Below are 124191 nucleotides of genomic sequence, written 5' to 3' on the forward strand. Positions count from 1 at the left end.
ACAGAGCTGGGCTTTACGGAAGAGTGGCCAGAAAAAAGCCATTGCTTAAAGAAAGAAATAAGCAAACACGTTTGGTGTTCACCAAAAGCCATGTGGGAGACTCCTCAAACATATGGAAAAAGGTACTCTGGTCAGATGAGACTAAAATTGAGCTTTTTGGCCATCAAGGAAAACGCTATGTCTGGCGCAAACCCAACACCTCTCATCACCCCAAGAACACCATCCCCACAGTGGTGGTGGCAGCATCATGCTGGGGGATGTTTTTCATCGGCAGGGACTGGGAAACTGGTCAGAATTGAAGGAATGATGGATGCTGCTAAATACAGGGAAGTTCTTGAGGGAAACCTTTCAGTCTTCCCGGAGATTTGAGACTGGGACGGAGGTTCACCTTCCAGCAGGACAATTTTACATTTACATCATTTAGCAGACAATGACCCTAAGCATACTGCTAAAGCAACACTCGAGTGGTTTCAGGGGAAACATTTAAATGTCTTGGAATGGTCTTGTCAAAGCCCAGACCTCAATCCAATTAAGAATCTGTGGTATGACTTAAAGATTGCTGTACACCAGCGGAACCCATCCAACTTGAAGGAGCTGGAGCAGTTTTGCCTTGAAGAATGCGCAAAAATCCCAGTGGCTAGATGTGCCAAGCTTATAGAGACATACCCCAAGAGACTTGCAGCTGTAATTGCTGCAAAAGGTGGCTTTACAAAGTATTGACTTTGGGGGGGGTGAATAGTTCTGCACGCTCAAGTTTTCTGTTTTTTTTTCTTATTTCTTGTTTGTTTCACAAGAACAAATATTTGCATCGTCAAAGTGGTAGGCATGTTGTGTAAATGAAATGATACAAACCCCCAAAAAATCAATTTGAATTCCAGGTTGTAAGGCAACAAAATAGGAAAAATGCCAAGGGGGGTGAATACTTTCGCAAGCCTTGCTACTGTTATTTTTACTGTTATTTTTACTGTTATTTTACTGCTTTTATTTTTTTACTTATCTATTGTTTGAGAGGCAAACGGAGCACGTTCCTGTGCCTTGCAAACCGCCGGTATGCAAAAGAAAGAGGGCTAGTCTAGAATGCAGAAGTTATAAATATTGCCTAGACGAATGGAACCACACCCACAAAACTCCATGGAAGTGCAAGGTGTGCGAGGTTGCGCAGTGTGTTATTCCTGACAGGAACTGTTTTGAGAAGTGGCACACTAAACTTCCAGTAACTACCATCAAATATGAGATGCTGGAAGTCTTAACGATGCCCTAGTAACGTTGTAGTTGCTTACCTCAAATTTTGGGCAGATCGAATTGTATAGTTAAAATACGCATATGTATTATATACAGTGCCTTCAGAAAGTAGGCTATTCATAACCCTTGACTTATTCCACATTTTGTTGTTACAGCCTGAATTCCAAATTCATTAAATTGATTTAGATGGGTAAAAATAAAAAAGCAGATATTTAATATCCCTTTGAGCATGGTGAAGTTATTAATTACACTTTGGATGGTGCATCAATACACCCAGTCACTACAAAGATACAGGCGTTCTTCCAAACTCAGTTGCCGGAGAGGAAGGAAACCGCTCAGGGATTTCACTATGAGGCCTATGGTGACATTAAAACAGTTAGAGTTTAATGGCTGTGATAGGAGAACACTGAGGATGGATCAACAACATTGTAGTTACTCCACAATACTAACCTAAATGACAGAATGAAAAGAAGGAATCCTGTACAGAATAAAAAATATTCCAAAACATGCATCCTGTTTGCAATAAGGCACTAAAGTGAAACTGCAAAATATGTGGCAAAGAAATGAACTTTATGTCCTGAGTACAAAGCTTTATGTTTGGACTAAATCCAACACAACACATCACTGAGTACTACTCTTCATATTTTCAAGCATGGTGGTGGCTGCATCATGTTATTGGTGTTCTTGCCATCGGCAAGGACCAGGGAGTTTTTTATGATAATAAGAAACAGAATAGAGCTAAGCACAGGCAAAAATCCTAGAAGAAAACCGGGTTGTCTGCTTTCCAACAGACGCTGGGAGACAAATTCACCTTTCAGCAGGACAATAACCTAATACACATGGCCAGATATACCCTGGAGTTGCTTACCAAGATGACATTGAATGTTCCTGAGTGGCCTAGTTACAGTTTTGATTTAAAAGGGCTTGAAAATATGTGGCAAGACTTGAAAATGGCTGTTTAGCAATGATCAACAACCAACTTGAAAGAACTTGAATTTAATGTGCAAATATTTTACAATCCAGGTGTGCAAAGCTCTTAGACTTACCCAGAAAGACTCACAGCTGTAATCGCTGCCAAAGGTGATTCTGTATTGACTCAGGGGGTTGAATACTTATCTTTTTTTTTTATATTTTTTTTTAAATATTTTTTTTAGAAAAGATATATTAGTGTTTAAATTATTATTTATTTTTTTTACAAATGTTCATGTTCTTCCACTTTGACATTAAAGAGTATTTTGTTTAGATCATTGACAGAAAGCTTACAATTAAATCTATTTTAATCCCACTTTGTAACAACAAAATGGGGAAAAAGTAAAGAGGTGTGAATACTTTCTCAAGGCACTGTAGGTGCCGTTTGCAAGGCATTGGAAAACCTATCTGGTCTCTGTGGTTGAATCTGTGTTTAAAATTCACTGCACGACTAAGGGACCTTACAGAATATTGTATGTGTGGGGTACAGAGATGAGGTAGTCATTCAAAAATCATGCAACTTATACTGAACAAAAATATAAATGCAACTTGCAGCAATTTCAAAGATTTTACAGAGTTACAGTTCATAGAAGGAAATCAGTCAATTGAAATAAATTCATTAGTCCCAAATTTATGGATTTCACATGACTGGGCAGGGACGCAGCCATGGGTGGGCCTGGGAGGGCATAGGCCTACCCACTTGGGAGCCAGACCCGTTGGACGTACTGCCAAATTCTCTAAGACGACGTTGGAGGCGGCTTATTGTAGGGAAATTAACATTCAATTCTCTGGCAACAGCTCTGGTGGACATTCCTGCTGTCAGCATGCCAATTGCATGCTCCCTCAAAACTTGAGACATCTGTGGCATTGACATTGTGTTGTGTGACAAAACTGCACATTTTAGAGTGGCCTTTTATTGTTCCCAGCACAAGGTGCACCTGTGTAATGATCATGCTGTTTAATCAGCTTTTTGATATGCCACACCTGTCAAATGGATGGATTATCTTGGCAAATGAGAAATGCTCACTAATAGGGATGTAAATACATTTGTGCACAACATTTGAGAGAAATAAGCTTTTTGTGCGTATGGAACATTTATTTTATTTCAGCTCATGAAACATTGGACCAATGCGTTTATATTTTTGTTCAGTATATTTTGTGACTTGTTAAGCAAATGTCTACTCCTGAACTGCCATTACAAAAGGGATTAATACTTTTTGACTCAGGACATTTCAGGTTTTCATTTTTTATTAATTTGTCCCCCCAAAGAAAATCAATTTTGACATTATGGGGTATTGTGTGTAGGCCAGTGACACAAAATCTAAATGTAATCCATTTTAAATTCAGGCTGTAACACAACAAAATGTGGACAACTCAAGGGGTGTGAATACTTTCTGAAGGCACTGTACATAGTGGTGTAAAGTACTTAAGTAAAAATACTTTAAAGTACTACTTAAGTCGTTTTGGGGGGTATCTGTGCTTAAGCTTACTATTTATATTTTTGACTACTTTCACTGCACTACATTCCTAAAGAAAATGATGTACTATAAACTCCATACATTTTCCCTGACACCCTAAAGTACTCGTTGTATTTTGAATTCTTAGCAGGACAGGAAAATGGTCCAATTACATTTTACATTTACATTTTAGTCATTTAGCAGTCACTCTTTGACTTACAGTTAGTGAGTGCATACATTTTTCATTTTTTTTTCTTCATACAATTCACTCACTTATCAAGAGAACATCCCTGGTCATCCCTACTGCCTCTGATCTGGTGGACTCACTGAACACACAATGATGTCTGAGCATTGGAGTGTGCCCCTGGCTAACCATAATCTATATTTTTTAATGGTCTCGTCTGGTTTGCGAATTTCAAATAATTTATACTTTTACTTTTGATACTTAAGTGTATTTTAGCAAGTACATTTACTTTTGATACTTAAGTATATTTAAAGTCAAATATTTTTTTACTTTTACTCAAGTAGTATTTTACTGGGTGACTGTCACTTTTATTTGAGTCATTTTCTATTAAGGTATCTTTACTTTTACTGAAGTAAGACAATTGGGTACTTTTTCCACCACTGACTGTACATAATATGAATCAATGTCCTACCTCTGTAAACTACACATAGCCGCGGGAATTAAAATATCTGAATACATTTTTTTATATTAATTAAAGAAAAACAATCTCACAAAAATAGTGCATTGGGCCTTTACTAGTCCTGTATTAGCGGACCAATATAGCGATCTGTAGCGCGGGAAAAACATAAATAATCTGCGTGATGTTATTGATTCTGAGATGTAAGGCAACACTTTACAGATCTATAAGGACGAACGTTGAATTGGTGTAAAAAAAAAAATGTTTTCATTTGTTCGCCTCGAGGTTGGGTGCAATATATTGGGAAGTTGAAATCATTTGAACCTTGCACTACTTGGCTTGCTCCCAGAGCTCCTGTTCTGTTACACTTGAATGTGTTATTTGTATAAATAACACATGAAAGTGTAAGGTGTGTGCTCTAGCCTATAAAATCTACTTGTATTTTACCTGCATGCTATTTTTTTCTGTTTTGATTCATTAATCAATTTGCTGCTACTTCCATAACTGCATATCACCAGATTAATTAAATGAAAGATGTACAGCATTGATTGCTTGGCAGTTCCATCATATGGGTGTGTGAACTGCTGCTATTGTTAAACCAATATAAATGAATTGGAAATGGTGACTACTCCTGGAAATACATTGATATTATTTCTAACTATTCCAAACTGAATATCCCTCATGCTTAGACTGCCACCTAGGGGCCATGGGATGCTCTGTAAATGATGGTCGATGAAAGCACAGAAGCCATAATGAGCTCAGGGGTGATTAGCTTTTGCCCTAGTCTTCGTAACTTTGAAACCTTTCTCTGACAATGCAATGTATGAAAAATGACAAAAACTAACTTGTTCCTCCTTCCCAGCATTCTCCATTAGTCATTAAACGTCAAATTTACCATAATGAAAACAATTAAACGTATTTAATGTCGTTGCTTGCCAATTGCTAAGATATTAATCAAATTCTCTACTCATTCAAATCAATGTATATTTTTGGACCAATGTCTGACATGCTGAAACGCAACGCCCAGAGAGTTCATTGTCTAGAGAGGGCTGCTGTCACGGTGGGCCAATCCCCTCATTCTTGGACCATCGTCAACATGGCAGACGTGGATATCATCGTGAACAAGTTTTTGACACTTTGGAGGATACCGTTTGTCCGTCTTAAATTGCCGTGGATTTTCTTGGGTATTTCAATAGTGGGATCCTTTGTCAAGACGACACAGCTCGTTCCGGAGACATATTTTAGCAACAGCAGAAATGTTCTCAATATGTAAGTAGAATGACCTACCGGTTAGCAAACTATCCACAATGACAACTTGATTTAGCTAGTAGAAAGCTCGCTAGCTAGCTAGGTAACGTTAGCTTGCGAAGTGGCAAACCCTTGCGAGCACAGCCACGACTAGTAGGGCCAAAGTGTTATTCAGTTAACCAGGCAAGTAAGCTAGCTAACAAATCCCCAGTTCTTCTTTCGTATTTATTTACAATACAAGGAGAAGCAACATAGGGATTAACTAGCTACAACCACTTACCAAATTCCTCTTAGGCTAGACATTTGTTACCAGTGGCGATTTTACCATGTCAGTCTTGGTGGGAAAAACAAAAGTGGGATGCATGCCAACAAAGCCATTAAACAATACATTCATTGCACTATAAAGGTGACAAACTGTGCCCACAAACTGTTAGGGCCTACATAAAGCTGTCCCAACAGCTTACCACTGCTACACCTGGCTATCAGCAGAGCCTTGTCTGGCAGCGAAACAGTTAATTCAGCCTCATTTACTGCCTTTTAAAAAAACATCGCTGATATGGCTGACTTGTTTCAACAAATGTGGTTTCTACTGACAATTGAGATGTACAAAATATGGCATAAGGAGACGACAAGCAGATAAGAGGCAATCTGTAATTTCGATTAATACATTGAGTGAGCTAGGACGGATGTAGTCAACAACTATTTTTTCAGCACTTTTGAAATGTACAGCGACAGAATTCAGAACATGGGCCGTTCTTACAGTGTTCTCCCTGTACACCAAGTCAGAACCGTAGGATAAATAAAGGGGGCATATAAGCAGACAATGAAAGCTCTTACAATATTCAATGTTTACATTTCTCTAAAACAGGTTATCGGCTACATATGCACCACCAAGTCAGAACAGTAGGCAAAATTAAGAGGGGAAAATAGACCAAATTATTAGGGTGAAGCACATGGGCTCCTAACAGCTTACTACACAACATACACTTAGTATTACTTTCTTAGCTACAGTCTACATATCTCCCTGGCATATTACATAATTTATGCAGCAGCATACAATACATTTTTGGACACACCTTGTTGTGCTTCGTGGGCAAATGTTGTCATCAAAGTCTGGCATTCTCTGGATTTATGGTGCTTTCAAGACAACTGGGAACTCTGGAAAAAAACAAGGTCGAATCATGATGACGTCAGTAATCTTCAGGTTGTAGTTCTAGAAAGAGGTCAGAGTTCCCGATTTACAATTCCGAGTTGGATGACCGTTCAAAACTTATTTTCCCAGTCAGAGCTAGTTTTTCCCTAGTTGTCTTAAACTCACTGAAGTCAGATTTCGCAGTTCCGAGTTAACAGTTGTTTTGAGCGCGGCACAAATCATGCTTCATTGACAGCATGGCCAATGTTGAATGTTTATCATTTTAAGTTTGGAAAAGAGACCGTTAATCCCATACTTTGGACCACACAGCGACTTCACTGAAAAGAAGGCTAGTGATTGCTTTGCAATGCTTGCAGTTAGCCACTGATTCCTTCCAAACCACTCATTGTTGAATTTGCGATTTCCAACTTGTTGTGTAATGTTTATGTCCAATGGCCGATGAGCACCGATACGTTTTATCCATAATTTCTCTTCATTATTTCTCTTCATTGCCAGTAGATTGTCGACTTGATTCATGATGACTGCTAGCTAAGATTTTGAAAGTATGATGTTGACATGATCAGTCCAATCAAAGCTACTGTAGATATAATGTGATTTGACGTCATTTTATCTGTGGCCAATGACCTTGAGCCGCCTTGGATGGGCACTTCTAATGTAACTCTATGGCAGCACCCAAGGGGCTTGAATTTTCAAGCTCTACCCTTAGACTTGGCGGTGAAGTAGTGTCCCCATGAGTGACAGAACACTGAGCCAATCATGGCGCAACTAGAGAACATTACCAACACCTACGCTCCGTATTTTCCGCTGGCTGCCCCACCACCACAGAAAGCACTGCGCTAGGCTAAAACACCTGCATTTTGGAGCTGCCTTATTCAATAAAGCAAAAAAAGAGACCATGTTTGTATGCGGCTTTATTAACTCAATGATATGTTTTTTTTTTACATTGTTTGCTAACTGATATGTGACACGTATTAATGCCAAAATAACATGCAAAACAGGCAAGACAAAAAAGAAAGATTTTTATTTTATTGTTTATTTTTGCTAAAAATGTATGGTTTGCTCTGCCCCACCTGCCCTGAATGAAGGGTCGCCACTGTTTGTTACCCCATTCATAGACACTATCTACTTTAGCGCCTATTGACGATAGTATCTATTGACATAGGGAATTTTGTTAAGAGCCCCGATGCCTGCGCTGAACGTTAACACGCATCGCTTGCGGTACTGTTTTGGAAACATATATAAGGAACGTATCTTTCATATCAGCGAGAATTTTATTTAAAAAAACAAAAGGTTAATTACTGCACACCTTTTATAGGGTTAGTGTTCCCACACGGCCATAGCTATATCTGTTACAGCGCTTGTTTACGGAAGACATAGGCCGCCACCTGTGCTAATTAGCTATCTAGCGTTCTGCAAACACCTGTGTGTAAGCTAACTGGGGAGGAAGTGTAGTTTGTCAACTAGAGGCCACAGTGTATGGATCTGTGCAAAACTGCTACAGTAAGTGGCTTTTTTATAAGAACGATTCTTTCTGGGTTACATTAAAGATAAGGGGCATATCAGTACAGGTTTAGAAAGCAATTATTATTGACGTTTCTGAACATTACAACACCACGTCGTAATTAGAGTTTACACGGAGCCAAATGTGGGCGACTATAATGGCTGAAAACCCTACATACGGAGAAGGGTTTTCGAGAGCTAGACACTTGCCAGTTTGCCTGTGTAGTCTGATTATCAACTGTCTGTGCTACATCTTGCATGACCACAATTTCTTACATGACCACTTCCTATATCTATTTCAGGTATTTTGTCAAAGTGTCCTGGGGCTGGACCTTACTGCTGTTGACCCCGTTCATCTTCCTCATATCCTACAACAAGAGCTTGACCTTTGCCCTCCGGCGAATGAGCTCATTGGTGGTGGCCACAGCCATTTGGTACACCTTCACTGAGACCTTCTTCTACATTGAAGATGCCACAGGTACATGCCACATGGATAAAGTCCCTCATAAAGAATTCACCACAAAGTGGAGATGCAGGAAGGCTGGGGGTCAATGGGATGGCTATGACATCTCAGGACACTCGTTCATTCTCTCGTACTCTGCACTCATCATTGCTCAAGAAATGGAACCTATGCTTGACAAAAAGATCAATCGGAACATTGTCCTTGATCTGTTATATGTGTCTCTTAATGGAATAGTAATCATCTGGATATGGATGTTTATGTGTACCTCTGTGTATTTTCATGATTTCTTGCAGAAGGTTCTCGGGACTGTTTTTGGAATTCTGGCATGGTTTGTCACATATCGGGTATGGTATCCAATGCCCTTATCGCCTGGTCTTCCACATCAGTCAGAAAAGCAGAGCTGACTTGCTTAAAATCAGCACTACTTGGTACTAGGCTAAACATCCTACTCTCACACTGCAGTGTGGCTCTGCAACGTCTGCCACCTTCAAAACATTAAAGTTAAAAACATGGACATTCTTCTGAGGGTCCGTGTTGACTGTTGTTGCTATTTAAAGTTGTCTTTCCTTTAGAAAGGTCATTTTGGACAGGGGCTTGGGGTTAGTTTGCATGCAGTCCCTACTCCCTATGTGGCTGTAGGCAGCTGGTGTTCTTAAAATGACTCTGAAGTAATCCGAGATCATTGCAGTGCATGGCGTTGATGTCTTGGTCCAGGCCTATCAGCTAGCTAGTCTTCTCTAGGGTTGTGGTCCATACCATTTACTTCCTGAATTGAAAATGGAAAGATTTAAAGAAAAAGGAATTCAATTCACCCCAACTCTGATGGTCACGGTGTAATTTTTTGTTTTACATTTTTGGCTTCAAATGTTTTATCTGTGTGGAAATATTTATTGTAGAGAAATGTATAAAGTAGCCTAATTAATTTATCAATGGCAAATGTAGTGAACACTACATTTACAATGAGATACTGTAAGGCTTACCTTTAAGGTATTTTGAAGGTAAGGTATTGTGCTTTGCCGACAATTTTTATTGTAACACACAACCCTCCAAATAAAAATGAGATCAGTTCTGGAGCTAGTTGTACAGATTGCCAGATGTCTCAAATGTCCAGCAGCTCTCAATCAACATTGTGCTTTATTCATAAGGCCTACATAAGGTCAGCCAAAATTGTAGCCTAACTATTTCGTTTTGTTAGACAAATCATTAAGGACAACATACAATTCTTTCCAGAACCAAAGGATTCTAATATCAATGTTACTACTAGCTGTAGGTGCATCTGTTTATTCTCAGCACTACCTAGGGACATGGAAAATTGAGCATGATGTACATTTATTGTCAAATTCATTGTATTTTTAGTAGATTGCGTGACTGTGCACTCTAATAAATTTCTTAACAATGAGGATATTGTCTTTTGTTTGGATGTGAGAAAAACCATAGAGTATAAAATAATAGAGAAAATACATTACATTCAATTATAAGTGTTGAAATAACAGTTTTTAATCTCCAAGTTCTATTTTTCAATTTCATAATTTATTTTTAATTGATGGCAACTGAATAAATTAAGGCTTATGAACAAACAAAGTGCACTGTAAAGAAATGCATATTTATAAATATAAAAAATAAGAAAATACTATTGTGAAATATGTCCATAAATAACAGCTAGAAGTACTCAACTTGATGAAATCATTGTCTCGAGAGTTCTGTGAGCCATATGGAATACAGACTTAATTTGCAAGGATTACGTTTTCAGTTGTAAGAAGCAGATAATTCTTCGTAACAATGGTGCTTGTTATAATGAAATATATACAAGCCTTGACAATGATAGACTGGTTATGGAATTGTGATTTCTCAATTGGTCTCTGACATTTCACCCAGACAGTGTTACAGTTTATGTATCAGTGAAAGTCCCAGGAGGAGACACAATTGTACAAGAAGAAAAAACAAAATGAAGTGGATTGTAGACACTTGAGTTGAACTACTGTATGGCTATTAATGAAAGACTATGTATTAGTTGAGTACTAGGCAAACTGTCAAATGTGTTACCTTGCTTACTTCCAACTTTAAAATCAGCTTAAACTTAAGGTATTCAAACCTGTGCCATGTTGTGTTATTGTTCTTATACAGGTGACTACTGGAGTCAAATGTTCTTTCCATTACATAGATCTCCAAAGCTCAACATATTGTGAATCAGACTCAAAACATTTTGTTTTTACAGTTCTTCTGCACTGAGTATTGTTTTGTCACCAACAAACAAAAAAGGTTATGATGAACTGTAACTTCTCAACTTCCAGTTCAGACAAACTTGTAGGGCCGGTTTCCCAGACAACGATTAAGCCTAAACCTAGTCCTGAACTAAAAAGTTATTTCAATGGAGATTCTCCATTAAGCAAGCTTTTTAGTCCAGGACTAGGCTTAATCAGTGTTCAGGAAACCGGCCCCAAGTGTGTCTTGACAAGGAGAAGTAATAAAAGTTAAACCATTATGTAGTGTGAATCAAAAATCGCACCCTATTCCCTACATAGTGCACTACTTTTGACCAGAGCCTTATTGGCCCTTGTCAAAATTAGTGCACTACATAGGGAATAAGGTGCCATTTCGGACATAGATGTCCCACACAGCTGACACACTGTTAATGAAACATTGATCATTGTCTTTGGTTAAGAATCCTCTTCCAACGCCCCGTCTCAGCAGTAATCAGCCATGCAGTCTGTTAACAACCATCTGCACAGTTACTATGAATATCAAGTCTTTCCTCTTCCTCAAAACACCTTGAAGAAAAAGACAATTTCTCAATTGTCTCCCATGCCTTGACAAGGAGTGGATAGATGTTTAAGCAATTGAAATAGAGCTGAAGATCCAAGATTCCTCTGCTCTTCTAATTTAATGCTCTCCTGTTTCCTCGTTTCCCTCGTGACATTTTGAAAAGGAGGGAGGGAGAGGACGGGAGGACATGAGGAAAGACTATTGAGAAAGAGATTCTGTTTCTGTGGAAAAACAGAACTGGAGCTTCCTGTATTGTATCTTGTCCTGTGTTTTTTTTTACCCAGACCTCATTTAAATATAAATAAATCCTTGTAATCATACAATGCAAACCCTGCTAACGTTCCACATTCGTCTGTGTACATGCTAACACTCCTGAATAGAGAGGAACATTGTACAGTTCAGTCAGACTCCAGAGGGGGGTTCTATAAGAGGTTTAGGTTGTAGAAGTTTAGGTTAAATGCCTAGTCATACCAGTCATAGAACAAAATAAACAAAAAGGTTAGTTAGCTGAACTAAAACTCCTGGAATCAAACCAACCATGTCAGCTATTCATGTGAGTATTTAACTGAACAATGTAGAATTTCATAATCACTCTATAGGGGCACTGTTAAAGGCCACTTACTGATTCCTCGCTCAATATTGCGGAGGGCTCAATTGACCCTTTTAGTATTTCTCCATCATACCTCTGACTTTCAAGGATCAGTTTATGATCAGCTCAAGACAATGGTGCTGTGGTGTGAGAAATTACAATCACATTTTATTCATGAATGAATGGATGGAGCACATATGTTTTCATGGTGCTCTAAAGGTATTGTCTGTATATGGCTGGTTCAGCCGGTCCCAATTCACTCCCGAACCCTTCCCTTTGGCCCAACGTTTGCATATCTGAAGGGTCTGGCTAGGTATAAGCAGTGTAGTCGTGGAACTTACAGATCTGCATACAAGAGTTATGGCCAAGGGAAAAGGGATAGGGATCTAATTGGGACCGACTGGACGTCTTGCTATCCTAACGTCTCATCTGGCAGTTTTTGGCAGCACAGGAAGTATCAGAAGTACAGTATCAGTGTTCATCACGTAAATTGCCTTGGTTTTAATAAAAGAAACCCCAGGCCAACAGAGGAGTGAAGGGCAATAGGTGAATGCCAAAACTATGATGGAAAAACCTATTAAAGGGATATTTCTGGATTTTGGCAATGAGGCCCTTTATCTACTTCCCCAGATTCAGATGAACTCGTGGATATCATTTTTATGTCGCTGCGTGCAGTTTGAATGAAATTGATAACTAGTGTGAGTGCAATTGCTTACTAGCGTTAGCGCAATGACTGGAAGTCTAATGGTATCTGTTAGCTTCCAGTCATTGCGCTAACGCTAGTTAGCATTGGCTCGCGAAACTACCTCGAACTTCCTTCACACTGGACACATTGACATAAAAATGGTATCCACGAGTTCATCTGACTCTTGGAAGTAGATAAATCCAGAAATATCCCTTTAATAAAACTCTAGTACATGCAAGGTGTGGATGAGCCCCGCTTTGTGTATGGTGATGCAATGTCAAAACATTCTGTCTGGCTCTCTCATGTGTAGGGAATATGACCATAATGATAATTCTGAACACACAAATATATTTGTTCCCTTAATTAATATAACTGAACCTACAGCATGCCTCCAAAATGAGCTAATGAGAAAGTAACAAGTGGATCGTGAGACCTGAAGAAGGGAGACATAAATTAAATAGTTGAAGGCATTGAATACCAGAAAAATGAGCTGTTAAGAATTCCTTTGTGTATGGAACGTTCATATATTCTTTGTTCACCCAGGTAAGTAATAGTGTTCTCTATATAGATTCATATTTTCCTGCTGTCGTAAAACATGACAGAAAAGATGAAACATCACACAAATACACAGACATTTAACACAAGGAGGGGGGGGGCGTTCACTACACATATTTCTTTTTTAAAAACCAATAGGCAAAGTATCCCATCCCTCCCAGAGAGCCCATGAGGAAAGAGGCCCCGAAAAAAGATGGCGGCTTCTTTTTTACCATTCGGAATGCGTTGGGTAGAACTGCTGACAGGAGGGTTGTGTGGATGTCACCCAGAACCTTGCGGAAAGCGTAGCGTTTTTGCACCCGCTCGAAAAAGGACTGGAGGTTGGGTCGGCTGCCGTCCTCCCAGTATTTCTTTGAGAGTCCCAAGAATTTAAGCCTGTGCAACAAGGCTCCCAGGCAGACATCAGCTAGTGTAAATTCAGGTCCACATAGCCACAACTCACACTTTTGACCTGCCAAAGGGAAAAGAAAACATGATACTGTAGCAGAGTGGTACGAAGTAGCCTTGTCCCAGATATGTGTGTTGTCTTGTCAACTCTTATATGACCATAGTAGTTGCAGTTGGCAAGATAGCACAGATCTGGGACCAGGCTAGGAAGATAAAACAGAATATGTTTGTAATGTAATGTCTGAACTGAAGGACATAAACATAAATAACATGGCAACAGTAAACATGTCGTCCCACACAAATGCCCCCCCTTCCCCCCTCCCGTGTGACTAACAGATTTCAGTGAATTACTATATCTCGCGCCATGGGCCAATCAGTGTTATTTTGTAAATGCCGGATCTCTATGGCAAGACACCATTCACCCAAGTTTAGTCAAAATCAAGCCAGTGCTGTCTGAGATATTGCTTGTGACAATCATATGGATGGAGGCAGGTCCACAGTCCCCTCCCCGATTTCATAGAGGGGGACAATAATCTCCACTTACCTTTATACTCGATTTTCCTCTTTTCCAGCTCGGCCTCCACCTGATCTAGTACCATGGCCAACTCGCCAAGGATCTTCTTCAGGTAGTTGACATTGTCGTGGTCCAATATTTTTGCCTGTGAGCACAAGAGTAATCCCATATCACACACAGTACACTCGCTTCAGCACTCAGCGGTCCCATTCTGTGAGCTTGTGTGGCCTACCACTTCGCGGCTGAGCCGTTGTTGCTCCTAGACGTTTCCACTTCGCAATAACAGCACTTACCGTTGACCGGGGCAGCTGGAGCAGGGCAGATATCTGACAAACTGACTTGTTGGAAAGGTGGCATCCTGTGACGGTGCTACGTTAAAAGTCACTGAGCTCTTCAGTATGTATACACCTGTCAGCAACGGGTGTGGCTGAAATAGCCGAATCCACTAATTTGAAGGGGTGTCCACATATTTTGTATATACACTACCAGTCAAAAGTTTGGACACACGTACTCATTCAAGGGTTTTTCTTTATTTTTACTTTTTTTTTTTTTACATTGTAGAATAATAGTGAAGTCGTCAAAACTATGAAATAACACATATGGAATCATGTAGTAACCAAAGTGTTAAACAAACCAAAATATATTTGATATTTGAGATTCTTCAAGGTAGCCACCCTTTGCCTTGATGACAGCTTTGCACACTCTCGGCATTCTCTCAACAAGCTTCACGAGGTAGTCACCTGGAATGCATTTCAATTAACAGGTGTACCTTCTTAAAAGTACATTTGTGGAATTTCTTTCCTTCTTAATGCATTTGAGCCAATCAGTTGTCTTGCCACAAGGTAGGGGGGGGGGGTATACAGAAGATAGCCCTATTTGGTAAAAGACCAAGTCCATATTATGGCAAGAACAGCTCAAATAAGCAAAGAGAAACAACAGTCCATCATTACTTTTAGACATCAAGGTCAGTCAATAGGGAACATTTCAAGAACTTTGAAAGTTTCTTCAAGTGCAGTCGCAAAAACCATCAAGCGCTATGATGAAACTGGCTCTCATGAGGACCGCCACAGGAAAGGAAGACCCAGAGTTACCTCTGCTGCAGAGGAAACGTTCATTAGAGTTACCAGCCTCAGAAATTGCAGCCCAAATAAATGCTTCACAGAGTTCAAGTCACAGACACATCTCAACATCAACTGTTCAGAGGGGACTGTGTGAATCAGGCCTTCATGGTCGATTTTGCTGCAAAGAAACCACTACTAAAGGACACCAATAAGAAGAAGAGACCTGTTGGTCCAAGAAACACGAGCAATGGACATTAGACCGGTGGAAATGTGTCCTTTAGTCTGGAGTCCAAATTTGAGATTTTTGGTTCCAACCGCCGTGTCTTTGTGAGACGCAGTGTGGGTGAACGGATGATCTCCGCATGTGTAGTTCCCACCGTAAAGCATGGAGGAGGAGGTGTTATGGTGTGGGGGTGCTTTGCTGGTAACACTGTCTGCGATTTATTTAGAATTCAAGGCACACTTAACCAGCATGGCTACCACAGCATTCTGCAGCGATACGCCATCCCATCTGATTTGGGCTTAGTGGGACTGTCATTTGTTTTTCAACAGGACAATGACCCATCACACCTCTAGGCTGTGTAAGGGCTATTTTACCAAGAAGGATAGTGATGGAGTGCTGCATCAGATGACCTGGCCTCCACAATCCCCCGACCTCAACCCAATTGAGATGGTTTGGAATGAGTCTGGTGGCAGAGTGAAGGAAAATCAGCCAACAAGTGCTCAGCATATGTGGGAACTCCTTCAAGACTGTTGGAAAAGCATTCCAGGTGAAGCTGGTTGAGCGAATGCCAAGAGTGTGCAAAGCTGTCATCAAGGCAAAGGGTGGCAATTTGAAAAATATAAAATATAATTTTATTTGTTTAACACTTTTTTGGTTACTACATGATTCCATATGTGTTATTTCATAGTTTTGATGTCTTCGCTATTATTCTACAATGTAGAAAATAGTAAAAATAAAGAAAAACCCTTGAATGAGTAGGTGTGTCCAAACTTTTGACTGGTACTGTATAATGTATGTGAAACCCATCTCCATCTCTATGCCTATATTCTCACACCGTAGATAGCCTCTCACAGGCCAATACCTCTTCGAAGATCACATGAAACATACATGGACAACATCTGCTGAGACACTGGTCTCAACAGAAGACCTACCAGTTGTCATGAGCTATGGCATGTCATTGTCTGGCACAAGCAAGTAACTAAGCATCACTATGTCCCCTTGAAATACAATAACAGAGGAAAATAAACCTATTTGTAACATTGTAACTAACAACAGTGGTAAATAAATATATTTTCATAAAGGTACTGACTGTACATCCTAAAGATAGGCCGAGCCAAGCCGTTAAAAGGAAACCATTTGTTTTAGCCAGCAAGTTAGCCCTGGCAGTAGCAGCTATTCATGTTGATACATTATGGGTCAATAAAGAACTAGCACAGACCCTGACACAATCACTTGGGGTAATTGTGCAATATCTATCCTACATCACACTGAAACATTGTCAATAACAACCATGTTGGAGTTGCTCTGCTTAGTAAAAACGTACTCAACAACTCGTTGTCAATGTGACCAGTTAATTTGAGTAGGAACATTTAATGAAATCGTAATATGCTTGTAACACACAGATACACACACACAAATGGTATTTAGAGCAACCGGAAAGGTAAATTGTTTGTATTGTAATAATAATTTGTATTGTTTCTCTCTTTTAAGGCTTCTCCTGTGGTGTGGTGGTGCCGTGTTGCCAGTCTTACCATGAGTTTTTTCTGCTTGGAGAGATATGGCTCTGTCAGAGTGGGCTCCTCATGGTCCAGCTTCATCAGCTCAGACGCAGCGTTGGTCAAGTGTCCTGAGGACAGAGAGACGGAGACATCACTGACTCCTGGATGAAATACTGCTCTGAGATAAGAGACAATAGTCAGTGACTATTGGAGTAAATACCTCTGTTAAACCCTTTTGTCACCACAAATGTGGGTCTAAAACAGTACCAAAAGCAGAGAGTTGATGTTCAATAACAGCAAATGATCTAGTGTATACGTGTCTAGTTGACAAGCGTATAATGCATTAGAAATACACAATTTACAAATACGCAGAGATCCCATTAAATCTGCATTTCCCAGAGACTACCAATTTCAGTTCTAAAGTGTGAGATATAAATCAATAACATGTTGTTCATAAAACACATTAATGACTCTGATTAAATATAAACATAATTGGTGAAAACAACAAATAAAGCATCAAGACAGGGCATTGGGTTTCCTGGTTAATTTATTCCACTGAAGGCTTTTGGCCGGACCAGCCTTTTTCTTGATGTACACAACACGTCCTTGACGTAAGGATTAATACAGTGAGTGCAGACTTAATGACCTAATATCACATACAGATAATTAATTACATTGCTTCAATTACATTTGATGTGATAAGGATTTTATTTTAAACAAGGTGAAATTGGACAGTGTAATTTGGTTGATGACATCCTGTTAACATGAAACTGTTATGAGAACGCTGAATGGTAATGGATTATCATATCAGTTTTCATTTTGTTTTGGGATATTGCGGATCATGAACTCTGTTTATATTCAATATGATATTATTACAATGTGCACGTGACTTACATGTAAGTATTTTGATGTCTACTAATAACCATCTCAAATTAATTTAGTGAGAACATCCGTTCATACTATGTGAATACTTTATAATTACTTGTAAATGGTTACACTGAACTTAACTTGACTTACTACGTATTTCAGCGGTGGCGTACTTTGGGATCATGGAGTCAGTGGTGAGCTCTGGGTGCAGGATACAGCCGTGTGTGTAAGCGTCCATGGGCAGGCCGTCCAGCAGCTCACGGTACTGCTGCACACGCTCGTGGAGAGGAGAGCCAGCATCGGGAATCAGCTGGGCCACCGTTTCTACAAAGAAACCAGGTACACACAGACAGCTGTATTTACAGCCTGACATACAGTGCAATTGGAAAGTATTCAGACCCCTTACCTTTTTTCACATTTTGTTACATCACAGCCTTATTCTAAACTGGATTAAATAAAAATGAGTCCTCATCAATCTACACACAATACCCCATAATGACAACATTTTTAGAAATTGTAGCAAATTTATTAACATTAAAAAACAGAAATACCTTATTTACATAAGTATTCAGACCCTTGGCTATGAAATTCGAAATTGAGCTCAAGCAAGTGCATCCTGTTTCCATTGATCATCCTTGAGATTTTTCTACAACTTGATTGGAGTCCACCTGTGATAAATTCAATGGATTGGACATGATTTGGAAAGGCACACACCTGTCTATATAAGGTCCCACAGTTGATAGTGCATGTCAGAGCAAAAAACAAGCCATGAGGTCGAAGGAATTGTCCGTAGAGCTCCGAGACAGGATTGTGTCAAGGCACAGATATGGGGAAGGGTACCAAAACATTGAAGAAGAAAGTTATTTGTTTCCAAGACAATGAAGATCTCGTACAACACTGTGTACTACTCCCTTCACAGAACAGCGCAAACTGTCTCTAACCAGAATAGAAAGAGGAGTGGCAGCTTCATTAAATAGTACCCGCAAAACACCAGTCTCAACGTCAACAGTGAAGAGGCGACTCCGGGATGCTGACATTCTAGGCAGAGTTGCAAAGAAAAAGCCATATCTCAGACTAGCCAATAAAAATAAAATATTAAGATGGGCAGTCTGAGATATGGCTTTTTCTTTGCAACTCTGCCTAGAAGGTCAGCATCCCGGAGTCGCCTCTTCACTGTTGACGTTGAGAATGTTGTTTTGCGGGTACTATTTAATGAAGCTGCCAGTTGAGGACCTGTGACGCATCTGTTTCTCAAACTAGACACTCTAATGTATTTGTCCTCTTGCTCAGTTGTGCACAGGGGCCTCCCACTCCTCTTTCTATTCTGGTTAGAGCCAGTTTGCGCTGTTCTGTGAAGGGAGTAGTACACAGCGGTGTACGAGATCTTCAGTTTCTTGGCAATTTCTCGCATGGAATAGCCTTAATTTCTCAGAACAAGAATAGACTGACAAGTTTCAGAAGAAAGTTATTTGTTTCTGGCCATTTTGAGCCTGTAATCGAACCCACAATTGCTGATGCTCCAGATACTCAACTAGTCTCAAGAAGGCCCGTTTTATTGCTTCTTTAATCAGCACAACAGTTTTCAGCTGTGCTAACATAATTGCAAAAGGGTTTTATAATGATCAGTTAGTCTTTTAAAATGATAAACTTGGATTAGCAAACACAACGTGCCATTGGAACACAGGACTGATGGTTGCTGATAATGGGCCTCTGTACGCCTATGTAGATATTCCATAAAAAATCTGCCGTTTCCAGCTACAATAGCAATTTACAACATTAACATTGTCTACACTGTATTTTTGATCAATTTGATGTTATTTTAATGGACAAAAAAATGCTTTTCTTTCGAAAACAAGGACATTTCTAAGTGACCCCAAACTTTTGAACGGTAGTGTATATACAGTGCATTCGGAAGGTATTCAGACCGCTTGACTTTTTCCACATTTTGTTACGTTACAGCCTTATTCTAAAATGGATTAAATGTAATCATTTCCTCATCAATCTACACACAATACCCCATAATGACAAAGCAAAAACTGGTTTTTGGAAATTTTAGCACATTTATTAAAATTTAAAAACAGAAATACTTTATTTACATAAGTATTCAGACCCTTTGCTTAGAGACTCGAAATTGAGCTCTTGTGCATCCTGTTTCCATTGATCATCCTTGAGATGTTTCTACAACTTCATTGAAGTCCATCTGTGGTAAATTTAATTGATTGGACATGATTTAGAAAGGCACACACCTGTCTATATAAGGTCCCACAGTTGACAGTGCATGTCAGAGCAAAAACCAAGCCATCATGTCAAAGAAATTGTCCGTAGAGCTCCGAGACAGGAATGTGATGAGGCACAGATCTGGGGAAGAAGCCCAAAAAATGTCTGCAGCATTGAAGGTCCCAAAGAACACAGTGGCCTCCATCATTCTTAAATGGAAGAAGTTTGGAACCACCAAGACTCTTCCTAGAGCTGGCCGCCCGGCCAAACTGAGCAATCAGGGGAGAAGGGCCTTGGTCAGGGAGGTGACCAAGAACTCGATGCTCACTCTGACAGAGCTCCAGAGTTCCTCTGTGGAAATGGGAGAATCTGCCAGAATTTGCCAAAAGGCACCTAAAGGACTCGCAGACCATGAGAAACAAGATTCTCTGTTCTGATGACACCAAGATTGAACTCTTTCTCCTAAATGCCAAGCGTCACGTCCGGAGGAAACCTGGCACCATCCCTATGGTGAACCATGGTGGTGGCAGCATCATGCTGTGGGGATGTTTTTCAGCGGCAGGGACTGGGAGACTAGTCAGAATCGAGGGAAGATGAACGGAGCAAAGTACAGAGAGATCCTTGATTAAAACCTGCTCCAGAGCGCTCAGGACCTCAGACTGGGGCGAAGGTTCACCTTACAACAGGACAACAACCCTAAGCACACAGCCAAGACAATGCAGGCGTGGCTTCGGGACAAGTCTCTGAATGTCCTTGAGTGGCCTAGCCAGGGCCCGGACTTGAACCCGATCGATCATCTCTGGAGAGACCTGAAAATAGCTGTGCAGCGATGCTCCCCATACAACCTGACAGAGCTTGAGACGATCTGCGGAGAAGAATGGGAGAAACTCCCCAAATACAGGTGTGCCAAGCTTGTAGCATCATACCCAAGAAGACTCGAGGCTGTAATTGCTGCCAAAGGTGCTTCAACAAAGTACTGAGTAAAGGGTCTGAATACTTATTATAACTGTATTATAATACATAGGACCATATAGCATTCTAACATATAGGCCTGTAACATAAATATATACTGTAACACTATATACCAACTTCAGCCTTTACTTTATATGCAACTGTCCACTTACATATCACAAAGCCTAACAATGGTGTGTAAGGGGGATTTTACTGTGAATGGAGTATGATCAACTACAACCCTGTTTCTGAGAATAGGATACATAGGCCAATAGACAGAACCAGAAGCAAACGTTCCACAAGATCAACAGATAGCTATGTGTTTTAACTTTAGATCACGATACCGGCTAGTTTAGGTAGGCTATGAGCTGCAGAGGGCTGGCCTGAAAGCTGTGACTGATGATGGGGTGTCACGATCGTCGTATCGAGTAGACCAAGGCGCAGCGTGTTGAGCGAACATACTTTATTTAATTAAAGTGCACACACGAATAACAAAACAACAAACGATACCGTGACGTCCTAAGTCTAAACACAACCAACTGGAACAAGATCCCACAAACACGAATGGAAAACAGACTGTTTAAATATGGTTCCCAATCAGAGACAACAAAGAAATAAACAAACTAGAACTCCCAACAAAGAAATACAACACATAGAATGAACACACCCTGGCTCAACATATAGAGTCCCAGAGCCAGGGTGTGACAGTACCCCCCCCTAAAGGCGCGGACTGCGACCGCGCCTCAACTAGAACAAAACAGGGGAGGGCTGGGTGGGCATTCCTCCTCGGCGGCGGTTCTGGCTCCGGGCTTGCCCACCACCCTCCAATAAACCCCCCATAGCGCCCCTGGTCCGGTCTGGCCCCGCTGGCTGGAGCTGAACTGGACGTAGCAGGAGCGGTTAGCTTCAGCTCCGTTGTGGAGCAGTTGACCGGTACCTGATTAGGCACCGGTGACCCAGGCACGGGTTGTGCCGGACTGACGACGCGCACCCCTGGCTTGGTGCGTGAGGCAGGAAAGGACCGGACCGGGCTGACGATGCGCACCCCTGGCTTGGTGCGTGGAGCAGCAACGGGCCGGACCGGGCTGACGATGCACACCCCTGGTTTGGTGCGTGGAGCCGGAACGGGCCTCACCGGACTGACGATGCGTACCCCTGGCTTGGTGCGTGGAGCAGCAACGGGCCGGACCGGGCTGACGATGCGCACCCCTGGCTTGGTGCGTGGAGCCGGAACGGGCCTCACCGGACTGACGACTCGCACCCCTGGCTTGGTGCGTGGAGCAGCAACGGGCTTTACCAGGCTGACGACTCGCACCCCTGGCTTGGTGCGAGTAGCAGGAATGGGCTGGACCAGGCTGACGACTAGCACCCCTGGCTTGGTGCGAGTAGCAGGAACGGGCTGGACCAGGCTGACGACTCGCACCCCTGGCTTGGTGCGAGTAGCAGGAACGGGCTGGACCAGGCTGACGACTCGCACCCCTGGCTTGGTGCGAGTGGCAGGAACAGGCCGGGCCGGGCTGGCGACGCGCACCGTAGGCTTGGTGCGAGTGGCAGGAACAGGCCGGGCCGGGCTGGCGACGCGCACCGTAGGCTTGGTGCGAGTGGCAGGAACAGGCCGGGCCGGGCTGGCGACGCGCACCGTAGGCTTGGTGCGAGTGGCAGAAACAGGCCGTGCTGGGCTGGCGACGCACACCGTAGGCTTGGTGCGAGTGGCAGGAACAGGCCGGGCCGGGCTGGCGACGCGCACCGTAGGCTTGGTGCGAGTGGCAGGAACAGGCCGGGCCGGGCTGGCGACGCGCACCGTAGGCTTGGTGCGAGTGGCAGGAACAGGCCGGGCCGGGCTGGCGACGCGCACCGTAGGCTTGGTGCGAGGGGCAGGAACAGGCCGGGCCGGGCTGGCGACGCACACCGTAGGCTTGGTGCGAGAAGCAGGAACAGGCCGGACCGGGCTGTGGAGACGGATAGGAGACCTGGAGTGAAGAGCGGCCACAACCCGTCCCGGCTGAATGCCTACCTTCACACACTCGGTGTGAGGCATCCGCACAGGACGCACAGGGCTGTGTACCCGTACTGGCATAACAGCACGTGACACTGGCGCAGGATATCCGGGACCGCGGAGAGGCATTGGAGACCACGAGCGTTGAGCCGGCACACTCCGTCCTGGCTGCATACCCACCTTCGCACGACACGTGCGGGGTGCTCGCACAGGACGTACCGGACTATGCCGGACCACTCGTGGCACAGTACGCCGCTCCGCATACCGCTGAACCTGCCCCGTCCCATGCTGCCATGCCTGAGTACGGGAAGTTGGTTCCGCTCTCCATCCAGGCTCCGCCAACCTGCCTTCTGGCCCCCCAAACCCGGTGGCCTCCTCTCCAAATCGCCCTGTGGCAGCCTCCTGCTGCCCAGTCGCCCATGCCGTGTGCCCCCCCCTAAAATTTTTTTGGGGTTGCCTCTCGTCCGTCCGACGACGACACTGTTGACGCCGTTGCTCCTCTCTCGCCAGGGCCTTAATCCTAGCCCATGGCCCTTTGCCCCTGAGCATGTCCTCCCAGGACCACGATTTGCCCACCTGGGCCATCGCCAACCTCTCCATCTCCTTTCCCGGCGCTTCCTCCCATGTCCAGTCTGCCTGCTCCTGGACACGCTGCTTGGTCCTTGTATGGTGGGATCTTCTGTCACGATCGTCGTATCGAGTAGACCAAGGCGCAGCGTGTTGAGCGAACATACTTTATTTAATTAAAGTGCACACACGAATAACAAAACAACAAACGATACCGTGACGTCCTAAGTCTAAACACAACCAACTGGAACAAGATCCCACAAACACGAATGGAAAACAGACTGTTTAAATATGGTTCCCAATCAGAGACAACAAAGAAATAAACAAACTAGAACTCCCAACAAAGAAATGCAACACATAGAATGAACACACCCTGGCTCAACATATAGAGTCCCAGAGCCAGGGTGTGACATGGGGAGTGGGGACACAGGAAGGGCCCGTGGATATTCCAGTCTGTGCTGTTCCTCCGGTTGTGTGTCTTTAAGGTGGAGCCGGAGGCCCGGAGTTGCACCTGGCAGACTGCTGACTAATCAGTCCAGGCCCAACAGGCTGACTTGGGCATGGCTGTGGCCGTACGTGGCTTGGCTCTGGAGGTCTGCTGCTGATGCGCTCTGCTGCAGCGCTAAGCAGCAAAGGGTTGTGATTATCAGAGCAGGCTCCTTGTTAAAAGAGCCCCCACCCATCCTCAGACAGAACACAAACAGGGGCATGGCCTTGGCTTGGACACAGTCACAGCACTGCTGCATTTCGTGCCAACATGATGATGGTGCAAAACGAAATGTCGCACAGGAGAGAACCCAATGAGCTCACTATGTATTACTGCTCAGTCACATCTCACTCTCATCCATGGGAAGCAAATCGGATACTGCTGACAAAATACCAAAACAAGATTCTCCCTGAGAAAGCATAAAGAGAGATTAAGGTTCAGCTTGCCTGGCTACCCAGACTTCTTGCTTTGTTAAAATGCTATGCTAAGCCCACAAACTTGTTGTTTTGAAAGCGGCAATTCTCCCCGACCTTCACCGAATGCGAACACATTCGGACAATCGGGGCGTCTGATTGGTCCCAGAAAACGAATGGGTTGGGCCAGAGCCAGAACACTTGGGTGAAGCAGCGTTTTCGAAGTACATAATTGGCTTTAATACTGTGATTGGTTAGAGGCGATCCAATCGCTGATTACTTTGTTTTCACCATAAACGACATCACTCAAACGACTTTCAATGATGGCAGATTCACACTAAAGTATGTAGCGAATGACAGAACAGCGGAATAATTTAGTGTGAGGTGTCAGGCTAGTTCTTAGTTACCATAAAAGACTAAGTGATATGTCAGTGGATTTCACCTCGCTGGAGGTAGGATTTCACCTGGGTCCACTACACTAAGGCTAACTTAAGTTGACTTGGCACTAGATTTCCTGTCCATTACTATGATAGGATTTTCTCTGCTGTTCCATCTACACTTCCAAGGCCAACTCCAGTCCCCTTTGGCAGGGTGCATTAGAAAGTACACATAATTGGAGACAATATCTGTAAATCAAGCAGCTGAATGACACATCCTCTTTAAAATGAGCATGAGGTCTGGGTCGTGTTCAGTAGGGAGAAAAAGTTTTCCAACAAAGTGAAACAGGGAGATATACTACTCTGAGATATACTATGCTAAATGCTTTGCTACACCGTGCCCTGCTGAACATGAATCTGCTACTAAACAGCCTTATTGAGCATTCATTAAAACTATAAACTGAAAATAATCGAAATGTCATAAAAATAGCAACATTTGTTTAAAATAAAATAAGAGCTTGAGAGTACCAAACGGACGTTAATGACATGAGCTGGGTTAGGATATTGAGAAAACATTGGAGCATATCCGTTGCAACTGAAGTCTGAAATCAGTATAGTTGGCTTCTATAGCATCAAGCCTCTCTGTCATGGATGGGTGAGCATGAAGTATCTCGATCTGAAGTAAGAAGAAGTCCTTCATCCATTGGCCATGGTAAATACTGCATCCCTGCAGGGCTTACTGGAGCCATTCTCTCGGGACATTACATAACGACCCACAACCACCACCGCAAATTACCCATAGGACCATGATAGGACACACAATATACTGAGAAAAACATGATGCACAGAATACAGTTAGTATCTGGGTTGAATTACACTTCCCTGATGAAAAATAGCTTGACACTGTTTACAAACCTTAAAATGGAAACCTTAGCCTTAATAGAAACCTCAAAACATGTATACTCTTTGCTATGCAGCCTCCAGCCAGTCACTGACTTCATGGACGATCATTGATCCTTGAGCTGCAGTGAACCATAAGATTGGCCAATTAGATGTATCTCTGTTCACAACTGTTCACAATTCAGTCAGTAAGTATTCAATAACCTGGTAAATACTGTTTATGGTCACTAATAAAGACATGAGTAGCCCTGAAAAGCAGTACCTCCCCAAGTTAGTCTCTAGGTAGGCCAACTCAATGACCTGGTTTTATACTGTTTGCTATGCAGTCACTACTGTAACATCATGGATGAAAATAGACCCTAAAGTAACCTTAAAGAGAGCATTTACAGTCACTCACATCCCACTGCAGTCACTAACATAATGGAAAGAAATCAAGTAGTCTGAAAGGCAATACCTCCCCCAAAATGATCCTCTAGGTACTCTATAATCTGGTTGTAGTCTGAGACGATGGTGTCTCCGTGGATAAAGACGGGCACCTCCTCCCCCAGGTTGAGCCTCATGAACCAGGGCTCCTTGTACTCGGCTATAGGGAGACTCACGTCCCTCTCTTCACACAGCAGACCCTTCTCATTGATCACCAGACGCACCTGGAGGAAACACAGAGAAACACTCAAGTTACATCTTCATCTCATAACTCAACTCTGTTGTTTTTGTGTTTTTGTACAAACAGTACTCTTGATGGTCAATGTTATTATAATCTTATAACAAATATATGTGCTAGTGTCACGCCTACGCCTGCTCCCTCTCCCCCTCCCTGGCGCTCGAGGGCAAAGGTTAGGAGTCCAGGTGAGTCCAATCATTACGCACACCTGTCACCATCGTTACGCGCATCAGCGCTCATTGGACTCACCTGGACTCCTACCCTTTGTTAATTACCTCCCCTATATCTGTCTGTTCCTTTGTTTGATCCCTGTGTCAGCATTAATGTCGTTATGTTTCCCCTGTCCAGACACTGTCCGTGTTTCGTTTCATGTCTGTATATATTAAATGTTCACTCCCTGTACTTGCTTCTCGTCTCCCAGCGTCTGTCCTCACAGCTAGTGAAGTGAATCTAATAGGGAAACACCTTCAGGTCTACAAGGGTTAACATTCAAAAGCAAATTGTAAGTTGCATTCGCAATTCAGCTTATTGCTGCTACTTGTACAATGTTTTGTTGAAGAACAATTTTCAAAGACAACAATGATCTGTTTCTTTCTAACCAACTGCACGTCCTAGAGCAGAAAAGCCTGCTCTACACAAGTACAGACAGGCATGAAACGGGATGTTAAAAGGCCTTAGAAAAAAGTACCATTCATGCATCACTGCCAGACGTAGGCCCTTTATCTTTTGTGTTCATAATCTCAAACAAAATGATGTTTTATTGTGCTCAATTCGAACAAAAATGGCTTCTGTGAGGCAGACAGTATCCAATTACAGTGTCTATTAAAAGCAATGCCAAGCTCCATGGACGGCTATTTGTATAAATAATATTAATGAATGCACAGTAGATTACACTATGGAGGTTGAGGGGGCCATGGAGCGAGAAAAATGTGGCATTTGTTGTACATGGCCAGACAAATTATAATAAAACATCACAAAGTGTGAGTGCATCAAATTATTAAAAAGTTAAAGCCTAGGAATTATTACAACCTGTGTCTAGCACAGGGTAACCTTGTCCCCAGGCTATTGTGCACAGAGGGAGGAAGTCTGGTGCGTGAGACAGAACAGGAAGACCTTGTAGCTCGCTCAACTTACTGCAACAATTCCCATCACTGATTACCTATGTAACAGCATGAAACCTAAACTTAAACAGTAGCTGAAGTAGATGACTGTAGAGAATTATTAGGGTATATACATTTACATTTTAGTCATTTAGCAGACGCTCTTATCCAGAGCAACTAGGGTTAAGTGCCTTGCTCAAGGGCACATCGACAGATTTTTCACCTAGTAGGCTTGGGGATTAGAACAAGCGACCTTTCGGTTACTGGCACAACGCTCTTAACCACTAAGCTGTAGCTTAGTGGTTAAGAGCGTTGTGCCAGTAACCGAAAGGTCGCTTGTTCTAATCCCCAAGCCTACTAGGTGAAAAATCTACTCAACCAGACCATCGATTCAACAATGACAAATATTTCTCAATCATATGGTTGCAGAAAATGTACCAATCTAACTCTTCTAACCAGACAATAACTTGCACCTTAACATTAACTCCTCATCATAAACTCTAGCACAGCTGGGGCCCCAGGGCACCTACCTCCAGGAAGTTAGCTGTTTGGAAAACAGCTAACTTCCTGCAATTCTACACATTTGCCATGAGGCTGAGAGAAAAATGTGCTAATTTCCTGCAATTCTACACATTTTGCCATGGGGCAGACATTTTTTTGTTGCAGTTTTAAAGCTACATTGCTAAATTCCCCAACCTCCATGGGGCCCCCAAACTGATGTGTTCAAATCACATTTTATTTTTCACTTGCTTCGTAATCAACCGGTGTAGACTAACAGTGAAACGCTTACTTAGGGCCCTTCCCAACAATGCAGAGAGAGAAGAAATAGAAGGACTAAATACACAATGAGTAACGATAACTTGGCTATATACACGGGGTACCAGTACCGAGTTGATGTGCAGGGGTATGAGGTAATTGAGGTAGATATGTACATATACAGTGCATTCGGAAAGTATTCAGACCCCTTGACTTTTTCCACATTTTGTTATGTTACAGCCTTATTCTAAAATCGATTAAATTGTTTTTTCCCCCTCATCAATCTACACACAATACCCCATAATGTCCAATCAAAAACAGTATTTTTTTTTTTTGCAAATGTATAAAATAAAATAAAAAACGGAAATATTACATTTACAGACCCATTACTCAGTACTTTGTTGTAGCACCTTTGGCAGCGATTACAGCCTCGACTCACTTGGGTATAACGCTACAAGCTTGGCACACCTGTATTTGGGGAGTTTCTCCCATTCTTCACTGCAGATCCTCTCAAGCTCTGTCAGGTTGGATGGGGAGCGTCACTGCACAGCTATTTTCAAGTCTCTCCAGAGATGTTCGATCAGGTTCAAGTCCAGGCTCTGGCTGGGCCACTCAAGGATATTCAGAGACATGCTTCACCGTAGGGATGGTGCCAGGTTTCCTCCAGACGTGACACTTGGCCGAAGAGTTCAATCTTGGTTTCATCAGACCAGAGAATCTTGTTTCTCATGGTCTGAGAGTCCTTTAGGTGCCTTTTGGCAAACTCCAAGCGGGCTGTCATGTGCCTTTTACTGAGGAGTGGCCTCCGTCTGGCCACTCTACCATAAAGGCCTGATTGGTGGAGTGCTGCAGAGATGATTGTCCTTCTGGAGGGTTCTCCCATCTCCACAGAGGAACTCTGGAGCTCTGTCAGAGTGACCATCGGGTTCTTGGTCACCTCCCTGACCAAGGTCCTTCTCCCCCGATTGCTCAGTTTTGACGGGCAGACAGCTCTAGGAAGAGTCTTGGTGGTTCCAAACTTCTTCCATTTAAGAATGATGGAGGCCACTGTGTTCTTGGGGACCTTCAATGCTGCAGACATTTTTTGGTACCCTTCCCCAGATCTGTGCCTCGACACAATCCTGTCTCAGAGCTCTACGGACAATTCCTTCGACCTCATTGCTTGGTTTTTGCTCTCACATGCACTGTCAACTGTTGGACCTTATATAGACAGGTGTGTGCCTTTCCAAATCATGTCCAATCAATTGAATTTACCACAGGTGGACTCCAATCAAGTTGTAGAAGCATCTCAAGGATGATCAATGGAAACAGGATGCACTTGTGCTCAATTTCAAGTCTCATAGCAAAGGGTCTGAATACTTATGTAAATAAGGTATTTCTGTTTTTTATTTGTTGTACATTTGCAAAAATGTCTAAAAACCTGTTTCGCTTTGTCATTATGGGGTATTGTGTGTAGATTGACGAGGACATTTTTTTATTTAATCAATTTTAAAATAAGGCTGTAACGTAACAAAATGTGAAAAAAGTCAGGGGGTCTGAATACTTTCAGATGCACTGTAGGTAGGGCAACAGGATAGATAATAATCAGCAGCGTCAAATGCAGGGGTCCCCAACCAACTAATATGCTATCTGGGGGTGCCCCGACCTCCAGGGGGCCCTCAACTGATGTGTTCATATGCTATGTAATCGGCCTTGTCACTGACATGGATCCACTGACAACCACTGACATCTGAGTTGGAACCACTGACATCTGAGTGTTGACTACTGTATAAGATCTAGCAGCAGAGACTTACAGGCTCTGGGGTATACTGTAGTGACAAAGGTGTAATTCTCCAACCTTCTGCAGCAGTTAAGAATGACAGACAGTGGAGTATTGCTCTTCAATTACTTCCAGTTATGCGGTAACCTTAAGGTTTCAAACTCACGTTGTATCATTCCTCCTGTGCACAATCCATAATTTACTGTATGTCAGATGGATCAGTGATCAATGGAACTACCTTATGAGAGCACTAGTGAGACATAGTTTACATACCTTGATGATTTTCTAAAGATATCCATAAAGACAGGTTTGTGCAGGTTAATGCAATGACACAGCAATTTTTTGTCTGTCTCAGCTATATTTGCAGTGTTTTGGACATCTGCCTTAGTCCTCCTTAGTTTGATCAAAATCCATATATGGATAATGTGAATTGTGCAAGGACATAAATTGATATACTTTTTATGGCATACTCAAATATAAAACATAAATATAAAACACATTTGCCTGTCTGTTGGCCACATACTGTATATTGGTGATTAGAGGACAGAGGAACCAGGGGATCCTAAAGTTCCTTGTTCATTATCTCAAGTCAAATGCCCCCTAGCCATCATTAAAAGCAACCTAAATTGGAAGAAAACTAAAAACCCATAGTACACTTTGCTTAATGACAGTTGTAGGCAACTGTATTAAGATGTAACACTGTCTAACGTAAAGGAATGCAACCTCTTTAAGTGGAACAACAACAATGATGTTTAAATTATGTTTACTGTTACTGTTGAGTGACAACAGGGACAGATCAGCAGTAGCTCCCAGAGTGGTTTGTAGCCAATAGCCTAATGGTTGACAGACTAAATCCCACATCTTTGCCCCATTGGGAGTGGAGCAAAGCTAGCTGAGCACAATACATACAGCTGTAAAGAGTGGATGTTTAACCAGGTGCAGAGCAACACTGGCCCACATGTTGTCTTCATTGCATGATGTTTCCATCTGTCATATTGGTGCTAAGTGTTAATGCTGCTTTCACTATATGTGCATTTCGGAAAAGCGAAATAATTCTGTCTCTATATTCAAAATGTGTAATATACACTGAGTTTGGAAAACATTAAGAACACCTGCTCTTTCCATGACATAGACTGACCAGGTGAATCCAGGTGAAAGCTTTGATCCCTTATTGATGTCACTTGTTAAATCCACTTCAATCAGTGTAGATGAAGGGGAGCAGTCAGGTTAAAGAAGGATGTTTAAGCATTGAGACAATTGAGACATGTATTGTGTATGTGTGCCATTCAGAGGGTGAATGGGTAAGACAAAACTTTGAAGTGCCTTTGAACAGGTTTGGTAGTAGGTGCCAGGCGCACTGGTTTGTGTCAAGAACTGCAACGCTGCTGGGTTTTTCCACGCTTAACAGTTTCCAGTGTGTATCAAGAATGGTTCACCACCCAAAGGACATCCAGCCAACTTGACACCAACATTGTCGTCAACATGGGCCAGCATCCCTGTGGAACGCTTTCGACACCTTGTAGAGTCCATACCCCGACTAATTGAGGCAGTTCTGATGGCAAAAGGGGGGTGCAACTCAATAGAATACTGAATACACTGAATACTCAGTGTAGATTCGGCTTACACCTTTCATTAACAATTTCCGTCCTTCAGTGCTTGAAATGTAAGAATTAAGCCCAAACATTGGAACATACTTTAGGCCTATCCATTAAACATACATAATAAATCAAATAAAAAGCACATGCAAAGATTCTAGATTGAGATCAAATGAGGTGGACATATTTCTTTCATAGGTAATGTTTGTAAGACTTTTAAGCAATAACCTCAGTCTTTGACACCGGCCTGTTGTAACTGTTAACTCTAAACCTGCAGAACTGTTAATAATAATGAGTGATTGAAGCATCTCTCTTGTAACAAAATGTCTCTCACAGAGCCCCAAGGTTGTGTGTTTTAAGCGGCACTAGCTCAAAATGAGATGTCAAGGCATTGATCTATGGTCTGCAGACAACATGCAGAAGATCATGCTCTACACTCTTAGAAAAAAGGGTTCCAAAAGGGTTATTCGGCTGTCCCCATAGGATAACCCTTTTGGGTTCCAGATAGAACCCTTTTTGGTTCCAGGTTGAACTATTTTGAGTTACATGTAGAACCCTCTGTGGAAATGATTCTACCTGGAACTAAAAGGTTTCTAACCTGAACCAAAAAGGTTATTCAAGGGTTCTCCTATAGGGACAGCCAAATAACCCTTTAAGGTTCTAGATATCACCTTTTTCTAATATACACTACCGTTCAAATGTTTGGGGTCACTTAGAAATTTCCTTGTTTTCGAAAGAAAAGCAGTTTTTTGTACGAGATCTTCAGTTTCTTGGCAATTTCTCGCATGGAATAGCCTTCATTTCTCAGAACAAGAATAGACTGACGAGTTTCAGAAGAAAGTTATTTGTTTCCAAGACGATGAAGATCTCGTACAACACTGTGTACTACTCCCTTCACAGAACAGCGCAAACTGTCTCTAACCAGAATAGAAAGAGGAGTGGCAGCTTCATTAAATAGTACCCGCAAAACACCAGTCTCAACGTCAACAGTGAAGAGGCGACTCCGGGATGCTGACATTCTAGGCCATATCTCAGACTAGCCAATAAAAATAAAATATTAAGATGGGCAGTCTGAGATATGTCTTTTTCTTTGCAACTCTGCCTAGAAGGTCAGCATCCCGGAGTCGCCTCTTCACTGTTGACGTTGAGAATGTTGTTTTGCGGGTACTGTTTAATGAAGCTGCCAGTTGAGGACCTGTGACGCATCTGTTTCTCAAACTAGACACTCTAATGTATTTGTCCTCTTGCTCAGTTGTGCACCGGGGCCTCCCACTCCTCTTTCTATTCTGGTTAGAGCCAGTTTGCGCTGTTCTGTGAAGGGAGTAGTACACCGCGTTGTACGAGATCTTCAGTTTCTTGGCAATTTCTCGCATGGAATAGCCTTAATTTCTCAGAACAAGAATAGACTGACGAGTTTCAGAAGAAAGTTATTTGTTTCTGGCCATTTTGAGCCTGTAATCGAACCCACAATTGCTGATGCTCCAGATCCTCAACTAGTCTCAAGGAGGCCCGTTTTATTGCTTCTTTAATCAGCACAACAGTTTTCAGCTGTGCTATCATAATTGCAAAAGGGTTTTATAATGATCAGTTAGTCTTTTAAAATGATAAACTTGGATTAGCAAACACAACGTCCCATTGGAACACAGGACTGATGGTTGCTGATAATGGGCCTCTGTACACCTATGTAGATATTCCATAAAAAGTCTGCCGTTTCCAGCTACAATAGCAATTTACAACATTAACATTATCTACACTGTATTTTTGATCAATTTGATGTTATTTTAATAGACAAAAAAATTGCTTTTCTTTCGAAAACAAGGACATTTCTAAGTGACCCCAAACTTTTGAACGGTAGTGTATATACAGTGCATTCGGAAGGTATTCAGACCGCTTGACTTTTTCCAGATTTTGTTACGTTACAGCCTTATTCTAAAATGGATTAAATGTAATAATTTCCTCATCAATCTACACACAATAACCCATAATGACAAAGCAAAAACTGGTTTTTGGAAATTTTAGCACATTTATTAAAATTTAAAAACAGAAATACTTTATTTACATAAGTATTCAGACCCTTTGCTATGAGACTCGAAATTGAGCTCTTGTGCATCCTGTTTCCATTGATCATCCTTGAGATGTTTTTACAACTTAATTGAAGTCCATCTGTGGTAAATTAAATTGATTGGACATGATTTGGAAAGGCACACACCTGTCTATATAAGGTCCCACAGTTGACAGTGCATGTCAGAGCAAAAACCAAGCCATCATGTCAAAGAAATTGTCCGTAGAGCTCCGAGACAGGAATGTGATGAGGCACAGATCTGGGGAAGAAGCCCAAAAAATGTCTGCAGCATTGAAGGTCCCAAAGAACACAGTGGCCTCCATCATTCTTAAATGGAAGAAGTTTGGAACCACCAAGACTCTTCCTAGAGCTGGCCGCCCGGCCAAACTGAGTAATTGGGGGAGAAGGGCCTTGGTCAGGTTGGTGACCAAGAACCCGAGAAACAAGATTCTCTGGTCTGATGAAACCAAGATTGAACTCTTTGGCCTGAATGCCAAGCGTCACATCTGGAGGAAACCTGGCACCATCCCAACAGTGAAGCATGGTGGTGGCAGCATCATGCTGTGGGGATGTTTTTCAGTGGCAGGGACTGGGAGATTGGTCAGGATCGAGGGAAAGATGATGAATGGAGCAAAGTACAGAAAGATCTATGATGAAAATCTGCTCCAGAGCGCTCAGGACCTCAGACTGGGGCAAAGGTTCACCTTCCAACGGGACAACGACCCTAAGCACACAGCCAAGACAACACAGGAGTGGCTTCGGGACAAGTGTCTGAATGTCCTTGAGTGGCCCAGCCAGAGCCTGGACTTGAACCCGATCAAACATCTCTGGAGAGACCTGAAAATAGCTGTGCAGCGACGCTCTCCATCCAACCTGACAGAGCTTCAGAGGATCTGCAGAGAAGAATGGGAGAAACTCCCCAAATACAGGTGTGCCAAGCTTGCAGCATCATACCTAAGAAGACTCAAAGCTGTAATCGCTGCCAAAGGGTCTGAATCGTTATGTAGATTTGATATTTCCGTTTTTTCTTTTTAATAAATTTGCAAACATTTCTAAAAACCTGTTTTTGCTTTGACATTATGGGGTATAGTGTGTAGATTGATGAGGGGGAAAAAACTATGTAATACATTTTAGAGTAAGGCTGTAACATAACAAAATGTGGAAAAAGTCAAGGGGTCTGAATACTTTCTAAATGCACTGTATATATATATATACAGCTGCGGAAATAATTAAGAGACCACTGCAAAATTATCAGTTTCTCTGGTTTTACTATTTATAGGTATGTGTTTGGGTAAAAATTACATTTTTATTTTATTATATAAACTACTGACAACATTTCTCCCAAATTCCAAATAAAAATATTGTCATTTAGAGTATTTATTTGCAGCAAATGACAACTGGTCAAAATAACAAAAAAGATGCAGTGTTGTCAGACCTCGAATAATGCAAAGAAAATAAGTTCATGTTCATTTTTAAACAACACAATAGTAATGTTTTAACTTAGGAAGAGTTCAGAAATCAATATTTGGTGGAATAACCCTGATTTTCAATCACAGCTTTCATGCATCTTGGCATGCTCTCCACCAGTCTTTCACATTGATGTTGGGTGACTTTATGCCACTCCTGGAGCAAAAATTCAAGCAGCTCGGCTTTGTTTGATGGCTTGTGACCATCCATCTTCCTCTTGATCACATTCCAGAAGTTTTCAATGGGGTTCAGGTCAGGAGATTGGGCTGGCCATGACAGGGTCTTGATCTGGTGGTCCTCCATCCACACCTTGATTGACCTGGCTGCGTGGCATGGCACATTGTCCTGCTGGGAAAACCAATCCTCAGAGTTGGGGAACAATGTCAGAGCAAAAGGAAGCTAGTTTTCTTCCAGGACAACCTTGTACGTGGCTTGATTCATGCGTCCTTCACAAAGACAAATCTGCCCGATTCCAGCCTTGCTGAAGCACCCTCAGATCATCACCGATCCTCCACCAAATTTCACAGTGGGTGCGAGACACTGTGGCATGTAGGCCTCTCCAGGTCTCCGTCTAACCATTAGACGACCAGGTGTTGGGCAAAGCTGAAAATTGGACTCATCAGAGAAGATGACCTTACTCCAGTCCTCTACGGTCCAATCCTTATGGTCTTTTGCAAACCTCAGTCTGGCTCTTCTTTGCTTCTCATTGATGAAGGGCTTTTTTATAGCTTTGCACTACTTCAGCCCTGCCCCTAGGAGCCTGTTTCGAACCGTCCTCGCCGTGCACTTCACCCAAGCTGCCTTTTGCCATTATTTTTGTAGGTCACTTGATGTCATCCTACGGTTGTTGAGTGACATTTGAATGAGTTGGTGGTCATCCCGGTCAGTAGAGAGTCGTTTTCGCCCTCTGCCGGTCTGTAGCTTTGTTGTCCCCAATGTCTGCTGCTTGACCTTGTTTTTATGAACCGCCGTCTTTGAAATGTTAAGGATGGAAGCACCCTGACGCTCACTGTATCCCTCTGCCTGTAAAGCCAGAATTGAACCCTTCTTTTCCTCACTCAAAACTTTCCTTTTCAACTCTTTTGGCATGGTCAATATATATATATATTTTTTAATTAATATTACTTTTGAGGTACTATTAGCACTGTTTTTGCCATCCAGCTGATCCTATTGCAAGAGGATAGTGATCACCACAGCAGTGGTTTTTATACTTTTCCTCATTAAATAAGATTTGGTTCATGTGATCACCTAATCAGTACCTAATTCAGTAGAATGAGGTGTGCCTGTGTTGGAATTCAACAGATACTGGAATGGAATGGCTGTCATACATGTAGAGATGCTGATTTAAGAAAAATTTGCAATGGTCTCTTAATTTTTTCCACAGTCAAAAGTTTGGAGATACCGACTCATTACAGGGTTTTCTTAATTTTTACTATTTTCTACATTGTAGAATAATAGTGAAGACATCAAAACGATGAAATAATACATATGGAATCGTGTAGTAACCAAAAAAAGTGTTAAACAAATCAAATTATATTTTATATTTGAGATTCTTCAAAGTAGCCACCCTTTGCCTTGATGAAAGCTTTGCACACTCTTGGCATTCTCTCAACCAGCTTCACAAGGTAGTCACCTGGAAGCATTTCAATTAACAGGTGTGCCTTGTTATAAGTTAATTTGTGGAATGTCTTTCCTTCTTAATGCGTTTGAGCCAATCAGTTGTGTTGTGACAAGGTAGGGGGGTATACAGAAGATAGCCCTATTTGGTAAAAGCCCAAGTCCATATTATGGCAAGAACAGCTCAAATAAGCAAAGAGAAATGACAGTCCATCATTACTTTAAGACATGAAGGTCAGTCAATCCGGATAATTTCAAGAACTTTGAACGTTTCTTCAAGTGCAGTAGCAAAAACCATCAATCGCTATGATGAAACTGGCTCTCATGAGGACCGCCACAGGAAAGGAAGACCCAGAATTACCTCTGCTGAAGAGGATAAGTTCATTAGAGTTACCTGCCTCAGATTGCAGCCCAAATAAATGCTTCACAGAGTTCAAGTAACAGACACATCTCAACATCAACTGTTCAGAGGAGACTGTGTGAATCAGGCCTTCATGGTCGAATTCCTGCAAAGACACCACTACTAAAGGACACCAATAAGAAGAAGAGATTTGCTTGGGCCAAGAAACACGAGCAATGGACATTAGACCAGTGGACATCTGTCCTTTGGTCTGATGAGTCCTAATTTGAGGTTTTTGGTTCCAACCGCCGTGTCTTTGTGAGACGCAGAATAGGTGAACGGATTATCTCTGCATGTGTGGTTCCCACCGTGACGCATGGAGGTGTGATGGTGTGGGGGTGCTTTGCTGGTGACACTGTCTGTGATTTATTTAGAATTCAAGGCACACTTAACCAGCATGGCTACCACAGCATTCTGCAGCGATACGCCATCCCATCTGGTTTGGGCTTAGTGGGACTGTCATTTGTTTTGCATCAGGACAATGACCCAAAACACACCTTCAGGCTGTGTAAGAGCTATTTGACCAACAAGGAGAGTGATGGAGTGCTGCATCAGATGACCTGGCCTCCACAATCACCCGGCCTCAACCCAATTGAGATGGTTTGGGATGAGTTGGACTGCAGAGTGAAGGAAAAGCAGCCAACAAGTGCTCAGCATATGTGGGAACTCCTTCAGGACTGTTGAAAAAGCATTCGAGGTGAAGCTGGTTGAGAGAATGCCAAGAGTGTGCAAAGCTGTCATCAAGGCAAAGTGTGGCTACTTTGAAGAATCTAAAATCTAAAATATATTTTGATTTGTTCAACACTTTTTTGGTTTCTACATGATTCCATATGTGTTGTTTCATAGTTTTGATGTCTTCACTATTATTCTGCAATGTAGAAAATAGTAAAAATAAAGAAAAACCCTTGAATGAGTAGGTGTGTCCAAACTTTTGACTGGTATTGTATATATGCTCTTTCTATAGACTGACCAGGTGAATCCAGGTGAAAGCTATGATCCCTTATTGATATCACTTGTTAAATCCACTTCAATCAGTGTAGATGACATGGAGGAGACAGTTTAAAGAAGGATTTTTAAGCCTTGAGACAATTTGAGACATGGATTGTGTATATGTGCCATTCAGAGGGTGAATGGGCAAGACAAAAGATGTATGTACCTTTGAATGGGGTATGGTTGTAGTCGACATGAGCGCTGGTTTGAGTTTGTCAAGAACTGCAACCCGCTGCTGGGTTTTTCACGCTAAACAGTTTCCTGTGTGTATCAAGAATGATCCACCACCCAAAGGACATCCAGCCAACTTGACACAACTGTGGGAAGTATTGGAGTCAACATTGGCCATTATCCCTGTGGAACGCTTTCAACACCTGGTAGAGTCCATGCGCTGATGAATTAGGTGTTCCTAATGTTTTGTGCACTCAGTGTATATAAATAGTTATATCAAGAATATTTAGGCTAGTTAGCTGGGTAACTCTTGATCCTGTAGTATACCCCTAAGAAAAGAAAGGTATCTGTATCAAAAAGGCTCATGATGGGCCCTATATACTATTGGAATAATAATGGCCAAGCCTATGAATAGATTTCTGAACAACATATGCACTGCATTGAGAGAAAGGCACAGGGAAGGTTGAAATGTTGCCTTTCGTTTGTTTTTCACAGAGATACTTCATTTTCAATCAATTATTTAGATTGTCATATGTCAGACCACATGAGGTGTAGCCTGCTTTCTCATGGATGAGGCGAAAATTGTCAAAACATAGCATTTTCCTTGTTAGAATTAGACACAGTCTTCTAATCGCCGAATCATCCATTGGAATATAACAGATATTGATCACCAATCCAGTTATAGCCTATCTATCTCATATAAACAAATGTCGAGGAAAATGATGATGCAGAGGTTTCACAACGTCTCGTATAAGAAATATTGCCAAAATTCAATAATTTCTTACACAAACGTGTAGGCATGCAACATTATATATACAAAAAAAATCATTAGAATTGTATAGAAAATATAGAGCTATAGCAGATATGACATGTAAGAGACAGACCGGGAACACCTCCATTTCATTTTCACGCTGTCTATGTGTTACCTTTTGAGAGGTGAAAGACTGCGTCCAGTGATACAAAACAAGCTTGTCTTTAGAGAAATTAGGTTTCGACTCTATAGCTGGCTCTTCGCTTTTCTCCCCATCTGTAATTTCACCGTCTTCATCCATGGCTGAGATGGGCCACCAGCTACAGTTGGTGGGGGTAACATTGTTCGAAGACGCCATGACAGAGGGTTTTGTGAGTGTGAGAGAGGACCAAGGGAGGGAGAGAGGAGAGATGGAGGGAGGGACAGAGAGGAAAGGAGCGAGAACAGGAGTGCAAAGGATTTCAGCACCACGAGCAGAGCATCATCGATTCAACGCGACGCGGCAGCATCAATTTTGGACAGCACCCGGTGCTGAATTCTTGCGTTGGCAAAAATGGTATAGCGTAATCCACATAACGTTAACCCTTTACTCGAGCATGGGAATACGTTTACAATTAAATCATTGCGTAAGCTATTACATCACACACGCACAAACATGAGCCAGTGATGGGAGGTTGCATTTTACAAGAAGGTCAAAGTGCTCTCAATTAGGAAATGGGTGTAGGAGAGCTGTTATTGATAGGACTTTGTTTTAAAAATTATAATGGCCAATATTGATAGTTGAATTAAAATGCATCCAAAGCAAATTGGTTATTTTTAGGTCGAAATAGGCTACAGTATAGGGTCTCCAGTCCTACTAATGATTGTGCAATTTAGCTTCATTGAATTAATTGCATTAACCCTTCTCCTTTTACTCATAAAAAACGGAATTAATCCACGTTTATAGAGCAATTTAGATGTTTTTATTGTGTGTTTTCTTTAACCACAAATATTGCAATGATTGACCTGTGCCAGTAGATGGTGCGACTTTTACATGTTGGGGCTGAGCAATCAGGATCCTAGTCACTGGGTCATAGTGCCACAACGCATACCAAGCAAGCCTCAAGGTGGCGTTCAGCTAAGTGCTCAAATAAAGATGAAGGGTCGTGCAGAATATGAAATGTTCCAAGATAAATTCGGCGTCTGTAAATGGCAGCAGTTCAAGTTTTGAGTTGCATCATATGAATTGAAGCAATACGAATTTAGAGTCAATTTAGTTTTTTAGGACTGTGTAGGCCCTCCTGTAGCTCAGTTGGTCGAGCATGGCGCTAGCAACGCCAGGGTTGTGGGTTTGATTCCCACGGGGGGCCAGTATGAAAAATGTATGTACTCACTAACTGTAAGTCGCTCTGGTTAAGAGCGCCTGCTACATGACTAAAAATGTAAATGATAGCTTACTTTCGCATCCATAGCCTATTGGCTCCCATGAAGGAAATAATGACAGTATTCAAGCAGTGTTACTGTTTTTCCACTACTAAGATTTAAAGCCATCCTTTTATTTTGTTTTGAAATGTTTGTTTTAACCACATGTTGTTGATGGTGCATAGTTGATTGACACCTTATTAAAATAGAAGATAAGGCCTATTTAAACGCTCTGTCTTCGGTGTGTTACTGTGGATATACCCTACGCATGCCCAACTCTGAAGTGGCGAGTGATCTGAGATGACTCCTTGCAGCAGAGTAAGGATTGGGTTGTATTTTTTGGAACAGTGTGTGTGGATCTGGTCGCCTTGTTAGGTCTGCTTAAACATTTACAACAGCACCAAGTGTTTGGAGATAGCAGCGGAGAGCGAGGGGAAGCAGGGACAGGGGAAAGGGGCTTTTCTATGGCCACCTTGGAAAGCCATGCAAGATCCCTGTCTCAACCAGAAAGATAATACATTCAAAGACAGTTAAACTAAATAATGGCATATTAGTATTATCTCTGGGGGGAGGGGGGGGGGGGGGGGGGGGGGGGGGGGGGACCGTAACAAATCTTACTCAGTCAGCACAGAGGCTGCATTAAGTTCATGACTCTGAAATCGACCGGTGATCAACAGAAAATCCATGAAGGGAATAAGATACAATAAGAAAAATGCACGCCTAAATCAAGTTTGAAGGGTCTCGAGCGCAAGGCTACGTGAAAAATACAAATAAATTCTAAGCACAGCCCTAGATCGTTTTTGATGACAGGTGAAGGTGGATGCAGTCTGAAGGAAGATATTTTATCTTGACCAAGATTTTTTTTAAGTCAATGATTTGACTTTACCTTTGAAACGACATTTTTGTCTGGAGTCACAGAAGGGAGGTATGAGTGGAGGTCGTTTTGAATTTGATGATGGCGGAGCTTATTGTGGTGGTTGGGAGGGTGGCAAAGCCCATGGGCATGGGATCTGCACCGGACCTAAAGGACAGGGCGAGTTCTCCGGCTCCTGGAATTACGGGTTTGAAGTAGTTGGAGTGTACACCTGGCCAAGCGGAAACACCTTTGAAGGCTTCTGGTCGCAAGGGAAGCGCCATGGTCTAGGAGTTGAGACTAAAGGACATTGGGTTTACAAGGGAGAATGGACTCATGGCTTCAAGGGGAGATATGGCTTGCGTCTGAGTGTGGGTAGTGGAGCAAAATATGAAGGAACATGGAATAACGGATTGCAAGATGGATATGGCACAGAGACATATGCTGATGGAGGTATGGGATCGTTTTTCTATTCTATTATGTTGTCCAGTGTCTGGAGGTGGGCTTGCCACTTAATCATGTACCAGCCATGTAATGGCATTTAATTAAATCAAGTATATGTAAGTGAATCTGTAATTTATCATATGTAATAGCAATGCAATAACAGTGTAATAATATTGTACCTTTACTGCACATCCATTTGCCTCACTTGACATTTATCTTACTTTACATTTAACATTTGAAGAAGGGTAGAGGTAATTGCATAGGATGGGTATTTATTTTCTGTAGTGCTGATATAAGTGCAGCTGAAGGTATAGCATCAGGGATATGAGTGATTATCTACAGTACAGTAGGCTATACAGTACAATACCAATGGCCCATTTGGGTGTTTTATAAGAGAATGAATGACTAAAGCTTGCACCAGTGAACCAAGGAGAGGAACCCAAGTGTTGCTGCAGATGGTCCATTGGGATCTTGCCCATTGCTAAGGACCTCTTGCCAAAGTATAGTGGCAGTGGAAGGCACATTAGGGGTGTGTGTCAATACAAAGTGTGTCCTATGATGTGGGAAGTTAAACTAAGCTGTCTTAGCTGTTTTAGTTTCATTGTTGTCACACACATACAGAAGAAGTAATGGGCCCGGTGCTGATTGGTCGCCCCTGTCTATATAATCTTGATCAAACTGATCCTAGATCAGCACTCCTACTCTGAGACGCCCTAAAGAACTGGTGAGAGAGTGACGGAACATTAACAGGAGAAACAAGACTGATTGCTCGACAATGTTGAATGAATGAACAGTAGCTTAGACAGAGGAGTTCGCAAAAGCACATGCAGTAGAGATCTAGGACTAGGCTATATCTTCTCATACTGTAACTGTACACTTGAACATGCTGAAAGATCACACCAATAATATTGGTGGCTATGCTGTCTGCTTAAAGCCCCTGGTCCCCTCAGTAGCTGACTCATCAGATTTGGGCCCATTTGATTGGTTGATTGGGAGATTCTGTCAGGAAGTAATAATAGCCCAGCAGGCTGCTGTGTCCTCTTGGCCTCACGGTCCAGCTATAGATACAGCCAATGGCATCCAGACACAGATTTTGCATGACAGACTAGACCCATGATTAGTTTGGGTAACATGAAAAACTTGCACTGTAGTCTTTCACGCAAACTATAGGCCTACCTATCAAATCATATGTTACTGTGTTGATGTACTTCATAGTGTAGGACAAAGTAGAAATAATGTGTCAGTGTTCTCTATCATGTTATAGTTCCTGACCAGCATTGATTCCACATAGTCTAAGTTACTTCAACGTTACAATTATGCAATTTATTCTGCTTTCAAAACAAAACCACTCATCTCACACTGTTGATTTACCTTGCAGTGACATACGGGTGATGATAATGAGTTAAATAGCCAGCCCACACATTTTCAATGAAATTGTGTAGGACATGTGAGGCTAGTGAAGACTGTTTAGTCTATATCTTGTCTATTTTTGTAGATGTTAATATATCCATCAATGCCCTCTGTTTCTTTCCAGGCACATTTCAGGGCCAGTTTACTGGCGGTATGCGAAACGGGTACGGAGTCCGTCAGAGCGTGCCCTACGGTATGGCGGCGGTGGTTCGCTCCCCTCTCCGCACCTCCCTCACCTCCCTCCGCAGCGAGCACAGCAACGGCACCTTGCTCCAGCAGGATGTCCCCGCCATCACCACCACCAACGTCGCCGGCCAGGAGACCCGGGTCACCACGCCCACCCAGCTGGGGCCCTCCCGGGGCGGCTTCGCCCTGACACTCCAGGTGGACCCGGACGCCGTTAAACCCAAGAAGAAGGGCCTGTTCCGAAGGGGGTCTCTCCTGGGGAAACTAACGAAGTCAGACTCCCGTACGTCCTTATCCAGCGTGAAGAGCAAGTTAAGCTTCCTGGGATCGAGGAGCGAATCAGCGCTAAGTTCTGCTGCCAGCAATGTGGCCTGTGATGCCAACTCCACCATCAGTCTGGGAGACGAGAGCCTGGCCGGGGCGGATGAATTCCCCCCCGTGGAGGCCGACATCGATGCCACCACCACAGAGGTCTACATGGGGGAGTGGAAGAACGACAAGCGCTCGGGCTATGGAATAAGCGAACGGTCCAGTGGTCTGAGGTATGAGGGTGAGTGGTTGGACAACCAGCGACACGGCTATGGATGCACTACCTTCACGGAGGGGGGCAAGGAGGAGGGAAAGTATATGAACAATATGCTGGTGAAGGCCATGAAGAAAAGGGTGATCCAACTGAAGGGCACCAAGATCCGGCAGAAGGTGGAGCGCAGTGTGGAGGGAGCTCAGCGTGCCTCTGCCATCGCCAAACAGAAAGCAGAGATCGCTGCTTCCAGGTATAGACATACTCTGAGCATACCAAACACCTTCCTAATACTGAGTTGCACCCCCTTTTGCACTCAGAACAGCCTCAATTAATTGGGCATGGACTCTACAAGGTGTCAAAAGCGTTCCACAGGGATGCTGGCCCATGTTGACTCCAATGCTTCCCACAGTTGTGTTAAGTTCACTGGATGTCCTTTGGGTGGTGGACCATTCTTGATACATTTACATTTTAGTAGACACTCTTATCCAGAGCAACTTACAGTAGTCGTTGCATACATTTTCTTCATACTTGTCCCCCATGGGAATCAAACCCACAACCCTGCGTTGCAAGCGCCATGCTCTACCAACTGAGCTACACGGGACACACACGGGAAACTGTTGAGCGTGAAAAACCCAGCAGCTTTGCAGTTCTTGACACAAACCGGTGCACCTGGTACCTACTACCATACGCCGTTCAAAGGCATTTCAATCTTTTGTTTTGCCCATCCACCCTCTGAATGGCACACATACACAATCCAAGTCTCAATTGTCTCAAGGCTTACACATTCTTCTTTAACCTGCCACCTCCCATTCATCTACACTGATTGAAGTGGATTAACAAGTAACATCAATAAGCGATTATAGCTTTCACCTGGAGTCACCTGGTCAGTCTATGTCATGGAAAGAGCAGGTGTTCTTAATGTTTTGTACACTCAGTGTATATACAGTTGAAGTTGGAAGTTTACATACACTTAGGTTGGAGTCATTAAAACTCGTTTTTCATCCACTCCACAAATGTATTGTTAATGAACTATAGTTTTGGCAAGTCGGTTAGGACATCTACTTTGTGCATGACACAAGTAATTTTTCCAACAATTGTTTACAGACAGATTATTTCACTTATAATTCACTGTATCACAATTCCAGTGGGTCAGAAGTTTACATACACTAAGTTGACTGTGCCTTTAAACAGCTTGGAAAATTCCAGAAAATGATGTCATGGCATTAGAAGCTTCTGATAGGTTAATTGACATCATTTGAGTCAATTGGAGGTGTACCTGTGGATGTATTTAAAGGCCTACCTTCAAACTCAGTGCCTCTTTGTTTGAAATCATGGGAAAATCAAAAGAAATCAGCCAAAACCTCAGAAAGAAAATGGTAGACCTCCACAAGTCTGTTTCATCCTTGGGAGCAATTTCATAACACCTGAAGGTACTACGTTCATCTGTACAAACAATAGTACGCAAGTATAAACACCATGGGACCACGCATCCATCATACCGCTCAGGAAGGAGACGCGTTCTGTCTCCTAGAGATGAACGTACTTTGGTGCGAAAAGTGCAAATCAATCCCAGAACAACAGCAAAGGACCTTGTGAAGATGCTGGAGAAAACAGGTACAAAAGTATCTATATCCACAGTAAAACGAGTCCTATATCGACATAACCTGAAAGGCCACTCAGCAAGGAAGAAGCCACTGCTCCAAAACCGCCATAAAGAAGCCAGACTACGGTTTGCAACTGCACATGGGGACAAAGATCGTACTTTTTGGAGAAATGTCCTCTGGTCTTGATGAAACAAAAATAGAACTGTTTGGCCATAATGACCATCGTTATGTTTGGAGGAAGCCGAAGAACACCATCCCAACCGTGAAACACGGGGATGGCAGCATCATGCTGTGGGGGTGCTTCGCTGCGGGAGGGACTGGTGCACTTCAAAATTATGTGGATATATTGAAGCAACATCTCAAGACATCAGTCAGGAAGTTAAAGCTTGGTCACAAATGGGTCTTCCAAATGGACAATGACCCCAAGCATACTTCCAAAGTTGTGGCAAAATGGCTTAAGGACAACAAAGTCAATGTATTGGAGTGGCCATCACAAAGCCCTGACCTCAATCCTATAGAAAATGTGTGTGCAGAACTGAAAAACCATGTGCGAGCAAGGAGGCCTACAAACCTGACTCAGTTACACCAGCTCTGTCAGGAGCAATGGGGCCAACATTCACCCAACCTATTGTGGGAAGCTTGTGGAAGGCTACCCGAAACGTTTGACCCAAGTTAAACAATTTAAAGGCAATGCTACCAAATACTAATTGAGTGTATGTAAACTTCTGACCCACTGGGAATGTGATTAATGAAATTAAAGCTGAAATAAATCATTCTCTCTACTATTATTCTGACATTTCACATTCTTAATATAAAGTGGTGATCCTAACTGACCTTAGACAGGGAATATTTACTAGGATTAAATATCAGGAATTGTGAAAAACTGAGTTTAAAGGTATTTGGCTAAGGTGTATGTAAACTTCCGACTTCAACTGTACATGACTGGGATAGACTAGGTGATTATGATCAGACACATTTTTAGCATTTTTTAACACCAAAATAACAAGCACACTATTTCAACCCATTGTGTTATAACTGTTTATTACCTATGTCCTATGTATAAACAATTACTTACCTTCTTTAAAAAAACTTTATAAATCCTTCAAGTACACAACATTTCTCTCTATAACAACTTCCTCTATGCCTCACCTCCCCTCTCCCAGTATTCCCTTAAACATTTCACTAAGAAGAGCAAGGCTCTGCTTCAATGTCAATGTTAAATGTTTTAGTCACTGATGCCTACTTCTGCATAGCAGTGCATGGACAAGAGGGCTACTGTATGGCACTGAATGGTAAGAAGAGTGATCTTGGCAAATAAAGAAACCTTTGAGTTAGTTCAGAATCAGCAGTTGCAGGTGTTGCTCCCATGACTTCTCTGGCTGTGGTCACAATAGGAACCATAGAGAACACAGAGGAAAACGTTACTTCTCTATGTGGAGTTACCAGGCTCTTTATAGACAGTTGGTAACTGAACGAGCAGTGTCTTTCTGCCTCTGCCATGTTTGAACTAGCCTTAGATCAGAGATCATGTTTGAACTAGCCTTAGATCAGAGATCATGCTTGAACTAGCCTTAGATCAGAGATCATGTTTGAACTAGCCTTAGATCAGAGATCATGTTTGAACTAGCCTTAGATCAGAGATCATGCTTGAACTAGCCTTAGATCAGAGATCATGTTCGAACTAGCCTTAGATCAGAGATCATGTTCGAACTAGCCTTAGTTCAGAGATCATGCTTGAATTCTTGCATCCATTTTTCCTTGCTACTCTCATGTGCTAGAGGACAGCCCTGGTAGAAGAAGGCTGTTTATTGACACCACTGTTCGTTGACAGCACAGTGCCTCAAACAATGAAAATGAAAGCCATTCTCCTCCTTCAGTGTATGGGGATCCAGGTGAAGAGAAAAGTCAGCTTTGTCAAATAGAAATGACTGTCAAGTTCAAAAGGGGAAGAAGCAATGTCATGGTTTCAGTTTGCTGTGCAGCCCCTTGGCATAATGGTGACATGGGCCTTTCTCTAAAAAGTTGTCTGTTGGATTCCCTGACACCCCTCTTACCTTTACTGTTTGCGTCATGTGTGTGACTCTGGGTATTGTGACAGCAATGGCTGTATCAATGCGTTGCGTTGTGCATAAGAACAGCGCTGAGCCGTGGTATATTGGCCATATACCACACCCCCTCGTGCCTTATTGCTTAATTCTATTGCCTTCCACTATAAGCCACATCTCGGAGGAGCTAGCATACTTGACCGTAAGGGAACCTAGCTGCAGTGCACTTCAGTTTAGATTGATACGCTTTTGAGAGAGGGTGTTCGTTGAGACTCTTCTATTTGCTGATAGGGAGGTAAGTCTCTGAGGTATCACTTTACAATGAAGCTTTGATATCTGACCAAGCATATCAGAATTTGATTTTGTTCTTTGTGTACTGTAGGCCTAGACCTTGTTTGCACTCTTACATACTTAGGCTACCGACACAGAGAAACAGTCAATGACGGTCAAGATGACACAGGTTTCCTCTGTGCCTCACCAAAGAAGGCAGCAGTGTATATATCTACTGTAAGCCACAACAGCACCTGAAATAAGCCCAATGTTTACAACAGTAAGTTTACGTCCCAAATGGCACCCTATTGCCTTTATAGTGCACTACTTTTGGCCAGGGCCCATAGGGTAGTGCACTATATAGGAAATAAGGTGCCATTTGGGACGCATCCTAAGGCTCTGGCTGATGAACTACAGATCCTGTCCTGACTCCTAGGCAGATGGAAATCTAAATATTTTACCACTGATACCAGCAGTATTACAACAGTTAGGGGCCCAGAAATATGTGTATTGTTTTAGGCTCAGCTACATTATCTTCTACAGACAGGCCTAGCCATGAAGACTCCATAAATAGACATGTGAAACAACCAGAAGCCTTTTGAGGATTCACTGTGGAAACAGACAGTTAGTGGATTAAGGACACCACGGTGGTCTTAACCTGCCTGGTCTCTAGAGGTTTTCATCAATGAAAGAGGCCAAACCTGATTGTCCCATACATTCAGCACATTGTCCCATACCCCAGAACCTCTAACTAGCGACCTCCAGTAATACAAAACTGATACAAAATAATTGTTCTTGTTCCTACTGTTTTACTATTATTCCTACTTTGAAAATAGTGAAGTGGCTGAGCTTGTCACTTGGATTCAAGAAATAGAAACGACCTGGAACTTACTAATCACCCATACATACTACACAGAAGAGTTTGATTTAGCATTGAAGCCCTCTGTTCTGTTGTTGTGGAGGGGTGGATGACAGGGCAGGGCAGCTAGCCAGGATGGTATCCTTTTGCCAGACGTGAACTATGTCCCTGACAGCAGTGACTCTCTGCATACTGCCCAGCCAACAGCCACGGTGCCAGGGCCAACAAGCAGCCATTGTGATTAAGTCAGTGGTTTATAAATACAACATGTCCATTGAGACACGAGCCGCCCTTAGGTTAGGTTAGCTAATACTCCCTCTCTTCCCCTATCTCCCTGCCCTGACATCCAGTCAGTATTTTGAGGTGGGTGTGGGTGGGTCTGGGTCTGGTGTGAGGCTGAGTCTCTCCAGAGGATCTGAAGGCAGCAGAGGCCACGGCGGTCTGGGACTGTCTGGGTGTAAATGGCGCACACAGAGAGAGAGGCCTAGTATCAGTAGTCAGTACAAAATGGAGGCCTAGACTGACTGACTGGCTGACTAAATAAGGGCAGGCACACACTGTTGCTGAATCACAATCACAGGCGAATGCAGGCAACAGCTGATTGCTGTTGCTATCGCGTCTTCCAGCAACTTTCCTGCCCAGTCTAAATAGTCTACACTCTGTCTAGTAACGTCACATCATAGTTTACTCTAGAAGTAGCACTGCTGTAAAACAACTCATCAATGAATCGTGATGGAACTAACCAAGGCTTGCTTACTTGAACGATTACTAAAACAACCAAGGCTTTCTTTATAAGATCCAAAAATGGAATATGTTTATGGTGTTAGTATCCTCAACTAAACCTGAAGACAACTTTGTGTATCTGTTGGAACAGTTTGTTAACCAATCCCCATGCCATGACAAGGCTCTAAAACAAGTTTTAGCACTTTCTCACTGGTAGCTAGCGGACAAAAAACCAGACCTGGGTTCAAATAGTATTTGAAATAATTGCAAATACTGTATCTGGGTTTGATTGAGCTTACCTGGCGCAATGAAAAAAATGGGAAATCACAAAACTACAAAACCTTGCCTATCTGGCATTTCAGGCAGGCTAACGCAAACAATTAAGTTATTTAAATGATTTCAAATAGTATTTAAACCTAGGTCTGCAAGCAACACATAATTGACACCACAGCAGTCAGTCAGCCTTCCTTGCGTCAGCAGGGGTGTCAAATGGATTCATGGATATAAATATGCCCGAGCTCATAACTAAGTGGGGATTAGAGGTTGGTGTATACATGTACCACACCTAGCATTAGTCGGGTGTCTAGACTTACATACAGTAGTGCTGATATGTACATTTTGTGTCAATGCAGCCAATCAAATGATTCGTAAATATGAGTGTTCCGGATAACACTGTCTATTCTTACTTTTGTACTGTATGTACACTCGCAATACCTATTTATTGTCAAAGTGGTATTGACTCCCGTGTGTAGTTCGAAAGAATGACAATACGACTAAGAAAACTGTAGTGAGACAAACTTGTACCTGACTACACACATACTGATTTTGTCAGTCTTCCAATTTACATTGTTTCAAATCAGAAGAGGTAATGAAAGTCTAATGTTGGTGTTGGTGTCCTTTCACTCAGAAGATCAAGCAAATAATTGATGTCCTGACTGCTCTGTCAAGTAGCACATTTATACTGCTAGTATTATGAAACCCTCCCCCTGCTATAAGTTCAGGACCCCACTCATCTTCAGAACACCAGTGACAGGCCACGATGACAGAGGATCTCCTGTGACTGTGAAACATGAAGAAAAGCAGACTGACCTAAAGTGAATATCCAGTGACAGTGAAGCCTAATTAAGTATTTTTAAGCAGAAAATTACATTAGCCATTCTTTTTTAAATGAATGTCAAGCTAGCTTTATGTTCATGTTTCAATATCGGTTGGGGTTGAAGACAAGTTTGTGATGACTGACTGAGTGTCTTGCATTCGCTGGCTTCTTGCCCTTAGAATATGGGGGGTATCCATTGGGGAAGTCTAAAAGCACACATGGTATTTAGGTCGCAGCTTCATATCAGACTTTGTTGAACAAGTCTATAGATTACTGCATTGTTGTGTTTGGAGCTTGCAAGAAAGACATTTCACTGTACATGTTGTATGTGACATTTAAACTTGAAACTTGAAACCAATCAGTAGAGGGCCACCAACTAAACTGTAGTAAAACTACCTTGGTTCTGGAGGACTGAGCATTGATATTAGCCTGGCCACAGATATGTTTGTGCTGGTCTCAGATCTGTTTGTGCTGTATTACCTGATGGTAAAACTGATTGTTGCCTTGTCCTAGATCTGTTTGTTCTGTATAGCCAACTGTCCTGTATAGCCAACTCCTTTGGCACAACAGTGACCACAGGAGTTGGCATAGGAGTTGGCTATACAGCATAGTTGGCTATACAGAACAAACAGATCTAGGACCAGGCAACAATCAGTTTTACCACCAGGTAATACAGCACAAACAGATCTGAGACCAGGCTACACTGATGGTTTACTTAGCAAGCCATCTGAGAGGACTCTGAGGACTGTGAGGAGTACTGCAGGTAGTCAGAAAGCACCATCTGTTGTGACACTCCTCCCACGGAATGGCACTGCCTGGCAACCCAACAGAACGGCCTGCCATTTTAGGAACCTCTAAACACTACACACCAGATCATGTTGTTATGTGTTACCAGTAGCCTGTCATATCTGTGAAATGTAAAAATGTTAGGCTGTATGTTTGTCTCACTACTTACACAATGTGAAATGGATGTTTCTAGTCAGTCTAGATAGAGTCTAGACCAAACCTTATGAGCCTCAGCCTAGACCACACTTTTATCAGAATGACTAGTAGTCTATTGTGAAGTTTTGAAAGTAAGTTTTATACAACTTCTTACCCCAGTTAGTAGTTCATAGCCTTGTAAATTGCAGATGGGCTTGTCAGCTGTTCAATAGCACAGACTCTCCAGCCCTCCATAGCACAGACTCCACAGCCCTCAATAGCACAGACTCCCCAGCTCTCAATAGCACAGACTCCCCAGCCCTCAATAGCACAGACTCCCCAGCCCTCAATAGCACAGACTCCCCAGCCCTCAATAGCACAGACTCCCCAGCCCTCAATAGCACAGACTCCCCAGCCCTCAATAGCACAGACTCTCCAGCCCTATGTCTGCTCTTTTATCAAGATAACCAGCCTGTCTGAGACTGGTCTGAGACTACTGTATAAGAAGCAGTGAAGAAGCCCCTAAAAGAGGGATTGTTGACTTAAGAGCAGACAGGTGTTGATATTCTATATCAAGACAGGGAGTCCCAGCCACCTCAGCCTAATTGTTCCATTGGGGAAGTGCTGCCTACCCCTCAAAGTCTTTAAGTGGATGGATCTTTATTTGAGCCCAGTAGTGTAACATTACAGTATGTCAAGTATTCACGTAGTAAACACAATCAGTAAGTCTCAGCCCCAGCTGAGCCTGAGCTTTGGGTAGATATCAGTAGCATTGAACCCTGAAAACCATCACTCCTTCACTAGGTTTTATAATAACCCTGGGAGGTAACCAGAGAAAAATAGAAGAGAAAATGTTGGGCAAGAGGAGGAGTCTGTAGAGTATGTTTAGATACAGTATACATATTTAAGTGCTGTCAAGCTCCAACTTTTGATATACATTTATTTAATGCAATATTATGTAGCCTTAATGTCACAGACACATTGTGCAGACACGATATACTGTATGTTCTAAAAGTTTCACAAACTTCTGTACATGCATTTTATCAAAAAAGTATGACGATTAGTAGTATACAGTAAATAGGTAAACTTTTTTTAAATCAAGGGTAACTGTATACTAAATCTGCATTTATTACATTTGCCTCCTCTACAGTGTGTATAAATACACAGACTCATCCTAAATAAATCTGTGAATATAACATACACAGTACAGGGGAACATCCTGCAAACCCCCTGGCACTAACTCATTGTCTGGGTCGAGGTGTTAAAATAGTCATTTATTTCTGTTCCAGCCAATGGGAGAATAGGACACCCTCTGCAGCTAATAATAATAATGAACCACATGACCAACTCAACCCCACACATCAGCCCAATAGGTTTTTAAATGAATGAATATTGTAAACAAGATCTCTGTAATATTTCTGTCCATTTGAGTCTGGTTTTGGATTAGTACATTAGCGTTGGTTTTTACAGCACAACCCTTTAGTTGGTTTGTGCTTTTGGTTTGTACCAGTATTCATCTCTTGGACTATAGGGCTAACTGGGTATATGGCATGGTATGGGAATCTTAAGTGTTGGGGATGTTCTCATTGCTTTTTATAGTCCAGACAAAGTGCCAAAGTATCTTTCCAAATTAAGAGGAAGGGAATGGATTGGGTTTGCAATGGCAACAGCAGTCACCTAAAACCTAGCGAAAGTGCAGCAGGATTTCCCAATCATTTTCACAGACAAATGTTGTCATGATCAAAGATCAGAATGATCTGCTTAACAATGTTTCAACTTTTAGCTCTGATCTGTTTATTTCAATATTTGATCACGATGACATCATAAGTAGCTACAGATTTAGCATGCCATTGTAAAGATGAACAGTTGAGGCCCTTTGCTCCACTATGAGCTAAAAGAAGTAAATCAAGTAAGTCATTGTAAGGTTGGGTTAGTTGATGTTGAGTAAAGAAGCTTTGTTTGTTTCCCTGCAGGACGACCCATGCTAAGGCCAAGTCAGATGCTGCTGATCAGGCCTCTCAGGCCTCTAACCAGGAGTCCAGCGTCGCCAGGTTGGTGGCCAGGGAACTATCCCCTTCCTTCTATCAGCCAGGTATGTGTACTGGACTTCTCAACTGTGGGATTGAGGGCATGATACTGACAAGAGAAAAACATATACAAGAACCGTGATTTCCAGGCTTTCTCACATTCGTTCCAATAGCCAAGTGCTGTACGAGACTTGGAAGTATAGTAATGCTTGCCTTTCAAGAACAGTATTGAAAAGCAAGTGTTACAATGTGAATTGAATGATATTATAAGATTTTAAAAGCAAAGTAAAGTTCTGTTCATCTAGCAATATTTGATCACGATGACATCATAAGTAGCTACAGATTTAGCATGCCATTGTAAAGATGAACAGTTGAGGCCCTTTGCTCCACTATGAGCTAAAAGAAGTAAATCAAGTAAGTCATTGTAAGGTTGGGTTAGTTGATGTTGAGTAAAGAAGCTTTGTTTGTTTCCCTGCAGGACGACCCATGCTAAGGCCAAGTCAGATGCTGCTGATCAGGCCTCTCAGGCCTCTAACCAGAAGCATCTAGCTTCTTGCTGTATACACTGATAGATAGATATGTCTTGCTACTGTTGCAGCTGATTCTTGCTTGGCTTGGGCAGGCTCTCCACAAGGGTAGTCAGCCTTGAATGTCTAAAAAAAGGACTGTCTTACTTGTGTAGAGCAATCATATCAGTTTCTTTACAGGTCTGTCCGGGCCCAGGCCCACACAGTCAGGCCCCAAAGCCTTGTCGAGTGTGCCTCTGCATTTCTATCCCCCCTCAGTCACTCACTACCCACCCAGGACCCCGTTGAGTGCTTAGCAGATGCAAATAGACACTGATAAAAAGTTGCCACTGACTGTCGAGTGCCTGAAATATCTGTGTCTAATGGTACAAATGGGAAAGGGCACAGTGTCACTCAACACCACTGAAGCTGACAGGGAGAAACAGTGCTATAGGCTATAGTATTTCCCGGATTCTTCCTGCAAGAATTTTCCTTGATCTTCGTGAATTAAACATTGGGACAAGAATTGGGGGCTAATAACAGTATGTGATTGATAGTAGATTGTCTCACTCCATCTACTAGTCTTTTTGTCTTTGTTTGGCTTGTCTGTACTCTATGTCAGATAGTAAGTGGTTACGTCAGAGCCTGTTAATAGAAGGCTCTGAGTCAAGTCAGTGGTCATGTCCGAATAAACATACTAGCGTACTACATACTCATTTCGACGCTTAATCTAGTTGTAGAAGTCACTCGTCTTTTCCGACTGACGTGTTTGACAACAGCTGATAATCAGATAAATTGACACGCTGTACTAAAATGAATGAATGGCGGGAGTCAACGCAATCGCGCATTAGATGACGCGTTCAGAGTACTATTTTCGAAATTTCACATACTCTAAAACTTAATTTTTTCGCATACTATTTAGTACGCTAGTATGGGTATTCGGACACGAGCAGTATTTCAAATCCTACTCTGCAAAATGATGTTATAGGTTGTAAATAAAATAAATGAAAAATTAATTAGGCCTATATTACAGACTCAACTTGTTTGGTTTGTCATATTGCAATTCAGCTATTAGTTTAAAGGCCCACTCTGTGATATTTACAGCCTAAAGTAGCATGTTTTTGCATCAGACTGCAAAAATGTGACCTATGAATAATCAACCCTTTATGGGATATTTTACGGGATCCGCAGTTGCTGTGTTTTCTCAGGCCAACTGTAGTCACCCCACATTAGGTTTTATAGCAAGATGTTCCTGGGGTGACTGTCACAGGACTGCGTTACAAGCAGACAGAGTGGCTCCAAATACAAATCTAGACCATGGCGATACTTCTCAAATCCATCCACGACTGTCTGCACTTCCTAGCTAATAACCTCCTAAATATCCTGCACTAACCATTTTTTATTAGCTACCCTGTAAAACAACACATTTCACTGTACGTGACAATAAAACATCTATAAATAAATTAGTCTGATGTTTATCTAGTCTGATCTAGTCTTATCTTGTTGTTATTGGAATCTCATCAAACATATATTTCTCCATGTTCTTCCACAGGCCCAGAGTACATGAAGAAGAGAGCGCTACAGGAGATCTCAGATGGCAATGGGAACCCAGACCCTATAATGCATGAGCCACTGTTAGCAGGGCAGCCACCGACACCCGCTGAAAGCCCAATGCTGCCCGACAGGCCTGGCTACTCTCCAGCCCGCACACCCTCCCCCAGCCCGGCTGTGACCCATCCAGCATCCAGGCACTCCAAGCAGGGCAACGTCAGCAAAGAGGACCCCCATCTCCTCGGCCCTGCTGGCTGGAACGGGGACAAAGGTGGTGGAAGTCGGGGGAGCAGCCGTCCCAATAGCAGAACCAACAGCCGGCCCAGCACTCCCGCCCCTGCCGCTGCTCCCCCTGAAGAGCGCCTCGCTACTGCCCCCATTCCTAGCAGCCGGGGGTCCTCCCGCGCCTCCAGCCGCTTGAGCAACAAGGTAGAGCAGGGCTCTGACCTGGAGATCAAGCCCCTGGAGAAGACGGCATCTGAGGCTAAAGTGTCCGAAGCTGCTCCCTCGATAAGGACCAGTGTCGCCTACTCAGAAGAAGAAAAAGAAGCCCCACCCCCTTCTCCCGCCTCCAACGTGTCTTCCAAAGCTGCCCTCACCCCCAAGCCTAAATCGGCAGAGCCCAAACAAAGAACAGAGTCGGTCAATGAACGACCTGTGTCCACCATATCTGAGAGCAAACTAGAGTCCAGTGCCCAGTCTGTCAATAAAGTGTCACCCAAGCCTTCGCCATCACTCAAGCCATTGACGAAACGGGAGGCCAGTCCAGCTTCAAAACCTGCCACACCTGCACCTACACCAGTGCCTAAAGCTGCCAAGCCAGCCCCTAAGGTTGAACACAAAGCGGAGGCCAAGCTGATGAAGATCATGGTGAAGAGCCCAAGTACAAGTGAAGTTACAGAACTAGTAGAATTTGAGCAGGCAAGGCAACTCAAACACTCATTATCTCATGTAATGAAAAGCTTTGAGAACACATTCAGTCAAATGAAGACTGTTCTTACATGTTATGTAGTACACTCTCCCATGACCTGGGTTCTAAAAGTAGATTCAAAACATACAGTAGGTCCTCTCTCCTCTAAGTGCAAATGTGTAACCTGATGTTACTCTGGAGACTATTATCTACAGTTGGTGCTGGTCCTTTAAACCACACTAATCAGACCCCATTTCTGATTAACCTCCCCTCTTCTTTTCCTCTGTTATCTAATAATAATTATCCCTCTAGTTATGTTCGTACATATTCTCAACTGCATTTCCTTTCTGATGACCACATTCAAGGCCATTTTCCCATTTCTGGTTGGGAACTTACAAACAGATAACATGACACAATTTCTCTAGCAACCAACAACTACCATCGTTAGCTCTAAATATTGCTCGAAATGTCAAATTCTGTTATCCAGACGACCCATTCCGATCTATGAAAGTATGTAAATAAACTTTGCATTTCAGGTGACTGTTACATAAGTGTTTATAGAGGCAACAGTTATTTGTTCTGAATGATTATGGAGGCTGTAGATGGCGTGCAGATTAGTGGTTTGTCTGGGACATGAGACCTTAGGGGAGGTTTTCCATAGCCCAGGCCCCCTGTGTTGAAAGGGGCATACTGCATATGAGAACCTACCAGGCCGCCATAGTTGACGTAGACTTTGTATTTGTTGAAATGCAGCAGCAGCCCTGGCTTCTCTCCCAGTCACCATATTTTACAATTGTTGTTACTAGAGTCATTACAACATTGCTACACAGGCATGGATGCAACTTCAATATAAAAAGGATAATTGTGATTAAATTGTTCATCCCATTCGTATCGCTGTTGTTTCATAGATTTTAAACAGGTCTGTCTTGAGGAAGACATTTTTATCTCAATATGACAAACCTGTATAAATAAAGGTTAAATAAAACATGAAATGTATCTACTGTACCTCTCTCTTCCAGAGACCGAACACCATCATGATAACCATGGTGATTCTGCTCAACATTGGCCTGGCCATTCTCTTCGTACACATCTTGTCATGAGACACTGTCGACCCAGGTAACTAACACAGCTCGCTGACTGTCCTGCCAGTTACAGATATACACTGAATGGTACCTGTTGCTTTTGTTTCAAGCAGTCAAAACACAATGGCACTGAACCTCTGACCCTTGCAACCTGTAAGGAAATGTCTGTTTGATCTGGTCACATGACAAAGTATAGTTTGATTTCAACAACAGTTACTGTTTACATTGTTTTGACTCAGAGGTACTTCAAGGTGATGATGATGATGATGATGATGATGATGATGATGATGATGAGAAATTAACTTGTCTTCATATTTGTTTTGTCTGCTTGACCTTTTTCCCACAGGTCACCACCTTGCAGTGGTGTTGAGGTAAGATGACCCACATTTGTAAGCAAGGACCATACAGAACAAAGAGACTGCCAAGAAACACACGCCTTATGTGAAGGAAGCTGACGACAGCTCCTCCACACACAGCCTCTTGTTGATGTGACTGTGTTGAGGCTCTTTAAGGCTAATCTGCTTTTCAGAGGCTTGGAATCAGAGGATGCTGGTGGGAGGAGTTATAGGAGGACGGGCTCATTAATGGCTGGAATGGAATTAATGGAGCGGTATCAAACACATCAACCATATGGAAACCACATTTTTGATTCTGTTCCATTTATTCAATTTAAGCCATTACAATGAGCCTGTCCTCCTATAACTCCCCCCACCAGCCTCCTCTGCGTGGACTATCTGGAGCCGGATTAAAGAACACCATATGAATCCTTACGGATCAGGATTGAAGGATATCAATGCATATGAATCCATATGAATGCTTACAGATCAGGATTGAAGGACATTAATGAATCTGAATGTCAGGATGAGGGTCTGAATGGACACTGTGCTTGAAAAGAAGGGAACCATTGGTGAGTTTCGGTGTCTACCCTGGAGATGGTGTTGAATGTTATTCACTGGTGAAGTCTTTGCTAAAAGTTATTTCACTGTATCTGAGTCACAACTAAAGCACTGTGTGTTATGTTTTAACAAAGGGCTAAACCCTTCATATTGGCAAACACTGTTGCCTCAGATCACCAACAGATTAGAGTGGTTGTGGTGTGGACAGGTTAGAGTGTCAGGAAATGATTAGTTAGCTTTGTAATTAGATATATATTTAACTGATGTCTTGTCTATAGGAATGTAATCTCTGGGAAAATCTCAAATAAACGGAATATTCTCTCACTTTTGCCTATTTTTGCCAATAATAATGAGTGGTTTTGGGGTAATAATCAGTGTTCCTATTTATTGACAGATATCTATATTATGCTCCTATTAGTTTATCTGCTTTCTTCCTTTTTTGCCATATTCTCAACTTTCTTCAGTAGACATCAGTAAAGACATCTTACAGTCTCTTTGACGGCACAGAGCTCTAAGACATGAATTGCAGATTCTTTATTCGGCAACGCCTGAGAATCAATGATTTTCTTATCTGCAATGGCAATGCAACCCACTACAGGAATGCAGTGCAATGTACAGTTATGTTTGCACATTAAATATTCTCTCTCCAAGGCAAATTGAGTGAGTCACAATGGAATGGTATTTAAAACAATATCTGTAACAGTACAGTAGTACAGTAGTACTGACATGCACTGTACATTGTATGATTTCGTAAGAGGCTTTCAAATGACACAGAATAGAGGAGGAATTCTAGGACTTTAACCAGTGTATGTGGTATTGAATTTCTAGGGTAATGTGTATCTATGTTGTTTTCTGGTTGTCTGATCAAAAGAAAAGTAAAGCACCCTATTGTATGGTTTGATTTCAATAAAAACATGACATGAAAATCACAATATCAAATATGGGTGGGTGTGTTGGTAGGTGGGTCAATTCTGTCAAAAACCATTAGGGAACATTTTGTGTAGATTTCGAGAGGTTATTTATTTGAACAAATGAGCTTGCATTGTTAGGATGTAATTGTGAGCAGTTGTTTGGGAATTCTGTTGGTCTGTATGCTTCAGAATAGGTCACACTATTTAAAATGCATTGCCTCAAAATCAATCAAGCTGATTTTCCTCCCAACTTTTCTATGTGGGCACTGTTTGTGTGTGTTTTTGTACCTTTTTGAAGTACACATCTTTTCATCTACAAAAGTATTCTGCTGTTGCATTTTTGTGAGCGTAATATCCAATCCCACATATATTTTTTGTTTTCCCTGTAGAGTCAATGAGATTATACCTCACGTTTGGGAGACAGAGGAAAATGTAGTGGAACTCCAGGTCTTACTTTACTAGAGAGCACTCTGAGATTGTGCACTGTATAAATCCATATTTATAACTTTATTTTCCCTATGTCCCAAACAGTTTTGTTCCCCTCAAAGACGATTGATAAATAAGTGGGAAGAGATATTTAAGATAAGGTACTTGTACATTATGTAAAAGAGGCCTCAGATCTATTTCTTTACTACTCCAACTCCCCCCTATGGACAATGCACTTGTATTGTTTTTCTCATGCTCATAGCGACATGAGACTCTGTACCAGACTCCTTACTCTCAACATAATTTCATAAAACATCGAAACTTTCTGTAACTTATTTTCATTGCAATAAAACACTCAAGAGACCCTCAATCAGAAGTGACTTTGGTTTAATCCAGGAGCTGATTATTTAAACCATAATCCTGGATGGATCTCATTGTATTCATAAATATTGCTGGTCCTTTTCTAAATTGCGAAATGAAAATAAAAAATATCTTCCAATGTTGTGCTATATGTCATTTTCTTCACGGGGCAGATACTTGCAAAAAGAAACACATGCAAACCAGGCTGTAAGGAGTACAAAGGCCTTGTAAGTGAGTAAACCAGGCTTCTTGGGCACATGCAAATAACTGCCCCATGCACATTGATAATAATCTATATACTATTGTTTGCATTCTTTCTGGTCTCATGGCATCAAACCAACGTGAAACCCCTTGCTCGTATATCAATTTTCCATAGATATAGCACATGGTTGCTTATATTTTTGTCATACCATTGCAACCATGGTTTACGTTTAATTAGCTTGAGAATTGTAAAGGAGCCTATATCATGTTTTGAGTCTAAACGCAGTGGGAACAAAGACAGTATTTTTAAACCCCACCTGTCCTCTCTGCCAGCTTGACAGATCCCCCCCCCCCCCATGACTGGGCAGGGTCTGAATACCAGGACCTATTTTAGATCAGGGCTGTGAACTGGGACTGGGTTCTTCTCAGGTCTAGCTGGCTTTCACATTAGTAAATTGGAGTACATTTCACATTTCCAATTCACAATGAATGTAGATACCATAGAATGTAATATTGTAGCATGTATTATTTGTTTGCATTCTGAAGAAATGCAGTGTATTTGGTCTAGCTTTACCCTGTATGTAGTTCCGGCTGTGATTTGTTCACATTCATTTTTTGAAGGGACTTTTCTAAGTGTGTTGTTTTAATATTACCTTTGTGATATAATAATAATAATAATGATATGTTGTAGTGTTCAGTTATGTATTGAATTTGATCGACCAACTACAGTAAGCTTCTGCATATTCACGTTCACGGAAGGACATGAACAAGTATTTGTTGCACAACACTGCCCTCTAGACATTAAATTTTTTAGGTATCAGAGCAGAGGCTCACGTTACTTACAGTCTTGAAAACCAACACACACAAGCACCACAGCTGCTCTTTCAAAGAAAAGCTCTCGACAAAGTTAAATATTGAAATTATTTAAACTTCAAGTAGTTGTTGCATTTTAAAATGCAATTATTTGTTTATAGATTCGTATAAATCTGTAATAAAAGTAATAACACATACATTGAAATTATGTGATTGTTATGGTTAACTTCAGTGTTCCTAGAACCAAATGAATCTGTCTAATCCACCAGTATGAGTTCATGTACAGGTCTAAGCAACTAATGGAACGAAGACCTCTAAATGGGAAACTGAAAATTACGACAAGTAAACATTATGTTTTCCGTATAATGTCGATTTATTATCAACATGAAAGTGCTTTTTATTTGAGATTAGGAGTTTTCAAAGAGTATACTGCATGAAAATAAAATAAAAGGGTGGATCTATGACAAAGAGTTTTTAAGACAGACAAAGAAAGACAGCCATTTCTAGTACTGTTCTCCGTCCTCATCTCCTTCACCGCTGTCACGTCCCACCTCTTTATAATCTTTTTCCAGAGCTGCAATGTCCTCTCTGGCCTCAGCAAACTCTACTTCCTCCATCCCCTCACCCACATACCAGTGCACAAAGGCACGTTTGGCGTACATCAGGTCAAACTTGTGGTCAAGCCGAGCCCAGGCCTCTGCCACAGGAGTGTTGTTGCTCAGCATGCACACAGCTCTCTGGACTTTGGCCAGGTCTCCACCAGGGACTACAGTGGGGGGCTGGTAGTTGATGCCAATCTTGAAACCAGTTGGACACCAGTCAACAAACTGAATAGAACGTTTGGTCTATCTGCAATAGCAGCATTGACAGCTTTGGGCACCAGATCACCACGGTACAGAAGGCAGCATGACATATGCTTGCCGTGGCGAGGGTCACATTTCATAATCTGGTTGGCTGGCTCAAAGCAGGCATTGGTGATTTCAGAGACAGTTAACTGCTCATGGTATGCCTTCTCTGCAGAGATGACTGGGGCATATGTAGCCAGAGGGAAATTAATTTGTGGATAGGGCAACAAGTTGTTCTGGAACTCTGTCAGATCAACATTGAGGGCACCATCGAATCGAAGGGAATCAGTGATGGAGGAAACAATCTGGCTAATGAGCCTGTTGAGGTTAGTGTAGGTAGGACGCTCAATGTCGAGGTTCCTACGGCAGATGTCATATATAGCCTCATTATCCACCATGAAGGCACAGTCAGAGTGCTCTAGGGTGGTGTGGGTGGTTAGGATGGAGTTGTAAGGTTCCACCACAGCTGTGGACACCTGGGGAGCTGGGTAGATGGAGAACTCCAGCTTGGACTTCTTGCCGTAGTCAACAGACAGGCGCTCCATCAGCAGAGAGGTGAAACCAGAGCCGGTGCCACCTCCAAAGCTGTGGAAAACCAGGAAGCCCTGAAGGCCTGTGCACTGGTCAGCCTGAAGAGAAAGAGAAAAAAACGTCAATAAAAGGAGGACATTCTGATCAGATAGTCGATAAAATAGTTAATTCATTCTGAGATAGCCACCAGTTTGCGGATCCTGTCCAGCACCAGGTCAATGATCTCTTTGCCAATAGTGTAGTGTCCACGGGCGTAGTTGTTGGCAGCATCCTCTTTGCCAGTGATGAGCTGTTCAGGATGGAATAACTGGCGGTAGGTCCCAGTGCGCACCTCATCTGAGGAGAGAAATCAGTAGCTCATGGAGGACCTCAATACCATGAAAGCAAAACATGATATCTAACAAATACCTTTGACTCAATGTAATAAACAGAAAGCTTACCTATGACTGTGGCTCCAGGTCTACAAACACAGCCCTGGGAACATGCTTTCCAGCCCCAGTCTCACTGAAGAAGGTGTTAAAAGAGTCATCTCCTCCTCCAATGTTCTTGTCACTGGGCATCTGTCCGTCTGGCTGGATCCCATGTTCCAGGCAGTAGAGCTCCCAGCAGGCATTGCCAATCTGGACTCCAGCCTGACCCACGTGGATGGAGATGCACTCGAACTGCGGAAAGAGAGTTGTTTACAACTTTCTCAGAGCAATAAATACTTTTAATTAGAAAATCGATCAAGTATTAACTATAAATACACATAGGCCAAGTCATAGTCCAAAGGAAATTATCACTGTCAAGTTCTACTTTACAATCTTCTGAAAGAAAAAAGTTCTTAGAATATCTATGGGCATAATAGACAATTGGACCAAAACATTCATCTAAAACTGGAATAGTAACAACAATATTTCATTTGTTTAAAATTGGCAATTTCCTAGAGTTTGTTCTGTTTCATTCTTAGCAACTCTGTAGGCGAGGAGAGGTCGGGGCTTGGGGCATGACAGAAAATGCTTTCATTGTAGAAGATAGGCTATCGGTTTAAACCAGAACACATGGGGACACATCACCTGACTGAAGAAACAAGTGATCACCTGTTAAACAGACAAACAGGCAGTGTTTTTAAAACTAAATGTAACACATAACCTACCATGGGTGACTAATTTGACAAAACAATTACCATCTGATCAACACATTCCAAAGAATGAATGCATTTGACTTCAAACGGATTTAGTAGACCTGCTAACCACATATGAAACGTTAAATCAAGGTATTTTTACTATGGCACTCAATTTTTTACATGTAATAGCATATCAGCAAAGCAGTTTAAACTTTGATATCATCAGACATTCTGAAATATCTCATGAAATATTTGAGTTCTAAATGATTAACAAGATTACAGGTTACTCATTACTTTCAGCCTACTTCATAAACGAGGCAATTTATTTGAATACATTATGAGTGCGAATAACTGAGTTTACATTTGCCTCTACGAAAAAAGAAAAAAAAATGTACGCACTTACTAACTGTAAGTCGCTCTGGATAAGAGCGTCTGCTAAATGACTAAAATGTAAAATGTACAGTGCGTCATATTCCCTGGGTCGCTTCTAATGCAGACATCAAAGCAGGAGAGAGATGTCACTAAGAAGAGACATCAGTTCAACATCAAGTTTTGTTAAGAGTAGTTGGCTGAAGTTAACAAAATTATTGAGATTGATTTGCATTTTGGTTTGGGTTACAAAATGACATCTGTGTAAGATTCTGACAAAAATTAATGTTTTAGTCAAATTGATTAATTATGTTGAAAAAATAAAATAGAAACTACTTTGATTTAACTATTGTAAGAAGATACTAAATTATTGAAACGAACAATAATATGATTTGTGTGTACTCACCATGTTTAAGTTGAGAAATTTCAAGATGTGGTGCGGAGAAATTGAATTTTCTTTTAGTTTAACTCTCACCGGCTTATCTTTGGGAGACTGTAGTAAGAAGTATAATAGAGAATTTGAAAGATGGCGCAATTTATACTTCTACGATACAGTGGACAGGCTTTGCCGAAACTGATTGGAAGATCTTACCATATGCCTTGTCCCAATTGGCTATCAGAGTAGAATATGTCAAAGTATCTCTCCCATATGCGTGTGGTTTAAGTAAGCATCTTCAGAGCTTACTTGTGGAAGTTGAAGTAACACTGTATAACTGCAGTTATATTTCCAAAACTGCAGTACTACAATTACAGTTAGTATGTCTCCAAAGTATAAAAATGTCACTACATTGTAACTGCAGTATTTTTTAAGAATTAATCTAGGTCTACCATATACAGATTCCTCTACTTCTGGTGAATATGTTGGAGTTTTAAAAACATTGATAAGTAATTGATGAAAAGGTATACAAAAAAAAAATACACACACACTTTTATTGGTGAATCTTTAATGAAACACAAAGAAAAACTGTGATTATCACTATAACAAACCAGTTGTGCTTAAACCTAAGCAAGCAGCAAGAAAATATCAAACTGTAAGAAGAAATGCATTGCTTTTGAAATTGTGCTATTATAAGATATGGGAGCCAAGGGCATCCTTGCATGAACACTCAATACTCCTCTCCCTCCTCCTGTCCGTCACCCTCGACGGTGTCAACCCCCACCTCTTCGTAATCCTTCTCCAGGGCTGCCATGTCCTCTCTGGCTTCAGAGAACTCTCCCTCCTCCATCCCCTCACCCACATACCAGTGCACAAAGGCACGTTTAGCATACATCAAATCAAACTTGTGATCAAGCCGAGCCCAGGCCTCTGCAATAGCAGTGGTGTTGCTCAGCATGCACACAGCCCTCTGGACTTTGGCCAGATCTCCACCAGGGACTACAGTGGGGGGCTGGTAGTTGATCCCAACCTTGAAACCAGTTGGGCACCAGTCAACAAACTGAATAGAACGTTTGGTCTTGATGGTGGCAATGGCAGCATTGACATCTTTGGGCACCACATCACCACGGTACAGAAGGCAACATGCCATGTACTTACCGTGGCGAGGGTCGCATTTCACCATCTGATTGGCCGGCTCAAAGCAGGCATTGGTGATTTCAGCCACAGAGAGCTGCTCATGGTAAGCCTTCTCTGCAGAGATAACTGGGGCATAGGTGGCCAGAGGAAAATGAATTCGGGGATAGGGTACCAAGTTGGTCTGGAACTCTGTCAGATCAACATTGAGAGCACCATCGAATCGAAGGGAAGCAGTAATGGAGGAAACGATCTGGCTAATGAGCCTGTTGAGGTTAGTGTAGGTAGGACGCTCAATGTCGAGGTTCCTACGGCAGATGTCATATATAGCCTCATTATCCACCATGAAGGCACAGTCAGAGTGCTCTAGGGTGGTGTGGGTGGTTAGGATGGAGTTGTAAGGTTCCACCACAGCTGTGGACACCTGGGGAGCTGGGTAGATGGAGAACTCCAGCTTGGACTTCTTGCCGTAGTCAACAGACAGGCGCTCCATCAGCAGAGAGGTGAAACCAGAGCCGGTGCCACCTCCAAAGCTGTGGAAAACCAGGAAGCCCTGAAGGCCTGTGCACTGATCAGACTGAGGAGAAGGAGGAACATGTCAATAAAAGGAGCACACAAGATGTCCACATTCTGATCATTTAGTTGATAAAAGATTTTAGCGATTAATTCTGTGGTACCCACCAGTTTGCGGACCCTATCCAGCACCAGGTCAATGATCTCTTTGCCAATAGTGTAATGCCCACGGGCGTAGTTGTTGGCAGCATCCTCTTTGCCAGTGATGAGCTGTTCAGGATGGAATAACTGGCGGTAGGTCCCAGTGCGCACTTCATCTGAGAAGAAAAACTTAGCAGCTTATGAAAAACAGACCAGGAAGTTCTAAAAGGGTTCTTCTACAGAGACTAGGGTTCTGCATGGAACCTTTTTCATCTGAGAACCTTCACCATGGAAGAAAGGGTTCTAAAAGGTTTATTTTTGTTGGAAAGGGTTCTGGAACCAGGGTTTTTCAACAACCTTCAAATTCAAATTTGGACCTCAAAGTCAGTTCTACTGTTTTTTTTCTCTATATCAGGTCTATATCAGGGACTGATATAGACCTGGGACAACAAATAGGTGCAATTAATTATCAGGTAACAGAAAACCAGCAGTATTCCGGACATCGTATAAGATTTCAATACTCCTGTTCTACAGGGACAAGCCGAAGAACCCTTTATGGTCCTAAGTATAACCTTTTTTTCTTAAGAGGGAAAGCTTACCTATAACTGTGGGCTCCAGGTCCACAAACACAGCCCTGGGAACATGCTTTCCAGCCCCCGTCTCACTGAAGAAGGTGTTGAAGGAGTCGTCTCCTCCTCCTCCGATCGCTTTGTCTGATGGCATCTGTCCATTCGGCTGGATCCCATGCTCCAGACAGTAGAGCTCCCAACAGGCATTGCCAATCTGGACACCAGCCTGACCCACGTGGATAGAGATGCACTCGCGCTAGGGTGAAGAGGGAGAATTTTTTTATCTGAAAGGAGGTCCACAATAACCCAAAATAGTCTAAACTCTAGACCAGGGGTGGGCAAACCTTTTGGCTCAAGGGCCACATACTAGTGTACTGTAAGTGTACATATGCTTGCAGAACAATTCTACCCTTGTACCATCTCTACCCTTGTTTTTTGTGAACAAGGTTTTCAAACAAATTTGCAAAATTGATATAATTTATAACATCACAGACAGTCAAACACACAGATCCTGCCTCTCTACCCTTGTAAAGTACAATCAAACTTCAAAATAGATGTATATTATATGACTGGAGACATGCAAATTCTAAAATTTGAGTGAAACATGGCAAGAGCATCCGTTTAATTTGGAATGGTCTGTTTTTGAAAGTATATTAAGGAACATTTCTCATCTCCGTTGTGAGCCATATTTACAGTTATCACCTCAGCCCAAATCTGACTGATTAGTTATTACCTGTATCCAAGTGCATTGCTGGATAATTCTCACTGCATAACCATCACCATGAAAAAGCATAATCCTTGCCTATCCCAGTCACTGTTTCTTTCAGTGAGCCATAGAACTGGTCTATTGTTGCTGTTTTGTACTTCTCCTTCAAAGCACTGTCACATTGGATGTCGCTGAGCTCCAATTGTGTGTCTGGTGGTGCTTTCTCACTGTCGAAAGACAGGGGACATGATACAAGCTCCAGCTCAGTCTCAATCTTAGTGAAGTCAGAAGCGGCAGGAAAAGTCAGCATGCAGGTCGATCAAAGTGCTACTTTATGTCTCAGTGTCGCACTGCAATGTGGGCGCGTTAAGCGCGGCCAGTGTCGGAAAATGAGCGAGAGACCGACTGCTCATTTGTTTGGCCTTGAATGCTTTCACGTTGGAATACAGTTTATGCACAAAAACACAATTTCCCTGCAGTTTCACATTTAGATCGTTCAGATGCCCCAATATGTCCACATCAAAAGCAAAGTCGCCCAGCCAGTCTGTGTCTTTCAACTCGGAGAAGTCGTCAGCTTTACCAACCCTATCAAGGAACATACCCATCTCCCCTCTCAGTTCCCACACACAGCGAAATACTTTCCCCAGGCTTAGCCAGCGCACATTTGAATGGTACAACAAGTCCTGGTGCTCTGCCTCTGTGTCATTGAGTAGCTGAATGAACTGACGATGGTTAAGCCCCCTTGCCCGTATAAAGTTGACACGTTTTACAACCACTTTGACAACATTTTCCAGCTTTAACACACATTTACACAGGGCTTCCTGATGAATAATACAGTGAAGAAATATAAATTCCTCCGAGTTAGGGCTTTCTTCTTTTACTTTGTCTTGTAATCTTTTTAGTAGGCCAATGTTTTTACCGGTTAGATTTGGTGATCCATCTGTTGTGACGTTTGTCAGTTTGCTCCATGGTAGATTAATTTTATCCAGGCAGGCAGACACCCTGTCGTATAAATCAGAGCCCCTGGTTGTTCCCATCATTGATTCCATCGCAAGAAGTTCCTCTGTTATTTCAAAGTTCTCATTTATTCCTCTGACAAAAATTAAAAGTTGAGCGGTGTCTCTGATGTCAGTACTCTCATCCAGTGCTATAGAAAAAAGATCGAAGGCATCTGCTTTTTTCTTCAACTCGGAGATTAGCTCCTCACCCATCACATTTACATTTACATTTTAGTCATTTAGCAGACGCTCTTATCCAGAGCGACTTACAGTTAGTGAATACATTTTTTTATTTTTTTTATTTTTTATACTGGCCCCCCGTGGGAATCGTCACCGCCTTATGTCCAATATTAGTAAAAAAAAGTATTTTGCTGTTCATTCTTTTTTAAACACACGACATTCAGAATCCACTTTTCTCATTTTCGCAGAAATATAATAATATTTAATACATTCAAAATATTTCTTGCGGGCCGGATTGAAGGGCCGTACTTTGCCTCCCCTTGGTCTAGAGCCGTATCCGGCCCACCGGGCACTTCAATCCGTACCGCAATACTTTTTAAAAAATGTATTAAATATTATTATATTTGAGTTACGATTTTTGGTCTAAAATTACTCATTCCATGATATACAAACAACCTCCAATAAGGCAAGTATTGGAAACAATAGAACACTATGGAAAATATGGGAAACCAGGCCTGCTATTCATAGCAGACTTCGAAAAGGCATTTGATAAAGTTCGACTGGAATTTATATATAAATGCTTGGAGCATTTCAATTTTGGAGAATCTCTTATAAAATGGGTCAAAATCATGTATAGTAACCCTAGGTGTAAAATAGTAAATAATGGCTATTTCTCAGAAAGTTTTAAACTGTCAAGAGGAGTGAAACAAGGTTGTCCACTATCGGCATATCTATTTATTGTGGCCATCGAGATGTTAGCTATTAAAATCAGATCCAATAATAATATCAGAGGATTAGAAATACAGGGCTTAAAAACAAAGGTGTCATTGTACGCAGATGATTCATGTTTTCTTTTAGATCCACAACTAGAATCCCTCCACAGCCTCATAGAGGATCTAGATACATTTTCTAACCTCTCTGGATTAAAACCAAATTATGACAAATGTACTATATTACGTATTGGATCACTAAAAAATACAATTTTTACATTACCATGTAGTTTACCAATAAAATGGTCTGATGGTGATGTGGATATACTCGGAATACATATCCCAAAGGAAATAAATGATCTCACTTCAATAAATTTTAATAGAAAGTTAGCAAAAATAGATAAGATCTTACTACCATGGAAAGGAAGATACCTGTCAATTTGTGGAAAAATCACCCTGATTAACTCTTTAGTATTATCCCAGTTTACCTATTTGCTTATGGTCTTGCCTACGCCTAGCAAACAGTTTTTTAAATTATATGAGAAAAAAATATTAAATTTTATTTGGAACGGCAAGCCAGACAAAATTAAAAGAGCATATTTATATAATGAATATGAATTAGGAGGACAGAAATTATTAAATATTAAAGCATTAGACCTATCACTAAAATCTTCAGTCATCCAAAAGTTATACTTAAATCCGAACTGTCACTGTTCAAGAAAGGCCTTTTTCCCTTTATTCAGATTACAACCTCTCACTTTCAGTTATTTGAAAAGGAAATAATCTCCCAAATGTCACTATTTCTAAAACAAGCCATAGAAAGTTGGTTGCAATTTCAATTTAATCCTCCAGAAACGACAGAACAAATAATGCAACAAATATTGTGGTTAAATTCAAATATACTAATTGACAAAAAACCTTTATTTTTTGACAGAATGTTTAAAAAAGGTATAATCTTCGTAAATGATATCATCGGTAGGACTGGTGGAGTTATGTCGCACATGCAGCTAACAAAAACATATGGAAATGTCTGCTCTACCCAAAATTACAACCAAATAATTGCAGCCTTACCGCAAAAGTGGAAGAGGAAAGTTGAAGGGGGAGAAAGTAAGGAACTTGTCTGTCGGCCTTGCATTAAAGAACATAATTGGTTAAGGAAAACTGTGATAAATAAAAAAGTATATCAGTTTCACTTAAGGACCAAAGGATTGACAGCCGTCCCATATAGATTGCAAAATAGTTGTGAAGAGATCTTTGACGTACCGATCCCATGGCATAGTGTTTATGAACTGACACGCAAAACGACACCGGATTCAAAAATTAGAATCTTTCAATTTAAATTATTATATAAAATTCTTGCTACCAATAGAATGTTATTTATATGGGGGATACAATCTTCCCAGCTCTGCAGATTTTGCTGTGAAGAGATAGAATCATTAGATCATTTGTTTTGGTTCTGTCCATTTGTAGCTTGTTTTTGGACACAGGTCCAGGAATGGCTAAAGGATTGCAATATTTACCTGGAACTAACCTTGCAGATAGCATTACTGGGTGATCTGAAAAGTCATAGTCAATCAATCAATAATATAATAATACTTTTAGCAAAAATGTTTATTTTTAATTCACAATCTGTAGAAGCAATGAGAATAGAAAGGTTCAGAACTTTTGTAAAACATCACAGTACGGTTGAAATATATATGGCAAATAGAAATCCTATATGGATGGTGTTAAGAGATAGATGGGAGGTATTGAATAGAGTTGAAGGATGGGACTAATAACAAATAACAACAAATAATAACAAAGATAGCTAATAATGTAAGCATACTGTGTCCATAATAAGTATATAGGTTGTATGTTGGGAGCTTTTGGGAAAGAGCACAGTTAGAAAGATATGGCATTTAGAAGCAAACCGGATGGACATCATGAAAATGATCGGAGAGGTTGAGAGTAGAAGTAGTTCAGGAGCAAAAAATAAAAAAATAAAAAAAAATATATATATATATTATTAATATTATTAAATATTAAAACAAATATTTAAAAAATAACCTCCAATAGATGGTGTTGTAGCCTGGCAGCGCGCTCTGTATTTGGGCCTACTGTCAGATTCAGACTGCGCTCAGTCATCATAGCCACTTCATTGCTTGATGACTTTTGACGTGAAAAATGAGTGCTGCGAAAATGAGAAAAGTGGACTCTGAATGTCTTGTGTTTAAAGAATGGACACCAAAATACTTTTTTACTAATATTGGACATAAAGCGGTATGTCTGATATGCCAAGAAAGTGTTGCCGTTTTTAAGGAATATCATCTCAATCATCATTATTCAAGCAAGCATGCTAACTACTCTAGCAATCTGTCATCTCAGGAAAAGGCAAGGAAGGCCTCAAAACTTGCAACAAACTTAAAATCCCAACAAAATATGTTTACTAAAGGTGCTCTACTCAAGACTCTGTAACTAAGGCAAGCTATGTAGTGGCACATTAAATCGCAAAGCATAGCAAGGATTATGCTTTTTCATGGTGACAGTTATGCAGTGAGAATGATCCAGCAATGCACATGGATACAGGTAATAACTAATCAGTCAGATTTGGGCTGAGGTGATTGGATAACTGTAAATATGGCTCACAATAGAGATGAGAATTGAGTTTGCATATTGTGACTGTAAGTTTGATTGTACTTTACAAGGGTAGAGATGCAGGATCTGTGAGTGTGTTTGACTGTGTCTGTGATGTTATAAATTATATCAATTTTGTGAACATTTTGGGAAAAATATGTTCACAACAAACAAGGGTAGAGATGGTACAAGGGTAGAATTGTTCTGCAAGCTTATGTACACTTACAGTACACTAGTAGTTGCGTGTCAATGTGAAAATGAAAAGGCTTCACATGTTTTGTCACGCGTATAGTATGTGGCCCTTCACTTGGTTTCAAAAACTCAATGTGGCCCTTGAGCCAAAAGGTTTGCCCACCCCTGCACTAGACCATGATATACTGTCAAAACTGAAAAGATATCATGTGTAAATGCACAGCAAATTCCCCAGTGTTAAATTAACACAGAAAATGTGTACCCATATTGTACGAAAGACTATTGAGAGTAAATATTAGTTCACCATAGGAGAGCTGTAGCAGATTGTAGCCATATTATTTATAGCTTATGTAATTGGAGGTTGTATTAAGCCTATACCTGCCATTTACTATTGTATTTAATTTAGCTCTTTTCAGAACCACACACACTCTTGGTTAACACAATTGTCAAGCCATACACTGTGCTGTGCCGTTACTGCTCTGTGAATCAGCGTCATTAAACAACCTCAACTGGAATCCTACCGGTCTGTCATCTTTGCCCTTACAAGCACCTGGGAGAGAACACATAGTGCTAAGTAAAACCTAACCCTACAGAATATACAGTCCACCAAGTCCCCAACTACACGTATAGACACTGAACAGTGTTGAATTAACACACTGCTTAGTGTAATAGTTTATTTGCATATTTCCCAGAGTGCCTTGCCTTTCAAGTGAATTGTAGAGTTACCACCAGAGAGGAAGAGGAAGAGAGAGGCCCAACTCGGCTGAAAATCTGACTCCCTCCAACAGGTGGCGTTTTTTCTTTGTTTCCCATTGTTAGGGCGGAGAGACAGATCTTGTCAGTATATCCATAATCTTTGGTTACCGCCCATGACTGAATTTGTTACTGACAGTGACATGCTTGTTGCATTCATCAATTTTCAGTTCTATGGGCTTCACCAAGTGAGATCCTAAGTGAATATGTTATCATTAAAATTTTATTATTTAATACAATAAAATATGTATTTCATAAGGCCTTATTTTGAGGGCATACACTTAAACATACTGGGTTGTTTGGATGACCCAACTGCTGGGTTGCAGGCATTGGGTCACAAAGGGCTCTATTCAATCAGATCTGCTTTAGCCGACATTCGCATTGCGGTTGTTTTGGCGGTGTCAGAGGTGGAACTGTGTTAGAGCTGTCAAATCCACATGCAGCTCCTGGCATTATACTGTACCTAAAGCGGACATTGCCATTGGCTGCACCGAGTCGCATTAACAGAAATCCCATGCAGCCTTGTTTACAAGTTTGAATGTGAGATGAAATCTACAGCTCAATTAGTTTAATGATTATTTAGTTTAATGATTTTTCTATTTGAGAGTAATTATTTCTATATAGCCTACACGTTCTCGTTCTGAACTTCTAACGCGAGTGGGGCGGGTGTGGCTTCCTGACAATGATTGCAAGAGCAGCTGCTCACCGATTTGACAGCTCCAACACAGTTCCATCAAATCATCCACTATGCAGGTGTCTGCTATTGCTGGTTAACGCTTGATCTGAATGAATCTAGGCCTTAGTTGGGTTGTTTTTTTAAAAAGAGCAAGGTTTGTTGATGCTGGGTTATTGAGATATGACACAGCAAGTCAGATTAGAAGACTGGAGGCTTGGCTTAGTAGGGGTGTTCCTTTCAGTAAGTTATTTTTGGCCACCCGTGAGAGTAAATGTCATTCCGGTTTATATTTTCTGTTCAATTGTTATCACATGTTACGGTCGAACACAGACACTTTTGTATCTATAATTAATCTTACAGAAGTGTATGCGTTCCTTAAAAGCCTATGCAAATTCCAAAGTGATAACCCCAATGGGATAGTAACCACTTTGTTGCAATATGTAAATAATAATGTTAATATTTTTGTATTACAATATGTAATGTGCAATAATATTCAAAGAAAATGTAACATTGCAGTGTACAAACTTTACATGATCAACTGGATTTACATTTACTCTCACGGGTGGTCAAGAATATCTGTATAACAGCCAAGCCCCTAATAAATCAGGCCTACTGAAAATAACCTATAGATTAAATTTAAAATACACAGCTACTTGGTCAACCCAGCATGAAAGTGAATAAAATCCCAATTGATGGTTAAATTAACCCATGTTTGGGTAATCTGAGCAACCCAACATGTTGGGTTATTCATGCAACCTGTCACATTATGCTGACTTGCAAAGTGATGTGTAATTCCGATTGAAATCCAGCCAGAGTGGGGATATCTAACCTTTGGAATTTTTTGCCACCCACAATCTGCATTCAGAATGACTGCCAGGATTGGGAAGACTGAAATATGAGACTACCTTAAACTTCTAAACTGGAACAACCATTTCAGTAACGGGTGCAATAAGTTTAGAAAATGTATGTCATTTATATTTCAGAAGCATAAGATTAATTAATCAATCAATGTACATGCAAAAACATAGATATTGAAACAAACAATTCTTAAAATCAACCTGCAATACAGCATGCTGGAAAATATGATAATGTACTTGGTTCAACTCTGGTTAATAACACCAACACTTGGGCATTTTACACCAATGAGTGTTAATTCAACACTTACAGAGTTAATTGTTATGTTTAGAGTGTAGGCCCTCAAAATAAGGTCTTATGAAATACGCATTATATTGTGTTAAATAATTAAATTTTAATGATAACATATTCACTCACGATCTCACTTGGTAAAGTCCACAGGACTGAAAATGGATGAATGCAACAACCATGTCTCTGTCACTAACAAATACAGTTATGGGTGATAACGCTACAATTCACTCAAAAAGCAAGGCACTCTGGGAAATAAGGCTTTACACCAAGCAGTGTGTCAATTTAACACTGTTCCAGTGTCTATACGGGGCAACACTTTCAGTTTTAATTTAACACTCTTAGTGTTACATTTAAAACTGGAGAATTTGCTGTGTGGAATAACTAAGATGATACCTCAGCCAAGTGTTAGATTGCTCTTATGTGGATCTTTCTTTATTGCTGTTTTATATTCTACTCTCATATTCTATGTAAGGGATAATCAACGAGGGGCTATGCGTTCTATGGAAAATTATGAAAAAACGTGGAAGGTGTGTCCCCGATGCGCTAGTGGAGTAGAACTGACCTTCCACAGAGTTGCATTATTTTCCAGAGAACGCGTAGAGCACCGAGTTGATTATCCCTTTTATACAATGGCTATAATTTAATACATTTACCGCTAGAAATGTGTTCATTTGCCAGTAGAAATGTGTTCAACATCCACTGAAGTAGCTAGCAGGTTTACTAGATAGCTATAGTAGTTGCCGTGGTAACCAAACAAACAGACTTGCTAGTTTAACTAACCAAACCATCAGTCCTAGCTTGCTATTATGAAAATCGAATTCAACAATGGCAATAATGTTTTCAATTCGACATTTGCTTTCAAAAGCAGCTCAAACATAGAACATGTAAGAATGAACTATAGCCATTGAATTCTACTGTGCAAATATACTGTGCGTTACAGGGAATTATAAACTGGGTGGTTCGAGCCCTGAATGCTGATTGGCTTACAGCCGTGGTATATCAGACCGTGTACCACGGGTATGATAAAACATTTATTTTTACTGCTCTAATTACGTTGGTAACCAGTTTATAATAGCAATAAGGCACCTCTGGGGTTTGTGGTATATGGCCAGTATACCATGGCTAAGGGCTGTATACCACGCCCCCTTGTGCCTTATTTCTTAAATAATGCACACTCTAGAATGCCCATCAATCCAATCAGAAATAAGTATTCAACAATGCCATGGTATAATCTAGAATAATCTAATATTCTTTAAGATTCTACAGGTTCTGATCAGATCTAGCCTACTGTTCTACGGATGTGTTTTAGTGTTGTGTTTTCCTCTGACTGTGCAGCATATGGAGGGGATTATCTAGGTCAGCAAGTTTTAGTCCTGCTGTCTCTTTAAAATGTTATGAGATTAGTCAAACCACATCCAGATTTATACTGAAATTCATTCCAAGTGTTATAATAATAGTTTTTTTTCCCTCAAATAAATATATTTCAATAACCGCAGCAGCAGGTGAATAGGAGAAACCAAATATGCTGATATAGCCACACACACAGGTAGCATTTTTATGTATTCATTCTCTCACAGCAAGTGGCAAAAATATAGATAGCCTACTAAATAACGCTGGAAAATATACATACCATACAGTCTAATAAAGTAAATAGATTTGTCCATCAAATGGCAGTAAAACGACTCTCCACGTCGACCAGCGCTGAGCATGCCTAATCTGATTTAGCCTATTGTTTGCACTGACCAGAGGATTTTAGAGAAGTAGGCTACCGCGCAGTTCCATTCATTGCCGGTCCCTACAAAGTTTTATTTTATTTTACATCTTTATCAACACCATTATATTTACTTGCTTTGAGTTCCTAAATTTTACATAAATGTACACAATATTCGTAAGAAAAAAACAAGTCAATTAAGGTTATTTCGATCGTTTCTATTTGACAAGTGTCAGGGCCCATGGGTGAAAATCAGGACAGTCACACACATAAATCACAAAAAACATCTGAACAAAATGGTTGAAATTGTTGAAATTACATGTTACATAATATGTCACCGAAAATAAGTCGACAATGCTCACCATGATAGGTCTTTGTGCAGGGGATGAGGAGAAAAAAGTAAAAGAATGAAGAGCTTGTTTTTCTAAACTTGCAGCTTGAGGTGTGCGATATCTGAAGGTAATCCCAGGAGTGACGCGTCGACTATTCAGTATTAGTCTGGGGGAAAACTTCTAGCCTTATTGCCCAGATTTTTTTCCTAGCGTAATTTATTCTTTGAATAGGTTAATTTTACTAAACAGTATATGCTCCTTTGAAGCTGTAGCCTAAACTTGAAACATTTGTACCGAGGCTGAAACTTCAGGAGGACAGGTCAGCTGCCATTCGTTCGCAGGTTGACGTTTATTGTCATTAGTCTTGTCCTGGAGGCAGAATTGAGCGATTTCCCCTTTAGACTAGATAGGCCAGCTGCAAAGTCAAAATTAGCTATATTATAAAAATGTATATATATTTTTCTAAATAGCATTTTTTTTGTCTTAAATTAAGATTAGGGTTAGGCATTAGGGTTAGCGGTATGCTTAAGGCTAGGTTTAATATTAGGGTTAGGTTTACATTAGATTTGATTACTTTGTGGCTGTGCCAGCTAGTGACCACTCTGCAGAGCTGCCTCCAGAACAAGAATCATGACGAAAAAATGTAACCTGCCGTTCATTCAATGAAAGAGAACACAAACAACCAGTCAGGATTACTGACCTAAGTAGTACATTTATTACATTTTAAAAGCAGTACATTTACATTATAATTGGCTATATTCAACCCATGCCAAAAATGCTTTATAAATCTTGCACAGAGGTTTTTGCTGTTACACAAGTGGAATAAGGAATATATCCTTTATTAAAAAGCTATTAATATGCAGTTACTAAACTATTATGTAACAAAATGTAAATACAATATTGTTAACAGTATTATTACAGTGTTATTACACAGGAATAAGAACAACAATGTTAAGTTTTACTAAAACCTGATTTTGTGCTTTATCTACCAAATTCATGATAACTATAGCTATATAAGCTGAAATACATTTAATAAGAAAATGATTTAAAAAGAGAATGTACTTTTGTCAGAAAACACATTTATTTTTCCAATACAGTAGTCACTTGATACGCTGCATTTTGCTAAGAATTCTTTTGAAATCATGTTGAGAACTTCTGCTTCCTGAATAAGTAGCACCTAGTTTTCCATTTAGTAATCCTCTCCCTACTCCTCTCCCTCCTCCTCCTCTCCCTCCACCTCTCCCGCCTCCTCTCCCTCCTCCTCTCCCTGCTCCTCTACCTCCACCTCTCCCTCCTCCTCTCCCTCCTCCTTTCCCTCCTCCTCTCCCTCACCCTCAATGGAGTCAACCCCCACCTCTTCATAATCTTTCATCATCTGATTGGCTGGTTCAAAGAAGGCATTGGTGATTTCAGAGACAGAGACCTGCTCATGGTATGCCTTCTCTGCAGGGATAACTGGGGCATATGTAGCCAGAGGGAAATGGATATGGGGATAGGGTACCAAGCTGGTCTAGAACTCTGTCAGATCAACATTGAGAGCACCATCGAATTGAAGGGAAGCAGTGATGGAGGAAACAATCTGTCCAATGAGCCTGTTGAGGGAGTAACTACAATGTCGCTGATCCATCCTCAGTTTTCTCCTATCACAGCCATTAAACTCTGTAACTGTTTCCTTCCTCTCTGGCAACTGAGTTAGGAAGGACGCCTGTATCTTTGTAGTGACTGGGTGTATTGATACACCATCCAAAGTGTAATTAATAACATTACCATGCTCAAAGGGATAGTCAGTCAGCTTTTATTTTAGTTTTCATCTTCCAATTGATTACCTTCTTTGCAAGGCATTGGAAAATCTCCCTGGTCTTTGTGGTTGACTCAGTGTTGAAAATTTTTCTAAAACATAATTCTACTTTGACTTTATGGAGTAGTGTGTGTAAGCCAGTGACAAAACATCTCAATTGAATTCATTTTAAATTCAGGCTGAAACACATCAAAATGTGGAGAACGTCAAGGGGTGTGAATACATTCTGAAGACACTGTAACACACACACGCTTACCGACAGAACACACACACACACACACACACACACATATAGTGGGGAAAAAAGTATTTAGTCAGCCACCAATTGTGCAAGTTCTCCCACTTAAAAAGATGAGAGAGGCCTGTAATTTTCATCATAGGTACACGTCAACTATGACAGACAAAATGAGAGAAAAAAAATCCAGAAAATCACATTGTAGGATTTTTTATGAGTTTATTTGCAAATGATGGTGGGAAATAAGTATTTGGTCAATAACAAAAGTTTCTCAATACTTTGTTATATACCCTTTGTTGGCAATGACACAGGTCAAACGTTTTCTGTAAGTCTTCACAAGGTTTTCACACACTGTTGCTGGTATTTTGGCCCATTCCTCCATGCAGATCTCCTCTAGAGCAGTGATGTTTTGGGGCTGTCGCTGGGCAACACAGACTTTCAACTCCCTCCAAATATTTTCTATGGGGTTGAGATCTGGAGACTGGCTAGGCCACTCCAGGACCTTGAAATGGTTCTTACGAAGCCACTCCTTCGTTGCCCGGGCGGTGTGTTTGGGATCATTGTCATGCTGAAAGACCCAGCAACGTTTCATCTTCAATGCCCTTGCTGATGGAAGGAGGTTTTCACTCAAAATCTCACGATACATGGCCCCATTCATTCTTTCCTTTACACGGATCAGTCGTCCTGGTCCCTTTGCAGAAAAACAGCCCCAAAGCATGATGTTTCCACCCCCATGCTTCACAGTAGGTATGGTGTTCTTTGGATGCAACTCAGCATTCTTTGTCCTCCAAACACGACGAGTTGAGTTTTTACCAAAAAGTTCTATTTTGGTTTCATCTGACCATATGACATTCTCCCAATCCTCTTCTGGATCATCCAAATGCACTCTAGCAAACTTCAGACGGGCCTGGACATGTACTGGCTTAAGCAGGGGGACACGTCTTCCACTGCAGGATTTGAGTCCCTGGCGGCGTAGTGTGTTACTGATGGTAGGCTTTGTTACTTTGGTCCCAGCACTCTGCAGGTCATTCATTAGGTCCCCCCGTGTGGTTCTGGGATTTTTGCTCACAGTTTTTGTGATCATTTTGACCCAACAGGGTGAGATCTTGCGTGGAGCCCCAGATCGAGGGAGATTATCAGTGGTCTTGTATGTCTTCCATTTCCTAATAATTGCTCCCACAGTTGATTTCTTCAAACCAAGCTGCTTACCTATTGCAGATTCAGTCTTCCCAGCCTGGTGCAGGTCTACAATTTTGTTTCTGGTGTCCTTTGACAGGTCTTTGGTCTTGGCCATAGTGGAGTTTGGAGTGTGACTGTTTGAGGTTGTGGACAGGTGTCTTTTATACTGATAACAAGTTCAAACAGGTGCCATTAATACAGGTAACGAGTGGAGGACAGAGGAGCCTCTTAAAGAAGAAGTTACAGGTCTGTGAGAGCCAGAAATCTTGCTTGTTTGTAGGTGACCAAATACTTATTTTCCACCATAATTTGCAAATAAATTCATAAAAAATCCTACTCAATTTGTCTGTCATAGTTGACGTGTACCTATGATGAAAGTTACAGGCCTCTCTCATCTTTTTAAGTGGGAGAACTTGCACAATTGGTGGCTGACTAAATACTTTTTCCCCCACTGTACATACACAAACACTTTTACACTCATCATTTGCTGCTGCTACTTCGTTCTTTATTTTACTCTTATTATTTTCTATCCTGATGTCTAGTCACTTTACCCTGCCTTTATGTACATATCTACCTCAAATACAGTGCCTTGCAAAAGTATTCATCCCCCTTGGCGTTTTTCTTATTTTGTTGCATTACAACCTGTAATTTAAATTGATTTTTATTTGGATTTCATGTAATGGACATACACAAAATAGTCCAAATTGGTGAGGTAAAATGAAAAAAATAACTTGTTTAAAATAATTATACAAAATAAATAACGGAAAAGTGGTGCGTGCTTATGTATTCACCCCCTTTGCTATGAAGCCCCTAAATAAGATCAGGTGCAACCAATTACCTTCAGAAGTCACATAATTAGTTAAATAAAGTCCACCTGTGTGCAATCTAAGTGTTACATGATCTCAGTATATATACACACCTGTTCTGAAAGGCCCCAGAGTCTGCAACACCACTAAGCAAGGGGCACCACCAAGCAAGCGGCACCATGAAAACCAAGGAACTCTCCAAACAGGTCAGGGACAAAGTTGTGGAGAAGTACAGATCAGGGTTGGGTTATAGAAAAATATCAGAAACTTTGAACATCCCACGGAGCACCATTAAATCTATTATTAAAAAATTGAAAGAATATAGCACTACAACAAACCTGCCAAGAAAGGGCCACCCACCAAAACTCACGGACCAGGCAAGGAGAGCATTAATCAGAGAGGCAACAAAGAGACCAAAGATAACCCTGAAGGAGCTGCAAAGCTCCACAGCGGAGATTGGAGGATTTGTCCATAGGACCACTTTAAGCCGTACACTCCACAGAGCTGGGCTTTACGTAAGAGTGGCCATAAAAAAAGCCATTGCTTAAAGAAAAAAATAAGCAAACACGTTTGGTGTTCGCCAAAAGGCATTCTTGAGAGAAACCTGTTTCAGTCTTCCAGAGATTTGAGACTGGGATGGAGGTTCACCTTCCAGCAGGACAATGACCGTAAGCATACTGCTAAAGCAAGACTCGAGTGGTTTAAGGGGAAACATTTAAATATCTTGGAATGGCCTAGTCAAAGCCCAGACCTCAATCCAATTGAGAATCTGTGGTATGACTTAAAGATTGCTGTACACCAGCGGAAGGAGCTGGAGCAGTTTTGCCTTGAAGAATGGGCAAAAATCCCAGTGGCTAGATGTGCCAAGCTTATAAAAGACATACCCCAAGAGACTTGCAGCTGTAATTGCTGCAAAAGGTGGCTCTACAAAGTATTGACTTTGGGGGGTGAATAGTTAAACACGCTCAAGTTTTCAGTTTTTTTGTCTTATTTCTTGTTTGTTTCACAACAAAAAATATTTTGCATCTTCAAAGTTGTAGGCATGTTGTGTAAATCAAATGATACAAACCCCCCAAAAATCACATTTAATTCCAGGTTGTAAGGCAACAAAATATGAAAAATGCCAAGGGGGGTGAACTTTCGCAAGCCACTGTACCTCGTACCTCTGCACATTAATCTGGTACTGTCTATAGCTCCATTTTATTTTATTCCTCATGATACGATTTTATTTTATTTGTATTATTATTTTTAAAATATGCATCATTGGGAATGGCTCGTAAGCAAGCATTTCATGGTAGAGTCTACACCAATCGCGGCGCAAATGTACACAGCAAAATCAATGGTGTACATTTAACTCTGAAAGAGTCCTACTGTACTGAAGTTAAAATAAGACTTTGAAAGTGTAAAATGTACACTATTTTCTGTGAACATATGAGTCCCACTGTACTGGTGGTGTTAAAATAACACTTTAGAAAGTTTTAAAGATTTAACTCTGTTGCAGTGTTCCCCATTTTAATCTTAAAGTGTTCAAAGGAACTTGATTGTGGTGTTTCCATAGCTCTACTGTAAAACATAACACTTGATTTAGAGTAAACTGGACTCACTTTGCTTAGTGTGACTGACTCTGTTACACTTTCCCAGTGTAAGAAATGAACACCAGTAGTTTTACCGTAAATCATTTTTGGGGTGTTATTTTAAAACTGTATGGTGTAAAGACTCATTTGTTAACACCCATGACTGTATTTGTTAGTGACAGAGACATGGTTGTTTAATTATTTCCTTTTAAAAAGAGTTCCTGGGCGAATGTTATCATTAAAATTAAACTATGACAGTGCGCCCCTGCCCAGTCATGTGAAATCCATAGATTAGGGCCTAATGAATGTATTTCAATTGACTAATTTCCTTATATGAACTGTAACTGAGTAAAATCGTTTACATTTTTGCCTGTTGCGTTTATCTTTTTGTTCAGTATAAAATCACAGATATTAAAATCAATCCTAAAAAAATCTACCTGCAGTACAGCATGCTGGGAAATATGATAATGATGGGTGTGGTTTTGATGGGACTGTTTTACTCTCCACAGTGTAAAACAATAACTCTGGTTATTAACAACACTGGGGGTTATTTTACACCACTGAGTGATAATTTCACTCTTACAGAGTGAATTTAACTCCTGAATCAAATGTTACACTGAAAAATTAACACTGGCCAAATTGCTGTGTAGCCTGTCTGTGATGAGGTGTGAATGACGGAGTCAGGCGCAGGAGGTAAAACACCGAAATCCAGAGTTTATTCAGTGTACATGAATAAAACGTAGCAAGCTTCAAAACGAAACTAGCACAAGGGAAAAATCCACCTTGGCTACATACAAGGAAAGAGTAGCTCAACCGAGCTACTCACTCTCACAATGAACAATCACTCACAAAGGACAAGGGGGCAGAGGGAACACTTATACACAGACTAATGAGGGAATGAGTACCAGGTGTGTGTGATTGACAAGACAAGACAAGACAAATGGAGTGATGATAAATGGAGCGGTAGTGGCTAGTAAGCCGGTGACGACGAACACCGAAACCTGCCCGAGCAAGGAGGAGGGGCAGCCTCGGCTGAATTCGTGACAGTACCCCCCCCCCTTTGACGCGCAGCTCCAGCAGCGCGCCGACACCGGCCTCGGGGACGGCCAGGACGACGCGGAGCAGGGCGAGTCGGATGGCGACGATGGAAGTCCCTCACCGGGACCCAGCACCGTTCCTCCAGACCTACCCTTCCCACTCCACGAGGTACTGAAGGCCCCCCACCCGGCGCCTCGAATCCAGTATGGAACGGACAGAGTACGCCGGCGCCCCCTCGATGTCTAAAGGAGGTGGAGGGACCTCCAGCACCTCAGACTCCTGGAGCGGACCAGCCACCACCGGCCTGAGGAGAGACACATGAAACGAGGGGTTAATACGGTAAGAGAGAGGCAGATCAATTTAAAAAATCAACACTCAAATGAGACCATGGTCGTTGTGGAACTGGTAAAGGTTTTAACTCACCCGCTAGGAGGTTGCCTAGGTGCCTTACTCTGGGCGCACACTGAGCAGGAGGAAACATACACCCTCACGTCCTTAGCCAAGGTAGGCCACCAGTACTTTTCGGTCAGGAGGGTGACGTGTGTGCCCAGTAGATCAGACGATCACAGATAAGCGCAGGCACATACTGCAGCCCAGCTGGACACTGTTGTGGAGATGGATCTGTGCGTAATGCCTGCACTATATCTACGTCAATTGCCCATACTACCGGCGCCACAATGCATGAGTCTGGCAGTATGGGAGTATTGTCTCTGGGCCTCTCCTCTGTATCATACAGCCGGGACAGTGCGTCTGCCTTCACGTTTTTCGTACCAGGAATGTATGACAGTGTGAAATCAAACCGGGTGAAGAATGGCCTGGCGAGGGTTCAGCCTCCTCGCTGCCCGGATTTACTCCAGGTTACGGTGGTCCGTCCAGACGAGGAATGGGTGTTTCGCCCCCTCGAGCCAATGTCTCCACACGGTCAGAGCTCGGACAACAGCCAACAGCTCCCGATCACCAACGCTGTAGTTCTGCTCTGCCGGGCTGAGCTTCTTTGAGAAGAACGCACAGGGGCGGAGCTTAGGTGGCGTGCCCGAGCGTTGAGACAGGACTGCTCCCATCCCAACCTCGGACGCATCCACCTCCACTACGAACGGTAGTGATGGATCGGGGTGGGCCAGTACCGGGGCCGAGGTGAACAGTTCCCTCAGGTTACTGAAGGCCCTGTCAGCCTCAGCAGACCAGCGGAGCCGGGACGGCCCACCCTTCAACAGAGATGTAATGGGAGCTGCGACCTTGCCAAAGCCCCGGATAAACCTCAGATAATAGTTGGCGAAGCCAAGGAAGCGCTGCACCTCCTTTACCGTGGTTGGAGTCGGCCAATTACGCACGGCTGCAATGCGGTCGCCCTCCATCTCCACACCTGTGGTAGAAATGCGGTATCCGAGGAAGGAGACGGACTGCTGGAAAAACATACAGCTTTATCCATAAAGTTCCCAGCTGTGCCTGAATCTACTAGCGCCTTACACTTGGGAACTCTCATGTAATCAGGGAAGTATATGGGTATGGTACAGTGCGCAGCAGAGGGCTCTGAACAAGTGTGGGTGCTCAATACCTGGGGTGATGCGAGAGTGCCCTGCCGGCCGCCTCCTGACCCAAAAGAGCGCTGACGACAACGTGTGGTGGAATGTCCCTTCGTGCCATCCAATTGGCACTGGCGCTGTAGTCTTCTGCTCTCTCGGGGCGGGAACGGGCAGAGCTCCTCCAGGACGTCCTCTGGTTGCCAGCAGGTTATCCAGACGAATGGCCATGTCCACCAGTTCAGTAAAAGACAAACTGGTGTCACGGCAGGCGAGCTCCCATCGGACGTCCTCCCGTAGATGGCACCGGAACTGGTTGATCAAGGCCCGCTCGTCCCACCCGGATCCTGCTGCCAGAATCCAGAACTCCAGCGCGAACTCCTGTACTGTCCTCTTCCCCACCTCTCGACCCTCGGGCGGGTGATCGAAAACCGCCCGAAATAGGCGGGCGAACTCCCTGTAGTCCTCCAATGCGGCTCCTCCTTCTCTCCAAACCGCGTTGGCCCACTCCAGTGCTTTCCCCGAGAGGCAGGAAATGAGGACGGACACCTGCTCTCGATCTGATGGCGCCAGCCTGACACTGGAGCAGTACAGCTCCAGTTGGAGAAGGAATCCCTGACATAGAGCCGGCGTCCCATTGAATGCCCGTGGTCGAGATATCTGGATCCCTCCGGGTGCTGTGATGTAGGTGGCTGGATCCGGTTGGCCAGCTGGTCTCGATGGATCGGTTCCTCTTCTCTCCAGGCGTTGGACGACCTGAAGAACCCGATCCATCGCTTCCCCCAAGGTGCCAGCATAGTGGAATGTTCCTGGACCCTTGCCACTATTCCAGGCATGCGCTCCTCTCCTGCTGACTCCATAGAGGTGAGTGATTCTGTGATGAGGTGTGAATGACGGAGTCAGGCACAGGAGGTAAAACACAGAAATCCAGAGTTTATTCAGTGTACACGAATAAAGCGTAGCAAGCGTCAAAACGAAAAGAAAAAAAAATCCACCTTGGCTACATACAAGGAAAGAGTTGCTCAACCGAGCTACTCACTCTCACAATGAACAATCACTCACAAAAGGACAAGGGGACAGAGGGAACACTTATACACTGACTAATGAGGGAATGAGTACCAGGTGTTTGTGATTGACATGACAAGACAAAACAAATGGAGTGATGATAAATGGAGCGGTAGTGGCTAGTAAGCCGGTGACGACGAACGCCGAAACCTGCCCGAGCAAGGAGGAGGGGCAGCCTCGGCTGAATTCGTGACACTGTCATTACAGCCATAAATGGTTATGCATTTTCTCAATGCAAGATAGGCTACAGAAATAAACTGGTTTACAGCTGCATTTGGAGCTGAAAGTCATTAATGTTAGGGATATATCATGTCACTTCTCTGGAGCCCAGAGCAAGCAAAATCATATGGCCTACTTCTAGTGGAGGTTGCAGGATCAGATGAAAAGCATGCTCTGTCTGCACCTTGCCATCACTTTCGAGGGCAGCCTGCCTACAGAGTGCTCATTGCCAGCCGGGTAGCCCTGTTCTTCCTCACAATTATCGTAATAAATTTGCCCGAATATGTTACATCTTCAATCCATAATATTGGAGGCAGTGCGATGTTACAGCTGCTTGTCTTTAGACATATTTCCAGTAGTCACCCAAACTAGGCCTATCTGTAATAAGAAAATGTTCTGGCAAAGATGAGTCAGTAGCAGATTGCTAAACTGTATTTTATATGGATGATAAACGTAGGCCTACTCTGTTTTTGCCAGCAAAACTGGAGGAATTGAAACAAGTTCTTTCTGGTCACTAATCTGGATATGCGCGCCCGCCTTTGTGCGGCAATGTTGATGACTGGTCATTGGTCAACAATCAACAATCGTAACTTTTTGCTTCTGAAGAATATTTGAGAATTTAATGAAGGCTTGCGGGCAATGGGTTCAGACCAAGGACAAAAACTGCACACAAAAAGATTATAGGCTATCACCACTGAAAAGGGCACTTTGGAGACTGGAAGGGCAAAGGGGCATGTGCTCCATGCAGTAGTGCTGAGGGATGAACCTATATGTTTTCTTCTGTTTTTAAACAACTATTTCACTGACTTAGTTCAGTTACTTGAATTCCATTTAATTTGGGGGTTTTCTGTGAGCTCAATGTGCACATTGTACGGTTTATCTGTAGATAAACCAGATCAAGCCCGAACTGTGCGATGTAGAGTTGTAGTTTCCAACAGTTTCCAACAGGCCAATATTCTAGTTTAGTGCAGAAAACGTGGTAAGTCTGTGTTTCTTTTACGCCTGCTATGTAAAAGACACAGAAGAATGCATGATTGAGGGATAGAGAGCAGTTGCTTCAAGAGGTATCTCTACCTGAAAATACATTATCCAAATGATTGGTAGTTGGTATTCAGCAGTCATAAAAGTATGCCTTCTTTACTTTGAAGAACTACAAAATATGTTATTTAGTCAGACAGCATAGTCACCAGCTCTATAGAGATGAGATGATGACTTGGAATGAAATTACAGTGGGGAAAAAAAGTATTTAGTCAGCCACCAATTGTGCAAGTTCTCCCACTTAAAGAGATGAGAGAGGCCTGTAATTTTCATCATAGGTACACGTCAACTATGACAGACAAATTGAGAAAATAAATTCCAGAAAATCACATTGTAGGACTTTTAATGAATTTATTTGCAAATTATGGTGGAAAATAAGTATTTGGTCACCTACAAACAAGCAAGATTTCTGGCTCTCACAGACCTGTAACTTCTTCTTTAAGAGGCTCCTCTGTCCTCCACTCGTTACCTGTATTAATGGCACCTGTTTGAACTTGTTATCAGTATAAAAGACACCTGTCCACAACCTCAAACAGTCACACTCCAAACTTCACTATGGCCAAGACCAAAGAGCTGTCAAAGGACACCAGAAACAAAATTGTAGACCTGCACCAGGCTGGGAAGACTGAATCTGCAATAGGTAAGCAGCTTGGTTTGAAGAAATCAACTGTGGGAGCAATTATTAGGAAATGGAAGACATACAAGACCACTGATAATCTCCCTCGATCTGGGACTCCACGCAAGATCTCACCCCATGGGGTCAAAATGATCACAAGAACGGTGAGCAAAAATCCCAGAACCACACGGGGGGACCTAGTGAATGACCTGCAGAGAGCTGGGACCAAAGTAACAAAGCCTACCATCAGTAACACACTACGCCGCCAGGGACTCAAATCCTGCAGTGCCAGACGTGTCCCCCTGCTAAAGCCAGTACATGTCCAGGCCCGTCTGAAGTTTGCTAGAGTGCATTTGGATGATCCAGAAGAGGATTGGGAGAATGTCATATGGTCAGATGAAACCAAAATATAACTTTTTGGTAAAAACTCAACTCGTCGTGTTTGGAGGACAAAGAATGCTGCGTTGCATCCAAAGAACACCATACCTACTGTGAAGCATGGGGGTGGAAACATAATGCTTTGGGGCTTTTTTTCAAACACACCGCCCGGGAAACGAAGGAGTGGCTTCGTAAGAAGCATTTCAAGGTCCTGGAGTGGCCTAGCCAGTCTCCAGATCTCAACCCCATAGAAAATCTTTGGAGGGAGTTGAAAGTCCGTGTTGCCCAGCGACAGCCCCAAAACATCACTGCTCTAGAGGAGATCTGCATGGAGGAATGGGCCAAAATACCAGCAACAGTGTGTGAAAACCTTGTGAAGACTTACAGAAAACGTTTGACCTGTGTCATTGCCAAAAAGGGTATATAACAAAGTATTGAGAAACTTTTGTTATTGACCAAATACTTATTTTCCACCATAATTTGCAAATAAATTCATTAAAAATCCTACAATGTGATTTTCTGGATATTTTTTCTCATTTTGTCTGTCATAGTTGACGTGTACATATGATGAAAATTACAGGCCTCTCTCATCTTTGGGAGAACTTGCACAATTGGTGGCTGACTAAATACTTTTTTCCCCCACTGTATAAAGTAATCAAATAAAACAGATGTAATATACACAACAACTGAAATATTGTATTAAAGTAAAGTAATGTGAATAAAGTGATAAGCACTAATGGGCAGTCACTACCATCAATGGATGTGTATTCATTGTTTTAATTGTTTCGGTGTTGTTACAGCATTCAACCCACATAATGCATAGTGCATTTAATGTTAAAAAAATCGAACCGACCTCAAAAAGCAGTAATAGTTTAGCTCTACTGCACATGTAGAGCCCTATCGTGCACATGCCTTTAGGCCTACATTACTGATAAGTGATTATGATTATGCATTTCAAACAGCCGCAAACTGATAGTCAGTGGTGACCCGTCTTTCAGGGCAGGTAGGGCAGAGCCCCACCTGTTTTGAGCCCCACCTGTTTTGCTAAATAAATAATATACAGTTGAAGTCGGAAGTTTAGGTACACTTACAGTGAGGGAAAAAACTATTTGATCCCATGCTGATTTTGTACGTTTGCCCACTGACAAAGACATGATCAGTCTATAATTTTAATGGTAGGTTTATTTGAACAGTGAGAGACAGAATAACAACAAAAAATCCAGAAAAACATGTCAAAAATGTTATAAATTGATTTGCATTTTATTGAGGGAAATAAGTATTTGACCCCTCTGCAAAACATGACTTAGTACTTGGTGGCAAAACTATTTTTGGCAATCACAGAGGTCAGACGTTTCTTGTAGTTGGCCACCAGGTTTGCACACATCTCAGGAGGGATTTTGTCCCACTCCTCTTTGCAGATCTTCTCCAAGTCATTAAGGTTTCGAGGCTGACGTTTGACAACTCGAACCTTCAGCTCCCTCCACAGATTTTCTATGGGATTAAGGTCTGGAGACTGGCTAGGCCACTCCAGGACCTTAATGTGCTTCTTCTTGAGCCACTCCTTTGTTGCCTTGGCCGTGTGTTTTGGGTCATTGTCATGCTGGAATACCCATCCACGACCCATTTTCAATGCCCTGGCCGAGGGAAGGAGGTTCTCACCCAAGATTTGACGGTACATTGCCCCGTCCATCGTCCCTTTGATGTGGTGAAGTTGTCCTGTCCCCTTAGCAGAAAAACACCCCCAAAGCATAACGTTTCCACCTCCATGTTTGACGGTGGGGATGGTGTTGTTGGGGTCATAGGCAGCATTCCTCCTCCTCCAAACACCGCGAGTTGAGTTGATGCCAAAGAGCTCCATTTTGGTCTCATCTGACCACAACACTTTCACCCAGTTCTCCTGTGAATCATTCAGATGTTCATTGGCAAACTTCAGACGGGCCTGTGTATGTGCTTTCTTGAGCAGGGGGACCTTGCGGGCGCTGGAGGATTTCAGTCCTTCACGGCGTAGTGTGTTACCAATTGTTTTCTTGGTGACTATGGTCCCAGCTGCCTTGAGATCATTGACAAGATCCTCCCGTGTAATTCTGGGCTGATTCCTCACCGTTCTCATGATCATTGCAACTCCACGAGGTGAGATCTTGCATGGAGCCCCAGGCCGAGGGAGATTGACAGTTATTTTGTGTTTCTTCCATTTAGGAATAATCGCACCATCTGTTGTCACCTTCTCACCAAGCTGCTTGGCGATGGTCTTGTAGCCCATTCCAGCCTTGTGTAGGTCTACAATCTTGTCCCTGACATCCTTGGAGAGCTCTTTGGTCTTGGCCATGGTGGAGAGTTTGGAATCTGATTGATTGATTGCTTCTGTGGACAGGTGTCTTTTATACAGGTAACAAGCTGAGATTAGGAGCACTCCCTTTAAGAGTGTGCTCCTAATCTCAGCTCGTTACCTGTATAAAAGACACCTGGGAGCCAGAAATCTTTCTGATTGAGAGGGGGTCAAATACTTATTTCCCTCATTAAAATGCAAATCAATTTATAACATTTTTGACATGCGTTTTTCTGGATTTTTTTATTGTTATTCTGTCTCTCACTGTTCAAATAAACCTACCATTAAAATGATAGACTGATCATTTCTTTGTCAGTGGGCAAACGTACAAAATCAGCAGGGGATCAAATACTTTTTTCCCTCACTGTAGGTTGGAGTCATTAAAACTCGTTTTTCAACCACTCCACAAATTTCTTGTTAACAAACTATAGTTTTGGCAAGTCGGTTAGGACATCTACTTTGTGTATGACACAAGTAATTTTTCCAACAATTGTTTACAGACAGATTATTTCACTTATAGTACACTGTATCCCAATTCCAGTGGGTCAGAGGTTTACATACACTAAGTTGACTGTGCCTTTAAACAGCTTGGAAAATTCCAGAAAAGTATGTCATGGCTTTAGAAGCTTCTGAGTCAATTGGAGATGTACCTGTGGATGTATTTCAAGGCCTACCTTCAAACTCAGTGCTTCTTTGCTTGACATCATGGGAAAATCAAAAGAAATCAGCCAAGACCCCCAAAAAAAAAAAGTCTGGTTCATCCTTGGGAGCAATTTCCAAACGCCTGAAGGTACCACGTTCATCTGTACAAACAATAGTACGCAAGTATACCATCGTTATGTTTGGAGGAAAAAGGGGAAGGCTTGCAAGCCAAAGAACACCATCATGCTGTGGGGGTGCTTTGGTGTGGGAGGGACTGGTGCACTTCACAAAATAGATGGCATCATGAGGAAGGAAAATTATGTGGATATATTGAAGCAACATCTCAAGACATCAGTCAGGAAGTTAAAGCAAATGAGTCTTCCAAATGGACAATGACCCCAAGCATACTTCCAAAGTTGTGGCAAAATGGCTTAAGGACAACAAAGTCAATGTATTGGAGTGGCCATCACAAAGCCCTGACCTCAATTATATAGAACATTTGTGGGCAGAACTGAAAAAGCTTGTGCGAGCAAGGAGGCCTACAAACCTGACTCAGTTACACCAGCTCTGTCAGGAGGAATGGGCCAAAATTCCCCCAACGTATTGTGGGAAGCTTGTGGAAGGCTACCCGAAACGTTTGACCCAAGTTAAACAATTTAAAGGCAATGCTACTTCTGACCCACTGGGAATGTGATGAAAGAAATAAAAGCTGAAATAAATAATTCTCTCTACTATTATTCTGACATTTCACATTCTTAAAATAAAGTGGTGATCCTAACTGACTTAAGACAGGGAATTTTTACTAGGATGAAATGCCAGGAATTGTGAAAAACTGAAATTAAATGTATTTGGCTAAGGTGTATGTAAACCTCCAACTTCAACTGTATATTCTGCATATGATATAATGCCTTGAAGATTTTTGCACCAAAGCCTGCTTCAAAGAAGCACATGCAATCGATAGGCCTAGCTCTATAAGGCACACAATATAAACCCTGTGGCAAATGTGTAATCTATTCTACTTTCATTCTGGTGATTAGATCAAACTTGAATGTAGGCCTTCCCATCCACTGAAAGAGATCCCGTGATTTGATGAGCTTGGACCCAGGAGCAGAGAAGAGACCAGACGAGGAATCAGTGGCTTAGGATAAACGTAAATACTTTACTGAGAATTGGTAACAGAAGGATCACAGTAATACTGAGAAAACAAACACTAGGGCTAACTCACTCAGGAGACAAACACACATGGCAAACGAATCAAGCTTCTGCAAAGGGAAACAGGAAACACACCTCTCTTAAAAGGGAATTCATAATTAGTTACAGAACACACCTGCGTGTCATTATTGTCTTTAGGACAGTCTCTGCCGCCCTCTGGTGACAGGTGGAACCATGACAGATCCACTGATATTATCATGGATCATTTAACTATTAGTGAAATGTATGTAGGCCTAGTACAAGAGTGTCATTGTGATTATTATTTGTATTCATTTCAAGCTATGCTGTTGCTTGTTTTAATATTTACTGTCAGGTGTAGACTGACCATATCCAGTTATAAAAGCACTGTTCAATATGGGTGCCTTCATTAAAATGGGTAGACTTAAATAGCTGATATTATTGATAAAACGTTAGACTGCACCAACTAAACTTGAATTTGTGGTGGTTGTAGAACTACTGTCTGTGCTACTGATAATAGAGTTCAAATGACTCAAGCCTAGATCTAGAACAGGGAGCAACAGACACCCAACCCTCAAGCCCCCTTCCTCCCATGGTCCATCCGTTGCTAGGTGATGAATAACGGAGTTGCTTGGTTACAGGCCTAGTATCCACATAAACCATCTTTATCTGTTAGTCACGTGACCAAGCTTGAATAGCAGCAGCAGTAATAAGGAGTAGGACACAGCTGCCCCAGTGGGGGATGTGACTGAGGCTTCCCTCCAAGTCCAAGTTCCTTGTTTTTCTTTTCTCTTATACTGAGTTATAGAGGAAACAGTTCAAACCTCCTTTCTCTATCTATGGTAGGATGAGCTGGAGAAGAACAAAATGTGTTGGAAAGAATTGTGATAAGGATGGGTTGAATCTTGACTTTCGACAAACAAATGCCAAACAATTAATGTGGTATGGCAGTTTTAAAAAACGTTTTGAGGCCTTGCTATGGCTTCATGATTTGTTTGGATAAGGAAAGAGATTGTCCATAAAAAATAGTAGTATGTCATTCAATATGCAGCAGTGAAGTGGAAATGCCCAGCGGCAACCCTGGTCGCTAACAACATGGGACTCTATGGCAACTATACACACTATCCCCATAGGGTCGTAAATGATACCCCCATTATTGTTGTTGTCCTACTGGAATCGGTTTCAGAAGCCACTAAGAGAAGAGCACTAGAAAAACACAAAGTAGTTTATCATGAAAACCTCTATTTTTATCGCCCCTTTAAAAAGCTATTTAAGATGTATTCCCTACAGTGGAATTTGTTATTTTTAAGCATGAATGACAATAAGAAGTAAGCCACAGATACTGTAGACATGGCTGTTTTAGGTTGATTTCAAAATCCACTTTGAAAGCTTTTATCATAATCATAAAGTCCTTAAAGCTTTAATATGTTCACAGAGATAACCAGTATAGGCCTACAACTACTTTTTGACTGCATTGGAAAACCATGAGTGTGATCCATAGATTCCATAGAGGATCACTCCCATCCAGCAGCTGTTTAATTTCAGGCTCCTCCTTGTCCCTCATCTGTTGCAGTGAGGGGACCACTGGAATCGTATAGGCATGAGGCCACACGTCTTGTTCTGCTCCTTCTACAGTGGACCTAAATCACATTCACAGTTACTGTATTAACCCACAATTGACATTAATCTTTGTTGCTTAGTAGCTTACCCAGTGAGCAAAACTGGTCGAGAATATTTAATTTCAATCTGTTTTCTGTTAAAATGAAGTCTTTTCAACCAGTTTTGCTCACTGGGTATATTTAGAATTTTCCAAAATAAAGCTCTAAAGACAGAAAACTAGCTTGTGTCACAGATGCTTTCAAGTGGATTTTACAGAGGGACTGTATCAAGGCAATTATTCACTTTATAGTACATGACTTTGTAGTACAACCTGATGTAAGCTTTTATTTAAATAGCTGCCAGACAAAATCCAGTATTCAGTATAGTCTGACAATGCAGGCTTTTCAAACCTTGGATGTTGTGTAATCCTTCAGGACAGTCAGAGTGGTGATGTAGACTTACTAAAATGCCCTTGCAGAGACCTGAGCCCTAAAAGTCAATACATGTTTGGTCATCATGAGTATATTCAATTGGATAGATAGTAGAAAGAAAAACTGCTTCCTTAACACGAATACACTCAGGCCAGCCCAGTGCATTCAGGAGGGAGACACTGTGATCACGTGATCAGCCCAGCGGGGTGACATCATCATTGCAGAGAATCTAGGACAAAGAGGGAGGAGAGATAGGAGGCGGATAGTGAGAAAAATAGGCTTTAGAATCACTGGACCACTGGCTCAGCTTCAGCGAGATAGCATCCTTCCTGATTTTGTCATTCTACATTATTTATCTGGTACTGTTCCACAAAAGGACTTTGGACATAAATCTATATATAACCATAATGTAAGATGTGGGTATGTGTTTTAGGTAGGCCAATGGTGATAGATTGTCAGGTTTTTTGGAGCATTCTGACATACAGTAGCTTCCAACACTCCCATTGATTTGCAGTCAATAATCCTAATGCTAAAGCTATCCCTACACCCAAATATTGGATTGCTCACTCTCAATGGTATTCATGATAAGATGCATTTTTAATTGGGGTGAACTATACAGTACCAGTTAAAAGTTTGGACACACCTGCTCATTCAAGGGTTTTCTTTATTTTTACTATTTTCTACATTGTAGAATAATAGTGAAGACATCAAAACTATGAAATAACATATATGGAATCATGCAGTAACCAAAAAAGTGTTAAACAAATGAAAATATATTTTAGATTTCACATTCTTCAAATAGTCACCCTTTGCCTTGATGACAGCTTTGCACACTCTTGGCATTCTCTCAACCAGCTTCATGAGGTAGTCACCTGGAATGCATTTCAATTTACAGGTGTGCATAGTTAAAAGTTAATTTGTGAAATGTATTTCCTTCTTAATGTGTTTGAGCCAATCAGTTGTGTTGTGATAAGGTAGGGGTTGTATACAGAAGATAGTCTTATTTGGTAGAAGACCAAGTCCATATTATAGCAAGAACAGCTCAAATAAACAAAGAGAAATGACAGACCATCATTACTTTAAGACTTGAAGGTCAGTCAATTCGGAGCATTTCAAGAACTTTGAAAGTGTTTTCAAGTGCAGTCGCAAAAACCATCAAGCGCTATGATGAAACTGGCTCTCATGAGGACCGCCACAGGAAAGGAAGACCCAGAGTTACCTCTGCTGCAGAGGATAAGTTCATTAGAGTTACCAGCCTCAGAAATTGCAGCCCAAACAAATGCTTCACAGAGTTCAAGTAACAGACACATCTCAACATCAACTGTTCAGAGGAGACTGCTTGAATCAGGCCTTCATGGTTGAATTGCTGCAAAGAAACCACTACTAAAGGACACTAATAATAAGAAGAGACTTGCGTGGGCCAAGAACAAGAGCAATGGACATTAGACTGGTGGAAATCTGTCCTTTGGTCTGATGAGTCCAAATGTGAGATTTTTGGTTCCAACCGCTGTGTCTTTGTGAGACGCAGAGTAGGTGAACGGATGATTTCCGAATGTGTGGTTCCCACCGTGAAGCATGGAGGAGGAGGTGTGATGGTGTGGGAGTGCTTTGCTGGTGACACTGTCTGTGATTTATTTAGAATTCAAGGCACACTTAACCAGCATGGCTACCACAGCATTCTGCAGCGATATGCCATCCCACCTGGTTGGCGCTTAGTGGGAATATAATTTGTTTTTCAACAGGACAATGACCCAACAGACCTCCAGGCTGTGTAAGGGTTATTTGACCAAGAAGAAGAGTCATGGAGTGCTGCTTCAGATGACCTGGCATCCACAATCACCCGACCTCAACCCAATTAAGATGGTTTGGGATGAGTTGGACCGCAGAGTGAAGGAATAGCAGCCAACAAGTGCTCAGCATAAGTGGGAACTCCTTCAAGACTGTTGGAAAAGCATTCCAGGTGAAGCTGGTTGAGAGAATGCCAAGACTGTGCAAAGCTGTCATCAAGGCAAAGTGTGACTACTTTGAAGAATCTCAAATATAAATATATTTTGATTTGTTTAACACTTTTTGGGTTACTACATGATTCCATATGTGTTATTTAATAGTTTTGATGTCTTCACTATTATTCTACAATGTAGAAAATAGTAAAAATTAAGAAAAACCATTGAATGAGTAGGTGTGTCCAAACCTTTGACTGGTACTGTATTTTTAAACAGGGTGACACAGGACGTAGGGTCAATTCACTACCTTCCCATCCCTTCCCTGAATTGGAGAAAATATTTTTTCTCACCAAAGAACATTTCATATTTATCATAATGCACAATTAGAAAAATACAAAATTAATAAAAAAGCTTCGTTTTAAAAACGTAATTTTCAGCCTCAAATAGCGGTATTACACAACGCACACGGCTGTGCATAAATTTGGGAGCGCCGCCCCTCTCCATCAGCAGTTGTTGCGTTGACCCTGACGGGCAGAGCATACACTAATTCATTCAGACACAAATAGGGATCTCTCTGCGTATTTCTTTGTATTTTCTCTTATTGTTCGATCCTCCTCAGAAAACATGGTAAGTCATGTAGTTTCTTCAGCAATAATAAGCCTGAAATAATTACGTTTTTGATGTTTTCTGTTGAGATTTTCTAAAATGATGAGACAACATCACACCCTTATTGTGGCTATATGGGTCGATTCTTATTGTCTCGGGCAATGAATTCTGGATAGGGGGGATTTGGAGCATTTTCGTGTTGTTCACCCATTTCCAAATGCGAAAGATTTGCTTAGACCGCATTAGCGTTCGGAAATGGTATTGCTTGCTATTTCGGGTTATTACCAGGCTATTACATAAATTGGTATGGCAGTGGAATGAAAGAACAAGGGCACTATTTTGTCCATGCATAATTTGTGGTAGTTATTGAGCACATGAATTGTACAATGTTCATCAAAGTCCGCAACATTTATTTATCCAGGAAATTGATTTAAAATGGTAATAAAATGGGATTATATTCTCACTGACATTAATTGTGTTGCTAGGTGGGGGAGGGCAGACTGGGTGGGGATAGAAGGGGAATATATGTCTCTCTTCTGTAACATATGTCTAACATTATGTCTAGTTTAACCCTGAAAATAAACCTATTCCACTCCAGTTGCCAGCTGCATATTAATTACGTAGTGATGTAATGCCAGGTTGCAGTTGTAAATGAGAACTTGTTCTCAACTGGCTTAACTTGTTAAATAAAGGTGAAATAAAAATAAAATAAAATATAACCTTATTGTCAGTTTATTAATGGTCATATGTTTATAGATGGCAAGATTCCTCTGCTATTCAAGATTCCTCTGCTATTGGTCTCCATTTTTGCTGTTCTTCAGTTTACATGTAGCCTACCCAGTATTCCACTAGGTGGTGTTTTTGGCAATTATACGTTTTTGTCAAATGTATTGTAATTCTACTACATTCAATATTTTTCCATTTATTTTCCAGCGTGAGTGTATTTCTGTCCATGTGGGTCAGGCTGGAGTCCAGATTGGCAATGCCTGCTGGGAGCTCTACTGTCTGGAACATGGGATCCAGCCAGACGGACAGATGCCCAGTGACAAGACCATTGGAGGAGGAGACGACTCCTTCAACACCTTCTTTAGTGAGACTGGGGCTGGAAAGCATGTCCCCAGGGCTGTGTTTGTAGACCTGGAGCCCACAGTCATAGGTAATTTTCCTGGTTCTCATTCAATTTAAATAAAGGTATGTCAAAGAGGATTTCCTCTGCTTTCTTGCTATTGAGCTCCTTAATGAGCTCTTCATTTTCTCTTGTCAGATGAGGTGCGGACTGGGACCTACCGCCAGTTATTCCATCCTGAACAGCTCATCACTGGCAAAGAGGATGCTGCCAACAACTACGCCCGTGGACACTACACTATTGGCAAAGAGATCATTGACCTGGTGCTGGACAGGATCCGCAAACTGGTGGCTATCTCAGAATGAATTAATTAACTATTTTATCAACTATCTGATCAGAATGTGGACATCTGTTGTCATCCTTTTATTGACATGTTTATCTTTCTCTTTAGGCTGACCAGTGCACAGGCCTTCAGGGCTTCCTGGTTTTCCACAGCTTTGGAGGTGGCACCGGCTCTGGTTTCACCTCTCTGCTGATGGAGCGCCTGTCTGTTGACTACGGCAAGAAGTCCAAGCTGGAGTTCTCCATCTACCCAGCTCCCCAGGTGTCCACAGCTGTGGTGGAACCTTACAACTCCATCCTGACCACCCACACCACCCTAGAGCACTCTGACTGTGCCTTCATGGTAGATAATGAGGCTATATATGACATCTGCCGTAGGAACCTCGACATTGAGCGTCCTACCTACACTAACCTCAATAGGCTCATTAGCCAGATCGTTTCCTCCATTACTGCTTCCCTTCGATTCGATGGTGCCCTTAATGTTGATCTGACAGAGTTCCAGACCAACTTGGTGCCCTATCCACGTATTCATTTCCCTCTGGCCACCTATGCCCCAGTTATCTCTGCAGAGAAGGCTTACCATGAGCAGCTCTCGGTCTCTGAGATCACCAATGCCTGCTTTGAGCCAGCCAATCAGATGGTGAAATGTGACCCTCGCCATGGCAAGTACATGGCATGTTGCCTTTTGTTCCGTGGTGATCTGGTGCCCAAAGATGTCAATGCTGCCATTGCCACCATCAAGACAAAACGTTCCATTCAGTTTGTTGACTGGTGTCCAACTGGTTTTAAGGTTGGCATTAACTACCAGCCCCCCACTGTAGTCCCTGGTGGAGACCTGGCCAAAGTCCAGAGAGCTGTGTGCATGCTTAGCAACACCACTGCTGTGGCAGAGGCCTGGGCTCGGCTTGACCACAAGTTTGACCTGATGTACGCCAAACGTGCCTTTGTGCACTGGTATGTGGGTGAGGGGATGGAGGAGGGAGAGTTCTCTGAGGCCAGAGAGGATATGGCAGCCCTGGAGAAGGATTACGAGGAGGTAGGGGTTGACTCCATTGAGGGTGAGGGAGAGGAGGAGGGAGAGGAGTATTGAAATGTCCCTTCAGGCAAGCCATTGTCAAACACTATTACTGTTGCATGATACCTAATAAAATATTTAATTAAATTAGCCATTTGTGCCCTTGGTCTTTATTCACATTCACAACATTATCTTGACAAATAGAAAGACACTAGTGCAGTTTTGGGGGAATTTTAATGGGGGAAAGATAGTAAAATGTCTAACATCACAGTAGTTTCCACTATTATTCACTGGTCAAACCTCCAGTATAAAAATGTAGAATCACTGTAGGTCTTACCATACATATGTTCTTTGAAAATGTTTAGTTTGATGGAAATAAGCCACATTTTACACATTCATGAACTTGTAGTTAAAAATAAAATGTATAAAATAAAAAATAAAACATGTCAGATGACTATATGTGCAAATAAAATGTTTCTTGACTGTTGTGTATTGTGTATTTTGCAGTTGAATGGGTTGTTGTTGTTGTCCATTCACACAAGCCTGTCATCAAGCAGTGTGCTGTTCTCTACAGGAGCCTGTCGACTCAGAAGGTTCCAGAACAGTAGAGGCCCAGAGCTCCAACCAGAACTGCCCTCAGCGCTCTGGGAGGAGGAGCCAACCACAGACTCCTCCTTCAGAGGACGGTAGGCTTTGAACCGTCTGTGGAACAAAAAGAGAAAATTAAAGTACATACATTTTATCAGAGGCTCACTTTTAAAAAAATATGTACATCTCAATGTGACTCCCCTGGTGAATAAAGGATAAAAAGGTAATTAGAAAAGTATTATCAATGGTACAATATGCTGCATGCAGTTGCCCTGAGACATGGCTGTACATTTACATTTTACATTTTAGTCATTTAGCAGACGCTCTTATCCAGAGCGACTTACAGTTAGCGCATACATTATTTTATCGAACCCACAACCCGCCCATAAGGGTCATGTCTCAAAGCAAGCTGTACAGGTTATACCTTGTGGTGATATGGAACCCTTCAGAAAGGTGTGACAAGAGTAGACCAATGTTGATGTGACTCACTTGTAAGTGTAGGCCACAGATCCAGCGACCAGAGCAACGATCAGGACCCCCATTACCATGGCTGCAGTGCCCGCTGAGGACAGACCGGAACCTGCCACCAAAGAACACAGACAATAATTTATGTAAAACAACTTCATATAACAACATATTAAAATATATTAATTATTTTCTAAACAATAACAATAGGTGTTTGACTGGAAGGTATTGGACTGATTGTCTCTGGGACCCAGGTTCGAGACATGGGTGGGGCTACCCCCCAACATAGCCACTATACACAGATGTGCAGAGCAGACATGTTACAGAACATACCCACGGTCACGCTAACTTTGGCGCTGGTGACTGCCAGACTGACATCATTGGTCATGGACACATTGATGCAGAAGATGCCAGAGTCATTGAAAAAGTGACGCAGTACCAGCTGGCACTCAGAAGAGGGCGCCACTGTGTTACACATGGTGTGGACGGGCATCAGACAGTCTGCATCGGACACCACTGTACACACCTCTGTGGGAAGGCTGGGTGGAAAACAGACAAAAGGGTCAGAAACGCTCAGTGAAACAATACAGGCCGGTTTCCCTGACCCAGACTAACCCTGGACTAAAATACAAGAATGATTTTTAAATTGAGGACTAGGATTAATCTGGGGAAATGAAACTAGCCCTAGTGCTTAAACGGTGGGATATAGGCCTGCATTACTTATGGATTTGTCTGTGGACCATGATTCTGCTTAGGGAAATAATAACTAGTTTGATTCTTTGAGACAGTCTCCCTTTAATTGCTCTGGAGCAGGAATACTCACCTCCCATGGCAGGTGACAGTTAGATCCACTACATTTCGTTCAACCTCAGATTCATCAGTCTTGATCAGAGCATTATCCACTTGCACTATCTTCAAACTCTCAATGCCCTCTGAAGACAAAGAGGGGATGTAATCATCTTCAATGTTAATCAAATACAGTGTTAGGAAACCACAAGATGGAGATTTCGATGTCATTTAGACAGTGGACTCACCAACAATGTCAATGCCAGTGCAGAAGGACCCATAGCGATAGATCACACAGTCATCATCCTTGGGTTTGTCACCTGCTTCACGCTTAACAACTATCACCACGGGAGCTTGGGCCGTAGCAGTCTCCCCTGTATCAGGAGAAACAACAATGCACTCCAGTTACTAAATGGACAATCCAACAATTTAAAGCACATTAGACATACAATTAATTCACTTAATTCATCAATTAATATGATATGTAGGTGTGTTGTACATACCTGCTGGCTCTACTTCCTCAGAAGCAGCTGTTGCTAAACCAGCAGAGACAGTTGGGGTGTCAGGGTTGACTGGAGAAGGTGTCTTTGTGTGCTGAGCGGTGGAGACTCCCACCTCAGTCATGTCCTCCTCTGTGTCAGTCTCAGCAGGGGCTGATGGGCCTACGTTTATTTTAACTCCCTGTGTGGCCGCCATTGCTGGAGCAGCTGATGCATCCGCAACAGGAGCGCTCACTGGAGAGAGAAACAGAACCATTCAACTTCCTATTTTCTTTGTCAATTCTGGCATAGCCTACTACATATTGGGTGAATGTCAAAAGTATTTTCCATGATTCCTCACATCCTCTCTCCTTGACGACAGTAAGGATCCAAGGAATCCAAGTAAAGACTTTTGAAATTAATTTCTGGAATATAGCGTTTCAAGATGAGAATTACCTGTTGTGCCTGCCGGGTTTGCAGGCCCTACAGTGACAGCGTTACCAGTGGGGATAACACCAGCTGGTGTGGCACATGCTTTATCAGGGATAACGGCCTGTACAACAACCTGGGGCTTGAAGCCACCAGCCACTATGTAGGTATGGGTGACAGTCAGCTCTCTGGAGATGAGAGCTCCGCTGCTGTCACCAAAGTCCCAGTTGTATGTGATGTCAGCGTCACTCAGGTACTCGCTGGGGTCGTGGAGGCTGATCGTGAATGCTATCGCTCTGTTCTGGACGAAGCTCAGGTCTGCCTCGTTGATGTCGTTCACTTGGGTCATTGAGACGGCGAAGGGGATTTGATCTAGAGACAGAAATAGAGACAAATAAAAAAATACCCTCAGACAAAACCTCTCAAGTAACTTCTAGTAGCAGTATTGTTGTTTTCTACGTAGTTGAATAAACATGAAATGTATTTTAAAATAGTCATAAAATGTGTTCATTCATTCACTCATTCATTTATTAATTTGTTCACGCATTCATTCTACTAACCAGTGATGGAGAACTGTGTGGAGGCATATCCCAGAGGGATGAACTTCTCGTGGCTGCGATAGTGGTAGATGACAATGTCCACGATGTAGGAGCCCAGAGGGACATTGTCTGTCCCGATGGTGAGGGAGGAGGAGGGGCCATCAGACACCTGCCAGTACTGACCTGTGAGGCAAAGCAAAGGAAATAGGTTTACATGCTTATAACAAAGGTTTATAACAACATTACTACAAGACAAAGTAAAACATGTTAATACTGTAGGCCTAATAGATGAGAGTGCTTGCAGCTGTACTTACCCCATGTTTTCCATACAAACACATACGGAGGGGGTTTGTCACCACCCTTCTTGAAGGGTGTGCCGTCGGGAAAGACTCCGTTCCACTCCGTGTTCTGTGCAGGATACACTAGCTCAGACTGATGGTAGTGTGTTCCTAATGGAAAACAGAGTGGGTGTTGGTTTCTGCTTTGTCTTTAGACAGAGGAGTATGTACTATGAATGTAGGAAAACAATATGTAGTATCTAACCTCAAAATGTACTTTTTGCAGACAGTAACTTGGCACTGTAGTTTCCAAAGGGAAAGAACAATACAGATATTGTAGACTGTCATGACAGACTTAATTAACAATCGCTGGCCAGAAGCCAGCATTCATGCAAGATTTGGCTCTGGGCACCAAGATTACTGTATAAAGTAACAAAAGACCCTCATATAGCCAAAACTCTAATCTTGTTCACAAGACACTTCCTCCCAATAAGCCTAGGGATGAGGTTACCAAAACTCAGTCAGTCCTCGAGGACTTACCATTGACGGTGCAGTTCTCGGCCCATACCACCTCTCCGTCAGGCATGACCTTCTGGTTGTGTGGGAACTGCAGCTCGATGGTAAAGGTCACCTTGGCTGCAGTCAGGGTCGGTGCGTCATTACCCACAATGAACTTCACCTTGCCACCTGTTGAGAAGAATGTACACTTTGAAGTGAATATAATAAGTATACAATTTCACAGAGATAATTGACTTACTTTACTTAAACCTTTTTGTCCTTTTGTTCACAGATGTTCCTGATAAATAAGATGAAAATGTTATGTAACCATCAGTGTATTTACATTGTGCTGAGACAGAGGACAATTGTGCATACCTTTCCAAGAGTCTTTGTAGCGAGGGTCTTCATCTTTCCACACCGGATACATTTTCGTATTCCATGATGGATATTGTGTGAAGTGACTTTTGGGCTCTGGAATATAATAATAGAAATTACATAAGTAAGCATGCACAGTCAGCATTCATTCATTAGAGTTGAAAAGGCAGGAGCTGGTCACACTTTTGCAACCAAAGGAGGGGGCTCAGCTCTAACCTAGGTGACTGCCAATCCCAAAATCTCTACAATCCCCCTCAATCCTATTCATGTGACTGTCAGCTGAGTGTACCGTAACTTTACTACAGATTAGGGCTAAGGGCGAGGATTGTCTTTGACATAAGGACCAAGGAGGTCAAACTATTTATATTTAATTGCACTGATAAGCACTGACTATTTTCATAAATGCATTATGTTTTTATTGTAATTAATAAATTAGACAAAAAAAATGGTCAAATCAAAATGATAAACCTGTGTTAGATTGCATCCCGGTCATCCATACACAGCACCCTATAGCCAAATGTGTGGTCCTCTGTAGCTCAATTGGTAGAGCATGGCGCTTGTAACGCCAGGGTAGTGGGTTCGATCCCTGGGACCACCCATACATAAAAATGTATGCGCACATGACTGTAAGTCGCTTTGGATAAAAGCGTCTGCTAAATGGCATATATTATATTATTATTATTAAAATCACAAAATACAGATATCCCAATTGGGGGAGACTGTAAAGCGATTATCAAGGGTATGATTGTTAGAATAGGCTACTGTAACGTGCGATGATCCCACCATCGGTACATCTTACTATAAAATCAAGAATTTATAGCCGCTGACTAAAACTCTCTATATTGTTTGCAATTAATGCAAACTGCCGATTGGTGACAAATGAGACCCTTCTCGCTTGTGCTTTTTAAATATTTATTGAAAAACTCATGCTACTTGCACAATGTTGAAGGTTAGTGCATTGAATCTTCCTAGAGGCCCTATGACTGCAATGATGCTTCCCCATAAAATCAAGAATGTCAACTGGGTTAATTCATATTTGTGAAATGTTTGCAAAGCATTTGGTTATCAAAACGGATAATCTCCATTGAAAGGGTTTTAGTCCAGGACTAGGCTTAATCTATGTCTGGGAAACTGACCCTTTGTCATGCAAAGGACACATAGTGCTGCATTGAGGAGCCACTGTCATAAGAGTGGCTAAAACAAGACCAAATGCAGTGTTCCTCAATACACATCATTACCGAAAGGTTTGAATGAAACAAGTGTTACTAAAATGATTATCATATTGTGAAATCCTGACGTGCCACGGCCTGAGGTAAGAAATAATGTCCTTTTGTCATTTAAAAATATACTTTCTTGAAAACATATAATCTAAGTATACCAGATTATCTGGTATACATAATGATATCCAGAGTGGCTGTACAGATGTAGGATCTTAATTTGATCACCCTGTTGCAGGAGAACTCTTCTGAAATGCAGGAAATTAAAAAAGGCTTTTGAAGTTTGTAATTTCCACTTTGAAATATTAGACTTGATTTTCCCTACAAACATGTCCATTAATTATAATACACATAATAATTCACATTTCCTGTTGCTGCAGGATCATTTTCCTGCTGTAGTAAACTGGCTTAAATTAAGATCCTCTACATCTGTACTTACTTGTTGCAGCAGATGAACCCAGTGCCACCAACAACACTGCAAAAGCTGTCCCTGTCTTCATTATTAGTGTGCACGCTTCCTTTCCACGTTAAACATAGAATATCCCTTTTCTTCTCCTCCAATGCAGGTCGGAAACAAACACACCAGACCATTGTGATTCCTGGCTTTATATATTCTCTAAATCTCTGGCCTCACAGCAGTAGTACTAAACCCCTCCTACCCCACTGAAACCTGTGATCCCACCTCCCCAAACGCAGTGGTGTAAAGTACTTAAGTAAAAATACTTGAAAGTACTACTTAAGTCGTTTTTTGGTGTATCTGTACTTTACTATTTATATTTGTCAACTTTTACTTTACAACATTTCTAAAGAAAATAAAATGTACTTTTTACTCAATACATTTTCCCTGACACCCAAAAGTACTCGTTACATTTTGAATGCTTAAAAAGGACAGGAACATTGTCTAATTCACACACTTATCAAGAGAAAATCCCTGGTCATCCCTACTGCCTCTGATCTGGCGGACTCACTAAACACATGCTTCTTTTGTAAATGAGTGTTGGAGTGTGCCCCTTACTATCCGTAAAAAATAAAAAATGGTGCCGTCTGGTTTGCTTAATATAAGGAATTTGAAATGATATATACTTTTACTTTTGATACTTAAGTATATTTGAGCAATTACATTTACTTTTGATACTTAAGTATATTTTAAACCAAATATTTTTAGACTTTTACTGAAGTAGTATTTTACTGGATGACTTTCACTTAAGTCATTTTCTATTAAGGTATCTTTATTTGTACTAAAGTATGATATTGGGTACTTTTTCCACCACTCCCCAAAGGCACCTGTGACCTGTCGGCCTTTTCTAGAACAGTATAGCAGGGCTAATTTACATAAGGCACACAATGAAATGGTGATTCAAATGTATTTTACATACACATTTTGTGTACAAGGTTTCAGAAGATACCTTAATATATGAAAGAAGTTTAACTTGTCTGCTGACACAGGATAATATCTGGGGAGTGATGTCCATCAATCCATTTAAAAAAAGAAGACAACCTAATATACTTGTTGTGATTATTTCCCACGAGGCTGTCTTGGGACCCATGAAATTATGTCTTTCTTCATCTTTGTCTCCATACTGTAGCCATATAAACTCACCATTACCTATACATACTGTACTTACATACAGTATAAGTAAACTTAGATTCATATAGTATTTGTTACTGTGATAGCTTGTGAGAAAGATTATGGATGGGTGCAACAACTTGTGAAATCAGCAGTCTACATTCCCAAGGCTGTGGGGCTCTGTTAGTCTTAGGTTAGGGTACCAAAAGGTTCATGCTATGCTGCCTTGTGAATGAATTGTGATAGTATTGCCCCATATTTACTATGGTATGTACAGTAGATATGTACTTCTTATAGGCTACTGTATAATGAAAAAGTGCTTTACAAATGTAATAAATGATTATTTTAATTGCTGGAGTACCGATAATGTTTCAAACTTTCATTAAAATTGGGTAACTGCATGTGAAAACTTATGTGCTCCCATTTTAAAATACCACCTGACCCATTGCATTGAGGCCAATCTGGAGTCTGTCCCAAAGACTACTCTCCACAAATAATTTAGAGATTTACCCTAAAATATTTTCAGCTCTATTCTAACGAGGATATTCAGTATTAAAATAGTCTAACAATCTGAGCAACAATGCTCAAATCTTGCCACACGTATCAGTGGTAAGAAATAAAATCTTGCAACACTATTGATGAGATAATAGTTCTAATTAGGTATAACACCTGGAATATAGAAGATGTTGTACTAATTAGTGAATCGTTTCTGGGTCAACAGAACAATAAGTCATACAGCGCTGCTAAGAGAGAATGTGCTTACAGGCAGGAAACATGGCAGGAATGTAAAGTTAATAAGGATTACTGGGGCTCTTGTGACTTTTAAATTCATCCGGCTTTGTCCTCACCTCTATTTGAAACTATAAGTAAGAGTGTTAAAAGTTTTTTGTCTTAATATTTTATGGTCGAATTGTGAGACTGTTCAAACTCCTTTTAGAACAATGTCACCATTCAGAGCAAATATATTTAATTGATCTCTTAACTTTCGATTTATCATTCCTTATTTAACCCTCACATTAAGAAAAACGACACTGTAAATGTTTAGGTTTCATTTATTGTATTTCAATGATTTTTTAAATCTCAAATAAATGCATTGTTTAAAAGGTCAACGCAATTCAAAATAATGTAAGCAAATGCTTCTATCATGTCCAAGTAGACATGTGAGTCCCTCTTCAGTTATTACTCTCGCTGTGAGGAGAGGTGGTGGAGGCAGTTGAGTCAGTTGGTGAATCGGCGTGGGGTGTCATCCCACTCTGAGCCAAAGTGCATCTCATTGTCAGACGACAGCGCAGCCAGGTGTGCAGCTAACGTCCTCACGAGCAGACAGCATTATCTCTGCGGCGAGCAGGTTCACATCTGCGCAGATGAGTCTTTCTGTTCTCACTCGTGTTTCAAAGACAGACTCCTCGCCTGAGCGGTCGATCGCTCTTAATAAAAATACAAATAAAACATTGAATTTGCACAGCGCTTTTAATATTTAATAAGTAGAGCTTTGAGATAACTCTGTTAAGAAAAATAATAATACATTTAGAATCAAGGCAGGTAAAATAGCAATAGTGGGGTAGGTGCTAAACAGCTTTTCAGATTAGGACTATGGGAAAGGCAGTCTTACCTTGGCCTCTGGGCCTCCTCTGGAGTTGGGGAGTCATCCTCGGATGGTGATGGACTGGTCGATCGCATAGTCTCAGTGGGGAAATTAAGAGGATTCCTGTAAACGTGCAAATTGTTGGGGGGCTGCTTCGGAACCTTCCAGAGGCGGCGCATTGGGCACCATGGCAGCCTCACTTTAGGCTCTCCCTCTGGAGGAGTAGGTACAAGGCCGGAGACATTGAAGACTGATTTGGAGGGAGGTCAGGAGGATTGGTACTGGGGATTTGGACCAAACATATTCTTCGTCTGTAGAATAAATCCTTTATGCCTCTTTGTCAATAGGGATATCAGACTCACTGGAGGTATACTCCAACGGGCTTGAACAGTTACTCATTGCATAGAGTGAGGATGATGCAGAGACAACCTTTGGCAACGGAGTCAGTTTCAATTCTGTGCCGTGTGAAACCTTTGAGGTTGAAGTAGCTACACCAATTACGGAGAAAGAATCAAGGCTTCTACTACGGTGACTAGTGTTGCCAGTGTCTTCATGCTTCTTCAAAACATCAAGGTAGGACATTGACAGAAATTTTTTGACAGGAATGCAATTGTCTGAGGAGGCTGTTTTTGAAGTAATTACCTTCTGAAAATCAAGGTCTTCCTGTGAGGTTTTTGCACCAGCGCTCCGTCGGAGGACACCATCCTCATCCAGTTGGTTATCATAGATCGTGTCCATGAGGCCTGAGGCAATGTATTGCATCTTCAGGGATGTCATCCAGATCCCTGGATATCCCTCAAAACCTTCAGTTGAGTCTGATTGTGCCTCCAAGTGTGTGACATTGTCTAGGTCGGGATTAAGTCCGGTGACAGCAGGAATTAACTGTGTGTTACTTGCCATGAGGGAAGTTCCCATACCTCCCAAAATGTTGCTCACAGCATTAATGGTTGCTTGTCTTCAAGTCGTTTTCTGCAACCTCTGAAATGTCAGATGAAAACATAATTCCATAACTAGGAGAGTTGGAGAAAGATGAGATCAGTGGCTCCGGGGGAAGCATTTTTGGAGTCAGGGAAGGTGCTTTTTCGTCAAAATAGATTTTTATGTCACTTCTGATAGCCCTTGAGGTGATTGGTTGTTCATCTCTTTCGATCTGAAGCTCAGGAAAAGCTCTCTTGAATAGGAGGTTGTCATACGCACTGTTTATAAGGTCACAGGCGATACCTTTTTGTTTTGAACAGGAAACTGGACGGTTCTCTGATGCAGTCATTGCAGGTGGCTGACTGTCCGGTAGCCCTGAGGTGCCTTCTTCATCATCACCATCTAGTGCAAGCTCTTCAATGTTTCCCTCATTTAATAAGTCTCTAACGTCTTCCAAAACGTTGCTTACCACATCAATGGCTGTTTGGCTGGCCTTTGCAGAGACAACTTTGAATTGGGTAGGGGAGTCTTCTCGGATCATTACGATAACTTGCTCCTTGAGTTCCTCCAGAACGTCAGTGATCAACGTTGTGACGTAGAGGTTCATGTCTTCTCCGTTGGCCATCTGCTCCTCTGGTTCTAGATTATTTCCTTTAGCGTTGGGTTTGATTGGGTTTCCCCCGCGGAGTCTGCAGGCAGGTTTGTTGCAAAGATTGGCCGCTCGAGAGACACACTTCAACACGTCATAAGCGATTCTGGCACTCCGAGCCCTTTGTGCCGCTGGCTTAGACCCTGGAATCGTCACTTTGACCTCATCCCTGATCGACTCTGCCAGCTGCTTCCTGACAGGCTTGGAGCCCAAGTGGTCAAGGATGACAGATTTTAGCTGAGCACTGTCTGCGATGCCTCGTCTCTCGATGGCTTTGGAGATCCTCAAAACAGGTGCTTGCAGACCCTTCCTCTCCTTTCTTCTGTTTTTCCTGACCTGTTTTCTTGTTGAAGGAACACCTTGCTCACTCTGGGAGGACTTGGGAACCACAGGAGCCTTGGATCTAGGTTTCAGGGAACCGTCAGATGTAGCAGATCCTAGTTCTCTCTTTGTTACTGTGTGAGAGTCGGGTGCCCTATCCTGTCCCTGCTCTGTCTTGATGTCTTTCTCAACACTTGGTTTGGACCTGCAGGGCAGTGGTGCCAGAAGATCCTGGCATGGTCTCCTCTGGAGTGGTGCAAGGTGATCAAGGCTTGGTCTCCTCTGTAGCATGGGTGTCTCTTCCTTAGATGATTTCCCTATTACAAACACACACACACAATACTAAATTGGATGTAATTTAGCATTCACTTCGCTATGAACATGCCAATATGCAGGCACAAAACAATACTCCGAAATATCCTTCATAATTAAATTATGATTATTTAATTGTGAAATTGACTTGCCTGACAGAGAAACTGTTTTCGTCACAGTTTTGGAGTGAGCAGGTAGGCGAGCGGGCTGGACAGGAGCTATAAGAAATTATTTAGGATTATATACAGCACAAGACATTCAACTGCTCCTCTGTATGTTGCATTTGACATTGTTATTTAAACATTGCGTAACTGTAGCTAGGTTTCCATCCAATTGGCAACAGATTTTCATGCAAATATTCTAAAATCCACATATTAACATATGAGCATTTTCCCACCAGACATGTTTTCCATCAAATTGACTTGTTGCAGATACAAATGATGACGTAGTGCACATAAAAATACATTTTGCGGTGAAATTCCCATGTACCGAATAGAAAATACAAGTTATTTTCATAGCATTTTCAGCTCTACTGATGATTGAGGTTTATAGCGAGTGTGCCTAGTATTGGCACCGGCGCTCTAGCCAACAGTGCTATATGTTAGAGCGCATGTTGGATATAACGCATGTATAGCCTACATGAGGAGATTATTATTATGGACCAAAAAATATTGTATTTGACAAACGGCAGCCAAGCATCAATTATTTATTTGAAAGGAGCATCAAGCTCATCACCTTGCATTTTCACCACCCTGTGAAGTTCATCATAATTTATTTCATCTGTAGCCTAATAAACTGCATGCTTTCCCAACGAGTCGTAGTGAGAGGACCACCCAACATGTCATCGCCTGACTCCAAGTTGACTTCGATATGATAGTTATTATATCAATATTTGCGCATAAAAGAGTTTCCACCGACATTTCTAGCATAATTCATTTTACCGACACAAAAAAATCCCACCTTGTCTAGCGTATTTTGTTTCGTCGACATTTGGAAGGTTTACTGAAAAATGTTCTGTTTCCATCAGGCCTGTCATGACATGTTTTATAGGACATGTACTTTACTCGTATAAAAATGTTGGATGGGGGCCTCCCAAGTGGCAAAGCGGTCTAAGGCACTGCTTCGCAGTGCTGCGGCGACACTACAGCCTGGGGTTCGATCCCGTGACCCGGGAGTCCCATAGGACGGGGCACAATTGGCACAGCGTCGTCCGGGTTGGGGGAGGGTTTGTCCAGGGGGGCTTTACTTGGCTCATCGCGCTCTAGCGACTCCTTGTGGCGGGCCGGGCACCTGCTGGCTGACTTTGGTCGTCAGTTGAACGGTGTTTCCTCCGACACATTGGTGCAGCTGGCTTCCGTGTTAAGCGAGTGGGTGTTAAGAAGCTTGGTTAGGCGGGTCATGTTTCGGAGGACGCATGACTCGACCTTCGCCTCTCCCGAGCCCGTTGGGGAGTTGACAAGATCACAATTGGGTATCACGAAATTGGGGAGAAAAAGGGGGTAAAAATTACAACAACAAAAAATAAAATAAAGGTTAGATGGAAACCTGGTTAGTGGGATGAATTCAAATGAAATCTTACCTGGTTTTAAAGATATTCCTTCCAATAGTTTATTTGGTTTGATAGTGGCCTCTCTCAACCTCTCAAACACTTGGAGGTTTTTCAATTCCTCTTCCATTTTCCTCATCTGAATGGCCTGCTTTTGTTCCATGATGCATATTTTCTGTGAAGAGCATAATATGAATATCCAGAGTAAAAAAAATAGCTGTGAAATATACCGTCATATGTGTCAACTTAGCACCCACAAAAATGTAGGTAAAACCATTTCTTAATTTACTGAACTATTCAAACTTGAAAATAATTTGTTGGCAATTTTGTGAAGTATGAAGAAAGTGTGACATTCTTACCTTTCTGTTGCGCTTTTCTTTGGCCTCCTTCAGGTACCTGGCCTTGTTCACATCATGCTTCATATAATTTTCAATGAGTTTCAGCCTGGATCGCTCCTTAGAAACCCAATCCTCCTCAAACTCTCTCTCTGGGTCATACAATGCAGTTTGCAGGCCATCTTTCTGCCCCCTGGCCCTATCAATTCATTCAGCAGATCAGTCATGTAGTTGACATCTCCAACACAGATTAGGCATAACTCTAATATAAAGCTATATAATTGTTGTCTCTAGTGTAATGACATGCAGTAACATGCAGTTTGTCATTATTACCACTAGGCGTCAGCGCTAGCATTTGTATACAGTGCATTACATGCACTTCTTGCCTACCTGGAACCAATGGTTGACTGCAGATGCTTCAGGTTCAGAGCTCCTTCTTCCAGTAAGTACTCTCTCATATCTTCCAGTGTAACATCCTTAGGGATATGGCCTTCCTCTTGTAACCGAACCATTCTCAGCATCTGTTCCTTCTGAAATAGGATAAAGAACATTTCCGTACAGTTTAGATCGGTATCAACCTAAGATATTCAGTACATGTTACAGTAACATTGTTATAAGAGTGATGCGTGAGCGTTTCACATTTTCACATGTAAATAACTTTGCTCTTTACAAATTTCAGAACACAGTCAAACTGCCCACATACCATCCTCTTGCTGTAGGTTTTGTCATGGTTTGTCTTGACCGTATCCAGGTACTGTTTGTATGTGTTATACTCCTTCAATGAGCATACAACCTTGAGAAGAGAGAGAGACAATCAAAAGGTACCCTCCTATAATACTATTTCCTGGAGTTAATGATCAGTTAAGTTAACGGTCTCCTCCTACACTGGTCAGAAACAACAAGATTAACTTAAAACTTACGTTATCATCTTCAGTGATTAAGTTTCGCTTCTTCAACTTGCCATGAATTTCCTTCTGATGGTAGTATTCATTGAGGTTTGGGTCATGCAGACTGTTGTACGTGGGCCTCATAACGTGACAGTTTGGGTCGTTTAGGTTGAAATCAGACATAGGCTGATACAACTGAGGGAATCAGGATAAAAATGGTTAAAAATCAACATTCTACTACATCCTACCATTCTACTGCAACATTCTACTACATCCTTCTACCATTCTACTGCATCCTTCTACCATTCTACTACATCCTTCTACTGCAACATTCTACTACATCCTACTACTGCAACATTCTACTACATCCTTCTACCATTCTACTGCAACATTCTACTACATCCTTCTACCATTCTACTGCAACATTCTACTACATCCTTCTACCATTCTACTGCAACATTCTACTGCAACATTCTACTACATCCTTCTACCATTCTACTGCAACATTCTACTGCAACATTCTACTACATCCTTCTACCATTCTACTGCAACATTCTACTACAACATTCTACTCTATCCTGTTAAATGTATGTTCGGCTTACCTTTTTACCCAGGTTGGCTCTTGACAATGTAAAGGCAACCCCAGGTAGGACCGGAAGCTTTGTCATCACAGGCAATCTGCGGCTCACTGACGGGTTTGTCTTTCTCATGATCTGAGGCTTCCCTTTCAGTGGACGAGGTTGCTTCTCTGGTTGTGAGGTATCTGACTCTGAGGCCTTTTCCTGAAAACAGCAGGGATGTATTTCACACAAACTCACCTATGATAGTCCACCTAACAATTATGACATAATGGTGCACGCCTGACATGTCATCATAGGCCGACGCCCAATGAACTACTGTGGTAATAGCCTGAGTGCCAGTCTGTTTGTGCTATTGGTTGTGTTCCCCTGCTCAGATGTTGCTTACGCATGCCAGATCTTACAATGCCTGGATAGGCATTTTACATATCAGCTAACCACATCATATGTTACTAGCGGCAAATCATTGGATCTGATTAATTAGATTAAATACAATTAAATCTTTGAAATGCATATTTATTTATGCTTATTAATAAGCCATTGTCAACTTCCCGTCTATGGTTATTTTTGCTCACTGCTTACTGTCAATTGCTCACTGTCACCCTATGTTTACATATGTTTGATTTCCTACAGTGACTAGTGGCATGTAAGAGGACAACGCAGTTTTTTATAATAAATTAAGAAACTCGGAGGGCATTGTCAACAGACCATTGTCACAAACCTGCCTGGGTAATAAGGTAAGCAGAGGGAGTGTACAAAACATTAGGAACACCTGCTCTTTCCATGACATAGACTGACCAGGTGAATCCATGTGAAAGCTATTATCCCTTATTGATGTCACCTGTCAAATCCACTTCAATCAGTGTAGATGAAGGGAAGACGACAGGTTAAAGGAGGATTTTTCAACCTTGAGACATGGATTGTGTATGTGTGCCATTCAGAGGGTGAATGGGCAAGACAAAATATTTAAGTGCCTTTGAACAGGGTATGGTAGTAGGTGCCAGGTGCACCGGTTTGAGTGTGTCAAGAACAGCAACGCTGCTGGGTTTTTCACGTTTAACAGTTGCCCGTGTGCATCAAGAATGGTCCACCACGCTAAGGACATACAGCCAACTTGACACAACTGTGGAAAGCATTGGAGTCAACATTGGCCAGCATCCCTGTGCAACGCTTTCGACACATTGTAGAGTTCATATCCCAACGAATTGAGGCTGTTCTGAGGGCAAAAGGGGTTGCAACTCAATATTAGGAAGATGTTCCTAATGTTTTGTACACTCGTGTACATTTAACAGGATAAAGTAGAATGTTGCAGTAGAATGGTAGAAGGGTGCAGTATAATATTGATTTTCAAACTCTCCTTTTCCCAGTCTGTAATCCCCATATGTCTCAAGCTGACCACCATCATTCCTGTTCCCAAGAACTCTAAGCCCATCTACCACAATGACTACCGCCCTGTAGCACTCATCTGTCTTCATGAAGTGCTTTGAAAGGCTGGTTATGGCACACATCAACTCCATCATCCCAGACCCACTTCAATTTGCTTTATTGTCCCCCACGATGAAATCTGTGGCTCCGTCTCCGTCCGTTAGTATGTTCATTTGTACATTAGTCACACGGGATATCTCAGACAGCACTGGTCCGGTTTTGACGAAACTTGGGTGAATGATGCGTGTTGCCATAGAGATCCATAATTGTACACTGATTGGCCAGATAGTGGTGCTATAACAAGAGATTGAAAATACAAACTTTGAAAGGTCACGCCCCTCACCACGTTTGACTTAAAGTCATGAAATTCGGTACATAGGTTCCTCTCCTCACAAGGAACCAATTTGCCTCAGGGACCCATATAGAGATAGATAGAGGACTCATGTTTATATCTGTGACATTATAGCGTCTGTGACAGCATGGGCAGCGCCATTGAGGCTAAAACTGATAGGAATTCCCACCCAGTTGACTACTTAAAAAATGGCGGAAGCCTGGTGGAAGCCCTCAATGGTGATGCCCCTGCTAAAATAGCCTTTTGTCCACTAGAGGCCTCTATCATTCTCTATGGGGGACCATACGGTCTGCCATGATGGATTTTCCGTCATTTCTAATTTTGTGAAAAACACTTATGCGCTACTCTTCTTGCACCGAATGACCTATCTGCATGAAACGTGATATGTGGCATCTATGGACAAAGGCCTCTCAACGCAATATTTTCCAAACTAGTACCTAAAACAAAATGGCCGCTATTGGCCAATAAACATTCACATGGGCGTGGTCTGGCACATAAATGCCTATTAAATCAGTCAATGACATTCATATTGTAACAACATTTGGTACACATGTTACAAACACAGTCAAGACTCAACATATGCAAGAACATTCAAATCGACCTCACGGCGGCGCTATTACGGGCACATGTTTATATCTCTTGATCTGTTTGACTCAGAGTGATGCAATTTGGCACCCATATTTAGGGACATGAGTCTACCTAACCCACGCGATATGTCAGAAACCACTGGCCCGATTTTGACGAAACTCAGGTGAATGATGCGACTTGCCATAGAGATCCTGCATTTACAAAATTACACTGATTGGCCCAAGGGGGGCACTGCATCATTCATGGGGGACGACATGTTTACTGCTGTCTTGTTTAATGGTCATTTGGAATGTCAAGTCAATGAGCATTATGGGTAAAATGAAAATAAAAAACACAGCAGAATATAAAGTGGCAAGCCGGATGTAAGAGGACGACGCGCTTCTTTTAAAATTAAGAAAATTGGTGCAAAATTGTAGGAGGAAATCGTCCAGCAGCTTAGAATGCTTAGCGTATTTATTATAATGTAGATAGCAATCTACAATCGATGATGTGGCACACAACCATTGGATGATGCATGCAATGTCTGAGCAGGGAAATATAACATTTATGTCAACTCCCTGTCATTCCAAACATGATGTTGCCATAGATATTCTAATTCTGTGACTGTGGCTTTGTGGCTGTGAATGAATTGACCTGTGGCTAACTGTCTTCAGCATGCCACAAGACTGTGTTAGCCCACTAAATGCCTAGGCTCTAGCTCAGGGAGCTATTATACATGTTCAAGTCTCAGCAAAGGTTATTCTGTTCACAGAACCACCCCTACACTTAACCTCTCCCTTGACCTCCTCTAACAAGACCCCAGCAGCTGATAGACAACTGTGTGATCAAGGTCATGGCACCAATGAGACTGACTGGGTTTAAACCCAGGTCATCTGCATGCTACAAGACTGTGTTGGCCAGTGGGTGGATGCTAGGCGGGAGCCTTAGGCAGCCCATGGATACCACCTAGTTCTAGCATCAACATTGACAACAATGGGACTGACTGGGTTTTTGAACCCAGGTCAAATGCATATCACAAGACTGTGTTGGCCCACTATGTCCAAGCCTAGGCGTTAAGGGAACTAACACAAGTCTCTGGCAAGGTTACTCATCACACAAAAATTGTTCAATGAACTACCTCTGCTGCACTTTTTTGGTTATCTACCCCCACACAACATTTTGCTCTGCCCAAAGTAGACCTCATGCACAAATAATTTGTTGTGGCAATTAGGCCTGATTCACATACTGCAATGGTTCAGACTTCATAGGATTGGTGTAAGAAATAGCCTATTTTAACTTAAATTACTAAATCCATTCACAATTGTTTACAAGTTTAATTAGACTGTCAGAAAATAGTTAAATGCAAAGGTGAAAGCAACATTGTTTACCTGTCTGCTTTCGCAAACGTTGCTCCCCATCGCACAGCATGACAGGAATGAGAAGTATGACTATGTATCAAAAATACATGTGTCATAATGCAGTAGAATACTTTCCTCGTTCAAGACAACTGGGAACTCGAAACTGAGAACTCGGAAATCTCCGACTTCAGTGAGTTCAGAACAACTGGGAACTCTGGAAAAAAACGAGCTCCGACTGTGAAAAATCTATTTGAACGGTCATCCAACTCGGAATTCCAACTCGGCAACTCGGGCCTCTTTCTAGAGCTTCCTGACGTCATGATTTGAACTCGTATTTTTCCGAGGTCCCAGTTATTTTGAACACGGCAACAGTACGGTCTGTGACGCAATGTATAGGCTTATCCGAAATTCGATTGATTCGATCACATGTCCAACTGTGTTGAATTTCCCTTCTAAATCTGATCATTGATGGATGGTTGCCTATCAATAAAGATTTTCTACATAAAATACTTTTCTGGGCTATACTTTTCATTGATGTATCAACACAAATCACAAAAGTTTTTACACAAAAAATCTACAAACATTTACATTTACATTTTGCAGACGCTCTTATCCAGAGCGACTTACAGTTAGTGAGTGCATACAATTTCATACATACAAACAATAAAATACATGCAACCCAACCATTAGCACAGCAGATGGCAATGCACCAACTCAAGGGTGTTGGAATTCTACGGAAGAAGTAAAGGGGGTCGATTTCCGATTGGAGAAACAGATAACGAATCTAAATCAGCAAAGCAAGATGGCTGAAGTTGTGGAGCTCCAGAAACTAAAGGTTGTTAACACGTTTTATCTAAGTTTAAACCGTCTTATACAGGTATTATATTTTGGGAAGATTAATTATCGTATGTCGTCAGCTATGTTTACTTTGTAAATCAGGATCTTGTATGCTGCAGATCCCTGGACACCTAGAGCCGCAGTTAGCTAGCAAGGTAGCTGATGCTAACGGACAGGAAGGGAAATAATCCATGCTTGCTGCACACAGGTGCACGGTGTAGCTAGCGAGGCATTTTGAGGTTTGATATAGCCGAACTGACTGGTACCCAGACTACGTGGATAACATTCCACTCCTTGTGATATGCCAAAAATGTTTAGCATGACAGGAGTGGCATGATAGCTAAACAGAATGGTACCCAGACTAATATCCACACTTGTTGAATTGATTTAGTCTGGCTTTATCTCAGCGAGGGCCAAAGTTTGATCCACTACTGCTGTGAAGTTCGCAACGAACGGACAGCATCGGCGCATGCGCGACTACAAGTGAACGAATGAATGAAATTGTACAGTATGTTTGTTCTTGAGCATGTTATTGTTAGGCCTAACTTGTCTATGTTGGGCGCAGTGTTTCCGCTGCACTGTTTGCTGTGGCGCTGTGCCACGGCAAAGGCATTGCCGCCACGCAAAAAAATATGGAACATGAACAAATATTTGAAGATGCTAGGACAGTCCTCATTTACTTTTCCTCTGCAAACAAACCGAGTAATTACTATAAAAATCCGACAACCCCATAGTAGAATAATCTATTTACCGAGTCGGCTTGTTGTGTGTGCGCTATGCGAGAGAAATATACCTCGTGGAGCATTCAAGTTATGACTGCCATAGGGAAGGAAACATGCATTCTGACAAGCAGTCAATGCACAACAATTCTTGCAATCGCGAAAACATCCGTTTTAATGGCCTTTGTTAAAAAGAGGGGGATCCCAGCTTTCCATTCCTACTTTTATTTATTTCTCAACTAAATATGCGCGAACTGAACTATTTTAAACCAGGAGAAGCATGGTTAAGCAAGTTACCACTGCAATTGGCAGTGAGTGCATAGGGGAGAGTGGGGCTAAACGCCGGTCAACAGGTAGGCCTACATTATATTCACTGTTTATGCAAGTTTTTTTTTCGGACATAAAATTCATCAATAGGATAACTAGTTAAAAGAGAACATTTGGGATCTGGCTAATGATTAGCCCAATAGGGTAAATTCAGATAGGCAACCCCATGCTACAGCTTATTTATTTGCAATTTGCTTCATCAGTTGGGCTACAGATGATGTTTATTGCTAATAGTATATGGTCCTCTGTAGCTCAGCTGGTAGAGCACGGCGCTTGTAACGCCAAGGTAGTGGGTTCGATCCCCGGGACCACCCATGCACAAAAAAAAAAATTATGCACGCATGACTTTAAGTCGCTTTGGATAAAAGCGTCTGCTAAATGGCTTATTATTTATTATTATACCTGATCATATGGACCATGCATAGGCTATTTACATGGACCAATATGTAAAAAGAAAAATAACAATGTGTTATTGGGCTAATTTCTGGAGGTGGATATTATATTTTAGATGGTGTCAGCATACTTTTATTTTAATTCATTTTTGGAGTAGCATGTCCTTTAAAAAAGTCATCAGAACTGAGCTTCTAAATTGTAGGAGGGACCTCCCCCACCCCCCACAACCTTTTCCCTGCTACACATTTTTCCAGAGGAAACACTGTTGGGCAGTACAATTTCAATTGCAAGAACTGCCATTTAGTGGGAATTTGCCATCTAAAATGTAATCTAACCAGCAATCCACACTTTTCTGTCCTTCCACAGCTTGCTGAGCTGAAGCAGGAGTGTGAAGCCAGGGGTCTGGACGTGAAGGGCAACAAAGTGGAACTGATCACACGACTACAGGCTCATCTAGAGGAGCATGGTGAGCATGCAATAATGGATGGACTAAATACGCATGGGGTCAGGTTCCCAGACACGGATAAAACCTAGTGCTGGCCTAAATATATTCTCCATTTAGCATACTTTTAGGTCCTGAAGTAAGGGCTAGGCTTCACCTGTCAGGTAAACTGGCCCATGGAGTGGAAAGTGTGAACTTGCTGACATTTAGCCCCAACCCCTTGACACTCTAAAAGGTGTGAGCAATATGGCAAGAATTCCACCCAGCCTATGAAAGGGGTGCTTAAATATATGATTTTTTTCCTAAACAGAGGATGACATAGGCCTAATTGAAGATGATGTGCTGGGAGAAGAGCCAGAGGTAAGCCTGGTTTTAAAACGGTATGGCTGCAATGGCACTTCATGTATGGATTAGGTGACTTCCACCATGTCCAGTATGACTTTCATCATATACAGTATAAAGTCACTTTGTACATGCTACAATTGCTTGGGTGAAATATCTGACATGAAAATAAATGTATAATCGTAGGAGCATTTCTTGATGATGCTTTGTGCATTTGACATGTAGGACCTCTCAAAAGAGGAGGATGCCGTCACTGGGGATAACGATGAGAAACCAGTAGCAGTGTCTGAGGAGTACGTTTTTCATTTTATGTTAACACTCATTGAAGAGGGACATTTTCTTTTCATGATCTGATGCCCCTAATTATTGAAATGTTAATCAATGTGATTTGAATGTTTTTCAGGACGTCTGAAAAGAAAGTGGTAAAAATCAAACCTCCAGTGTCTGTGGATGAGGTAATACGATGCTTGTTGCACTCTTTCACCAGTCATGACAGGTCTTCGATGCAATGATGGTGTGCTAACCTTATCGTGAACATCTTTTTAATCCCGTATTCCCAGAGGTTACAGAAAAGAGCAGACCGCTTCAATGTCCCTGCATCAGCTGACAGCAAGAAGGCCATACGTGCTGCCAGGTCAGTACCCCAAAGTACCCAACCATTCTTCTAAATTATAGAATAACTATCCCCTGCACTATTAATTGACTATTGATTGGGCATATCTATGAAACTATATATTAAAGTTTATTAAATATGTGTTGTGTTCAGGTTTGGTTTGCCCGCTGCTGCACCTCCAACTTCCACCACGGGTCAGTCTCAATCTTCCAGTCATTTACAGTTCTCATGTTGTGTGGTTTTAATGTTATTTAAGAAGAACCATAACCTGCAGTAAGTTTACTAAAAAAGGTTGAACAACATAATTTATCACAAGGAATGGTAGGAAAACAATACAATGTTTTCTCCTGCATTGGCTCTCTGGTTTTAATCAGTGTTTTTTTTCCTCTTTTCTTTCTATCATAGGTGTTACTGTGAATAAATCCACTGCAAGTAATCCACATATCTGTGTGATAAGCAGTCACCTCTCCTCATTTAATTAATGTGACCATTAGTGACTCAGACGATTTCATGAAATATTTCTCTCACTCTGTGTTCTGTGTAGCCGGTCAGCGTTGAACAGCTAAAAAAGCGAGCTGAACGATTTGGCGGGAACGTTTCTTCAGTCTCCAAGAAGGTGAGCTCATAGGGAAAGGCCAGCTTCTAGATTAGACTACAGGCATCCTGAAAGTTGAAAGAAATGCTGAATTGAAACCTAGTGATTATACTTCAGCATTTCTGATTAGGCTAAGCCACCTCCATGTTACAGATTTAAGACCATATTTGTGTGTTCCAGGTTGAGGAAGATGAAAAGCTGAAGAAGCGGAAAGAAAGATTTGGGATCCTCACTGCTGCTGCAGCTGTCGCACCTGACGTTGAGGTATGTTTTCAGATTCTGTTTATTATCGAATCGATACAGGTATATATTACAGGTATATCTTTCCTATTTTATACCATAAAGAGAGAGTAAACATTTATGATTTCATCTTTTTCCGCAGGCAAAGAAACAGAAGCGTTCTGAACGATTTGGAAATGTGACAGTATAAATTGGGGTATTTTTAAGTGCTGATTTATGCTTTTTTATTTTGTGTTGCAAACAGAATTGAAATGTACTGTATATAGCTTGTCAGTTGTATTACATTTGGTCATTAAAGTAGTTTTCAATTCTTCTCCAGAGTTGCTGTTATTCTTTCCATAGGTTTTCTATTTGATTATTGTCTAGTTGTACCAAGTGGAGTACATGGCCTGGTAGCAGGGCACCGTCCTCACTGAGTGCCCCAGATAGTGGCCTGACAAGTGCACAACATGCTGGACTATGTTCTTACACTGCCAGACCTGTGAGCTGACAAGTCAGGACATTATTTCACTAATCAGTATCAATATAGGAAGTGAGACAAGAAAAGGGAGACGTTTGTGAGCATTGGGTCAATGCCACAATTTTGTAGCGTTATAGATGCACTCACCTGGTCTGCTGAGTGTACATACAGAATGCCCTCCAAGGCCCACCCACGGCTGCACTCCTGCCAAGTCATGTGAAATCCTTAGATTAGGGCCTAATAAATTTATTTCAATCGACTGATTTCCTTATATGAACTGTAACTCAGTAAAATCTTTGAAATTGTTGCGTTTACATTTTTGTTCAGGATATTTACTCCTCCCATAACTGTTGGACTTTCATACCTTCTGGGAGTGCCATAATCATTGAGTCACTTAGTTTTATACTTAAAATGTCTACGTTGGTCAGTCCAAATTTGCTTTTTAATTCTGTCATGGAAATAATTGTATTTCCTATTACCAAGTCATTTACGGTTTGCCTTTTAGTTTTCCATGTGGGCCAATTTATTTGTGAATTCTGAAAAGCTATCCAAGGATTGTTCCATAGGGGTGATATTTGTTCTTGTAGAATCAGTTTCATTTTCTTCCAGATTGTTATAGTGTTCTTAACTATTACGTTTTTTATGTTCTTAGCGCCATCCTTAGCGCCAAAACAGACCCGTGAAAAGATTATTGGGCTGAGCATGCGCATCTTCAATATGTACTCATTGTTCCTCTTTAGTGCATTTAACAATATGTTGCAAGTAAAAACCTTAGGTGGCAAATTGATAAAATTCCAAGTCTGGAAGGTTAAAACCACCCTCAGACTTAGGGTCGGGACATGTAAAACTTTACTATTTAGTCTTGAGTTTTATTTGCCCATCCAAAGTCTTGTGGCCAAGTATACTTTGTTTTTTTAAGAATGTCTTTTGTGGAGTAATTGGTATTACTGAAAAATAGAAAATGTGGGACCCATGCCTTTCTAAAGTGGTTTATTCTACCTGGTAAGATTTATGGGAAGATTGTTCCATTTAATTAGATCTGCTTTCATGTTGAGTAATGGGATAAATCTTTAACATAATTTTTTGATTACCCAAAGTCTGTAACATAATCTGATTACTTGGTGTGCATCATAGTGGTCTCTGACTTGTGGTCAGGCTCGCTCAGGCAGAACAAACTTAAACTTGCGCCTTTTTTCAATGTTGATTTGAATGTAATTGCGAAAACGGTGTCATGTTTTTTTCTCGCAAACATCCTTTCTGAATTAAAAGGTAATCCAATAAGTAATATCCTAGTTTTTCTAAAGTATCTGTAATCTGATTACAATGTTTTGTTGGTAATTTAACTGATTACAGTTAATGTGTTCTTTTATCAGATTACATGTAACTGATTATATGTAATCATTCACTCCCCAACCCTGAACATCAGATGGGTTCCATATCTTTACCAGAGATGTAATTGTAGAATGCAATTTGGGGCGTTTTCTGATATAGGCTTTTCTTGATATCAAGTTACACCTATTGATGCTCGCCATTGGTCCGTGGCCGTTTCTTTAGCGTTGGGGACAACAATTGTTGACAACTGTAGCATTGTAGCAAAGCCTAACCCTTTTCCTAACCTTAACCTCAGTCTCCTAACCAGCCACGCTAATTCACTTAACCTCCCATAATATCCTAACCTGCTATGTAAACAAATCATATTTGTTAGAATCCCGTGTAGTCCCGTGTAGCTCAGTTGGTAGAGCTCGGCGTTTACAACGCCAGGGTTGTGGGTTCGATTCCCACGGGGGGCCAGTATGAAAATGTATGCACTCACTAACTGTAAGTCGCTCTGGATAAGAGCGTCTGCTAAATGACTTAAATGTGAACCATCAATCTTATAACACCGAATCTGA

At 41.8% G+C, this 124191-nt stretch overlaps 7 protein-coding genes and 1 pseudogene across 8 annotated transcripts; 4 read left to right on the forward strand and 4 right to left on the reverse strand.

The window, feature by feature from the left end:
* The first annotated feature begins 5385 nt into the window (after positions 1-5385).
* LOC311149365 (acyl-coenzyme A diphosphatase FITM2-like) lies at positions 5386-10072 on the forward strand. Its single transcript, XM_084186533.1, has 2 exons — positions 5386-5578; positions 8513-10072. Exons 1-2 carry the CDS (start codon positions 5406-5408, stop codon positions 9075-9077), a joined length of 738 nt encoding a protein of 245 aa, XP_084042659.1. The 5' UTR covers positions 5386-5405; the 3' UTR covers positions 9078-10072.
* Positions 10073-13372: 3300 nt separating this feature from the next.
* On the reverse strand, positions 13373-39420 carry LOC311149380 (ganglioside-induced differentiation-associated protein 1-like 1; the record flags this gene model as incomplete). The annotated part of the gene is made up of 6 exons (XM_084186559.1): positions 39229-39420; positions 26179-26371; positions 17967-18140; positions 16983-17077; positions 14197-14311; positions 13373-13716 (listed from the first exon to the last, which is right to left on the reverse strand). The coding sequence occupies exons 1-6, from the start codon at positions 39409-39411 to the stop codon at positions 13373-13375; spliced, it is 1104 nt and encodes a 367-aa protein (XP_084042685.1). The 5' UTR covers positions 39412-39420.
* Positions 39421-41381: 1961 nt separating this feature from the next.
* On the forward strand, positions 41382-57482 carry LOC311150040 (junctophilin-2-like; the record flags this gene model as incomplete). Its single annotated transcript, XM_084187283.1, has 5 exons — positions 41382-41760; positions 43286-44120; positions 53362-53480; positions 55474-56393; positions 57402-57482. The coding sequence occupies 5 exons, from the start codon at positions 41382-41384 to the stop codon at positions 57480-57482; spliced, it is 2334 nt and encodes a 777-aa protein (XP_084043409.1).
* A 4092-nt stretch (positions 57483-61574) lies between these two features.
* LOC311149934 (tubulin alpha-1C chain-like) lies at positions 61575-63782 on the reverse strand (annotated as a pseudogene). The gene is made up of 4 exons: positions 63765-63782; positions 62888-63109; positions 62635-62783; positions 61575-62545 (listed from the first exon to the last, which is right to left on the reverse strand). The product of its transcript is annotated as a tubulin alpha-1C chain-like (transcript).
* Positions 63783-65027: 1245 nt separating this feature from the next.
* Positions 65028-78033, reverse strand: LOC311149763 (tubulin alpha-1B chain-like; the record flags this gene model as incomplete). Its single annotated transcript, XM_084186984.1, has 4 exons — positions 65028-66008; positions 66113-66261; positions 66685-66910; positions 77971-78033. 4 exons carry the CDS (start codon positions 78031-78033, stop codon positions 65028-65030), a joined length of 1419 nt encoding a protein of 472 aa, XP_084043110.1.
* Positions 78034-97790: 19757 nt separating this feature from the next.
* LOC311149764 (tubulin alpha chain-like) lies at positions 97791-99352 on the forward strand (the record flags this gene model as incomplete). Its single annotated transcript, XM_084186985.1, has 3 exons — positions 97791-98010; positions 98119-98267; positions 98372-99352. Exons 1-3 carry the CDS (start codon positions 97890-97892, stop codon positions 99350-99352), a joined length of 1251 nt encoding a protein of 416 aa, XP_084043111.1. The 5' UTR covers positions 97791-97889.
* A 458-nt stretch (positions 99353-99810) lies between these two features.
* LOC311149390 (melanocyte protein PMEL-like) lies at positions 99811-105431 on the reverse strand (the record flags this gene model as incomplete). The annotated part of the gene is made up of 12 exons (XM_084186568.1): positions 99811-99979; positions 100355-100445; positions 100664-100869; positions 101154-101262; positions 101365-101490; positions 101620-101850; positions 102052-102396; positions 102585-102746; positions 102878-103012; positions 103382-103528; positions 103715-103810; positions 105371-105431. The coding sequence occupies 12 exons, from the start codon at positions 105429-105431 to the stop codon at positions 99811-99813; spliced, it is 1878 nt and encodes a 625-aa protein (XP_084042694.1).
* Positions 105432-118098: 12667 nt separating this feature from the next.
* LOC311149568 (SAP domain-containing ribonucleoprotein-like) lies at positions 118099-122152 on the forward strand. Its single transcript, XM_084186744.1, has 11 exons — positions 118099-118166; positions 119974-120073; positions 120360-120409; positions 120617-120684; positions 120795-120846; positions 120952-121025; positions 121158-121198; positions 121410-121432; positions 121549-121620; positions 121780-121863; positions 121982-122152. Exons 1-11 carry the CDS (start codon positions 118134-118136, stop codon positions 122027-122029), a joined length of 645 nt encoding a protein of 214 aa, XP_084042870.1. The 5' UTR covers positions 118099-118133; the 3' UTR covers positions 122030-122152.
* Positions 122153-124191: the final 2039 nt, after the last annotated feature.

Source organism: Coregonus lavaretus (genome assembly GCF_964263955.1).
Source record: "Coregonus lavaretus genome assembly, chromosome: 22".
NCBI classification, from domain to species: domain Eukaryota; kingdom Metazoa; phylum Chordata; class Actinopteri; order Salmoniformes; family Salmonidae; genus Coregonus; species Coregonus lavaretus.

Excerpts from the sequence above, each read along its gene's own strand:
- LOC311149365 (XM_084186533.1), top strand. The coding sequence starts at position 5,406 with ATGGCAGACGTGGATATCATCGTGAACAAGTTTTTGACACTTTGGAGG. Across the intron at positions 5,579-8,512 it reads AGCAGAAATGTTCTCAATAT|GTATTTTGTCAAAGTGTCCT; the intron begins GTAAGTAGAATG and ends TATCTATTTCAG.
- LOC311149568 (XM_084186744.1), top strand. The coding sequence starts at position 118,134 with ATGGCTGAAGTTGTGGAGCTCCAGAAACTAAAG. Across the intron at positions 120,410-120,616 it reads TGCTGGGAGAAGAGCCAGAG|GACCTCTCAAAAGAGGAGGA; the intron begins GTAAGCCTGGTT and ends TTTGACATGTAG. Across the intron at positions 120,847-120,951 it reads CTCCAGTGTCTGTGGATGAG|AGGTTACAGAAAAGAGCAGA; the intron begins GTAATACGATGC and ends CCGTATTCCCAG.